General features: G+C 41.0%; 1 long non-coding RNA gene across 1 annotated transcript; it reads left to right on the top strand.

Moving 5' to 3' along the window:
- The first annotated feature begins 49,992 nt into the window (after positions 1-49,992).
- On the top strand, positions 49,993-143,419 carry LOC140908686 (uncharacterized). The gene is made up of 3 exons (XR_012157955.1): positions 49,993-50,053; positions 51,134-51,247; positions 143,339-143,419. It is a non-coding gene; the product is annotated as an uncharacterized lncRNA (long non-coding RNA).
- Positions 143,420-144,179: the final 760 nt, after the last annotated feature.

The following is a 144,179-nucleotide window of genomic DNA, read 5'->3' as shown; positions in this document are numbered from 1 at the left end:
GCTAAGGTAACCTCACTGGCACCTGACCGAAAATGACCAATGAGGGAACAAGATACTTTCAAATCTGGAGGGGGGGGGGAGGCTTTTGTCTGTCTGTCTGTGTGATACCTTTGCCGGGAACAGATCAAGGATGCAAGCCTTCCAACTCCTGTAAAGTTAGTAAGTAATCTAGCTAGAAAATGCGTTAGATTTTCTTTTCTTTTTTTTTTTTTGGCTTGTGAAATTCGCTGTGCTGGAGGGAATGTGTATTCCTGGTTTTGTGTCTTTTTGTAACTTAAGAGTTTGCCTAGAGGGATTCTCTGTGTTTTGAATCTGATTATCCTGTAAAGTATTTAACATCCTGATTTTACAGAGGTGATTCTTTTACGTTTTCTTTAAATAAATAAAATTATTCTTTTAAGAACCTGATTGATTTTTCATTGTTCTTAAGATGCAAGGGGTTGGGTCTGTGTTCACCTGTACAAATTGGTGAGGATTCTTATCAAGTCTTCCCCAGGAAAGGGGGTGTTGGGCTTGGGGGGATATTTTGGGGGAAGATGTCTCCAAGTGGGCTCTTTCCCTGCTCTTTGTTTAAATCACTTGGTGGTGGCAGCGTATCAGGTTTTTAACCTAAGCTGGTTCCCAAGGCAAGAGAGAAATCTGTGCCTTGGGGAAGTTTTTAACTTAAGTTGGTAAGAATAAGCTTAGGGGGTCTTTCATGCAGGTCCCCACATCTGTACCCTGGAGTTCAGAGTGGGGAAGGAAGCTTGATAACATCATATATATCTTACTCTTTGATATTAATTTATTATTATTTATTAATTCATTCATTCATAGACAGATAATAAAGGAAATTTATTCAACTGCACCATTCTTGTTAAAGGCTGTAAAGACTCAAAGTTTCCTCAGACTGTCTGAAGAAATGTTGCCAATAGACCTTGAGTTTTTAATCTCGCCCTCTGTCCTACCTTTTCTAAGCAGCCTTGATGCCTGAGCAATTCTTAAATAGTAATACCTCTTAACTTTGGGGGCTCCATTAATACAGCTGAATGTTAGCAAATAAAGCCAGTATAAGCTCACATATTAAATTAGAGTTTATTCCTTCCTGTGCACATTTGTTTAATGTCCAGCTTGCTTTGCTCCTTCTTATATGTTATTATGGTCAGGTAAGGAAGAATGACACTTCTGATGTCATCACTGGGAGCTCCTAAGTAATCAGCTTTTTAATCAGTCAAGTAAAATAAAGTATTTTATTGGAATTAGAAGAAGCACTGCATTGGCTGGATTATTTTCATTCAATCTTTTGGTGACTAGAGAAATCACTGGTGGGAAGCTATTGCTGGAGAAGAAGATGGAAAGAGAAAACAGCATATTGTAAAGCAAATGTTATTAATTACACATAGAGATGGGAATGTGCAGCTAAGAAAGGGAGCACAAAGAGAAAAAAATGACTATCATTATAAATGGATCTATTTTATCATGACTCAAAGAAGGAGAAAAGTTCTAGGAAGTAAATAGGCAGCTGTGAGGAGGCAGATGCTATCTCAGTATATTACTGCAGAACTTCCCAGAAGTTCCCTGGGATCCATGGACCATTTGCTGCTGGTGTGTACTGAGCTGGCTGGTCACAGAGTAATGGCTTCTTATCCTTAACTTCCAGCTAAATTTAATTAAAGGCAGGTAAAATATATTAAAAACTTCATAATATTTTCCATGTCAGAAATTGCAGTAATTGCCACACAAATATACATCATGAATTTAAGGGGGAGGCAGTCCAATCAACTGTGAAAACGAGAGGTAGTCCATACAAAAATGTCCATTAAAATGTGGATCACACTATGAAGAAGTTTGACAACCCCTGAATTTTAGTATCTACTATATCTATGCATATGGAATCTAATTATGCCTACCTGTCTAACTGCGTATAAGTTAATATAAGGATTTAAGATTAAATTTCCAAGCCTTAGCACACAGATCCAACCACAGTGAATCAGAACTGTTTGAAGATTTCAAAAATGGCTAACTAAAATTTTCACCTCATTCTTCAACGCAGTGTATTTGAACTATTGGCCTGTTTTCAAATGGATAATTTAAGTTTTAATTACTGCCAAATGCTTATCAAACAGTATTCTCTCTTTTTAGGTTTTGAGATTTTCCCTATCAAATTTTAAGTGAAAATAAAAGTAATGTAGAAAAGTGTTAACTGATCAGATATACAGTATTCACTTGTTCAGATGCTTAAAACTTTGTAAAGCAATTGCACATTTCTACTTCAATAATAAAATGAGCAGAGATGCAATGCAGTTTTTGACTTCATTCTAACATCCATACTAAATAAGACTTTTGGAAAAGAGAAAAAACCCTATACTTTTCAAATCTCTTTTCCCAATATTTATTTTTCTAAGTAGGAAATACTCTTCATAATATCTTATATTTGGCACTAATAAAAGTATTAATCAGAGTTACGGACATCAGAGATACAAACTGACCAGTCAACAAGACATCTCATTTGGAACTGGAAGTACACAATCAAGCAGCAGAGACAACAACAACAAAAACAAAACACAACCAACCAACCAACCAAATACAGTATAGTGTTGTGTTAAACATAAACTACTAAAAAATAAAGGGAAAGGAGCAGTTTTCTTCTGCATAGTAAAATTTCAAAGCTGTATTAAGTCAATGTTCAGTTGTAAACTTTTGAAAGAACAACCATAGCATTTTGTTCAGAGATACAGACATTTCAGAGTTACAAACAACCTCCATTCCCGAGGGGTTCATAATTCTCAGGTTCTGCTGTAATCATGTAATGAGCACTGTGCCTTTATTCATGTGGCTCCTCATGCATGGTATTAGGTCCCTGGGCCCATATGCAAGACCCCTAGCCTGTTCACACTTCAGTCCCTCTTGAAGACCCACTTTTTCGGTGCTGTCTGAAATGAATCTAGTACACTTGTATTTTTTTTTTAAAATCCCTGTTTTTTGTCCTTTCCCTTAATCTCTGTCTCAATGTCTTTTAGAAGTGAGCTCCTCAGAACAGAAGCCATCCCCTGAATGTCTAGAATGTGCCTACCATGTCATGGGTTCTACCATAAATGACAAATAGTAATTTGAAAATTGGGTAATAGGTTCATTCTGAGGAATCCACAACTTCCTTTTTCCAGAGAAAACATTAGGGCCATGCCTACACTACAAAATTACATCAGTCTATTACATTGCTTGTGCATGTGCACTCTTTGGCTTCTTATGTTAGCTGTGTGAACCCTCACCAGGAGCGCTTGTATCTATGCAGACTGCAGTGAACCATGTGAATATTTCCCACTGTGCAAGTCACCACCATGCCATATAGGATCTTTTGGGAAGTTCTTGCAGTGTCTGATGGGGCAGAAACGAGTCACTCAGGGGTGACTGGGAGCATGCAGTCAGCTTCCCATAATTCAGTGTTCACATCATTTTACCTGCATCCCACAATTGTCATGACTTCAAAATCCCACAAGCCCTTGTATCACTCCTTGCTGTCTGCCATCTGTGATGGAAGCATGGAACCTGCACAGCTGTGCACTGCTGTCATGAGCATTGCAAGTGCAGGGTACATGATCCTGCAGTATTAGCTGAGCTGCAGGAGGAGCTGCAGGGAACATGACAATTCCTTGGAGGCTAGATTGTTGTAGGACATAGAAAGAAACAATTCAAAGTTCTTGGTGGTATTAAAGGAGCAGCTGAAGATGGTGGTGTGCTGGATCTGGGCCTGAGACATAAGCACTGACTGGTGGGATTGCATTGGCATGCAGGTTTGGGATGACAAGCAGTGGTTACAGAACTTTTGGATGTGTAAGGGCACATGTGTAAGGTCTGTGTGTTGAACTTGCACCAGCCCTCCACTGCAGGGACAACAAAATGAGAGCTGCACTTACCATTGAGAAGCAAGTGGCAACTACACTGGAAAATTGCAACAGCAGATTGCTACTGGTCAGTCTGTAATGATTTTGGAGTCAAGAAATCCACCACGGGGGTTTTGTCATTCAAGTGTGCAAGGCCTCTTGCCTCTTGCTATTTGGGATTGTGGCTCTGTTTGATGTACAGGACATAGTGGATGGTTTTATAGAAATGGGGTTCCTGAACTGTGGTGGGGCGTTAGACAGAACACCTATCCCTATTTTGGCACCAAACCACTTTTTAACAGAATATACCAACTGACAGGAATATATTTCTATGGTTATGCAAGTGCTGACAGATCACCAGGGATGCTTTACCAACATCAGTGTGGGCTGATCAAGGAAGGTGCATGATATGCACATCTTTAAGAACACACAACTTTTCAGAAAGCTGCAAAATAGTGACTTTCACAAAAATACCCCTTTAAATATGGAAATCCAACCCAACATTGGTGAAAAGTGCAATGGTCCAACAATGGTCCAGAGTGACCTAGACAAACTGAAGAGACTGGGCCAAAAGAAATCTGATGAGGTTCAACAAGGACATGTGCAGAGTCCTCCACTTAGGACGGAAGAATCTCATACACCGCTACAGGCTGGGGACTGACTGGCTAAGCAGCAGTTCTGCAGAAAAGGACCTGGGCATTACAGTGGATGAGAAGCTGGATATGTGCCCTTATTGCCAAGAAGGCTAACAGCATATTGGGCTGCATTAGTAGGAGCATTGCCAGCAGATAGAGGGAAGTGATTATTCCCCACTATTCGGCACTGGTGAGGTATTGTATCCAGTTCTGGGTCCCCCACTACAGAAAGGATGTGGACAAATTGTAGAGAGTCCAGTGGAGGGCAACAGAAATGATCAGGGGGCTGGGGCACATGACTTATGAGGAGAGGCTGAGAGAACTGGGCGTGTTTAGTCTGCAGAAGAGAAGAGTGATGGGGGATTCGATAGCAGCCTTCAACTACCTGAAGGAGGGTTCCAAAGAGGATGGAGCTTGGCTGTTCTCAGTGGTGGCAGATGACACAAGGAGCAATGGTCTCAAGTTGCAGTCGGGGAGATCTAGGTTGGATATTAGGAAACACTATTTCACTAGGAGGGTGGTGAAGCACTGGATTGGGTTACCTAGGGAGGTGGTGGAACCTCCATCCTTAGAGGTTTTAAAGGCCCAGCTTGACAAAGCCCTGGCGGGGATGATTTAGTTGGTGTTGGACCTGCTTTGAGCAGGGGGTTGGACTAGATGACCTTCTGAGTTCTCTTCCAACCCTAATTTTCTGAAATTCTATAATTCCATGAAAGACTGGAAAACAAACCTTGGTAGGTTAGATGTGAAATAGATATTTAGGAACAATGCTAGCCCCAGCTGCTCCAGCTCATGGGGGTGGGGATGGGAAGGGATTTAGCCAGACTGTCAGGGGATAGACAACTCTGTAATCCTGGCCACCATAGTGGGATTGTGTGCCACATCTCTCCCAGTCCCTGCAGTTTCTTTGCATCATTGATGGGGTTGGGCAGGATTGTCTGATAATCTCTGCAGCCTGATTTGCCATTTATAAATCCATGGAATGGAGACCCTGCATAGCACGTCCACCCTTCTATGAGTGTTTGGGGGTGGGAGTTAAAAGACTCTTCTTGGGCATTGAAGGCTCACTCAGTACACACATATTTGCCACCACCCTCTTCTGGCCCATGATCCCAGAATGAATTGACAAGACATTTCTAGGGACAGCCTTGTCCTAATGATTAGGCTTTGCCTTCATAGCAATCTGCTAGTGAAATTCATTAGCCTTCTCTTTTGGGGTGGTAGCTGAGAGAGCTGCTATATAGTCACTCTTTTGTTCTGTTGGTAAATCTTCACAGATCATATGATGCAGCAGAACCTGGCTGACATACTGTTGCCTCTGCATTCAACATCCTACAGTGCAGGAATGGTATTGGCATGAACATGAAACTTGCCATTCCTCCCTGATATAGAAAAGATTTTGCGGTGCTGTCCATACAGTAGCTTTGAAGCAGCATGTAAGCTGTCCCAGACCTCCAGTTTGGGGAAATTTATTTCTTCTTACATTTCAGTAGCAGAACAAAGTTTTGCACTTTTGAATCCCCCCACCCCATATAGATCAGCTTAAAAGATACACTTTTATTGTTTAAATCTTGTTTATTTACCCTCCATAAAATAATGTTTAGATTTTTTTTAATCCAGTTGAAGACCCATTTCTTCTTTATATATACAGCAGAAAATATTTTGAGGCATTCTGTAGCTATGAGATCAGCATACTTAGACTGTGGCTATAACTTCCAAAGCTAAATGTGAGTAGCTGAAACTAGAATCAGGCACCATTTGAAGTACACAATATGCATGTTTCCTAACTAAATTTATCCTTGAGACTAGTCTTGTGTTTTGTTTTGGGTATGCAACAAAGTTGAATGCTTGTATTTGCAGCCTTCAGATTCCACATTCCTTTTATTTTCTACAGCCTTAGTCTGTGGGCTTTTATCAACTGTACATTAGTGAAGGACAAAAAATTTATGACTCAAGTGCATCAGAACATTTGGTGAAGAGCCTCTTTATTTACTTTGACTCTATAACAGAAATAAATGCACTGAGTTGTTTTTAGATCTCAATTAACTGTAAGTAATCAAAAGGATACTAGAAATGTGCTAAAGTACTCTCAGGTGGCTTCAGCATGGAGGCCTCCCCTATCCACGAAGCCTAGCTCTCTTTAAACTAGCATACCTAAAAATTCATCATAACTGTCTGCACTGGGAGTTAAGTTGGCTTTATCATGTCACTCAGGTGTGTGGATTTTTCATTCCCTGAGCAGTATACAGTAGAACTTCAGAGTTATGAACACCAGAGTTCTGAACTGGCTGGTTAACCACACACCTCATCTGGAACCATAAGTATGCAATCAGGCAGCAGCAGAGACCAAAGAATAAAAATAAAAAATAAATCAAATATAGTACAATGCTGTGTTAAATGTAAACTACTAAAAAAATAAAGGGAAAAGCTTAAAAAAAAGATCTGACAGGGTCAGGAAACTATTCTGTACATGTTTCATTTAAATTAAGATGGTTAAAAGCAACATGTTTCTTCTTCATAGTAAAGTTTCAAAGTTGTATTGAGTCAATGTTCAGTTGTGAACTTTTGAAAGAACGACCGTCATGTTTTGTTCAGAGTTACAAACATTTCAGAGCGTGATGAACAACCGCCGTTTCTGAGGTGTTCTTAACTCTGAGTTCTACTGTAGCTGGATTGACTCAACTTTAGGAACCTGGCCTTCCACCAACAGACGTCGGTCCAATAAAAAATAAACACCTCACCCACTTTCTCTCTTCTCATATCCTGGGACCAACATGGCTACAACAACTCTGCAAATTAAAGTTTGATTATTTCATCCATACTACAAAAAAGATAATGAAAGGACTTCTGTGAGTTAAAGTATTCTGGCCTGTTGTGATGGAATGACTATTGTTAATTAACCGAACAGATGTGAACAGCCTAATGACAGCTATGTTTTATACATAATGGTAAATTGTTATAATTCTCAGTTTTTTTAGTTACTTGGGCAGCTAGCAACCGATTTGCATTAATTTAGTTTTCCTTCCTTTTTTCTATTGCCTTATTAAACTTTCTACTAATTATAATTTAATATTCCAAACTTGAGGATTTTATGCATTTGCTGCAAAGAGCTGCAAACATATGCTAGATTTACTCAATACATTTGCATTGCTTATATCACTTTTGACAAAATTTGAGCCTTCTCCTGGGAATACAAAAGCTACAGCGTATGTGTGGCAATTCACATCTGAGAGTGTGATAATAAGAAAAAGTCAATAACAAAAAGCTGAATTAAGAAAGCAGTCTGCCTGGTGTAAAAATGTATTAATATAACATCTGTAAAATAAGTCCAAATGATGACAGGTGGCATGGTCACTTGGTTTTGAAATGTGTATAAGGTTAATTTAAACTCACTGGCTTGAGTATTGAATCCTTTGAAATGCAACATACCATCTAACTTCACCATGAGTTCAAAAGCTTTGTTTGTAGAGAAGGAGTATTATGTATTCACAGTGCCTTACCTATACAAGTCCATATGCCACACTTGGGAATTAAATTAGTACTTACAGCAAAAAAATGGTGGATTGCTCATATGTTCTATGCAGAACTCCTACCAAATTATCCACTTTGATGTTTACAAAGATATGTTAGCCTATCTTGTTATGTGTAGACTGTAGTAGGCATTTGAAGACCTGCATTTCAGAAAAAAACATAACCAGTGTTTGATCAGTAGTTTGCAACATATCTGGACTATTTTAAAACATTTTTCTTTATATTAAAGGTTACTGATTTGGGGTTCAAAAGAAATAGCAGAATCACCATTACTATTCTTAGCTGAAAGATCTGTGGCTGCCTTCTAAAAGGGGAATAGCATTATCTGGAAAATATTTGTCTCTAAATAGCAGGATTGTAGCTTACAAGCTAAATTGTGGCTTTATTACAAGCCCTAAGCAAGGGACAGAGCATAGTTGCCTTGCATCAGGAGAAGACCAGGAATCAAACTGTGACTTCAAGCTTCCCCTTGGTCTGATGGAAGTAGGAAGCTAGCCCTATACCTCACACGGATTACTTCCTGCTCAGCCTCAGCAAAACTGTGCTGGTTGTAGTGTGGAGGGAGTGGGCTGAGCCAAGGCTGTGGTGACTTCCTGCTCTTTCCTGCCCACTTCTTACCTATCTGTATGAAAAATAGAGTAGCAGGTTTGTGGATGATGCTTTCCTCTGTGTAGTGTACAGGAATCAGGAAGTATCCCATTAAATAATTTGTGAGCCTTCTAGTGGTGTTCACTGTGCTCTGTTTTAGAAGCTGTCCGTCAGAGCATCAATATGCATGTAGCTAGGTCTTGGATGTTTGTGACTGAACATGGTTATTTGGAACCCAGCTGTGCCCTGTGGTTTCCTTCTGTTTTTGTTGTATAAAGAGCCAAAGACACAACACCCTCCTATGCTGCTACCTGTGATATGAGTAGTGAGTGCAGGGTACAGATGTGCTCCCTTCCCCTCATTCCCAAAATTGGATGTGCAGCAAAGGTCATAGTTTGATTATTCTGGACAATATCAGACATATCATATGATACATATATGGATCAAAGATTTGTAGCAGGAGTCTGCCTATGGCAGCCTAATATGAAGAAAGAAAACAATATGAACTTACAGTTGTAAGACGCTTGTGCAAATTTTATCCATATGAGCCAAACGGAATTTCTTTCAGGAGCAAGCAAGTCACTCACATAAATAGTCCCATTTAAGTTAATTGCTCCTGTCAGATGTGTCTGATATTATGGTGACAGATATAACTGTTTGAAAGGGGAAGAAGGAGTGTCTTGCGGTACAGGCCTGGAATTGGAGCTAGGAGACCTGGGTTCTGTTCCCAGCTCTGCTAGTATTTTCCATATCACCTTGAGAACATCATTTTAATTCTATATGCCTCTATTTTCTAATCTATAAAATGAGGTTAATATTTCAGAATGACGTTGAGAAGTTTCATTCATTAATACAGTGAATGCTATTAAAAAGTCGATCAGGTCCAACATTTTCCATCAAAACTATTTTCAGCAGAATACAAGATTTTCAAATAAATGTTCACCCCACAATCTACAGTGTGGCTGTGATGGGAGCGGGATCAGTGGAGATACGTTTTGGAACATAGGGGTGGAGATTTCAACAGGAATCAGATGAGATGGTGTTCCACATACCCTGTCTCCTTTCTTTTCTCTGTTCCCTTTGCTTTCAGCATGCGGGTGCTGCTTATTCTCTCCTTCCCCTTCCCCTTCATTCCCTGTGATCCAGGGCCAGCCTCGAGGGCCATTCCCACCACAATTGAGCAGTTGAGCAGTTGAGCAATTGAGCAGTTGAAGTGGTGTTTGGGCCGGATATTTGGCTCCTCTTTGGTGGAGGGCAAAGGGGATTGATATGATTTTCTGTCTAGATAGGAGATAGCAATTTTGGGCTCTGTGTTTCACTCTTACCACCCTTGATCTAGTCCCTGGGTCTCTAATGATGCCGGCAGCTGAGCTGATCTCCAGTTTGGGGAATTGGAAGGGATTTTTCTCATGTAGCAAAATTGGCAAACTGTTGTGTGGGATTTTTTCATCTTCCCTCTGACACCAAGGAGGTTTGGTTTGGGGGTTTAGGTTTCATTGTCACAACATCGTCAGGTACCAGTATGGTAGGAGTGGGATAGAAAGTTTTCCACTGATGTCCCTTTAACACAGCAGGCTGCCTAGATATTGAGCAGAACATTGCATGCACCCAGCTTGTGACTTCCCTCATCTTAGTTTTGCTATCTCCAGCAAGGAAAGGAGAACACTGGGACTCTGTCTTTCAGTTAGGATGCCTTGGGTGGCCTGTGGGTGTAGAGTTGGCTTGGCCTTCACAGTTGTTCTAAGGTTTATAGTATACCAGAGCCATTAGTGCCAGTTGAGATCCACACTGGAACAATCTTGGGGGTAGTTTAGAGTAATTGTTTTAAATAATGTTACAGCTTCTACATGTAACCACACTATGGTGTCTGTGTCTCATTGTTTTTATGTCTACATCAGTGAACATTTCCATGGAAGTTATCTGCTTCCTGGGGAACGTATATTCCCCAAGAAAGCAGATAATTTCCATATATATATATAGTGGTTTACTAATGGAAAACAAAAAATCTGAACATCTTTTGGGTTTTGGCAGTTTTGTTTTCAGATGGAAATTATCTAGTTTTCAGAATATTGGCCCAATAATTTGGAGATTCAACATCTGCACTAGCTTAGTTTTCGATAGGTAAAATAGGAAATAACTATGAAATCGTAGCAGTCAGTTCATTAATTATGACTTTATAATGGTAACTGTTGTCTTTGAAAGGACTTTAATATATTTAAATGGAAAGTACTATATGAGTGCTGTCATAAATATAAAGGGAAGGGTAAACCCCTTTGAAATCCCTCCTGGCCAGAGGAAAGCTCCTCTCACCTGTAAAGGGTTAAGAAGCTAAAGGTAACCTCGCTGGCACCTGACCAAAATGACCAATGAGGAGACAAGATACTTTCAAAAGCTGGGAGGAGGGAGAGAAACAAAGGGTCTGTGTGTCTGTCTATATGCTGGTTTCTGCAGGGGATAGACCAGGAATGGAGTCTTAGAACTTTTAGTAAGTAATCTAGCTAGGTATGTGTTAGATTATGATTTCTTTAAATGGCTGAGAAAAGAATTGTGCTGAATAGAATAACTATTTCTGTCTGTGTATCTTTTTTGTAACTTAAGGTTTTGCCTAGAGGGGTTCTCTATGTTTTTGAATCTAATTACCCTGTAAGATATATACCATCCTGATTTTACAGGGGAGATTTCTTTATTTCTATTTACTTCTATTTTTATTAAAAGTCTTCTTGTAAGAAACTGAATACTTTTTCATTGTTCTCAGATCCAAGGGTTTGGGTCTGTGGTCACCTATGCAAATTGGTGAGGCTTTTTATCCAACATTTCCCAGGAAAGGGGGGGTGCAAGTGTTGGGAGGATTGTTCATTGTTCTTAAGATCCAAGGGTCTGGGTCTGTAGTCACCTAGGCAAATTGGTGAGGCTTTTTACCAAACCTTGTCCAGGAAATGGGGTGCAAGGTTTTGGGAAGTATTTTGGGGGGAAAGACGCGTCCAAACAGCTCTTCCCCAGTAACCAGTATTAGTTTGGTGGTGGTAGCGGCCAATCCAAGGACGACGGGTGGAATATTTTGTACCTTGGGGAAGTTTTGACTTAAGCTGGTAAAGATAAGCTTAGGAGGTTTTTCATGCAGGTCCCCACATCTGTACCCTAGAGTTCAGAGTGGTGGAGGAACCTTGACAAGTGCAAACCAGTATTTGTGGGAGGGAGGGGGCATGGTGGGATGGATGGATGCATGGATGGATGGATGGATGGATAGATAAGACAAGCTTAGAAAAAATGGTTTAGTAGTTTATAAAATTATAAACCTTTAGGGCCAGATTGTCAAAAACAGTCCTTTGTTTTTGTGTCCTAATTTTTGGGGGCACAACTGATCCCACAGTTACTTCTAGATGCGTTTAATATTTCTATTTGTCCAGTTATTTACACTGTGGCATTTGAACACATATTATTTGGAAGTCAAAGTACCTGTTTTACAGGTACAATCGTATCTTTAGATATCTAAGTGTCTCTTCACAACATGGCTAAAACAGGCCCTAGGAATCCCCCCCCCCCCCGGAAGGCCCAACTCAAGGAGAATGTGATTAAAGACAAAAATACCCCAACCAATCCCTTCCTTTGTCACAGAACTAAGCAAGAGCAAGGCATGACTTCAAGCTGTATGAAATTGTGTCCATCCCCCATTCTGTTATTCAGTGCATTCAGTGGCCTTCTCACTCACAGCCCTGCACTTGAGTTTAGGATAAACTGTGATCTTACTATGCTTCATTACCTTAGGTGACTCTGCCAACCTGCAACAAATACCTGAGCAGTACCTAAAAACTTTGAACAATTCACTACCAGAAGAACCCCCCCACTGTGCTCCCTTTGAGATATCTGTTGGCCCTCTTTGCCCTATGGATGCTTTGGGGAAGGTGAACAAAGCTCTCCAGTTTATGAGCTTGAATATTTCACACTGTAAAATATCGTGGCATTTGTCAAATGTAGGTAATTTTTCTATTTGCTTCTTGTCACTTGGATATTTATTTGCCTTATGTCTTTGTTTCAAAGTAGGGATTGCTTCCAGTAGAGAAGGACTTCTGACTAAACTAGAGATTTGGTATATTTTGTCAATGCAATGTAGAATAAACCTTGACAAATGGAAAGCAGGAAAACGTGAAATATTTCTATACTTAAACATGAATAGAACAAGAAACCAAAGGAATCTGTGTCTAAATGATATGCCTGTTAGAAGGAACAAAGCTGAAAAGCAGGATCTTTGAGAATAAAATGTGTGATAAAATTCACTAGCAATTCTGCTTCCTTGTGAATTCAGCTTCCCTCACATTAACTGTAAAGACATATATATTATGATGAAACATATGTGATAGCTTCTTAAACCAATGTATTGGGGAGACAGGCAAAATAGCTCATAGCTTGATTCTTTTTTAAAGAAAGACTGCCTAAGTAACATTTAAATATAATTAGATCACTACAGAATAGTGAGCTACAGTATACTGTACACTGTCATATACTGTTACGTGCTTATCAAAGCAAGTTGTGATCAAAACAAAATGTTATGATTTGAATGTCAGTTTTAAGACTCATATACGAGAAATTTAAAGTGAATAATCTGTTGCTTATTTTAGAGGATATTGTCAGGTAAAGGGTATGAATTATAGCAGGTCAGGAATTTTTCCATGAAAGTTTTGTTTTGTTTTGTGGAAAAATACTGATTTGCAGAAACTAAAACTTTTCAGAGAATTTGATTAAACTTTCATTCAGAGGGTTTCCTAAGTGTCAGATGAGCTTTCTGCTTGGTGAGTGAGTGAGTCCATCCCACCCTTGATTCGCCAGTAGCCCAATGGTTAGGGTGCTCACTGGGATGTGGGTTCAAGTCACTGCTCTGAGTCAAGCAGAGCAAGGACTTGAATGTGGGTCTCCTACATCCCAAAGGTGAGTGTCCTAACTATGGGGAAATTAGCTTCTCTCAGTTTTTGGTCATGAAAAAAATGAAAAAGGCTATTTCTTTTTGTTCCTATGCAGAAGGAAATCAAATGTCAAAATCTTGATTTTTTTTTCATAAAACGAAAAGCTTGTTTTGCTTCCAGCCCTAGTGTTAATATATTTTAAAATAATTAAACAATATATTGATACTAACCCCTAATATTAAACTCACTAAACACTATACTCTAATAGAGCCAATAGTTTTTTGTTGACAACATGCAGGTGAATGAAAGACATAGGGATGGATTAGGGATGGTTTGTTAAGCCACAATTTGTTAATTTAACCAGGGGGAGAAGCTCTATGTACGTATCTGCTCTCACATATCAGCCATTTAATTGGGGCTAGTGTGGGGTTACTAGTCATGCATCATATAACCAATAAATTAGAGTATACCTCCTTCAGCCTAACCCCTAGGGCTCAGCTCACTTCTGAATCATCTAAGACTGCATACCACGTATAAGCGTGAAAGGGGGTGTAGTTTTATAAATTTGCTGAGGTACCCATGAGGTTTTTAAAGCTGAAATCTAATAACTTATCCCTGCCCCCCCCCCATTATCCCTGTCCATCCCCTCATCCCCCAGACCCAGGGCTGTAGTGGGGCTGCAGCTCCAGGGGACATACACAGACAGTGGTAAGGGGGCTGACGTTGAGGGCAGGTTTCGGGCTAGGACTGAGGCCAGAGCCAGGAACAGAGCCATGCCCAGAGGCTGAGGATGGGGGTGGAGCCAGGCATGGGACCAGAAGCTGGGGCTGGGGCCAGAGAAGAGCTTGGAGTGGAGTGGGGCTGGGTGGCACTCCCTCCCTGCTCCTCATGGGAAATGGCCCGGGCCCCGCCGCATCCTCCCAAATGTTCCTTCGTGTCCCTCCTATGGGGGTGTGCCCCACAGTTTGGGGACCTCTGCTCTAGGGACCTTACTCAAAGGCTTCCAAAGCCCTCTGACACTATTTCCCCCATGCTTGGAATCAGGGGTGAGGTCCAGAAACCTTTGCTGAGGCCAACAGGGAGACTTCTGCATGAGGTGATCTAGACAAGAAGTTTCCTGGGTCAATGATGAGCCAGGGAAGCTCAGCCACCCCTCAGTGGGAGAGGATAGCCTGACTCAGAGACAAAAAGACTAGTTTTAGTTCAGCGTGGAGCTTTGAGCTTGGGACCTGCAAGAGAGAGAAACTGAGCAGCTCATGGAGTCTCTCATTAATGTTTCCTCCCCACAAAAGGAGTCTTTGAACTTCTGAAGGAAAGTTGCAGGGATCAGGAAGTTCCAGCCCTGTGGAGACCAGCATCTAGGGTGGCAGAGATACAACCCAGCACTGCCTCTCCAGAACCAGCTGACACTTCCACAGGACTTCAGGGCAAGTAGTCAGTGAGACTGATAGGATCCAAGAGAAGATCCTGCCCCACTCAGGGGCAAAGCCACAGTAAAGGGGCTCCTTTGGTTTAAGCTGGCTCACCAAAGGCTCTTAAGCAAAATAAGCAGTCATGGGATAAGAGGGAAGGTTCTCTCATGGATTGGTAACTGGTTAAAAGATAGGAAACAAAGGGTAGGAATAAATGGTCAGTTTTCAGAATGGAGAGAGGTAAATAGTGGTGTCCCCAGGGATCTGTACTGGCCCAGTCCCATTTAACATATTCATAAACAATCTGGAAAAAGGGGTAAACAGTGAGATGGCAAAATTTGCAGATGATACAAAACTACTCAAGATAGTTAAGTCCCAGGCAGACTGTGAAGAGCTATAAAAGGATCTCACAAAACTGGATGACTGAGCAACAAAATGGCAGATGAAATTTAACGTTGATAAATGCAAAGTAATGCACATTGGAAAACATAATCCTAACTATACATATACAATGATGGGGTCTAAATTAGCTGTTACCACTCAAGAAAGAGATCTTGGAGACATTGTGGGTAGTTCTCTGAAATCATCCACCCAATGTGCAACAGCAGTCAAAAAAGTGAACAGAATGTTGGGAATCATCAAGAAAGGGATAGATAATAAGACAGAAAATATCATATTGCCTCTATATAAATCCATGGTCACCCACACCTTGAATATTGCATGCAGATGTGATCACCCCATCTCAAAAAAGATATATTGGAATTGGAAAAGGTTCAGAAAAGAGCAACAAACCTGTTTAGGGGTAAAGAACAGGTTCTGTATGAGGAGAGATTAATAAGACTGGGACTTTTCAGCTTGGAAAAGAAGCAATTAAGGGGAGATCTGATAGAGGTCTATAAAATCATGAGTGGTATAGAAAAAGTAAATAAGGAAGTGTTATTTACTCCTTCTCATAATACAAGAACAAGAGGCCACCAAATGAAATTAATAGGTAGCAGGTTTAAAACAAACACAAGAAAGTATTTTTTCACGCAACGCACTGTCAACCTCTGAACTCCTTGCCAGAGGGTGTTGTAAAGGCCAATACTATAATAGGGTTCAAAAGGGAGATAGATAGATTCATAAAGGATAGGTCCATCCATGGCTATTAGCCAGGATGGGCAGGAATGGTGCCTATCCTCTGTTTGCTGGAAGCTGGGATTCAGTGACAGGGCCTGGATCACTTTATGGTAACCTGTCTGTTCATTGCCTTTGGGGCACCTGCCATTCGCCACTGTGAGAGGACAGGATACTGGTCTTGATGGACCTTTGAACTGACCCAGTATGGCTGTTCTTATATTCTTCACAGCACTGCAACACTCATCTCAGCACTCAATCTCTCCATACAAATTGTCTGGGGACTATCAGGATTGGGATACTAAATTCCTTCTAAGATGCACAACCTGTTAAGCGCTATGGAGTCCCTTAGGCTGTGGCGAGGAGAGATGCCTCTCCCCACTGACCCCAGCCCTGCCCTGGCCCTGCCGTGGCTGGGGTACAGATGCCCCACCCACCTGGCCCCAACCCAGCACCACCCCAGTCCTGCCATGGCCGGGGAGAGGCACCTAACCCATGGCCCCAGTCCCAGGGGAGATCCCAGGTGCTGCTGTGGGAGACAAAGCTGGGGGGGGTCCTCTCTCCCTGCCGTAGCCCCAGGGCAGCCTGCACCCCAAACTGCTCATCCCTGGCCCCACCTCAGAGCCCACACCCCCAGCCAGAGCCCTCACCTCCCTGCACTCCAACCCTCTGTCCCAGCCCTGAGCCCCCTCCCAGACTCTGAACCCCTCGGTACCCCCATGCACATGAATTTTGTGCATGCGTGGGAAAAAATTAGAGGGAACACTGTTGGGAAGTGGTTGATAATGTTTAGTACTTATTAGTTCCCACAGCCCCCATTGATCTGGAATGGTGAACCGCGGCCAGTGGGAACTGCGATCGGCCGAACCTGTGGACGCTGCAGGTAAACAAACTGTCCTGGGCCATCAGCAGATTTCCCCGCGTGCCAAAGGTTGCCAATCCCTGCCTTACAACATCAGTCACGAATTCTTTAGTACCTAACACAATTACCACCTTTTCTTATTTCTCCAGTGAGTGAGAATGCGCTTGGCATTAAGCAGGCCTTCATTAACCAATGTGCGCTTAATGAATTTGCATAGACCCCCATGCCCAAGGAGCCCCTGATCACTGAATTTACAACAGGCCAAACTGGTAATGTTGCAATGGGTCAAACCTGAGTAGTGCTGCAACCCTGCGTGCCAAGTTGTAATGTCTCTCATTCAGATTTGGCCTGGTTGGCCCGACATGATTACAGGGGGTTGACAGGCCAAATTTGAGTGATTGGCATTGCAACCAGATACACAGGGTTGCAATGCCACACAGGTTTGGCAAGCAACACATGAGTGTGTGGCAGGTGATGTGAGCGAGTGGAATTACTGGGCTGCAGTATTGAGAGGATCTGCCTTTGCCTAGGACATGAGCAGAGCACTGAGCTGCGGTGTGTGTGTGTGTGTACACGTGTGTGTGTGTGTGTGTGTGTGTGCGCGCATGCAGTGAGTGGCCTGGAAGGTCCTGTGTGGATGAGGGACTGGGGCAAATTGTTAGTGGGCTATGGGGTGAATACGACATATTGGGAGGTTGTGGGGGATAGCTGGGGGCTGGGATATTGGGAGTGAGCAGAGGGGAGGTATGCTGGGAACTATGACCGGGGGGCTGATATGTTGGGGACTGCAGTGAGTGGTATGTGTATCAGGGCTGCTGGGATGTGTGGACGGGGGGGCTGCCAGAATAAGTGAGGGTTAGTGGGGTATATGTGGCAAGGATGGGGTCTGTGGATAGTGTATGAATAGGGCAATGGTGCTTTACTGAATGGCTTCGCTTCATGCCACACAGAGTTGGCAGATGCTGGAGCAAAGCTACAATGGTCTTGCAGCACTGCTCAGGTTATCCCAGTCACACCTCCTTCATGGTGTGTGTGTGGGGGGGTGGGGTGTCAAATCTTAGTGAAGGTGGGAGACCCTTAATCTCCATAGTGCAAATGCCCTGAAATTATTTAATGCAGAACTGTCTTTAAGGCCCCTTTAAGAGTGTGGCCCCTGCTATTTGAATGGTTGAATCCAAAAGCGTCATGTTGAGAATATTAAACACAATTTTTAAAGTTATTATTTTAAGTTTGTCAATAAACCCAAGCTCCTTCAACATTTCCTCCATGTGAGCTTTGAGGCAGAAGGAGTGGTTCAGTTGTAGCATGTCTAGGAATGAGCTCTCAGAGGACTTAGCCATCACCCCAGCTGGTCCAACTAAACCTCCCCTTATTGAGACAGAGAGGTATGGTAGCATGCTAATTTGGAAAGATACAAAGATAGAACTGAAGGCCCAATCCTGTCTACAATGGGACTAATCACCTAAGTAAAATTATACACATGCAACATGATCAGGACCTAAATCTGTAAAACTACATAATAAGTCTCCAGTCCTGAAACTGGTTTCAGAATGGTAGCTGTGTTAGTCTGTATCCGTAAAAACAACGAGGAGTCCTTGTGGCACCTTAGCTGGTCAGTAGACAAAAAATTATGCATGCAGAGCAGAGAAAATCCCATCCAAAATGAAAGTTCTCCTAATGTCCAAAGTCTGCTTTCATTGCTTCTGACCACTCCTGCTGGGAACTCTGGCTGGCTCCTCTTTGTAGTTCTCTCCCAGGGTCACATAGTGGGAGGAAGGGAGGAAGCACCTGTGTCCTGATGCCCCCGAAGTGTGTGTGTGGATCTCTATTGTATCCCTGGGATGTGGAAGAGGGAGGGGTAGCCATAGCTGGGCCCATTTCACTCCCTCTCCCACTGCAGCAATTCCTGATTTTGCTGCTGCTCCTACCAGCTGGAGTCTGTTCTTTTTTTTTCCAGCAGAACTAAAAAAAAAATTACAAAAAAATTCTGAAAACTGAAAAATCAAATATTTTAATGAACATTTTTCATTTTTTGGTTTCTCCCCCGCCCCCATGTATATAAAAATGAAATGTTTTCAAAATCTCAAGAAAATCCTTTTTTGACCAATCCTACAGATAAACCACAGAATGTCTTGGTTTATTAATCACAGTCTTACCAAAATTATGTCTTGGAGTACCTTGATTTATCTCTTCCATGAGTCAGTTCATCTCCACGCAATTCATAAGCCAGTGGATATTTATTTGCTGATCATAATTACTATATATTTCAAGTCATGCAATGAGACTTGACGAGAGTGGACACTATGGGACAGGATTAGGTAGTCCCCATCATCTTTTCTGGATGGCTATCTGGATAGCTTCAATGTGAATTTGAAAGAATTTCAATTATTGTGCTTTTCTTTTGTGCTTAAAGGATTATAATCATTCTTCAGTTGAAATGCAATATGATCGGGGGAAAGGAATTAGGAGGATTACTGGTAGGATTGGATTTACTTTATGAGGGCATATATCAGGCCATAGTTTCAGCTTTAATTCTGAAACTTCTTGGTTTTGTGAGTTTATAGTCAGACCTTTAACATGTTTTAAATGTATCCTTTTGTGATGATACAATATATCCACAGAACAAAGTCAGAAAGATGCACGCATAAGGCAAAGCCTACAAAGGGATAGGGAGAGTGCAACAACTAATATATCTCTGAGAAACCACATTCACAAAGGCTATTCAAAGCTTTATATGGGGAGGGAGGAGGAGAAAAATAAAGAAAGGAAATTAAAAGAGGCTTTCAAGAGCTGTGTGATGAGAATACAAAAGCCAGCTTTTTAGAAGCAAAATGTGCCAAATGGAAAATTACCTATTAATAGAAGAGGGTGAGGGGAAAGCAAGGACTTTGCTAGAATACATTTCTAAAGAATTTTAGGAGAAACCATCGTACCTATCTGACACTGGTGGTAGTGTTTTAGGTAACATGGTTCACTTGTGACAGTCAGTCACAGGGGAACAATGGATGACAACATTTGGCCTGGGAATCCATGCAACAAAGACTTGCAGAAAATACAGACGCACGAAAGAAGGAAAGGAAATAGCAATTCATAATAGAGTATAATAAAGAGAAAAATAACTAGAATGCAAAGGCTGTAGAACGCAGACCTACAATGAAGCAAATGTGATTCTTACATCAATATATGCTGTGAAATATTTATGGCAAAATCAATACACCATCAATAGTTGGTTCCTGTGCTACATTAAAGGTGGGCTTTACTCAGCTTGGCGAAACTTAAAATAATACACAATGTACACTTAAGAGGCAAGTGTAAAATAAAACCAATATGAATTCCAATCAATTACTGTTCATGGACTGAAGCCCTTTAGTGCAGTTACTATTATATTAAAGTATTTCTGATTACCAATATAACATGACATTTTTGGATTATAGGCATAAAGCAAATCTAAGCAATTATTAGACTTACAATGGAGAAGAAAGAAATGTCATAAGAAAAATGAGTATTCTTTAAACTAAGGTTCCATATAAACATAGTGTGAACAGTTAATGATTATTATAAATGTTCATAATGGTTAACTAATTTAATAGACTCTAGCAGATTGCTTATAATCATCTGTATCACTTCCTATTGATGTGCATCTATAACACCTAATACTAACGTCTGTACTGTTATAACATCTCTTTAGCATTTATAAACCATTTATAAAGAGGAAATAGATAGGTTCTTGGTAGTTCCTTTGACAGACCTGAATTTACCATACAGCCTTCTACAACAGCCCGTTCTGGAAAGTCAGTTGGGACAGATATTCTGCTGGCATAATTTGTGTTATCTCCATTGAAACAAATGGAACTTCACAGTTTTAAGATCTACCTCCATGTCTCTGGATTCCTCAGATACTTTAAAAGTAAGCAGCCACTGGTGCTGTGAGTCTTCAGAATGTGGTTATGTTGCCTGTTTTTAGTATTCAGAGTAACAGCTGTGTTAGTCTGTATTCGCAAAAAGAAAAGGAGGACTTGTGGCACCTTAGAGACTAACCAATTTATTAGAGCATAAGCTTTCGTGAGCTACAGCTCACTTCTTCAGATGCATCTGAAGAAGTGAGCTGTAGCTCACGAAAGCTTATGCTCTAATAAATTGGTTAGTCTCTAAGGTGCCACAAGTCCTCCTTTTCTTTTTGTTTTTAGTATGGCGGCAGCAACAGGACTGAGAAGATAAATCTGAGTATTCAAACTACTTTTGGAGCTTGAAAGACTCCCGTTAATTTCAGTGGGCTTTGGATCACAGTTACTTCCTCCTGAAAGTGGTCAGCTTCCACAGATCGACTTGATCACTCAGATTGTTTCCAGGAGCAATTTTGCTTACCTCCTTAACCTGATTTCAAATAGACTCTGCAGTAAGGGAAGCAGATGGACTCAGGCCATTGGGCCACCCTGTGTGAACTACAGAAGGGTTTAGAACGTGGACTTGGGTGTAGAGAGGCTGTGCTACCTCCCGCCCCCCGATCTAAGGGCCTGATAGACGGACCCACACTTACAGGATGGAGACGGAGAAGCTCCTGAAATGGCTACTGGGAAACCAGCAGCAACAAGCTGGACAACGACAGCAACAGCAGGCGCAGTTGCTACAGCAGCTGGCTACCCAGCAGCAACTGCAGGAAGTGCAGCAACAAGCTGACTTGGGAATTGGCTGCCCAGCAGCGAATAAATCAGGACCAACTCTCCCAACAGTTGGCACCAAGTCCTTCTCACACCCCAGCCGGAGGGGGGCCTGGGGATAGCCTTGGGGGACTACCGGTGCATGTTACAAAGATGGAGCCTGGGGATGACCCCGAGGCCTTCTTGGTGACTTTTGAGCTGGTAGCTACTGCCACTCAGTGTCCCCCCAAACTCTGGGCCAAGATTCTAGCCCCATACTTAACAGGGCCAGCTCAGACCGCTTATCGCAAGCTTGACCCACAGGAGGCACTGCACTACGAGAAGGTTAAGTCCGCTATCCGAGGCCAGACTGGCATCAACCTGGAGACGTACCGGCAGCGACTTGCCGAGAGAAATATCCACCAGGGGCCAGACCACGAGCAGTGTGGAGCGGGTCTGTAACCTCTGTAGGAAGTGGCTAGAGCCAGAATGCCAGCCCAGCTGCCAAGTGGCCAAAGCTGTGGCCCTGGAGCAGTTCCTTTGGATCCTGCCCACCGGGGGGAAGGAGTGGGTGCAGCGGCACCACCCGAAGACTGTTGCGGAGGCCACGGCCCTTGCCAAAGACAACCAAGCAGGAGGAGCGAGTGGGTCCCAAAACAAGGAGCTCAGAAAGGGGGACCCAGCCCACAGATGGAGGGTTGCATAAGACAGGAGGGGGAAGCCCCTGATCATATGCCGGAAAGATGGGGTCCCCAACAATCCTCAGGACATGAGGCCCCTCAGGGGCGCGCCTGCCCCAGACCCAGGAGGAATCGCTGGAAGGACCGGGCCTACTATAAACCATCCCACCCATGAAGGGGAGCTGGGACCAGTGCTACCAGTGCAGACAAATGGGATACTTCAGGAGAGAATGCCCCTACATGGACTGCAATTACGGGCAGATCCTGGTGGTGGACCGACGAACCAAGAGGGACGGGCCTGCAGAGATCGTGATCCCAGTGAGAGTGGAGGGAACTCCAACTGTGGCATTGGTGGATTTAGGGTGTAGCCAGATTGTCATCAGCGCTGGACTGGTAGAGCACTCCTGCCCATCCAGGGCACCGATACAGCTGCAACGTATACATGGGGATGTGAAATCTTACCTCACCGTCTGGGTGTGACTGGAGGCGGCCCAACAGGAAGGGCGGTGCCTAGTTGGGGTGGCCCCTAGGCTAGCCTACCCCGTGGTTCTGGGGTGTAACTGGCTGGGTTTCGTCAACCTTATACAGGAGTGGAGTGGACAGTACGGGAAGAAGGGGAGAGTTCACCCCTAGAAACATGGATTGTTAGGCCAAATAGGGCCACAGGACCCCTTGGAGGAGACATCAGGAGACTCCAAAGTAGCTGAGGAAAGACAAGCGCCATCCAACAGTCTGACAGGAGAAGAGCCAGGAGCGCTGGATATTGATGGAGATTTCCAGGACGAACAGAGAGGGGACCCCAGACTTAGCCGAGCCTGGGAGCAGATGACAAGCTGTGTTGGAGAGGTCCATCCTCTGCAACACCAGCCACAAGGCCCTCATTTTGAGATCCATAAGGACTTGCTTTATCGGTCCAGGAGCCGGAGACGAGTTGTGCCAATTGTTGGTCCCGCGGAGGTTCCAAAGAGGATTACTCCATCTGTCCCATGCAGTCCCCTGGGCGGGACATTTGGGGAGATAAAAGACCCTACTAAGGATGGCCCAACGATTCTTCTGGCCAGGCACACATCAAGAGGTCCGGGATTACTGTGTCTCTTGTCCCGAGTGCCAAAAGTCCAGTCCGAAGGGGATACCAAGCTCCCCCACCCCCACCCCGCAGGTGCCTTTACCAGGGATTGGCGGATTGGCCTCAACCTGGTGGGACCCCTAGAAAAAATCAGCTTGGGACATAGATACACCCTGGTCGTGGTCGACTATGCGACACAGTACCATGAAGCAGTGCCATTACAGACAGCCATGGCCCCAGTCATTGCCAACAAGCTCTTGCAGATATTTTCCCACATGGGGTTACCATTGGGCTGCACTGCCCTAAGGGCACATTGTATGGACTCCAGCCACTAGGCTGCCTTACCCTACTAGGGGAGGGGAATTAGGTGGACTCTGGCCATTGGGCTGCACTGGCCTAGGGGCACAGTGTATGGACCCTGGCCGCTAGGCCGTGCTACCCCAATCGGCAAGGGGAAGCAGATGGACTCAGGCCATTGGGCCACCCTGTGCGAACTACAGAAGGGTTTAGAACATGGACTTGGGTGTAGAGAGGCTGTGCTACCTCCCGCCCCCCGACCTAAGGGGCCAATGAGGTACTAGCACCACTACAAACAGGGCTACTTCAGGTAGCCTGGTAAGGTTGTGGCCATGGATGTGGAACCACATACCTATTGGGTAGACATGTTCACCCCATTCAATGAATCTAATATTGTTAAAGCTACTGGTGGGATGGGTGGCAGGGAATAGCATGGGACTGATGATTCATTATAGCTGGAAGAATAATTAGACTAAATGTTCAAAGTGATCCTCATCTTACATGATGGAAAATAAGGTAAAATGGCCACGGGCTCCCACATCTGTCTCAAACTCTCTACCCACAAATGTTGTGTGAAGCTTAATATGCTCAGAATCCCAGCAAGTCTGGAGTGAAGAACCTGTTTGCTATCAATGTACCAGTGTATTTAGCAGTGCACCTTACAGATTATCCCTACTTGTTTTTTGACATATGACCTATATCAACCCCTCGTGACTCAAAACATCAGTTTCATTTAACTATTAATGATTGATGAGCCCCTTCTGAAGGCTAGTACTGAAACAGTCACACATTTCTGATTTCTTGAGCTATTGGTCAGGATTAGAAGGGTTTTTTTTTTCCAGTCTGCCCTGAATTCTGTAAGGTGTTGAGGACAAAATGTCCCAGGAAATGTTAGGTTGCTTTTCTACCTGTTTGTATTTTTCTTTTTAGCCCAACTAAAAACATTTTTGTGCTTTAGAAAAGTTAGGCTATTCTAGCACTAAAGCATACTATTTTATTAACTTTTTTATGTATTAATGGTATTGTCATAACACCTATGAGCCCTACTCAATGACCAGGATTCTATTGTGCTAGGTGCTGAACAAAAACAACTAAACAATGGTGCCTGTCCCAAACTTCTAAAATGTCCTGAATGTTTCTTCTCTTCATCTCCACAGTGAACTCCGTTGAGAAGAAATGTAGAGCTTAGTTTCAGAGATTCAATGTGTATGTTACTTTTTAAAAAGGAGTTAATTAAATAGAATGGATCAATTTTAGCTAATTCATTAATCATATCCAACTTTTTCATTCAAGATCAGCACCTTTGAAATGATATACCAGTGTTCTTGCACTGTTAAAAGAAATCCAACAATTAATCTCACAGTTTGGACCATTTCAAGGGGTCAATATTAAATCTCAAACACCTTAATGTAGGCCATAATACTTTTTGCTGGCAAGAGGATTAAAGGAAATATATCTTTAACCTGACCACTTGGCAATTTTATCAAGAAACCTTGTTTCTATGCATAGGTTAGTATTCCTATGGTATTTGTCTGTGGTAGAATTTAATTCTTTATCGAGTTAGCCATGTTTTGTTACTGAACAAAAATGTTCCTTGGACTCTGTAAGACTATTGTTATACTTTTATGCTTGAAGATGTAGGTGCATGTGAACCATGCTGGGCACAGTTCAGCTTAAACATCTTCCTCTAATGTGTTAGATGCCCTCCTTGGAATTCTGCAAAGACAAGCCATTAAATCCTACATGTAGATACAGATTATTTTGAACATCTCATAATCTACATTGATTCATGTCAGATGGGCTACAAAAGAAAGGTTTGGTGAAAAGCAGTTATTAGCAGCAACCATCGTACAGATATTGGGATATGTTGGCCCCAGCAGTGTTTGTTTGACACATAATGCCTCCACACCATTCCAGTTCAGTGGAATCAGATCATGGTGTTCTCTTATTATAACACTACATCTCAGCATTTTTCACAACTAGATCTGTCAGGCACTGCCTCCAATTATTGGGGCTAGCGTTTGGAGTGTGGGTCACAGCTAGGTATAGAGTTGGGACTTGGTCCAGGGCAGTCCTGGAATTGAATTCCAGAGACAGATCAGGGTCAAAACCAAGATCAGAATCTGTAGACAAATCAGAATCATAGCCAGAGTCCAGGTGCAGGCCAGAGGTCAAAGCCAGGTGGTCAGAGTCCAAAGACAAGGCAAGCTGATACTAAAGCCACAGTCCAAATACACAACAAAGGTAGAAACTGGATAGTCAGAGTCCAAGTATTTGGGGGGTCAAGGGGAGAGGAATCAGGAGGCAGAAGCAAGGCTGGAGTGAGTCAGTAACAAGGCTTGAGTGAGGATAGTGCAGGGCAAGGACAGTACTGGGATAGGGCTCAGGCAAAGCTGGGGCGGGAGCAGGCTGGAAGTCTCTTGAGTTTGGTGCACTGCAGGGCAGCAGGAGGGTTCCTAGCTGGGTAGTACTGTTGCTTAGACTGATTTGCAGCTCTCCTTGGGCTGTGGATATACCTGAGCATGAGGGTCACCTGACCCAGGCTGTGCTAAGTGATAGGTTGCTGCTGCATGCCTGAGAGTTGAGTTACTGCAGGCTCTGTTGAGTGCTGACTGTCCGCAGGACTTATTGAGTTCCCGGGGTCGTTGGGCACAACGCTGCCCATATCTAAAGGCCCCTCCCCCCAGCCTAAGAGGAGGAGCTACTGCATCCAGGTCTTGAATAAATATGGGGGACAACTAATGATAAAACAGGGATGGGATTGAGGGTCACAGGGTTAAAAGCAGGGATCCAAAGGGGGACACTGAGCAGGGAGTCCCAGACAGTTCCCACTGCTCCTTGAAGGCATCTAGGGACTCACCGAACCAGCCCTGGTTTGAGCAGCCCTGGTTTCGCTGTGAGTTTGTCTCACACTCTCAGTGTTTCCCACATAAATTGGCAGTATAAAGACATTTTTTCTTAAAACAATACCTACATTTCTCCTATTTCGTTTGCAGTATCCAATCGTATGTCCATGCTTGGATGTGGGGACTGAAGTGGGCATTCATATTAGCACATTGTGCTTTCAGAAATCAACCTTCCCTATATATAGCCTTGATTCAAATGGATAGCATCAATGAGATCTGGTGTCATATCAATCAGCTAAGAAGCACAGCATTTCATCTCCTACTGCATCTATATCAGATAGTCCTACAAATGTAGGAAGGTGCAGTGTTGCACACATCTTTCGTGACAGCCATTAATTATGCAACAAATGAGGACATAATTCAGTATGGAAGTTTTTCAGGTTAAAACCTTCATCTTGCTATGCATCTAAAAACCTATCCAGCCTAATATATGTGATCTATCACACACATAGTGGTATTGCAAATTTAAAGATGGAAGACATGACAGCAATTGAACTAATAGAGGACCAGAGAATTACTATTTCTTTCACATAACAATTCTGTTTCTGGTGATGGTGAGGGATATTTTGGCCCCTCTCTCTCAAAAGGTGGATGAGGTTTTCTTCCGGCAACTCGCAGAAGCTACTAGATCGCATGCCCTGGTTCTCATGGGTGACTTTAATTTTCCTGATATCTGCTGGGAGAGCAATACAGCGGTGCATAGACAATCCAGGAATTTTTTGGAAAGCGTAGGGGACAATTTCCTGGTGAAAGTGCTAGAGGAGCCAACTAGGGGGGCAGCTTTTCTTGACCTGCTGCTCAAAAACCGGGAAGAATTAGTTGAGGAAGCAAAAGTGGATGGGAATCTGGGAGGCAGTGACCATGAGTTGGTTGAGTTCGGGATCCTGACACAGGGAAGAAAGGTAAGCAGCAGGATACGGACCCTGGACTTCAGGAAAGCAGACTTCGACTCCCTCAGGGAACAGATGGGTAGGATCCCCTGGGGGACTAACATGAAGGGGAAAGGAGTCCAGGAGAGCCGGCTGTATCTCAAGGAATCCCTGTTGAGGTTACAGGGACAAACCATCCCGATGAGTCAAAAGAATAGTAAATATGGCAGGCGACCACCTTGGCTTAACAGTGAAATCCTAGCGGATCTTAAACATAAAAAAGAAGCTTACAAGAAGTGGAAGGTTGGACAAATGACCAGGGAAGAGTATAAAAATATTGCTCGGGCATGTAGGAATGAAATCAGGAGGGCCAAATTGCACCTGGAGCTGCAGCTAGCAAGAGATGTCAAGAGTAACAAGAAGGGTTTCTTCAGGCATGTTGGCAACAAGAAGAAAGCCAAGGAATGTGTGGGCCCCTTAATGAATGAGGGAGGCAACCTAGTGACAGAGGATGTGGAAAAAGCTAATGTACTCAATGCTTTTTTTTGCCTCTGTCTTCACTAACAAGGTCAGCTCCCAGACTGCTGTGTTGGGCATCACAACATGGAGAGTAGATGGCCAGCCCTCTGTGGAGAAAGAGGTTAGGGACTCTTTAGAAAAGCTGGACATGCACAAGTCCATGGGGCCGGATGAGTTGCATCCAAGCATGCTAAAGGAATTGGCGGCTGTGATTGCAGAGCCACTGGCCATTATCTTTGAAAACTCGTGGCGAACCGGGGAAGTCCCAGATGACTGGAAAAAGGCTAATGTAGTGCCAATTTTTAAAAAAGGGAAGAAGGAGGATCCTGGGAACTACAGGCCAGTCAACCTCACCTCAGTCCCCGGAAAAATCATGGAGCAGGTCCTCAAAGAATCAATCCTGAAGCACTTACATGAGAGGAAAGTGATCAGGAACAGTCAGCATGGATTCACCAAGGGAAGGTCATGCCTGACTAATCTAATCACCTTCTATGATGAGATTACTGGTTCTGTGGATGAAGGGAAAGCAGTGGATATATTGTTTCTTGACTTTAGCAAAGCTTTTGACACAGTCTCCCACAGTATTCTTGTCAGTAAGTTAAAGAAGTATGGGCTGGATGAATGCACTATAAGGTGGGTAGAAAGTTGGCTAGATTGTTGGGCTCAACGGGTAGTGATCAATGGCTCCATGTCTAGTTGGCAGCCGGTGTCAAGTGGAGTGCCCCAGGGGTCGGTCCTGGGGCCAGTTTTGTTCAATATCTTCATAAATGATCTGGAGGATGGTGTGGATTGCACTCTCAGCAAATTTGCAGATGATACTAAACTGGGAGGAGTGGTAGATATGCTGGAGGGCAGGGATAGGATACAGAGGGACCTAGACAAATTGGAGGATTGGGTCAAAAGAAATCTGATGAGGTTCAATAAGGATAAGTGCAGATTCCTGCACTTAGGACGGAAGAACCCAATGCACAGCTACAGACTAGGGACCGAATGGCTAGGCAGCAGTTCTGCGGAAAAGGACCTAGGGGTGACAGTGGACGAGAAGCTGGATATGAGTCAGCAGTGTGCCCTCGTTGCCAAGAAGGCCAATGGCATTTTGGGATGTATAAGTAGGGGCATAGCGAGCAGATGAAGGGACGTGATTGTTCCCCTCTATTCGACATTGGTGAGGCCTCATCTGGAGTACTGTGTCCAGTTTTGGGCCCCACACTACAAGAAGGATGTGGATAAATTGGAGAGAGTCCAGCGAAGGGCAACAAAAATGATTAGGGGTCTGGAACACATGACTTACGAGGAGAGGCTGAGGAAACTGGGATTGTTTAGTCTGCAGAAGAGAAGAATGAGAGGGGATTTGATAGCTGCTTTCAACTACCTGAGAGGTGGTTCCAGAGAGGATGGTTCTAGACTATTCTCAGTGGTAGAAGAGGACAGGACAAGGAATAATGGTCTCAAGTTGCAGTGGGGGAGGTTTAGGTTGGATATTAGGAAAAACTTTTTCACTAAGAGGGTGGTGAAACACTGGAATGCGTTACCTAGGGAGGTGGTAGAATCTTCTTCCTTAGAAGTTTTTAAGATCAGGCTTGACAAAGCCTTGGCTGGGATGATTTAATTAGGGATTGGTTCTGCTTTGAGCAAGGGGTTGGACTAGATGACCTCCTGAGGTCCCTTCCAACCCTGATATTCTATGATTCTATGATTCTAAAACTTTTATATCATCAAAGGGTGCTATGGATGCGACAATTAAAGTTCATATTTTCCTTGCCTTCTTGTCCATTTTGTCAAGATCTTACTTAGCTAGACAGTTCAACGTTTAAAGGTCCCCAGGTTTCTATTTAGAGCAGATTAATGTAGTCATATCTGTTCATCTTTTCATAATGACAGGTTTCAGAGTAGTAGCAGTGTTAGTCTGTATGCACAAAAAGAAAAGGAGAACTTGTGGCATCTTAGAGACTAACAAATTTATTTGAGCATAAGCTTTCATGAGCTACAGCTCACTTCATCAGATGCATTCAGTGGAAAATATAGTGGGGATATTTTATAGACACAGAGAACATGAAACAAGGGGTGTTACCACATAGACTGTAACAAGAGTGACCAGGAAAGGTGAGCTATTACCAGCAGGAGAGCAGGGTGTGTGTGTGTGTGTGTGAAACCTTTTGTAGTGATAATCAAACTGGGCCATTTCCAGCAGTTGACAAGAACAGTAGGAGGGGAAATAATCAAGGAGAAATAGTTTTACTTTGTGTAATGACACATCCACTCCCAGTCTTTATTGAAACCTACGTTAATTGTAGCCAGTTTGCAAATTAATTCCAATTCAGCAGTCTCTCGTTGGAGTCTGTTTTTGAAGTTTTTTTATTGAAGAATTGCCACTTTTAGGTCTGTAATCGAGTGACCAAAGAGATTGAAGTGTTCTCTGACTGGTTTTTGAATGTTACAATTCTTGACGTCTGATTTGTATCCATTTATTCTTTTACGTAGAGACTGTCCAGTTTGACCAATGTACATGGCAGAGGGGCATTGCTGGCAGATGATGGCATATATCACATTGGTAGATGTGCAGGTGAACAAGCCTCTGATAGTGTGGCTGATGTGATTAGGCCCTATGATGGTGTCCCAGCCACTGGGAGCTGTGAGCAGCCGTACCTGCAGATGCTCAGGTAAACAAAGCATCTTGTGGCCTGCCAAAGGCTTACCCTGAACAAGCTGCAAACCAAGTTTTGGAACCCCTGGTCTAGATTATTTGTTTTATTTCTTTCTAATAATTACAGCTAGAGGATTATTAAAATAAAGTGAATTTAATATATATTATGAAATATCATTCTGATTCAAACACCAATGGAATTTGCTCTCATAAATGCATGGATGTGACTGCTCTACTATTATACATAAATTGCATTTCCAAATAGCAATAAGACACTCCAGACAATATATTCCAGGCAATTATTACATTTTCTGGGAGGTTAAAGTCATTGGGCCTTTGGTCTTATGCCTCAGCACTTCTGAAAATATAATAAAATTGCCCACAATGTGGGCCTGAAATGTCTTATAATTTATACTAAATACTATTACATTGTAATAGTTACCATGTGTCAAAGTTTGACTCAGACTCACAATTTATCAGACCACTCTGTTTTATTAGCAAAGCTGCTCTGCTAATACATTTAGAAGTGAGCCCCCCGAGTGGGGCTTGTGTCTCTTAATTTATACAGTTTTTGGAGAACAAGTTACAGAGAAGTTACAGACAAAAGAAGAAAAAAGATTTTGGTCACCACCCTTCGAGATCCCTGAGACCAGTCACGTATCTTCAATTAACTGCCACCCTTAACAATATCCTTTAACAGCTTCCAGTTAACTTAACTAATTGCCCTTCACACCTTCCATTCTGATGCCTGCTTCTTAGACCTGCTGGCTCTATCTTAATTGCTTCTCCATTCAAAAGCTAACTGTACCTACATGTGCTCCCTCAGATACTTTGTAACATGTTTTGGCATGCCCTCTCATATACAATGTATCCAGCATGTCTCCTTATACAACGCTATTCTTATACAATGTTATACTTCCACAATCCCCCCTTTTGGTCAAGGCTACGCCCATGACCAATGACTTACTGGATTCCATACATCAATCGTTCTTTTTCATTACTTTCACTGGTGACATTTAACAACATTAGATTAGCACTCTGGATTCCCCAGACCCTCAGGACACAGTAGCTGAGGATTAAGCTTCTCAAAGGACACATGTTGGAAGCAGGACCCTTTCTGGTTCCGACAACCCCTTTTGAGGGAACTGCTGTCACGGTTTTACATCCACCAGGCAGCAGGTGCTAGGCTCACTACTGCTTCTTGTTTGTTGGGTCCTGCTGTCTGCTTACCCTCTGCTTCTGGCAACCCTTACGAGAGTGCAGATTGTAAGGTATTGCAGGCTGTTCCTCTTTGTCTTCTGGGGTTGAAGCTGGTTCTGCGTGGTCTTGCAGAGGTGCTTGGTCCCCTTGAGGTGGCGCTGGCTTACACTGTGAGGCGTGGATCCATGCAGTGATGCCGGATAATTTCACTGCTGTCTGGGTGGTGAGCAGTACCTGGTATGGACCCTTCCACCGGGGTTCCAAGGCGTGCTTCCGAAGGTGGTGCCACAGGTAGACCCAGTCACCAGGCTCAAGAGTGTGACAGGCAGAAGAGATGGGTTCCATCGGCCAAGTTGCTCGCACCTGCGAATGGAAGGAGCTCACAGCTTGCATTAACCCTTTGCAGTACTGGAGGAGCGTGCTGTGAGTTAGGTTTAGGTCTGGGGCTGGGGTAATAGTAGCCATTGTTCACATAGGGCGTCCCATGATGATTTCAAGTGGACTCAATTTGTGTCTCTGGGATGGGGATGACCGAATTTCCATAAGGGCCAGTGGTAAAGCAGCTGGCCAGTTTAACCCTGTGGAACTACAGATTTTTGCCAGCTTATTTTTAAGCACATCATTTTGCCTTTCAACTACCCCTGCACTCTGTGGATGGTAAGGGCAGTGCAACAGGTGGGTGACATGTAATACCTGGTTTAGATGTTGAACAATTTTTCCAGTAAAATGTGTTCCCCGGTCACTAGACAAAGTGGCAGGAATTCCCTTGGTAGGGATAATGTGGTTTAACAGACATTTTGCAATGGACAATGAATCAGCTTTGCGACAGGGAAAGGCTTCAATCCAACCCAAAACCAGACATATTATAACTAAAACGAATTCATATTTCTGACACTTTGGCATTTGTACAAAATCAAGTTGCCAGTGTAGGAAAGATGCTTGAGGCAAACCCCAGAACCCTTGTGTTACTTTTACAGATTTGCCTACATTGTGGCTTTCACAAGTAACACAAGCAGCACAGTCGTGCGTTGCAAAGGAGCTGAAATGGGGAGCCCACCACCCTGCCTTACTCATAGCAGAGACCATCCCCTCCTTGTCGACATGCGAAACACCATGTAGCAGGGCGGCTAGAGACGGGTAGAGTGAGAGGGGGGGCTACAAAGGTACCGGTGGACGATCGCCAAAGGGAATCAGAATGCAAAGAGCAACCCAAAGCACTCCAGGAGTCTTTCTCTGTTTCTGGGGCAGAATCCTGGAGCTGAGCGAGATGAGACAGGGATGGTAGCATTACAGAGACAGAGAGGGGACCAAGAAACGCTTCTGGTGAAGGTTTTATAGTGGCTGCATGTTTTGCAGCAGCATCAGCAAGTGCATTCCCTTTTGCCACCTCGGTGTCTGCCGCTGAGTGGCCAGTACACTTAACAATTGCCAAGGCAGACGGTAGTAAAACTGCATGCAGGAGGGCGGCAATGTAGGGGCCATTCTTGTTAGGGGTACCAGTAGAGGTAAGAAAACCTCGAGCCTGCCAGAGGGTGCCAAAGTCATGCACAACCCCAAAGGCATACCGAGAATCAGTAAAAATAGTGGCAGAGAGCCCCTCGGCTAGAAAGCAGGCACGGGTTAGAGCAATCAGTTCAGCCACCTGGGCAGAGGTCACAGAGGGTAAGGGCGCAGCTTCTATGGTCTCAGAGAGAGAGACCACAGTGTACCCTGCAAGAAGGTGGTCTTGGTCATTTCTATAACAGGACCCATCAGTGAATAATACCAGGTCAGAGTTAGGGAGAGGTACATCTGAAAGGTCGGGGCGCGGGACAGTGATAGCGGAGACAGTTGCAAGGCAGTCATGGGGTTCACCATCACTAGGTAAAGGAAGGAGGGTAGCAGGGTTTAACCGGGAGCAGCGCTTAATAGTAATATGTGAGGCTGAAAGCAGCAAAAGTTCATACCTAGTGAGGCGAGCAGAGGAGAGGTGAGCAGTAAATAGAACAGCCAAGTTTGCATAGCAAGTCCCGTCCCAGAAGGTTTGCAGGGGTGGAATCAGAGAGGAGGAATGCATGCTCCTCAGAGAGGGGACCGACCTGAACAGACAAAGGTTTTGAGAGGGGAAAAGAGGTAGCGATCCCTGTAATGCCACCAGCAGACACAGATTCTCCAGATCGGGGAACCTCAGGCAAGTCAGTGGTGCGGATTGTAGAAAGAGAAGCTCCAGTATCAACAAGGAAAGGGAGAGAGATCATTTACAGTCAGGACACATTCTCCAGTAGGGGACAGGGGTAATAAGGGAGCTAAAACTTTGTGAGGTTCACCAGCATCCCATCATTGTTGGGGTGAAAAATAGGGTTGGGGATCAGCTGAAGGAACCAGCGGGGGGTTCACTTGATTTCCCATACAATTATTAGGTTGTCTTGGACACTCTTTTTTCCAGTGTCCAGGCTGTTTACAGTAGTTACAAACCCCAGTTAATCCAGCCCCCCGCCCCCTTCCGCAACCTGTCCCCGGTGTGGTCTGCTTAGTCCTGAATAATGCTGTATCTGCAGAGCCATTAACTTTTGGGAGGACTGTTCCTCCTTTCCTTTTAAAGTGCGGTGGCAATGCTCTGCTACTGCCAGCAATTTGTCCATGGTTTCAGTCTCCCATCCCACACTTATTCGTTTTAACATGCTGCCTGTGGCAGGGAGAAGACCATCAACAAATGCATGTGCTAAGGCCCCCTGCCCATTTACATTGGGCTCTTGTATTTCTGAATGTTGTAGGAAAATATCAGTTAGCCGGGACCTATAGTTGCCTGGGCTTTCTCCTTGCCCTTGCTTACAGCAACGTATTGCTGTCCAGTTTGTATTAGGAGACCACACTTTGGGAATGGCTTCATGCAGGCGCTTCCAAAGAACCATACACCGGTCTCTGTATGCCGAATCTGGGCCAGTACTTTTTATGGTTGAGTGGTGTGCCTCAGCTGGCCAGTCTGCGGCAGCCAACCATTTTTCATAATAACTAGCAGGAGCTAACAATTTACACAGTTGGAGGAGATCTGTCTCAGAGGGTTCATAGGTTTCACAGATTAACAGAAACTCCTCAGCAAATTTGACAGAGTTTTCCTGTGGTTTGGGAAAACTTTTAACTATAGATAAAAGTTCCATATGAGTCCAGGGCTTATAATCCCATATGGACTCACTTTCTCCCATCTTAAGGACTCATAAGGGTGCCACAACAGTTTGATCAGAGTCTCTCATTAACCTTCCATCAGGTTCTCTTTTCCAAGAAGAGATGTCAAGAGAATCTTTGCAGTCAGCTTTGGATTTCTTCTGCATAATATTTTGCAGAGCTGCGAGGCCAATGAGGGTATCTTCTTCACTTTCATTATCTGTAGTCACTGAAGATTTTTCCTTTTCTGATTTCTTATTTGCGCAGAAGTATGGTGGGGGTCGGGTTTGATCCGGATCATTGCACAGGACTGGGCAAAGGGGAGCGCTCAGACTAGTGGTGGGAGAGATTGCATCCAATTGAACTGTTAGTTTTTTGATAGAATTTTTAAGAGAGGTGAGTTTTGACTCAGTCCATCTACGATTTGCCTCTTCCCACCACTGCATGAAGCAGTCTACTTCTCCTCTCTCCAATTTGGTTTTTGGGAGGACGAGTTTGCTTTTTAAAGCGTCCACTCGATCCTTGTCCCAAGAACCTAACAGTGGCCACTGTAATTTGGGGTTCTCTAGAGCTAATTTGGACCATTTTTCAAGAAACCTACAAGAGTCCGGACCCCTCCTAAAATACATAAAATAAGCTGGAGTTCCCTTAGGGAACTGTTCTACCTTAGACTTCTGATTACCCCATCCAGGAGGACTTCACACAGCACTCACACAAGAAGGAAATTCAGGCTCAGCAGAGCGGTACCCGGTGCAACACACAGAAAGGAGCCCACAGGCTACTGCCTCAACTGCCTTTGCTTTCACACCAGGGGTTATACCCAAGGCATGGTGCGGCTGCTACTCTGAAACCTGTTAAATATAATGTCTAAGTTAATTCAAACAATAGATCACAAACTGGATGGTATTTTACCTCAGATTTAACAACTACAAATATTTGAGGAAGAAATTGAGAGGGATCATAGAGACCTCTTTAAAGGACAAGGTCAGATTAAAACTGACCTGAAAAATAGAGTCTCCAATACAGTAATCAAGAAGTATACATCAAAGGTTTGAGATAGCAATAAATGAAATACCAGGTCTCCAAATTCCAGCTATTAGTTTTAAAGGAGGGGCCTGAAAGACACAGTCTTTGGACACCGAATCAACAAGATGCTTAAACACATGCCTAAATTTAGCTATGTAAGTAATCTCTGATTTCAATCTAAAGGATTTCCATATGACTACTCACATGCTTTCATATAGCGACAGGGTAAATCAGGATCTTCCATCTCTTTTAGAGGAAAAAATAATTCAAAAGTGAAATTTGAAGCCTCTTTACCCAGAGAAAAAATGTTTTTCTCTTTCTAGCATCTGGAAATTATTGAGGCAAGAAGGCTCAGGAGAAAGAGTGGTTTGTCATATCATTTCTTTGTAAGAGATGGTCAGACTTTTCGAAACAGATTAAAATATTTTTTAGAGTTTATTAGTTTTAATAATTACTGAGATGTATGGGAAAATGCAGTTAATAGACAAAAATTTAAACTTCTAAAAATAGAAATTAAAACCATTGATCCTAGTACAACTGGTATTTTTCCCTGACAAATTGTAACTAACATTTAAAATACTATATACTTTTACCTTTAACAAAAAGGAGATAAAATATTTAATCAACAAAAAACAAAAAATGAGTTTTAGTGGTATCTTTGAAAGAAACTTTGTGGTATTAGGTGAGGAGTTGGGATTTATTACAAACTCTTACCTCTCTATTCATAAACAAATAGGTTTTTATCTGGAATTTTTATGCTATAACAACATATACAATTGAGAATTTGCTGCCAGCACTCAATAACTGACTGTCTCTGTAATACAGTGCCAAGAGCTATGCTACATTTCATCATTCTTTTCTTCAGGATTTATTTTTCTCTGTAATTCATTGAGGACCTGATTCAAAGCCCATTGAAGTCAATGAAAATATTCCCATAGACTCCAGTAGGCTTAGACTTTGAATGAATATCTGATTAGTTTTGTGGTAGGCTATTCTGGATCGTCCATTACTATGAACATTTATAATATAATTAACTTGTTAGAATTGCCATGATCAAAACTCATTTTTGATTATTCTAACTTCTATCAAAACATTTCTCCTGGCTACAAGAGAAATCTTTATATACTACTTGAAATCTGTACAGGTAAAAATACTACAGGACAGTCAGTAAGAAATAAGCAGGCATTAAATTATCTTCACACAGTTCTTATACATCACCAAAGGAAAAGAAAAGAGAGAATATTATTGCCCGGTGCCATTTTTAGCCTAAATTCAAATGTATAGGGTGAAATATAATCCGTATACCTTTGTAATGTAGGTGAGATGAGAGAAAAATACACATGCAAAATTATTTTCTTAGGAGTTTGAAAGGTACAGTGTCTTATTCACAAATCACAACTTATTTGCACGAAGTACAGCAAACTGTGTTTACAACACTTGGATGTTCAACATGACAGAAAAAGCAAAACAAGAAACAGAATGTAAATCTAAGGTGCATTGCCGAGAATTGTTTAATAATACAATGTGTTTCTGAATGGAATAATGAAATCAGTAACACAAGTAATAACCTTTGGACCACAGTGGAAATATATTATCATAGAAATGTCAGAAAAGTAATCTCCACTGAGCAAACTCAGCAGCAGACTCAGTGGTTGGCTATAAGAATAACATGTGGATGGTTTTGGGACCCACATATATATCCCAACATAGTGCGTGAAAAGTAATTAATGTAAAGCTTTCTTCTTCCTTAGTGTTCTCATTTATATTTAGACTCTTCTTGTAGTTTTTGAGCTGCCCATATTGTTTTTCATTGCATGGAAATCTTTTAAGGATGTTCAGCATTAGATATCGACTTTAAGAATTTTGTATTGGATGTATTGAAATAAGTAAATAATCTATTTTTGACTTTAAACATTGAAAGCAAAGTTAGTATGATGTGGTAAACAGAGCTCTGATCCCTGCCCAAGTTAAATATATTGTTGTCCCCCCACCTCACCTCCAACATCATTAATAAGGCAAACTGCTTAAAGAAATGTATCAGAAGCAACCACTCCATTAAAGCCTCAAAGAATAGCAGTGCCCTTTATCATCATCCATGTTCATCATCAAATTGTCTTGTGAATATGCTACAACCTCTACAAGAGCTTGGGACTGATTGTTCACTGCCTTGCACCTTGAATAGTTAGTTACACCTTGTGCAAAGTAAGCACAAATGGCTTGTAAAATACTAACAATTCAGAAAGGTAACTGTCATAAATATAAAGGGAAGGGTAAACCCCTTTGAAATTCCTCCTGGCCAGGGGAAAGCTCCTCTCACCTGTAAAGGGTTAAGAAGCTAAAGGTAACCTCGCTGGCACCTGACCAAAATGACCAATGAGGAGACAAGATACTTTCAAAAGCTGGGAGGAGGGAGAGAAACAAAGGGTCTGTGTCTGTCTGTATGCTGGTTTCTGCCAGGGATAGACCAGGAATGGAGCCTTAGAACTTTTAGTAAATAATCTAGCTAGGTATGTGTTAGATTATGATTTCTTTAAATGGCTGAGAAAAGAATTGTGCTGAATAGAATAACTATGTCTGTCTGTGTATCTTTTTTGTAACTTAAGGTTTTGCCTAGAGGGGTTCTCTATGTTTTTGAATCTAATTACCCTGTAAGATATCTACCATCCTGATTTTACAGGGGGGATTTCTTTATTTCTATTTACTTCTATTTTTTATTAAAAGTCTTCTTGTAAAACACTGAATGCTTTTTCATTGTTCTCAGATCCAAGGGTTTGGGTCTGTGGTCACCTATGCAAATTGGTGAGGCTTTTTATCCAACATTTCCCAGGAAAGGGGGGGTGCAAGTGTTGGGAGGATTGTTCATTGTTCTTAAGATCCAAGGGTCTGGGTCTGTAGTCCCCTAGGCAAATTGGTGAGGCTTTTTACCAAACCTTGTCCAGGAAGTGGGGTGCAAGGTTTTGGGAAGTATTTTGGGGGGAAGGACGTGTCCAAACAGCTCTTCCCCAGTAACCAGTATTAGTTTGGTGGTGGTAGCGGCCAGTCCAAGGACAATGGGGGGAATATTTTGTACCTTGGGGAAGTTTTGACCTAAGCTGGTAAAGATAAGCTTAGGAGGTTTTTTCATGCAGGTCCCCACATCTGTACCCTAGAGTTCAGAGTGGGGGAGGAACCTTGACAGTAACGTATTACATTTACTTTGCATGGTTGCAATGTTGCTGACTATCAGATCTTTTGAAGACTAAAAAATAATAAAAAGTGACACTTATGTTTGAGTTGCCTACCAATTGTCATTATAAATTATTCCTATAACACCTCCATAGTTTGAAGCAGGCCTTTGTAATTAGGGAGGAAGAAAAACTTGGAGCCAGATAAATGCATTTTCTTTGTCCTGTGAAATTCTGTTTAGATTTGGCTGAAAGATAAACTCTGAAAACTGCCATTTTTCTTCTGCAGCATGCCAGAATACCTGAACATGAACATTCTAATCCAGGTTTGGACCTGCACCGCCCCTGCTGCAGCAGCAGAGGCTGCACTGGGAACCCTGGGGGGAAAAAGCTTTTCTGAGAGCAGGGAAGAGATTGCTGGCTGGGCTTTCCCAGAAAACTTTCCTTGGTCCAGCATATGGACCCAGTAGCACATCTTCCCCTCTGGGGGCATCACTAATGAACTAGTTTATGCCCTTCCTGCTTATGTTTTCCTTGAACTTTACCTTCCTCTGTTTTCCCTGTTGCTTTTACAAATTAGCTCTTTCCCCATGTCAAGAGTTTAAATACTCCCACAGCAATTTTTCATTTAGGCATATGCATGAATATGATCACTGTACTGTGCAAAGGGAAATAAAGAAAGAAACATCTTTTGAAATGTTACTGATTACTTAATGGCTCAGCAGTTTTACAAATTGTAAATACCACTGCACAAACATGCTTTGTAAGTGGTAATGAAACCTCAGAATTATGCATATTGTAAAAGGGAATGTGACAGCATGTTACCTGTAGCACCCTGGTCACTGAGGTTCCTGAAGCGTTGGGAAGACTGCAGGATTCATTGAAATCAATTAACCAGTTTCTTGAGCGGATTACTGACACTTGGGTGGCAATTTGCTGGGTTGATGAGGAAATGGGACCAGTAACTAAGACAATATATATATTTTGGAGTAACAAATCAAGGGGGAGAGTGTTTGGAGAATGTGTTGGCGAGAGGCAAGAAAGTTGTGTGGAAATCTCTTTGTGCTGTTTATCTATGGTGTATTTTGTTATGCTTTGTAATGGAAGAATAGGTGCACAAGAGGTGAAAGAGAAATAGTGTGTGTTTGTGGTTAGGCAGTCATCGTCACAGGGTGACAGATGAGATTACATGAATAAAGGAAGTGATATGTATAAGGATAAGAACTGGCCCTTTAGTTAGGATGGGGAAACTTTGTTTTCCAAAAGTGGAACAATAAAGTTAGCCTTTATAAATTACTCTTTTGGTAGTACCTGACAGTTTAATTATAAAGAAAATCTGTAAAAATGGGTTGGTGAGTGTGGAATGTGTCAAAATACAGGAATGTTGGTCAAGGATTTTAATTCTCGTAATAGAGCTAATGAAAGTGAAATGGTCAGTGGTGGTAGTTTTGGGGATCCTGGATGGAAAGTCCTATCAGCTCCAAAAAGCAAAATTGCTATAATAATTTCTAATGATATTAGTGAATGCTCTGGCACAATTCTGAAAGAGAACCAAGCCCCTGATAGTATCTTGTGGTTCAAAAGGTTATGGAGTGATTTCAAAATGGAAAAAATCATGGGAATTTTGAAGCAGGTGACTGTAGTTTCTTGCAGATCTACGTGTGCCCCTTGCCAGTCTACAGGATTGAACAAAGTAGATTCGCACCTCTTTGTCCCCCAAGACACCAGCACAAGTACAAAGACTGGAAGTGAAAGAGAGATTGCCTGCCTTCCCTGTCCTTGAAAGGACACACACAGCCTAAAGGTATGTCTGCACTGCAATTAAAAACCCTGATGTTGGGCCATTCCAGCTGGCTCAGACTAAGGGCTGTTTAATTGCAGTGTAGACATGTTTGCCAGAGCCTGGCACAAAGGACCCTGTGAGCTGGGATGGTCCCAGAGCTCGGGCTGCAGCCTGAGCCCAAATGGCTACACTGAAGTTAAACAGCCCCTTAGCCTAAGCCCCATGAACCTGAGTCAGCGGGCACTGACCAGCCGTGGATTTTTAATTGTGGTGTAGACATACCCTAAGGGGACTGGAGTAGGAGCCTGATGAACAAGACAGGCAACCACATACAGGCTCCAGAGAGCCTGCACATGGCTGAAACCACCGCACATGTGAGCAAGCCTGGTTTCAGATAGCATTTGTTAGGAAAGAACTGGTTGCAGGTAGTTGGGTTACAACAGCCAGAGTAGTAGCAGCCCCAGAGTTGCTCCCTGTAGCCAAAGGGGAAGTGCCATTTTGTCTTTTCCTGACAGAATACTTGAGGCAGAACCCACTCTTCAAAGAAGAGCCTGAGCCACAATGCTCTGGTGTGCCTGTGAGGATTCACTGCCAGACAACGCCCCGCCCAGCCTTCCCCCCGCACCAGGAATCAGGGGACTGCCAGGGCTTGAGACTGCTAGGACCCAGAAAAGAGAGATTGGCTTCTTAGCAAAGGGCACTACACCTCTTCTTCAAGCTCTAAATCCACCAATTATTGAAGTCTGTGTGGAGCTTTGTTGCTGTTCTTTCTGTCACTACATTGTTGTGGGCTTCTGAGTACTCAAGTGGGAAAATTTAATTACCTCTGTGTGATTTGTGAGTCATTCATTTCTTTGTTTTCCCTGATTCCCCTGCCTTCTCTTTGTTCCTGGCTCTTGCCCTCCTTTATTTATCCTCCTCTTTTCCTGGGATAAATGTTTGATATCCTTAAAATCTCTTGGTCCATAGTTTATTGCAATGCCCTAGAGTTCATAGGAGTTATCTATAAATTTATTCACTTGGCCACTAAGTGCAGGAGACAAGTACGAAAAACTCAGGGGCCCCTTGGTCCTAAAATGGAACACTGAGGCCCTGGGGAGGGAGGATTATGGGACTTTACCATCTATGACTATCACAGTGCCCTCAAAATGGTCTACATACCACTACCAGAATACTAGACAAAATAAAGGAATGGGCCTAAGCAATAGACATTTTTTAATGGTAAAACAAGTATATTACTTAGCCTCCATTCTTGTAATACTTATAAATGATAGAACTGTTGAATGGCCTCCTGTCTCAAACTCTTGCTCTAGGTCAACTTCTGATGTTCTAGTTTAATTAAAGATATAACAATTATTTTTATCTTGTATCGATTAAAAGTCCACAAACTATAAATATAATTTTTAAGACTTTATTGTCTGTCATGCCATCACTTTGGATTTGCACAGTATCAGGAGTACTTTTAAATTCCTGTAGCATATTTCTTTTTCGCTTGCATGTGTTTCTGTGCCCAACCCACTAGACTGTGTGCTTCCTCAATTAGCGACAAAAGGTGAGAAGATACTGCAGAGTCATGAAATGATACCCAAGATAGGGAAGGCCATTGGCACACTCCTATGGAAGAATAATCTTTCCCACATCCGGGCACAATAGGATACTCAATGAAATTGAAAGGCAGAATATTTGTAATGGCTAGAAGGAAGTCCTTCCTACCAGTAATGTTTATATTAATACTTGCTGGGGTACAGTTATATGATCCAGGAAATACACTGTTCACCAACAGGAATTCCAGAAGGAATTTCTCCCCGTGGAATCTTATTGCACAATTAGGTTCAATAGGGTGCTTTTAAACTTTGCTTTCTGAGAAGCAGCCAATTTTGGCTGCTATCAGTTACAGGATGCTGGACTAAACAGGGCACTAATCTGTTCTCTTGTGGTAACTATGATTTTCTTTCATTACTTTTAGCTATTTGTTGTAAACACAATCATATTGCACATGTCAATGTAAAAGTTCTTATTAAACATACTTTATTCAGAATCCTTGGATCTTCGTTCTTCCTGTGTCACTGACACATGAGGCAGTCAAGTTTCTCCATTGATTATGATTGCTGATAATATCATCCTCACCCACTTGTGATAGGCAGTCTCCAATCTCTTTGTGCTGGAAGATGACAGTGTCTAAGTCTCTGCTATAAATAGTAGCATGCTCAATTCAATTACATGGTATAATGTAACCTGTAGTTTGGTGTGGAGACCTCTATTTGCTCAGATGTTGTTCATCCCTCCAAAAGGGGTGTGTGTATCAGAGTATCTTTTGTATGTGTAGCTGAGTATCTTTATTTCAGCCAACTTCAAATGACATCACTCTCTCTGAAAAGCAGGACTCCTCTACTGGTTTGATTTTTTTACCGTCCATGCAGACCTTTACATCTGTTGTCCAGTTTCCTACCTACATAACACTGGTTTTCTCTGCTTTAACTTTCAATCCAGTTTTTTGATGTTTCCTGTTCTCTCTTTTGGGTGATCATTCCATTTGATGCCATGTTTAGTAAAGCAATGTTGTTGGCAAAGTCAAGGTTGGGCAACTTGTCTTCACTAACCCCCTTTACATGCTCCACAGTGCCTTTTGTTGCATCACTTCATCACCCAGATATGGCAATGCACAGAGGAATGGTGAGCACACCCTTCTTCTCCAGTCACAATATCTAACTGCTCACCTAGTTCTGTCTCTGATCTTATTGGGCATCTACTTCCATCATATAAACTGCTCATGTTAATCAGCTTGTCTGCTATCCCACAGCTTCTAGCAATATTCCACAGTACTTGTCTGTGGACATTATCAAACACTTTAAAGTCAATAAAGTTAATTAAGATTGAGTTGTCCCAAGTAGTAGCTTTTTTTTGATGATCTGTTAAAGAGTGAGTATCTGTTCACAACATGAGCTATCTGTATGGAACCCAGCCTGTTCTTCTCACAGTTTCATCCACTGCCTCTTCATTCCATTCAACATAATAGAAACCAATCAGATCACCCTTTTTGTCAATGCCACTGTGATACCATCTTTCCAGTCTTGTGGCACCTCTTCTTTCACTCATGTTTTTAGTTTCATTAGTTGCTCAATGAGAATTTTGCTTCCCACCTTACTATCTCTGCTTGAGTTCTATGAAGCTCAGGAGCTTTCACCTGTGTAAAGCCTTTGATGGCTTCTTTAATTTCATAAGGTATTATTGGTCCCTCTACTACTTCTAATTTGTCATTGACATTTTTCTTGAATCTGTGCGTAATCATCAGCTTATGGCAGATTGATATGGAATGGCCATGTTCTTTCGATCATCTGGCTTGTTCCTCAAGAGTTTTCAACATCTGCACATTAGAGTCCCTGATGGGCATAATCTATGATGGTCTGTTTCTTGCTGAGAGGTCTTTCACTATTCTGTAGCATTTCCTGAAGTCCTCTGTGCTGCTGCTTTTGCAGCCTTCTCCACAACCCACACATTTCTCTTTACTACTTTATCCTTTTCTCTGTATCTTGCATCCATCTCTAAAATTTCTGCCGTTCTTGCACTGTTCCTTTTTTGCCTTCCGAGCTTTCTCCTCATCAGTCCCTGTCCATGTTCCAGATGTAATCTATGCATCTTCTGCCCTCTTTCATGGCCCACTGCCTCCTCTGCTATCTTCAGTACTGTCTTCTTCCCTTTCGACTCTCTGTTCTCCCAGACTTTCATCAGCTCCTGTAAAATATTGGAACAGTTGTGAAGTGCAGTCTAGAATCTGATCTGTTTCTGCGTCCTTGAACTTCTGTATTTCTATAACACTTTTTGTCCATCTTTTGAGTTTAAGTTGTGACATGGCCACTAAAAGATAATGATCTGAGCCAAGATCTGCTCCTCTGCTGACTCTGATGTCCTTCAAAGAGGATGTCCATCTTTTAGATATGCCAACATGATCTATCCGGTTGACAGTCACATTGTCTGGTGATCTCCATGTGACGTTGTGGGTCCTCTTATGCTGGAAGAGACTGTGTCCTATTTTTAGGGTGTTTGTGTCACAGAATCCAGAGCCATTCACCATTATCTGTTCAGATGCCTTCTGCTGCTGTGCCCATATCTCCTTTCCAGGCAGTACAGTGGTTTCCAATTTGTGCACTGAAACTGCCTATCATCAGCTTGATGTCAAAGTTAGGCAAGTCATCCAATACTTGCTGCACCTACTTGTAGAATATCCTTTATACTGTCACCTGCTCCATTTGTTGGTACATAAACTTGGATTCTTGTACACTTGACATATCTTGTTTGCAGCCTGGCTGTTGTTGTTCACTGGCCGCCAAGCCATCAAGGTCTTCACTGTGATGTTTTCCAGCATAATATGTATACTTTTTTTGTGTGTTCCTCTTTCTGAGAGGCACCACTTCCCAGTCCCTGCCCATCTTGTCTCACTGATGCCATGTATGTTTAAATGTGTGGTTGTTAGAGAGCTTATTCCTTCACTCTCCCACTTCCCTGGTCCTTCTCGCACGAACAGAGAGCAACAATACCCGAAGTCCGAAGGTGCAAACAATTCAATGTTTATTGGGGTGAACTTCCAGCAAGCTTAAATACAAGTTCCTTTTTTCCTTATTTTCGAATCCCAACTTACTTCCTGTTTGCCCCTAATTTATATAGTAATATTCTTAGCTATACCTTAACCAATCATTCTACTAAAATTTAACTAACCAATCCTAACATGGACTAGCTAACCAATTATATCCCACCACCTTAATTAGTTTACACCCAGCAAAATTAATTATACAGCAGACAGAAGCAATCACAGAACCAGACAGAGACCATGCCAATAAACAATAGCAAAGTGGGAACTATAATGACAAAACAATACAGAAGTGAGGATTTCACAACTACATCTGTAAAGACATAAGAGTTTCCCAGCTGTGTCTATTGATAAGTGAGTTCTTACCAGACAGAAAACTATCAACCTCAATTTCCTTTTACAGATTCTAGGCACTTCCCTTTCTCTGGAGGTGATAGGCACTATAAGGACAGGATTAAATTCCTAACAGCCCAATAGCACCTTATTTCAGTGTGACTAGTTTGGAATGTGAGGATGTGGCCATTCACTTGCCAGCTTATGGCTGCCTCTGTCGCTTAGCCAAAGGCCTTAGCCTAAGAACAGGGCCTCAGACTGTCACAGTAAGAGAAGGCCCTTACACTGGCAGACAGTGATTTTGATTCTTTCTTTTATACCTCTAACTAGCCAAGTGATAGGAATACACCTAAATTCTTAGAGTATAGGCCTTTATAGACAGGCCTGAATATCTATATCCTAACAGTGGTTTGAGGGTTTTTTTTTTTATTTCTCATGTAGTTTTCTGGTACTGTTCAAAGTCCATATATTCCACATGCCTACTCTTGTTACAGATTTGTTAAACATGATCTGATGTCTCACGTTCTCAGTTTCCCATTGACTTTCACTGAGATCTCATACTTTGGTGTTGAGCTCCATCTGTACCTCCTATCCTCCAAGTTTTGGATTATCTTAACCTTACAATAACAAACAGTTTTACTTAAGTGGGTCACAGACCCAGCAGCAGGAACCCTCATCTTTTATGTGGCCTTGAGAACGGCACTGTTGCAAATAGTGGCAGAGTTTTTTTTTTTCTTTCAGAAGAGAAAACTTAATAGATTGTAATTCCATTTTGATGTTTGAAATAAATTATTCTCAGAGAAATATTATAGATGTAGCTGGTAGCATCACCTGTAGTTAATGTTGCCTTGATAATTCCAATTATAAGGCCAAGTTTTTTTCAGTTTCTTATAACATTCCCAAACTTTAACTGTTCAAGCTCAACTTTTCTATGCTAGATGTATACCAGGGCTGAATTATTTATTTGAAAATTTCAGAAATAAAATTTCAGCCATTTCCAAGAAAGAGATGATGGGGAAATATCCTGCTTTTGCCACTCTGGGGGAGAAAAATCTTAAAACCATGTCACTGAGAAGCTCTAGTACCTTCATGTTTTGGAACAAGGGCTTCACATTTGGCAGGAGGCTCACCTGCCAAATGAGAAGTCCTTGTTCCAAAACATAATACCAGGGATGTACCTTTTGCCATTCTGTAGGGGAAAACACAAAATAATCTGGTCAAATCATAAACATTTGGAAAATCACAGTTCACACATGGTCAAGACAGCCTTGCTGTAGTTTGGCATTTATATTTTCTGAAGATTCTGTGTGTATTTAGCATGTTCCAACCTGAGGATGCAGGGACTAGACAGACTTTCCTTACCATTGCTGATTTGGCTGCTGCTGGACACTGTGGTGCTGGACACTAGAAATGAGAGAAAAACAAAAAATTCCTGTGATCCCACTGCTAGTTTCCAATTAGCGTGGAAGAGGCAGTTTGTCTTGAATGCAGAGGAGAAAAGAGCAAACGTGGAGGCAGGACTGTAGAGAGATCTGAGGCAGTAGATTGAGTCTCTGAGTTGGCAAGGGGGTGGGAGGTGAGACTGGGAGATAGATGTGGGGGGACTAAGATTGGATAAGCAAAGAGACTGAGTCTGGGAGCCAATGAGGGAAGTTGGGTTTGTGACCGAGATGCCAACATCAGATAGAAAAGGAGTACTTGTGGCACCTTAGAGACTAACCAATTTATTTGAGCATAAGCTTGAGCTGTAGCTCACGAAAGCTTATGCTCAAATAAATTGGTTAGTCTCTAAGGTGCCACAAGTACTCCTTTTCTTTTTGCAAATACAGACTAACACGGCGTTACTCTGAAACATCAGATAAAGAGCCTGGTGGCTGGGAGATATGGGACTAGATGGACAAGGAGTCTGAGAGACAGCCTGGGATAAAGAGCCTGAGGAGGAAGACTGGATATGCTGGAGACTAAGATTTGGACAAGGAATCCCAAAGATTAGGTGTATTCAACTATACACCTAGCTTTTGAGGAAAGAGTCCTACAGAGTACTTTCCTTCATTACACAACCCTGATTCATCCCCAGAGCAAGTCCATCTTGTGTATTGAAGCAAGAGTCCTGTGTGGGGGGAAAAAGTGATCATATAATTAAAGATTGTATCATGAAACAATGCATGAGGTGGTTAAATTATGATGGCACAGGAACCTTACTTCTGACATTTCCTGAATTTTGAGTGCTTGACTTTGCAACCTTAATATTCCTTTAACATGGTGTTTTAGATGGAATACTTTATACACTGAGAAATATTCTAACAGAAGTGTGAGAATCTGTTTGTCATTCTACATGCAGTAAAAATATAAAAAAGCAATGAACACAAATACCAACATGGAAATGTTATTGTTTCTTTTTATTAAATTACTTTTATTGTAAAACATGGCCTCTAGTTTATCATAAATTTCCACTGAACGGCAACTATTTCAAAGTCTAAAAGAAAATTACTAGGGATATAAAAGTATGATAGCACCAGAAGAAAAAAAATGTTTTACTTTTTAAAATGAAAATTAAACTGTTAACACATACTAAAAGCTGCTGGCAATTTTTAAAGGTGCTACACATAATTTTTCTGGGTTTCCACAGCTTTAAATAGAACTCCAACAAGAATAAACCCATAACTTTTTTTTCTTTGCTGTAACAACTCTCATTCTCTCAGGATGAAGTGGATCTGTTTGTGAAGGGCTGGAACAAGACCCACTGCATCATTTAAATCCTGCTTTGGGGCTATGTGGATCTAGTGGTTTAGGCCTCAGTTCAGCAAAACACTTAAGCCCATATTTAAGTTCCTTTTACTTCAATTAGACTTAAGTACTTGCTTAATGGCCGTGCTGAAAAGGGAGAGACATGCTAAGAGTGAAGTACCTCCTCATGTGCACTGATGAACTGAGGCCGTAATCCAGACCTACAAAACTTCGGAATATTAATCTTTGAAATCTAGGAAATTTATCCTAAATTTTTGTATTAATTATCAGAAAAGAACTGTTTTATGGTTAAAGTGCAGATTGGCCCTTGATCCCAGTTTTGCCACAGAATTTGTGCATTACCTTGGGCAAGTCGTTTAATCTCATTGTGCTCCGTTTCTCATGTTAAAGTGGAGATAACAAAGTTTTTCCCCACCTTATATATAAACAGGTCCCAGATCTTCAGCTGTAATAGAGAAAGGGACAGAGTCAGACTGTGATTGTGATAGTGTAATTCTGATTGCTTGAGGGGATTTATTCCAGCTTTATATGTCTGTAATTAAGATCAAACTCTGTCCCATTGTGGATATATTTATCACTAGTATTGAATGTATCAAATGCTTTCTGGCTACAGTGATATTTTACTGTACTTTCTCTGAAAACAGACATTATATTCTTTCTCTATTTTGTATTCCTAAAGGCAATTTTTACAACAAACAAGAAAATGCAGACAGATCCCAGTGAATAAGGGACACTTATTCTAAAATTGTCTTCAGTACCTATGCAATTGAGACAGAACTCAAATTCACTAGCCTAAACAATGACTATAAAATCAATCATTCTTGTAATGGTGTATCTTCAAACCTACACTGCAAATGGACAGATAATATGTGAGAGGCAAATGAGTGTGGAATGGCGCGCACAACCAAAGCAGCACATCATGAAATGGACTCTGATGAATAACATCTGCTCGAACTTCTACACAGATTGCTGGAATATAAATACCAATATTGAAAGGAACATCCTGGAACAGGAGACTTTGAATGTCCCTCAAATATGTCCTTTTCAGCTTCAGTTGGGGGATAGTCTGTTCATATCTTCAGAAGCATCTTTTCAGTCACATGGGATGAATTTGGGGAATGTTTCCATGGAAGAATTTATTAGGTGCCCCTCAGAAGGCTTTCTTCAAGATCAGTTGATTTTTGGTTGCAGGTTAAGAGGGATGCACCAAGTTGACCCTCGGTGGCTCGGAGTTGGAACTCATTATTTTGCAGAAGTTCAGACCAAAGGACCACCGTTATGCAACCTGGGCCTTCGGCTCAATGTAACAGTGAAGCAGCAATTTTGCCAACAGTCTTCAAATGAACCCTTTTGCTCCAGGCATGGCAGATGCTTAAGCCATGTATGGGATGAGGCATATAACTGCCACTGTTCTCAACAGTATTCTGGAAGATTCTGCGAGGAGTTTGATGCATGCTCCAGTAAACCCTGCCACAACAATGCCTCCTGTATTAACACAAGAGAAGGAACTATTGGGGATTCCTATGAATGTACCTGTCCCACACAATTTGCAGGTAATATCCTTTCCCCCGCCCCCGCAAATAGATAGATAATATTTGTAGAATAATATAATGTTATTTTGTAAACTTTAAACAAACTCTTGAAACGAATGTAAAAACATAAATGCAGTAAATAGATCTCTTTTGTGAGTGTGCTTCTGATGGCCTATTGACACAATTACAGTACACTTGGTTAATGCTTTCTTATGGTAAATTTGTGCAATAATTTAGGACCAGATTTTGCAGTACTTATTGTGCCTGTTTTTTTGTGGAAGGTGCTGATTTGAACTCTGCTGAAATGTAAGGCTGCCAATTGCTTAGTCCTAATGACTTCAGTGGGAATTCATTCAAGCATTATTTGAACAAACTGTTAAATATGCTTAACTGTTCTAGACTGTACTGGACAGGATTCAGCTATTGCCATCAATTTATATTGCCAGTATAGTTCTAATATTAAATAACCTGTATGGAAATGAGGAGTACAAAGATTAAAAATCAGATATTACAGGTGTGCTTACACAGGTGTAAGTGAAGGAAAATGTCTCCCATAATGCTAACAAAACAGAATATTTGCTCAAGTGTGAATAATATCATAGCAACAATTCAAATGGCAAGCATAATTATATGGTATTTAGACCCATATACTGTAAAGTACAAGGAATTTATGATTGGTGCTGTAATTTCCAGTGAGTTGCATGTTAAGCAAAATTCATGCAAAAACTGATTCCACATTTGAGCAGTTTCTAGGATTTGAAGTTTCTAGGAAGTAAATATAAGCTATGTTCAAATAACTAAGAAACAAATAATGTATACTACATTAAAGGTTCAACAATAGCTCTGAATCAGTCATATGTCTGTATCTTAATATTTTTGGGTCTGATAGAAATGCATATAATTAAAGTTGCTCAACACTTCCCATTAAAACTGTTTTCAGTTGCTTATAACTTTTTGTGAGACAAACTATTTGGGCTGAAATTTGCAAGCTTAATATTCTATTCACATAGGTGTATGTGTGTGTGTGTGTATGTTGAAATTTGAGTATATAATTGACTCGTCATAAAAAGCTAACTAACTATTGTACTATGATTTCACTAGGTAAAAACTGTTCAGAAATAATTGGACAGTGCCAGCCCCATACCTGTCTGAATGGTAACTGCAGCAATGTTACTCCAAATACTTTTCTTTGTGAATGTGACAAAGACTTTACAGGTAAGAAATTCATTTTATTTTCTATGCTATAACGATAATTGTAAAGCAGAAATTTACACGAAACAGACTGAGCTGTTGTTGTGCAGTTTCCTAGTTGAGATCTGTGAGGAAAAGTTAATTTTAATCATAACTGAAACCTGTATTTCTCGTGTGAACTCAGAAGGAGACTACTTACGGCAAAAGGTGAAAATAAACAAATGTAAGGGCAGTGGCTCTCAATCCTTTACATACTCGGATCCCCTTCCTATATATATATGGGTCTCCCCTTCCATTTTGGTAATATGCAAATGGCAGGGTGTTGCCAGCTACCTACCACCTGCTCATGGCCCCAATATTCAGAACCCCTAAGCACTGTTCCCCCTAAGCTGTGCGCGTGTGCGCACACACACATGGTGAAACAATGCACACACAAAAATTTGCACAAAAGCAGAAAAGTTTGCACAGAAGAAATTTTTTGCGTACACAGCCTGTCAAAAATTTGCACAGAAGAATTTTTTTGCACACACGGCCTGTCAAAAATTAGAGGGAACATTGCCCCTAGTTTAGACTGTCCATGACTTCTATTTTACCAGGTTCAGTGTATTTTAACTGCATGTGGGAGTGAAATAAGAAGAAAAATACTTCTAGAAATCAGCAGTCTGATGATCCGGTAGTGTTGAGCCTGAAGATAATAGACAATCACTCGCTCCCAATTGGTAGGGTCATGCTGGCTTTATAGCCTAGAATCTAGAACCTGAAATCAAGTAGTTATGATACTTCCATGAAAGAAGTACAAAGTGTACATCTAAAACCATGTCATTGTTATATTGACCAAAACAATGTCTACGGCCAACTTGACAGAGTGAGTATTTTATATTTTACAGAAGACACTGTACTTGTGCCAGAATAATAGCATCAGTAATAGTGAAAAGAGCAATCTTATCAGAATGACCCCATATATATAACCATAAACCAAAAATGAACTAGCTTCAAAGGATGGTATCACTTCCAAAAGTGTCACTATGCGTGGAGCATCAGCTTTTATAGGAAAAAAAAAAAACCCTGACATCCGCAAATGGCAAGAACAGGGCAATTAGTAATTTGATTGGGATATGCAAGTGAACAAGGTATTCAGGTGAGTAAAAGACAGATATGGAGATGAATTTAAGCAGCAAGCTGCAACTTTATTAACTTAACAAGGGGGGAGGGACACTATCTACTCACCCACACAAACACGGCAGATGTTTGCTTTGGTCCAGTGCAAGGTTCAAGGGTTCTTACCATATAATCAATAACTTGGAGTAGATTCTCTTCAATCTGACCCATAGGGCTCAGCTTATTTCTGAACCTTGTTGCCACAAGCAAGTGGGGTAGAGGATAACAAGGGGGACTTCAGTCTGCAAAGATGTCAGATCACCCCTTCTCTACAAGCCATATCATAGGTCTCATTTATGTGTGGGAGCTGTCTCTTTTAGCCTTTATCCTCACTGGCCACAACTTGCCATGAAAACTAAACATTCCTATATGTATCTCCTAATGCCGATTCTTACACCTTTTAAACTAAACTGTGCTTCCAGTTTAGGGTCATAGGATTCAGTGTTTGCAAGTATTTAGGCAATTACCCAGGCCAGATTATTCCTGAGAATGTTTGTGTGTATCAGAAGCTTCTTGAATTATATTGAATGTTGTTTTTTCAATCTGAAAACTCAAAACACAAATGGATTGTTTGTTGTTTATTCAACCATTCAATATTCTCCTAGTTACAAGATATTAGCTAGCCATTTAGGGTGCATTTATGATATGTGGCCATTAACAGACACCAAACAATTAATAGTAAGTAGAGTCAGTAATTCCCCCTCCAAAAAACTATTGGCTGAAATTTGTTCTCTAACTATTAATTGAATGTATATGAATTTCTAATACATTTGCAGGATTGGCTTACCTGTGGTTCACAAACAACAATTAAAATTAAAAAGATTACCTTTGATGGATAATTTGTTAACAATGAAAATATCACTCAGCTGTAACTGGGATCCTCAGTATTTGTAGCACAGAATACTTATGATAAAGAGAATCTGATATTGTGATAAGAAAATATAAAGGATTTAAGCTTGATTCACCCTCAGGTTGTAGGAAATATTTTGTATCTTCAATACCTGTAGAAAGGCAACGTCCATCTGGCTTACCAGGATGGATGTTTGGTGGGATTGTCAGAAGATAAACATCCATTTCAGGTCCTTCTCTGTTGGACTGAGCATTGATTTGGATGTCCTTGGGGCCTTTTTTCTCTAAGGAGGGCAGAATGATGTGGGAGAGAAGAGAAGAAGTAGCAGCTAAGGAGTTGAGTTCTATACCTTGAGCATTTGAGTCTCCTGGAGTCTCCACGTACTATTGAGAAGTGGGATGGATCTCTTCAGCCTCCCCTGATAGTCTGACTGGTCTATATAAAGGCCATAATGGGGCCATGACTGGAGCTGCCTGTCTCCTGTGGAGTGGGAGACCATGTTATCAAAAGGCTTTAGGCCATTTTTGCCAGGGCTTGCAGCATCCCAACTGCTTAGTTTATTGGGTGTCATTGGTTTGATGCATGACCTTCTGTCCTTTGTACTTTGAATTAGCTGATAACCAGTTTGGGATCAGGAAGGAATTTTCCCAAACTGTAGATTGGCCTAGTTAAGTGGTCTTGTAGGCTTTTTAGGAGGCTTTTTGTTTTGTTTTTCTTTTTTGGTTGTGTGCCTTACCAAAACCACTGTGACATATCATGTGGTGATGTTGTAGCTTGTTGGCAGTGATCGGTATAGTAGCTTAGTTGGCAGGGGCCAACACTGACGTTCAGAACTAGGGGACAAAGTTGGGCAATGTTAAGGTAGGATGGTACTTCAATTTTAAAGATGAAGAGAGGAGCTTCTGTGAGAGGTTCTCATTTCTTTGGACAAGGAGAAGGCATTGCCAAACATTTTTGGACATCTCTAGGGGCAGTGCTAAGGTGGCCATATTCACTTTAGTAATTGGTCCATAGGGAAGGTTGTATATTGCATGGGACTATAGATTTTTGTTAGTTTCAGGTGGTGTTTATATCAATGATGTGGCTGTTGGTTAACCATATTACTTTGTCTGTGTCTGTTTGCTGGTCATGCCTGTATCAAGCACTGTAAACTTTAAGTAGTGCAGGTTGTCACCAGCACTTTCAATATAAGAATTTGTACCTCTATCATGCCTTTTATTCAGCCCTACCCAACCTTGACACTGGGAGGAGGAGGAGATGATGATGATACTTTTATTCGGTTATCTCAAAGTATTTTATAAAATTGTTGAAAGAGAAGTTTGTAAATAATTTGCCTTTTAAAAGCAGGAAATTCACAGCTAAGTTTCCAACACCAACCTCCCCAGTATGACTTCTCACCCTCCTCCTCTAGATCAGCCCCCCACCCCTTACTCCATCTGGACCACAGGGAGCAACACACGCACACTGTGTTCCCAACTAAACAATTTATCTGCCCACCACATATGAACCAGATACTATATCCAGACTACCTAACTACTACAAGATTATAACATCATACCCTTCATGTGTGGTTCAGAGTCAGGAATAGATACTGGGAATCATGGATCCCTGTAATCTGCTCTAACTAATAGAAAATATTTCCCTATAGGTTTGCTCTTAACACAATTTTTCAATATATTTTATTACAACTTTGAGGGAGTTATCTGATGCCAACAATGATTATTTGTCATAAAAAATAGGAAACATTATGGGCCAAGTGTTCAGCTAACATAAATCAATGGAGTTACACCAAGTAACTCAAGCTGAGCGTCTGGTTCAATAGATTTTACTTTTCTTATATTTCTTATTTTGGCACAGCAATTTAACATCTGTGTTCAGTAACCTATCTTTTAAAAAGTACCTAAGAGTTGTAATGATCTTCCTGCATCATATAATTAATTCTGTCTTCATTAATAGAAAATTGGCATTGATTAATCTATTGCTTTCAGTAGTGATAAAGTGTATGTCTCTAGTACTTTATAACACATAATTACTACTGGAACAATATAAGAAAGATATGTTTCTTGTATTTTACAAAACAGTCATTACTGAATAAAATAGCTTTGGATTCAGGATCACTGAGCTACCCAGTGTGCTATATATCAGAGTTGGCTAACCTGAACTAATTTTCATCTTATTAAGTTATCATATCAGGACAAGTTCCAGTAACCTCGGCATAACCAAATTTAAATCAAGACCTTGGAGGAGTAAATTATATGTTGTGCTGACTCACAAATCCAATATGTCAACTAATAACCCTTTAACAAACTGAATTCTGCAAACTGTTAGAGAAGTTGGGGAAAGTTACCAAAAAAGAGAAGAATGAAATAATTAGCTCAAAATCCAAACATTGAAATTGTCCCATTATAAAAGGAGGATTAAGAATGACAGCTCTAAACTAAACTCTGAAATAGGTGGCTGTACAAAAACATTTATGGTTGCTGTGCAGATTGAGTGTATTGTTTATGATTCTGTTGGGATGTATACTTGAGGTGTGATACAGTGAACAGTTTAGTTGATGAAACTCCAGCCAGAGGAATGCCCAAAAGGGCTGAATTCAGCAGATGTTTTTTCCTGGTCTTCCCTGAAGTTCTGCAAAGCATGAATATTGCCGGTGCTGGCACTGCCCTAGCCAAATAAAGAGCCGGAAATAAAAGTTCATCATACCTTTCAATCTACATTGAATTCATTGCAGAAATATTTTTTTTCTAGCCCTTCAAACTTTTATTTTGATTTAAATAAACTAGAAAAATAATAAAGGCTGCTAGAAACATTGGGGCTGAAGTTGGGACCACTGTTCATTTTAAGTTATTTAAATAAAATAAAATGAACTAGTTTGCTAATAGCTTTTCAAATAGCAGAATGAACTAGGTTATTTTTATTATATTCTTTGCTATTCATTGATAAATCAGCAACATTCAGCCACCTGCATGGCACTTAGAATACAGAGTAATGTACACAGATCCTATCTTCATCCTAACAGTTTATTGCACATGGTTGGGCCTGTGTCACTCTCATCTACTCACCAGTAGCAACTGCTATATTTGAGGCATCAAAAACTTTTTTATAACTCAGATTTTTCAAGTTAAAATCTTTCTGGAATATTCCTGTACAGGGATGATTTTTCCGCCTGCTAGATTGTTATTGTAGTCAGCCTTCAGTTTGTCAATATAGAAAGAAAAAAACAACATTTTCTATTGGTTTCATTTCAAATTAGTGTTTTTAATAAGCTGATTTTCTAATGGGGGAAACAAAGCTAAATTCACCAAAAATTACATTATCAGTAATAAAATATTTTGTACTTAGACCAAATAGTGCTTTTATCAAAAAACTTCAAAGTGCTTTAAAAATTTTAATTAAGACTCATGATCCTTCTGTCAGGTAGATATTTCTATTTCTGTTTTACAAATGAGGCAAGTGAATGACAGAGTTCACCAGGCAAACCTGGGTGGACACAGGACACAACTTTAACTTAAGAAGTAGCGCTATACACCTCCTAACCTTACATACCAGACATTTTATTGAGTCCAGTGTAGGGTTACAGATGCTATCTTGTAACCAATAACACACAGTAGACCCTCTTCAGCCGACCCCCCCAGGGCTGGGCCCACTTCTGAATCCCCTCACCTTCCCCCACGGGAGGGAGGGTGGGGGTAGAGGGTACGAAGGGAGAACATCAGTCTGTGAAGACTTTAGGTCGCCTCTTGTCTTTACCGGCAGAATTTCTATTAGCCATATCCTGGATCTCACTTATTTATGGGAGCTGAACCGTTCACTCTTTAGCCACACTGAAAATCATCCACAACTTGTGACAAACATTCCTAGATTATCTCCTATCAGTAATGTTCTATTCTTACACTTTTTAACCTAAGCTGGCCTTCACAATGCTGCATAGAAGATGGAAAACTCTGTATCCATGCCAGTTTGGCTAAATGGAAGAAAATCTTTCCTGATCCTAAACCAGGCAATCAGTTAGACCCACAATATCCTGGAAACACAGTTCAGTATACCTCAACTAGATGGAGGGAATGCAGGGTAGCAAGATGGCTCCTGGACATCTGGGAAGGCTTAAAATTGGTAGCAGTGTTGAGAGCTAATTAGCTTCCCCTACTCCCACTCCCTGCCTGGCCAAGAGGAGGCAGAGTCCCTCCCCGGTACAATCTATTGTGATAACAGTACCTATAGTTTTACCATAAGGGTGAGCTCAACTGTGAAAAAGTTTATAAAATGTCACAATAACCTATAACAATAAATGGTGATGGGAAAAGATGCCCAAGGGAGACACACTGAATTATTCCAAACGAAAAGACCTACTGATATAATTCAAGGATTGTATTAAGATCATGTTTGATAAACAAGAGATATGTGGAACGGTAAATTAATAGGCCAAAATTGGTGTGCTGGAGATTAGGCCTAACTGGTGAACAAAACAGTGAGGGAACAGGCTATCACTCCCTTTTAGGGCCCTCAAAGAGATTTTTTGGGGAATAATGCTGACTTAACTTAAAGAGGGGGAAGGAGCAAGCTTTACATGATGGCTGAACCCCCACCATTGCCTGGGTCCCCGGTATCTAATGTGACAACACTGAGACTTTTGGGAGATGTCCTGCTCAGGCCAGAGAGAGTGACCCAGATGACAGTGCCAGTTCCAGCTAAATCTTGAACACCACCTGGGATGTGAAACTTTCTCATGCATGCGTGCGTGCACATGTGCACTCACCAGTGTGTCCTTTTCCTTTCCCATTTTATTTCCTCTTTCCTATCCTTTTCCTTTAGCCCTCTGTCTAGTAAAAGTCTGGCTCAGCCAGTCAAGACTGTATAATTTGCAACACTGTTGTGAGCCTGTTACCAGAAAGAGGAAGCTGAAAGAAGTGCTCTAAACAGCTCAGTGCTGGTACAAATTTGCAAGGTCTCAGGTGGCGTATAGGAGCTTGTGCTATGCCTTTGTTTTTCCAGAAGTGAAGTTGCAAGGGAGTCAACACCAGAGTCAGAAGGTGCCTTTTCTATCTTTGCTATTCTTTCCTCTCCCCATTTGTGTGTTTGTCTTGCTTTGTCTTCTAGGAAAAGGGATTAGACTTTAATAGCAGCAGTAACTGCTTCAGTCATTTTCAACTAATTTCATCTCTTTCCCTAAAAAGGACAGTGATCAGAATTTATAAGATGCATGGGGGGGGGGGGGAAAGGGAGTGGGGGAAGCTTCCTTCTAAAATCTCTCTCCAGCTAACAGGAAAGCAAAGACGGGATGTTAAAATGAAAGCCTTACTTAGTACTTTACATTTCAAATGCTTTAGTCTTCCCTCTTCTTTTCTGTATGTTTTAATAAAAGGTTTAAAAGTTTAATAAGGTGTTTACTCTGGTATCAAGCAGGCTGAGGTCTCTGTATATGAAACCATAAACCTTGTTTAACATTTTTTAATGTTGGATAGTGACAGGGTCATGTTAACACCTTTTGACACTTTTGGGCCCATTTATTCCATCTAAATTAATACAACTCCTATGTACACTTTGAACCACAAGGAGGGGCTCAGCTCTCAGTTAGCCATCACCTCCACGCAGCTCCCAGGAAGCGGTTGGCAGGACCCTGAGGCCCTTAGGCATAGGGGCAGCCCAGGGGGTGGGGTGTCTCTGCAAGCTGTAACCAGCACCAGCTCCATTGCAACCAATGGGAGCTGTAGGGTGGGGCCTGTCAGTGTGGGAAGTGCACAGAGGCCCCTGGCCACCCCTGACCCTAGGAGCCAGAGTGAACTACCAGCCGCTTCTCCACAGCCACCACAGGTAAGCGCTGCCAGGATCCCACCCCTACCCAAGGCAGGTCCCTCTGGCTCCTAGGCTCGGGGTGGCCAGGTGGCTCTGCCCATACCCGCCAGCCCTGCTCCCGCAGTTCCCATTGGCATGATGAGAGCTGTGGAGCTGGTGCTAGTGGCAGGTGCAGCATGTAGAAACACCTCCGGCCACCCCTGGCCTAGAACACAGAGGGACCTCATGGTCACTTCCCGGGAGCCACCTCAGGTAAGCACCGCTGGGATCCCACCCCCGCACTTCCTCCCTTTGCTCCAGCCATCAGGTCAGGAGGCGAGCGGTGGGCGGGGGTTCGGCCGGGGCAATGGGGCATGTATGGCATGGTCAGATGCACACTGGTACGCCTGGCCCTGTGCTGCCAGCATGCCCGTTCCTATTGGGCGCAGGCCCATGCTACACCACACAGCTCCCCGACCTGGTGCCCCCCTGACCTGCTATGCCCAGCGCCCCCCCCCCGACAACCCTTCCACCACAAATGCACAGTGCCCTGCACACCATCACCCTTGCTCAGTGCCCCCGCCTGCCCACAGCCCCACCACAACTGTCCAGCACCCCACACAGGACCCACCACTCCTTAGTTCCCCAACACACATAGATCTACCCATCCCCCACTACCTAGTGCCCTTCCCCACAGCCCCCCCACCACAACTACGTAGAGTCCCACATAGACCCCTAATGCCCAGTGCCCTGACACCCACAGATCTTCCCCACTGCCCAGCGCCCCCCAACAGGCCTCCCACTGCCTAGCATCCCAAAACACACAAACCTCTGCTACTGCCCAGCGCCCTCTACCCCCTCACAGCCCAGCACCCCACCACAGACTTCCCGGACACTCACTTCCCCATGCCCAGCCCCCTTCCCTGGTCGCACTAACTAGCTCTGCTGGGAGGTGAGGTGACTGTCAGCTGGGCTGAGCTAGCAATGTGGCTGGGGCTGGAACTGGGATCATGCACCCCAGCTTCTTCTGGGGCTTCTTCTGGGGGCTGGAGCTGAGCCCATGAACTCCTCGTAGGGGCTGCAGCAGGGGTCTTATACACGCCTCACAGCTTCCTAGGGTTGTGCGTCCCTCTCCCATGTCTCTGGTCGGGGCTGCGCACCTGTTGCTCCTTTCCCCCTACCCCCCATCCCCCTGTGTGTCCTGATATTTTACTCTTGCGATCTGGCTTCAGAGGGGTAGCCATGTTAGTCTGGATCTGTAAAAGCGGCAAAGAGTCCTGTGACACCTTATAGATTAACAGACATATTGGAGCATAAGCTTTCGTGGGTGAATACCCACTTTGTCGGATGCAGGTAGTGGAGATTTCCAGAGGCAGGTATAAATATGCAAGCAAGAATCAGGCTACGGATAATAAGGTTAGTTCAATCAGGGAGGATGAGGCCCTCTTCTAGCAGTTGAGGTGTGAACACCAAGGGAGGGGAAACTGCTTTTGTAGTTGGCTAGCCATTCACAGTCTTTGTTTAATCCTGAGCTGATGGTGTCAAATTTGCAAATGAACTGAAGCTCAGCAGCTAAAAAACTTCAGGACCAGACTTCAAAGAGAAACTACTTTTCCATTACTGTTCTTAAACTAAGGACAGTCCTGTATTTTGTTGAATTTTCCTTTATTTCCATCATTACAAGATTGGCTTATTCAAAATACTAACTTGAAATATACGAAAGGGAAATGATTGTCTTTGCATACTGAAGAACAAATAGTCAAAATGATCATCCCAGAGATAGAAACTTATCCACATACATTGTTCAATGAATACTTTGATAAAAAGGCTAAATATATCTGAAAACATTCACAATAAATAATTTTACCAGCCCAGATGTGGAACATTGCTTCATTTCTGGAATAGGACCACCAGCTGTTTTTACATAGCCTTCCAAAGAATAATCAAATGGTCATTATTTTTCAGTTGCTTGCCAACCTGGGCTATGTATGACGAGGAAATCTGAAGATAAAAGGCTCTGTGTTCTATTATTATCTCAAATATGTCTCCATTGGAAGGGCTGAATTTTAAGAAAATGAAAAAGAAATCCAAATGGCACGTGTAACAGAGAACATAAATGTGTTTTAAATAGTTGAACTCGGATCTGAAAATGTACTTTATACACTGTGTATAGATTTTGTAAACTGATATATTTTGAAATTAGTGAAACTGGAAATGAGTATATAACTCTACATTTATGCAGGTATGTCATAAATATAAAGGGAAGGGTAAACCCCTTTGAAATCCCTCCTGGCCAGGGGAAAGCTCCTCTCACCTGTAAAGGGTTAAGAAGCTAAAGGTAACCTCGCTGGCACCTGACCAAAATGACCAATGAGGAGACAAGATACTTTCAAAAGCTGGGAGGAGGGAGAGAAACAAAGGGTCTCTGTCTGTGTATATGCTTTTTCTGCCGGGGATAGACCAGGAATGGAGTCTTAGACTTTTAGTAAGTAGTCTAGCTAGGTATGTGTTAGATTATGATTTCTTTAAATGGCTGAGAAAAGAATTGTGCTGAATAGAATAACTATTTCTGTCTGTGTATCTTTTTTGTAACTTAAGGTTTTGCCCAGAGGGGTTCTCTATGTTTTGAATCTAATTGCCCTGTAAGGTATCTACCATCCTGATTTTACAGAGGTGATTTCTATTGACTTCTATTTCTATTAAAAGTCTTCTTGTAAGAAAACTGAATGCTTTTTCATTGTTCTCAGATCCAAGGGTTTGGGTCTGTGGTCACCTATGCAAATTGGTGAGGCTTTTTATCCAACATTTCCCAGGAAAGGGGGGTGCAAGTGTTGGGAGGATTGTTCATTGTTCTTAAGATCCAAGGGTCTGGGTCTGTAGTCACCTAGGCAAATTGATGAGGCTTTTTACCAAACCTTGTCCAGGAAGTGGGGTGCAAGGTTTTGGGAAGTATATTGGGGTGAAAGACGTTTTCAAACAGCTCTTCCCCAGTAACCAGTATTTGTTTGGTGGTGGTAGCAGCCAATCCAAGGACGACGGGTGGAATATTTTGTACCTTGGGGAAGTTTTGACCTAAGCTGGTAAAGATAAGCTTAGGAGGTTTTTCATGCAGGTCCCCACATCTGTACCCTAGATTTCAGAGTTGGGGAGGAACCTTGACAAGGTATTTTTAAGTTAGGCTAGCCTTTAGACTTTTCTGCACAGACGTTCTAAAATTCTTATATATGCAGCATTTTGGTTTCATGTGATTCTTAGATACATCATTTCCCTCCTGCAGGGGGTTGAAATAGATATCACTCAGTGGCAGATGTTTCACTGATTGCTGTAATGCTCTTTATAAATGCGACCATAATTTCTCCATTCTTTGTCACCCTTGGTGATTCTAAAATCATATGCTGACTGCCTAGGAATGACTAAACACTACTTAAAAATATAACTAATTTCTACTGAAAAGTCTTTACATTTTCCCCCCCAGTTTTCATATTAAAAAGTATAGGATGAATGAAATGGGCAGAACAAACTTCTGGAAGCAATGCTAACCCATAAACAGTATCCTTCAGATCATTCTTAGTGAAGTTAGCATATGCTTAACTTTAAGCCTGGGAATAATCCCATTAAAGTGAATGGGACTGCTCACAGACTTAAATTTAAGCATGAGTTTATATGCCTTGTTGGGTCAGGCCTTAGCATACAAGTGTACCCAACATTTTGCACATACATTGTTTTTCAAAATCTGACCCTAAATGTGTTTTATGCACATTTTAGTTTTTACTTTACTCTCAGGCAGGATCCTTCTAGTATTATCTCAGGCTTTATTTAGCAAAAAATATATCCACGCTTAAGCTACTGATTAAAGTGTGCAATATAGTAAGATATACTTGAATTGAAACTAGTGGTGGGTGAAATTCAAAAGGTCAAGTAGTAGTTCTTCATTCATAGAACATCAGGGTTGGAAGGGACCTCAGGAGACCATCTAGTCCAACCCCTGCTCAAAGCAGGACTAGTCCCCAATTTTTGCCCTAGATGCCTAAATGGCCCCCTCAAGGATTGAATTTGCAACACTGGGTTTAGCAGGCCAATGCTCAAACCACTGAGCTATCCCTTCCGAGCAGAGCAGAGCAGAGCTTGGATACCTCTCTCAATTCACAGAGTTTTGGAACCCATGTCTCTTGCCTAGCGAGTGCTCCTTAGTTGATGGCAAGTCCCTCCATCATAACAAAAGGCCAAGTGCAGTTCCACTATCCTTGACTCCCATAATCAGGGTAATAACAATTTATTCTTCCTGCCCCAATAACAGAGACACTGGGGATCCCACAGCAGCCAAAGTGACCATTTGGGCAGTTATGGCCTCATTCTAGGCAGGGTGGGTGTGCCTATGCAAATGAGATCAGCCCCTGAAGTTCTTTTCCATAACTTGCCACCCCTCACCACCAGATATCAGGGTGGAGCTCGTCCTGACTCTGCTTACATATATACATGCTGGAACAAGATTCACCTCTCCCTCCCAGTAATAATAATAATTAATAAAACCTCTGGTTTCCCCTGGTCAAACTTATTTTCATGCAATAGGATTGTTTAAATCTCTAATAACTCCATAGATGTTGAAAGGTGCAACCATCCAACTCCATCTTGTGGCAGAGCAGGTCTTTAAAACATCTTATTTCAGTTTAGAGTTGGTCTCTAACAGATACACAATAATATTTAATTGCTTGAAGTGTTCAATTAAGATTATAGATGGCTATATTTATTAGTTACGAAGTCAATAGATGTATATTACTGAAAGATTAATATTTTAAGTTAGGTATCTGATTTGGAAGGTTCTTTTGGTGAGCTTTGAGTGGGCTTAAAAAAAAAAAAAAGAAGTTGCCTTGAATTTTACAAGCACATTTCTAGAAAGTACACTGAGGGCTGTTTAAAACCAATAATTTTGGTTTTACTAAAAAAATATTCCTCTCTGGTTGAAAATGAATGATAACCTTCTACAACAGGACCTGCAGTTATGAAAATCTAATTTGTTATATTTATGTAACACATCCTCTCTAATGTGTATCACTTTCTGATATACAGTGCTGCATCTTAATCATTTATAAAGAACTTTCATATGTACTTCTAGCTCACCAACTGAATCAGTCCAAGGTAAGTTGTGTGACGGCAAGCCATTAACCTCTGACAGCTGCTATATGGTCTTAGTTAGTTCCCAGTGGAAAAACGTTCTCTGCTCCAAAGAATACTATTTCGGTTGTCATTAACTGTCATGCTTAGCAGAAAGGGTAAGTCTTAAATGGGCATGCTGAACAACCAGTAAACCCCAGACATGATCCTACATGTCAGAAGAGAGACACATTAGCAGAGTATTGTGCGAAAGCTTGTACTGGTGCGACCACAACTCCTGATAATGAAAGGACTTCAGTCTCTCCTGGTGTCAGACTGACACCTTTCATGATTGCTACATTAAAAAACCTAAGCCACTAATTGAAGAAAAGCTTTCGTTCAAACTGTGAGCAACATTAGTCACGAGAAACAGTCTTTATAACATCCACCTTGATGTCAAATGCCTTTTCCTGTCAGCATTCTAAATATAAGCATTCTGATACCATATCATTACTGCAACTGTGGGTGAAGTAATTATTTGAATTTTTTAATTATATAGAAACTATGCATATTTAATAGCTTTTTTTAGGACTGTCATCCTAGAAAAAGAAAACATAATCTTTAACCTGTTCTTATCTTCTACAAACTGTCATAGTGAGGAATTAGATTTTTTTTTAACTTAAAGTATTCTTATGCCATACACATGGTTGTACAAAATTATCCAAAGTTGAATCAAATACATTTTAACTGAAAGCAAGTTTAAGATTATTGATTTTAACATCTCATTTCAGACTTCCAAGTGGTAAATGACATCATATGAAAACAAAACAAAAACAAAACTATCCAGAATTAGGCAAGATAATTTTCACTACATTTCTATATATATAGTTTTCCCTTAAATACAGGTTGCTTATTTCCTCGGCTATTCTCCAGCTTAGAAATTAGATTCATCACTTGGCATGTATAGCATTGCAGTGACAGTTGAGGCTGCAAACTGCTGTGTTTTAGAAAAATATTTTCTTTTTGAACTATTAGCTAATGAAAATGTCAGATATTAGTATCAATGAAAAGTAATGTTATTAACTAGTCTGTGAAGTCATGTCATGACTCTCAGAAGATGCAGGCAATTTTAATAAATTTGAATATTGCTTATATATAACTATATTTAAATGAAATGTTGACCAAAAAAACCTGTAAAGAAACCTCTGATATAAAAGGTTGTCTTACCCCTATGGGCAACACATGAAGATATACATATATTACTTTGCTGTTTATGGTTCAGGAGCTGTTTCTTATAAGATGAAATAATTAAATCATCATTTTTCTTTCAATATGAACCAAAATATTTTAAAAAATTCTGTTCATGTCACTACCAGAGTGACATTTGGAAGCTTTACATAATATGAACAGGAATAGACCACCACCATGAATTTATGGTCTGTTGGAGGTTTGCCTAAGTGAAGACTGGAGGAATGGGGTCCATATGAACAAAGTAAATACTTTTAGGGTATGTCTTCACTGCAGAATTTATCCAGGTCTGGACACCCAAATATGGGAGCCCCTGTTTAGCCAAGCCTGGCTGTGAGCCTCTATACTACTAAGTTACACTCGGGTCATATTTGTGTCATTGCACTGCAGTGACCTGGATTAGGCAGTAAGATTTTGGGGGCATATCCAATGACTCCTTGTGCAGTGTTAAGCTGTGTCACGCTATGAATTGTTTTGCAGTGTATTGTGGGAGAACTTGTTTGTCCTTCCCAGACCCGTAACATTTCTTAGCCCACCATATCATAGCTTGTTGCTCCAAAACTGCAATCAAGACCCTGTTTCGTCACTTATCTTGAGTAGTTCCTTGGGATTACAGGATGTTGACGGAGAACACTGAATCAGGTAGTTTTCAAGTGTTTATTTACACTCTCCACATTTACATTTGGGGTTGTTCCCCAGCTTCCACTTGGCCATATTGTCACCTGTCTTTGCACCCCAGCTGTTGCTTGATTTAGAGTATATTTTTGTTTTTGTTTGAGGTCAATGACTGGAGGGAGTTCTGAAGGGACCAGGTTCCCAAAGATCAATGAGATTTTCTGCCATTTTGTTACTCTGTAGTCTTCTACAGTGATATTTTGGAATAAAGAATTTTCAGAGGCAAAGCTCCTGGACTTCCATCTCTTGAGTGGTGGAATGTGCTCATGCAGTGGATGTCTTGGATCATGCACCATTTTTTTCTTTATTTAAATGAAGGCATCCTGCTTCACTGATGGTGGTGCAACCAGCACGAAGCAATATATCAGCAATGTGGGAACTGGTTTCAAAGTCACTCTGGTGATCCTACAGGATTGATTATTAGTATCAATTTTGTGTGCATGGCTCAAGAATGACCATACCAGGGCACAGTACTCCACAGTTGAGTAACACAGGGTGAGATTGGTTGCTTGGCGTGTTTAGGGATCAGCTCCCCATTTTGTTGCCATTGTTGTTGTTGGCCAGTTTCTGGAGTACACAATTTCTGGCATTCAATTTCTTTTTCATTGTGTGCATGTACAAGTGCTCTTTCAATGTCAGCATTCGGTCTAATGTGAACTCAAAGTATACTGGGTGTTCATAGGGCTCAAGGATTGTACCATCCCTTGATATTTGGAATTTTCAATTTCAATGTTTCATGTGGAAGGCACACACTTGTGCATTCAGATTGGCATTTGGGAACCATGTGCAATAGTATTTTCCAAGTACAGCTGCGGAACCAGTTGGAATGCACTCAATGTCCTCAAGTCTTTTTGACTGGGTGGCAATGCAAGATTATCTGAATAAATGAATCTTTTCACATTGGGGAATTCCAACTGTCATACGATTATACGTGAAATAACAAGGTTGTTAGTACAGAACCTTTAGGCAATCCGTTCTGCTGAGTATGCTATCTACTTTTCTGACCATTCACCATAGCCAAAAAAGTCAATTGTTGAGCATGAAGAAAATGATCTGCACCATCTTACTATTTCTCAAAACTTTTGCTGTTTAGAGGTAAAGCCTTCCCAGTCAGCTTTTCTAAAGTTGAATATCCGAGAGTCCTTTCTTTTCCTGGGTTGAACTTCAGCATTTGTTGCTCTGGTCTATGCTGTGATCTTAAAATCACTTGCATGACCTCCCTTCTGAAGTTGCCTGGACTTTCAGAAGTGACAAAGGCCAAGTCACAATTGTACCCCTTATTCCGTCTTGCACTTTGTAAGGTACATTTGTTCTTGAAGTCATATAGCAAGGTCAAATTATTATTGTCATGTGCTTCTTCTGTATTGTTATAATTTTTGTGGTATCCCAAGGTGGTTTTAACCCACCAAAACAGTAAACTAAAGCAATTCTGGCTTTGCACACTCTTCACTTCTGTCCACAACCTCCATTCCAGCAAGTGCAGGACGACTAGCAGTGGCTCCAGATCTTCCTAAAGGAAGCACACCTTCATAGAGCTCTGTGAGGCACTTGCCAGGATACACAGATGAGGGAGGCTATGTCAGATCAGAAGCAGATTCCTGCTTTACAGATTCCTCTTTACAAATCAATGGCTAGCCACGTTAGTGTTAGCAAGTCAAGTGTTGATGCTGTGGAGATGGAGGCTTGTGAGGCAATTATTGCTGTGGTTTATATTGTTAATGTCCCAGAGATTATAGCTGGCATTCAGAATATAGCTTTTTTGAAATGTACTAGGGCTATCAATGGCCCTTTGTCTGTTTCCCACAAGGTGCACATGAACATGTCAGACAGAATGGGTGCTGCTCACTTGTTCTTCAAACCACAGAGAGAAGTTAATTAATATGAAAAGTGGAAGTACTAGTAGGGTGTATGGTGCTGGGTGTCTCAGGAGATGTGATGCTTATCTATTTGGACAGGAAAGTACTTTATTCCCTTCCAGTACTAGGGATATCACTAGGTTTTCTGTTCCCCCTTGTATTTTAGGGGGCTCATCCTACTCTTTACTGCCCTGACTCCTACCCTGTTGTAAGGGTACCTGGCAGAGGAAGGTCTAACTACATGTTGAGTAACTGCAGATGATAGTGTTTTAGAATATTATTTGGCTGACTGAAGGCAAGAATCTGCTCCCCACAAATTTTTTTGGATGACAGTTTGTGTTATTGGAGCAAGCTGTGCACTGCACAACATATGTAAGGATAATGGGGAGAGCTTTCACCAGGAGTGGGTTCAGGAGAGTGTTGGTTTACAGGCCCAGAGCACACAACCAGAAAGTGGACCTCTGATAATTGGGGCTGGGTCCAGGAGAGCAAGGGAATTATAGGTTGTCCTGTGTGCCCACCTACTTTATTTGAATGGGGAAATGTGATGTGCAGTAATGTTTGCCTCTATATACATATCACTTTATCTCTTGTTATTATGAGGCTTTATTAAAAGCTTTGATTTTAAACTTTCTGCCTCTTCTTTGTTTTCTAAACACTTACATGATGGCTTGTGCATACAAATAATTAATTACAAACAAACACAGGCAACCCAGCTGCCACTACACAGAGCAAGGGTGGGGAAACATTTTGGCTTGAGGGCCACATCTGGGTATGGAAATTGTATGGCGGGCCATGAATGCTCACGAAATTGGGGGCTGGGGTACGGGAGGGGGTAATGACTCCAGCTAGGGGTGTGGACTATGGTGTGGGGCCAAAAATGAGGAATTCAGGGTACGGGAGGGGGATCCGGGCTGGAACAGGGGATTTCTGTGTGGGGGGAGGACTCCAGATGGGGGTGCAGGTTCTGGCTTGAGGCTAGGGAGTTTAGGGTGCAGGAGAGTACTGCGGGATGGGACCAAGGGGTTTGGAGGGTGGGAGGGGGATCAGGGCTGGGGCAGGGGGTTGGGGCATGAGAGGAGGTCAGGGGTGCAGGCTTCAGATGGTGTTTACCTGTAGCAGCATGTCCCCCTTCCAGCTCCTACACAGAAGCATGGCCAGGCAGCTCTGCGTACTGCCCCTTCTGCAGGCGCCACCCCTGCAGCTCCCAGAAGCAGCAGCATGTCCTTCCTCCGGCTCCTATGCAGAGGCAGCTCTGTGTGCTGCCCTGTCTGCAGGTGCTGCCCTGCAACTCCCATTGGCTGCAGTTCCCAGGCAATGGGAACTGTGGGGACAGTACTTGGGGCAGCATACAGAGCCCCCTGGCTGCCCCTACATGTAGGAGCCAGAGGGGGGACATGCCACTGCTTCTGGGAATCATGCGGAGCCATGGTACGTGCAGAGCAGGGCAAGCCTCTGACCCCGCTCCCCAATGGGAGCTCAAGGGCCAGATTAAAAGATCTGATGAGCTGGACATATTTTGCCTATTCCAGACATAGAGGCTGTGAATGTTAAAAAGTGATAATTACAGTGTGCAAACAAAAGCAATAAGAACACCACTGAATGAAACATATCTAGATATTGTATGTTGCCACTGTATCTGTTCTCCTCCCCTGTTTCATGGAAATAGTGTGAATAGAATGCAACTATTCTAAGGATGCATAGATTCATTCCCCTTCCTGCCCAACCCAACAGAGTTCTCTGTAGCTGCATTGGCTGAAGGATGTGGAGATGTCTGTACCTGGGTTGCTGGCAGTTGGTGCTGCTACAAGTTCTGGTTGATGGTATGTTGCCTGAAAGCCATCAGACTAAGAAACTGCTCAAACAGTTCCCTCTGCTTCTGTCTCTGCTTCTGCTTCCACATCACTCTGTCATGCTCAAAGTATTCCAACACCAGTCTCATTCCCTCTCCCAGTCTCTTGCCTTCTTCTCTCTGCCCTGCTTCATCAGTAGTCTCTGCACTTCTAGGTACTGGTTAGAACTATGGCCAAAACCCTTCTGCATGTCCTGTAGCAGATTGATCCCGCTTCTTTTTCTTTTCCCTAGATGATTCAGGGTCCTCTTCCCACGGGGCATAAGTGGGTACCTCACTCTATCAGAGGTTGAAGGATCTGCAAATGTAAAGAGCTTTTTTATCCGGAGAAAGAAAGAAAAGTTTATCCCCTTTAATGTTATGTGACACAGCAAGGCCACAAGTTGCAACTTTTATCACCTTGGTATGCCTTGATCTGATCTCTTCACATTGGGCTGCTCAGGAGGAGATGCATTTTTGGTCTGGGGGAACTATATACCAGAGACCTTTTTACCTGTCATGGTCTCAACGTTATTTCAGGAAGTGGAGGCATTACAAGACGTTAATTTGGTGGAGATTCCAGATTGGAAGAAAGAACATTTCTTCCAGGCCACTAGTGGAAGAGAATCTATGGCTAGGAGATATTTTGTTACCTGCTGGCAGATCAGTAAATCAATTACTGGAGAGGGCTAGTAAGCTACAGGGTGATGGTGGTGGTGGTCGGGAAGAGGGTGGTATGGGGACTTCTGGAGGAAGATCCTTTTAAGATAAACAGAACAAACCTACAAGTTAAGTCTGATTCTGATCCTATTGACTTAAATGGGAACAGGAACAGACTCCAAGTATGACCTAACTCATTGTACCTTGGGCTATGATCCTATCGAATATCACAAGCTAGATAAGGATAGCGTAGGCCGGCACTTGGATGGGAAACTTGCAAAAATTGCTTATGAGTTGGATGAAGCTCTGCTGGTAATTGAACAGGTGGCACTCACTTAACACATGTTAATAAGTAATACTTAAATCTCTTATTTTTAAAAAAGTTGTGAAATTTCTAAATTTCAAAGTTGTATCAGTTTATTAGGTTTGAAACATACCTATTTTTCATTTTAACTACACTTATGGACATTTTTATTGAAATAATTATGAAAATGATTATTGAAATTGGTAGTTCTTCAAGTGCTTGCACATGTCCATTCCATTTGATGTGTTTGAGTGCCAGTGAACTGGAGCCAGATAACTTTTTCTATAGCAGTAAATATTGGGGTGGCTCATATGTGTTCTGCATACTCATGAAAGTATAAAGGGTTGGAGCTGCCCTGACCTCACCACCCAGACAAAACACCCAGTTCCTTCTGACCACTCAGCAGTTGCAGTGTGTGTGAGCATCTCACACTTCTCATATTTCCTTTTAGAAAACTTTTTCTGAATGTTTTTTGTAATAGTTAGAATACTTCTAGTGGTACTTTAGATTTTGGTTGGACATATTTTACGTTCATTTTTCTTTGAACTTTTGGCTTAGTACTGGGGCAAGCTGAAGTCCTAAGGCTTCAAGTGGTTCTGTTTGAAATAAATCAATGCCAGTCAGTAAACCATATTCCAGCTGCTTCAAGTGTCTGGGAGAGGAACACATCAGGCAAAAGTGACCCATTTGTACATTGTTTAAAACTTGAACTGAGAAACTAAGGGAAGTTCAGCTTCAACATATTCTGATATAGACACCTTTGTGCCCCTATTTGGTACCCAGCCATTCAGTGTGGGGGGGATTCAGATTTGAGTCTTTCCTGGAGCAAAGTGCCAGACCTAGTGGCTCCCCACATCAAAGGGAACCAGTGAAAATAGAGAGTTCTCCATCCCCAGTGTTGCTTGAGTACCAAAAGAAGTCCAGCACCTGACCTTCTTTTTTGAGTATTAGGGACTCTCACAAGAAGTTGAGTACTGAAGTTCAAGCAGTTTCAATGCGGTGCTCTCCAGTTCCACATTCTAGCAACATTGAGTCATCAACTACACAACTACAGTCGAGACTGACTCCATTGTCTGAACCTTCAGAAGTGTCAGCTTCTTCTCTGATACATACTGCTTTATTGGTATCAACATTGCCTGAGGTGTATGTGGCTGCCAGAGGCCTTCTGTGCTTATTGGTACTGGACTCACAGATGCAGAAGGAGATTGGTAGTGGCTTCTACCAATTCCAGTCATGGAAGTATTGGCTCCCACTCATAAGGTACTATTGGCAACTGACCTTGTTGGTACTGTCTGGTACTACTGATTCAGTTCACCAGACAAAACACACAGTGCCAATTCACTTCTGTTCCCCCTTCCTTGTCCCTTTTCAGGGACCACTCACACAAGACTGTACTGATTCAAGAAGTTCAGTCTCTATTGCAGCTGAGGGTTACAGAAGACGTGCCTATTCAGTGTGGGGGAAGGGATTCTATTCCCACTATTTTCTCATTCCAATGTCTAAAGGAGGACTCATACCTATTTTAGACCTGTGAAACCTCAATAAATACATAAAAATATAGGGTTTTTTGGTTCCATTCCCTATCTCACCATAACTGGCTTTTTAACCTTGACTTTCAGGATGCATGCTTCCATGTGGCTATGCACTAGAGTCACAAGAGTTTAAGGTTGATTATACATGTGTTCATTATTGGTTCATAGATCACCATTGTGATCATCTAGTCTGATTTCCTGTATAACACTAGCCATAGAACTTCCCCAAAATAATTCCCAGAACATATCTTTTAGAAGAACACCCAATCTTGATTTAAAAATTGTCTGTAATGCAGAATCCAAGACAAACCTACCTAGGTAAATTATTCCAGTGGATAATTACTCTCACTGTCAAAAATGTATGTCTTATTTCCAGTCTGAATTTGTCTAGCTTCACCTTCCAGGCATTGGATCACATTATACTTTTCTCTGCTAGATTGAAGAGCCCAATATTAAATATTTGTTCCTACTTAGAGTGTAATCAAATTACTTCTTAACCTTCTCCTTAACCTTCTCTTTGTTAAAATGAACAGATTGAAAGGCATCTGTTATATCTGACTCTGAAAAGGATTTTGGGGTCATGATGGATAATTAGCTGTACATGAGCTGTACATGAGCTCTTTGAGTCTATTACTATAAGATATGTTTTCCCACCCTTTAATCATTCTCATGACTCTTCTCTGAACCCTCTCCAGTTTATCAATATGCTTGAATTATTGACACTGGAACTGGGAACAGTATTCCAGCAGCAGTCACATCAGTGCCTGTCATAAGTATAAAGGAAAGGGTAAACATCTTTAAATCCCTCCTGACCAGAGGAAAAAACCCTTTCACCTGTAAAGGGTTAAGAAGCTAAAATAACCTCACTGGCACCTGACCAGAATGACCAATGAGGAGACAAGATAGTTTCAAAGCTGGAGGTGGGGGAGAAACAAAGGTCTTTTCTGTCTGTGTGATGCTTTTGCCGGGACCAGAGCAGGAATCCAGGTCAGAACTCCTGTAAAGAGTTAGTAAGCAATCTAGTTAGATATGCGTTAGATTCTGTTTTGTTTAAATGGCTGATAAAATAAGTTGTGCTGAATGGGATGTATATTCCTGTTTTTGTGTCTTTTTGTAACTTAAGGTTTTGCCTAGAGGGATTCTCTATGTTTTGAATCTGATTACCCTGTAAAGTATTTACCATCCTGATTTTTTACAGAGGTGATTCTTTTATTTTTTCTTTAATTAAAATTCTTCTTTTAAGAACTTGATTGCTTTTTTTTTTCATTGTTCCTAAGATCCAAGGGTTTGGGTCTGTGTTCATCTATGCAAATTGGTGAGGATTTTTATCAAGCCTTCCCCAGGAAAGGGGATATAGTGCTTGGGAGGGTATTTTGTGGGGGAGACGTTTCCAAGTGGGCACTTCCCCTTTTCTTTGTGTAACACTTTGGTGGTGGCAGCTTTTAACCTAAGCTGGTAAGAATAAGCTTAGGGGTCTTTCATGCAGGTCCCTACATCTGTACCCTAGAGTTCAGAGTGGGGAAGGAACCTTGACAGTGCCAAATACAGAGATAAAATGACTCCTACTTGAGATTCCCGTTTATTCCCAACAGTCCCAAGATTGCATTCGCTCTTTTGGTCACAATGTCTCTCTGGGAGCTCATGTACAGCTAATTATCCATCATGACCCCAAAATCCTTTTCAGAGTCAGATATAACAGATGCCTTTCTACCGTTGCTAAGAGTGATGGCCAAACTCAGGCAAGAATATGCTGTTCTAATTTTGATAGCACCAGCCTGATCTCGATAACACTGGTTCTCTGACCTGTTGAACTTCTCATTTCAAGAGACATGGGTTGCCAGTACCATGGCCAAACTATGCATCTGAACCCTATCAGCCTGCATCTAACTGCCTGGATGCTCAATTGTTAAATCATCATGAAGCGGCCTGTTCTGTTGAAGTTAAGAATGTTTTTTTTAAATAGTAGGAAGTCCTCTACCAAGTACTCTCTTCATGAAATGGAAGAGATTCTGTCTTTGGTCCCAGCAGAAAAATACCTCTCCTTCACAAGTTCCCATTCAGTTTTATTCTGAATTAGCTGCTTTATCTGAAAGAGAAAGTTCTTGCAGACAGTTTCCTGAGGGTTCATCTGGCTTCTACCTCTGCATTCCACTCTGTTATAGATTGGAGATCTATTTTCTCCAACCCTAAGACTATGAGATTCTTGAAAAATTTGGACAGACTTTTCCCACCTACTAAAGATCCAACTCCATCTTCAGATCTGAATTTGAGTCTCTCTGGACTGATGGGAACCCCTTTTAAGCCTATGTCTAAGTACTGATTTTCTCATCTCTTGATGAAAGTAGCATTTTTCATAGCTCTTAGTTTAGGTAGGAGAGTTGCAGAATGTCAGGCTTTGTTGGCTGATTCTCCTTTATATGGTCTTTTACAAGGACAAAGGTAGACTCATCCTCACTCCAAATTACTTACTAAAGTGATTTTGGATTTTCATAAGGATCAGACTATATACTACTTATGGTTTGTTTATTTGTTTTTTTCCCTGAAAACACACTATAACAAAGATAAAGGAAAAACTCCATACTTTGGACATTTGCACACTATTAGTGTTTTGTTTGGATAGGACTAAGCAGTTTAGAATGTCACCTCATTTATTCATGTCCTTTGCAGAAAGGATGAAAGGGAAGTCTATTAGAACTCAGAGGATGTCCTCCTGCATTTTTTGTGCTATGACTTTGTTAATGTTTCTTTACCTCAAAGAACATTAACACATTCTACAAGGGCTTAGGTGCCTTCAGCTGCTTTTCTAGGTCATGCTTATATCAGTGACTTTTTAGAGCTGCCACTTACTTGATCTTTTATTCACATGCTCATTACTTAGTATCTCTCAGGCTTCTAGAGATTATGGCAACTTTGGGAGAGTGATGCTACAGTCCTTTAGCTAATCTCTGATTCCCCATTCTCTTTCTGCAAGAGCTTATGAATCACGTAAAGTGCAATAGACCTGAAGACTCATGCACAGGTCACTTGCTGGTTTGAACTAGAGTAAATAGTGGATTTTTTGTAACTTGAAGACTTTAAATGAAGATCTGAAGACTTGATTAACTGAGCTAGAGGTTATAGGCCTATTATAGTCATGGATAAGTGAGCTTCTGTGGCCTGAAATGTGCAGGAGGTCAGACCAGATGATCATGATGGCCCCTTCTGGCCTTGAATTTTGAGACCTGTGCAAACAATCAAGGAGAAAAGCTAGCTATGTACCTGTTCATTAATTGTTCTTCTTTTTGAGGTGTGTTTATTGCACATATCCATTCCATGACCTACCCTCCTTACCTACCATATCAGAGTCTCAATGTGAACTGGCATCTGGGATGAAGGAACTGAGGACGGAGTCAGGGTGGTTCCTAAGTTCCCTGTAAGCTCCATGGCCACACAACAACCTATTTAGCGCTGTGCAGGCCTTCAGGAAACCCGCCCGGTTGGGACCTGCCGTGGCTTGGGGAGAGGCGCCTCAACCTAGCCCAGCCCCCAGTCTGCCGTAGCCTGGGGAGAGGGTTCCCTCCACCAGCCTGAACCCAACCTCAGCCCAGACCTGCTGCGGCTGGGGGAGAGGCAGCCCGAACCCAGCCCCGACCCGGACTTGCCAAGGCTGGGGGAGGGGCACCTATCCTGTGGCCCCAGCCCAGTGCTGCTGTGGTGGGGAGAGGTGCCTCCCCCCTCCACAGCCCAGGTGCTGCTGCGGGGATCGAGAACTGGGGGGAGTCCTCTCTCTTTGCCGTAGCCCCGGAACATCCTCCTGCACCCCAAGCCCCTCAGACCCGGCCCTACCACAGAGCCCGCACCCCAAGCTGGAGCCCTCACACCCTGCTCACCAACCCTCTGCCCCAACCCTGAGCCCCTCAACCCCAGCCCCACCCCAGAGCCTGCACCCTCAGCTGGAGCCCTCGCAGCCCTCCATTCCAACCCTCTGCCCCACCCTTGAGCCCCCTCCCACACTCCAAACACCTTGGACCCACCCCCACCACATGAATTTTGTTACGTGTGCCAATATGAAGGTAATGTGTCACACATCACCTCCATATTGGTGCACATAACAAAATTCAATCCGCATATGTGGGAAAAATTAGAGGGAACACTGGGTGGCTCCTCCACTTTAAACTGCTGGCTAGTAGCACAAGCGTGAGGAGTATCCATGCATCCCCTGACTGATGGTTACCACTCTGGGAAAAAAGTTTTCTGACTTCATTGCAATAGTGCACTAACACTCAAAGTGTTGCACATGTTCATTCCATATCTCGAAGAACAACAATTACTGGAAAATATGTGAATTTTGTCAAAATGCGGATTTTTTAAATTGAAAAATTACAAAAACAATTTTTATGTTTGATACAAAAAAGTTGTAGACATTTTTTAAAAAATGACATTTCTGCAAAACAATGTTTTTCATAAAAAGGCCAATTCCAGTTGAAAAAAGACCCCATTAAAAATAAAAAAAAAAATGTCAACCAACTCTAGTCCCAATGAAGTCACCAGGATTACAAACTTTAAAAAAAAAATAAATAAAAGTAAGATTGATGCCAAATACATGGTGGTGGAAAACACTTCTGTGTTGGAGGTTGAAGGTTTCAGATATTGCATTAGATTGAGTCTCTGGCCACTTTTGGTTATCCGGTGGACACCCTGGTATGTTGCCAAAATTCCAGTTTGTATTTCACCTCCATAGAGGATATGTAAATTCCACCAAACTTTCAGTTCTACAAATAAGGCCAGAATTTAGCAATCTGCAATGAGTGATTGGTCATTTTATATGGCTAATAAGAGTATTCAGAGTTATAATAGTTACTGTTAACAAGAGAGAGTATTGGAAGAAGACAAAACCTTAAGCTTTAGGCTTCAAACCAATATCTCACTGCTAGGGATTAGAATGAGGCTTTGATAAGAGACAGATGGCCCCACATCTGTCTACTGTGGGGTTTCTTGCACCTTCCTCTAAAGCATCTATCATTGGAGGCTGGAGACAGGAATACATGGACTACAGCTCTGTTTTAGTGTAGTCATTCCTATGTTCCACATTATTCTCAATATCCTGTCCTAAATTCTTGTTTAGTTATGATATGTGATGGTAGGCAGATGCTGTTGTCAACCCCAGAGTTGGCTTGATTTCAGGGGTTTATGCAATGATTTCTATATATCCATACCCCATACTGCCTTATCAAGGTACGGTGTGTGAGTGGGTAAGGCACTTAAATACAGTCCTGAAGGTTGTGGGTCTGAGTCTTGCTCAATCTCACATTGAAAGGCCACCTTTTATTCAACCAGATGCAATATGGGTACCTGATCCATCTGTTCGGGGCAGTCAAAGGCGGATGGATGTGATGATGCCCATATCATTACCTTGTGTACCACTGACTATGAAATTGATGTGCTTTAACCATGTCAGTCTGATGAGCCATTGGCTCAGGGGAACTTTGACTTTAATTTGACATATTACCTTACAAGAGTATTGCAATAATTAGTATTTCTAAAACAACTGGTGATCCTTGGATGAATCCTCAAATTCTACAATGGAAAGCAACCAGATAGCGTTGTGATGAGCACAGTATACATTCTTGCATACCTATGGAAATGCAAAGTAGTTATTACTTTACAATATCAAATAATTTACATCTGGGTCCATATGTTAATTTGGTTGAATTTCACTGCAATGCATTCAGTACAATTTATCATTATTTTCCAAAATAAGAGTAATTTGATTTAGGATGGAGGATAGAAAACATCATTTTTATTTAAAAATAAATAAAATTATAAAGTCATAAATATCAGAAATCAGTTTTCTTACACAGAAGGTATACCAAATCCCAATATTTCTTTAAATGTTTGAAAGGTGAGATATATCACTTTATGGTACCTGACAGCCATGTCTATATAAATTGACCTTCAATAAGGTGTTACAAAACTCCTCAATCCTGACTCCCTGACTGATGAAAGAACAACTGATAGGCCTATTTTTCTGTTCTTTAATCTGAAGACAAATATTCCCCCTAGTAAAAGTATAGAAGTTTTATTAAATAAGTCAGTTTTTAAATCCACTGAATTTCAACAGTGCTGTTTTCAGTAGTCCCAGTGCTGTTCTCAGTAGTCCTACTGACATAAAAATAAAGTGTCTATTCTTTCTCTTTTATTTGTATAAATATTTATCTAAACTTCCTAATACATACATACATTTTACTATATAATATGAAATGAAATTGGTTAATGGTGTTTGGAAAATACATTAAATAAATGTAGTTTTGAATTCCTGACTAACCAGGAATTAGTGGGCAATAGATAATAACTGACATGTCAAGAACAAATTATGCCAAATCAACTTCATTTTCTTCTTAGACAAGTTTACTGGCCCAGTAAACTGGAAACATGATAACCTTGATATTAGTGAGGCTTTTGACAGACACACGTAAGTGTCATAAACAAATTAGGGATATGTGGTCTACATGAAAATACTCCTAAACTGGGTGATTGAAAGACTATACTCAAAGAGTTCACTGTCAAACTGGAGGACATATCTACTCTGGTCCTGAAGGAAATAGAATCATAGAATATCAGGGTTGGAAGGGACCTTAGGAGGTCATCTAGTCCAACCTCCTGCTCAAAACAGGACCAATCCCCAACTAAATCATCCCAGCCAGGGCTTTGTCAAGCCTGACCTTAAAAACTTCTAAGGAAGGCGATTCCACCACCTCCCTAGATAACGCATTCCAGTGTTTCATCACCCTCCTAGTGACAAAGTTTTTCCTAATATCCAATCTAAACCTCTCCCACTGCAACTTGAAACCATTACTCCTCGTTCTGTCATCTGCTACCACTGAGAACAGTCTAGATCCATCCTCTTTGGAACCCCCTTTCAGGTAGTTGAAAGCAGGTATCCAATCCCCCCTCATTCTTCTCTTCCTCAGACTAAACAATCCCAGTTCCCTCAGCCTCCCCTCATAAGTCATGTGTTCCAGTCCCTAATCATTTTTGTTGCCCTCCACTGCACTCCTTCCAATTTTTCCACATCCTTCTTGTAGTGTGGGGCCCAAAACTGGACACAGTACTCAAGATGAGGCCTCACCAATGTTGAATAGAGGGGAATGATCACATCTCTCAATCTGCTGGCAATGCCCCTATTTATACATCCCAAAATGCCACTGACCTTCTTGGCAACAACGGCACACTGTTGACTCATATCCAGCTTCTCATCCACTGTAACCCCTAGGTCCATTTCTGCAGAACTGCTGCCTAGCCATTTGGTCCCTAGTCTGTAGTGGTGCATGGGATTCTTCCATCCTAAGTGCAGGACTCTGCACTTGTCCCTGTTGAACCTCATCAGATTTCTTTTGGCCTGTCAAGGTTCCTCCCCCACTCTGAACTCTAGGGTACAGATGTGGGGACCTGCATGAAAAACCTCCTAAGCTTATCTTTACCAGCTTAGGTCAAAACTTCCCCAAGGTACAAAATATTACCCCCGTTATCCTTGGACTGGCCGCTACCACCACCAAACTAATACTGGTTACTGGGGAAGAGCTGTTTGGACGCGTCCTTCCCCCCAAAATACTTCCCAAAACCTTGCACCCCACTTCCTGGACAAGGTTTGGTAAAAAGCCTCACCAATTTGCCTAGGTGACTACAGACCCAGACCCTTGGATCTTAAGAGCAATGAACAATCCTCCCAACACTTGCACTCCCCCTTTCCTGGGAAATGTTGGATAAAAAGCCTCACCAATTTGCATAGGTGACCACAGACCCAAACCCTTGGATCTGAGAACAATGAAAAAGCATTCAGTGTTTTACAAGAAGACTTTTAATAAAAAATAGAAGTAAATAGAAATAAAGAAATCCCCCCTGTAAAATCAGGATGGTAGATATCTTACAGGGTAATTAGATTCAAAAACATAGAGAACCCCTCTAGGTAAAACCTTAAGTTACAAAAAAGATACACAGACAGAAATAGTTATTCTATTCAGCACAATTCTTTTCTCAGCCATTTAAAGAAATCATAATCTAACACCTACCTAGCTAGATTACTTACTAAAAGTTCTAAGACTCCATTCCTGTTCTGTCCCTGGCAAGCGCAGCATACAGACAGACACAGACCCTTTGTTTCTCTCCCTCCTCCCAGCTTTTGAAAGTATCTTGTCTCCTCATTGGTCATTTTGGTCAGGTGCCAGCGAGGTTACCTTTAGCTTCTTAACCCTTTACAGGTGAGAGGAGCTTTCCCCTGGCCAGGAGGGATTTCAAAGGGGTTTACCCTTCCCTTTATATTTATGACATGGCCCAATCCTCTAATTTGTCTACGTCCCTCTGTATCCTATCCCTACCCTCCAGCATATCTACCACTCCTCCCAGTTTAGTGTCATCTTCAAACTTGCTGAGGGTGCAATCCACACCATCCTCCAGATCATTAATGAAGATATTGAACAAAACCCGCCCAAGGACTGACCCTTGGAGCATTCCACTTGATACCGGCTGCCTACTAGACATAGAGCCATTGATCACTACCTGTTGAGCCCGACAACCTAGCCAGCTTTTTATCCACCTTACAGTCCATTCATCCAGCCCATACTTCTTTAACTTGCTGGCAAGAATACTGTGGGAGACTGTGTCAAAAGTTTTGCTAAAGTCAAGGAACAACACGTCCACTGCTTTCCCCTCATCTACAGAGCCAGTTATCTCATCACAGAAGGCAATTAGATTAGTCAGGCATGACTTGCCCTTGGTGAACCCATGCTGACTGTTCCTGATCACTTTCCTCTCCTCTAAGTGCTTCAGAATTGATTCCTTGAGGACCTGTTCCATGATTTTTCCAGGGACTGAGGTGAGGATGACTGACCTGTAGTTCTCAGGATCCTCCTTCTTTCCTTTCTTAAAGATGGGCACTACATTAGCCTTTTTCCAGTTGTCCGGGACCTCGCCTGATCACCATGAGTTTTCAAAGATAATGGCCAATGGCTCTGCAATCACATCTGCCAACTCCTTTAGCACTCTTGGATGCAACGCATCCGGCCCTATGGACTTGTGATCATCCAGCTTTTCTAAATAGTCCCGAACCACTTTTTTCTCCACAGAGGGCTGGTCACCTCCTCCCCATGCTGTGCTGCCCAGTGCAGTAGTCTGGGAGCTGACCTTGTTCGTGAAGACAGAGGCAAAAAAAGCATTCAGTATATTAGCTTTTTCCACATCCTCTCTCACTAGGTTGCCTCCCTCATTCAGTAAGGGGCCCACACATTCCTTGACTTTCTTCTTGTTGCTAACATACCTGAAAAAACTCTTCTTGTTACTCTTAACATCTCTTGCTAGATGCAACTCCAGGTGTGATTTGGCCTTCCTGATTTCACTCCTGCATGCCCAAGCAATATTTTTATACTCTTCCCTGGTCATTTGTCCAATCTTCCACTTCTTGTAAGCTTCTTTTTTGTGTTTAAGATCAGCAATGATTTCATTGTTAAGCCAAGCTGGTCGCCTGCCATATTTACTATTCTTTCTACACATCGGGATGGTTTGTCCCTGTAACCTCAATAAGGATTCTTTAAAATACAGCCAGCTCTCCTGGACTCCTTTTCCCCTCATGTTATTCTCCCAGGGGATCCTGCCCATCAGTTCCCTGACATTGTCAAAATCTGCTTTTCTGAAGTTCAGGGTCTGTATTCTGCTGCTCTCCTTTCTTCCCTGTGTCAGGATCCTGAACTCGACCATCTCATGGTCACTGCCTCCCAGGTTCCCATCCACTTTTGCTTCCCCTACTAATTCTTCCCAGTTTGTGAGCAGCAGGTCAAGAAGAGCTCTGTCCCTATACTTTCCAAAAACTTGGACCAGGAAATTGTCCCCTATACTTTCCAAAAACTTCCTGGATTGTCTGTGCACCGCTGTGTTGCTCTCCCAGCAGATATCAGGGTGATTGAAGTCTCCCATGAGAACCAGGGCCTGTGATCTAGTAACTTCCGTTAGTTGCTGGAAGAAAGCCTCGTCCACCTCATCCCCCAGGTCCGGTGGTCTATAGCAGACTCCCACCACAACATCACCCTTGTTGCTCACGCTTCTAAACTTAATCCAGAGACTCTCAGGTTTTTCTGCAGTTTCATTCTGGAGCTCTGAGCAGTCATACTGCTCTCTTACATACAATGCAACTCCTCCAGCTTTTCTGCCATGCCTGTCCTTCCTGAACAGTTTATATCCATCCATGACAGTACTCCAGTCATGAGAGTGTCCCACCAAGTCTCTATTATTCCAATCACATCAAAATTCCTTGACTGTGCCAGGACTTCCAGTTCTCCCTGCTTGTTTCCCAGGCTTCTTGCATTTGTGTATAGGCACTTAAGATAACTCGCTGATCGTCCCGCTTTCTCAGTATGAGGCAGGAGCCCTCCCCTCTTGTGCTCTCCTGCTCGTGCTTCCTCCCTGTATCCCATTTCCCCACTTACCTCACACAAATCAATGACAAAACCTTATTGATTTCAATGGAGTCAGAATTTCACCCTGTGGCCTTAGCAACTGTCCTGTGGATTCTCTTCTGCTTTTCCCTTTTATAAAATAATGAAGATGTTCTTCTTCACTGAAGGTTGTATAATGGAACTGGTTAAAAAATGAAAGCACATTCTGTGAACATTTCAAAGTTTGTTCCCTGTTTTTTAAATTAATCTATTTTTATTTTACACATTTTTCCCATGCAAATATTTATCAAAATTGTTATCATTTTGAAAAATCCCACTAGTTGACTAAGTGAACCAATCAAGCTGTCAGAAGAAAAAACAAAATAACAACAAAACAAAACAAAACAAAAAAACAAAATAACAAATGAAACCCAAAATACAAAATTCCAAACAAACAAAAAAAACAAACAAACCTTGTTTGGGGGGGAAATAGACAAATCTTGTCAAGCATTTTTTCTAATGAAAGATTTTGCCCATCTCCTGCATAAAAATGTAACCTTTAAAATGTGAAAATTGTTCCCTCTATTTCTGCAAAATTATCACATTTTCTTTAACCAATGCCAAAAGAGGTTTCCTGTTCCTTGATATCAAAATTTTAATTCATTATTTTAATATGACAATAATGTAGTTTGGGCTGTGAGTCTCAGAATCCATTGATTACTGGCTGAAGGTTACAGATACTTTTGAAAAAGACTGGAGCTGTATGTCATGATCTGGTGAATAATGGATATGCATAACTTTAAGCACAGGCAAATCCCAGTTACACCTGCTTAAGTGCTTTGCTGGATCAGGGCCATAGGCTGTTTCTTTGATGCCTCCTTTTACATGCAAGTGTTAATATTTTATGCCTTATGATATGGTTGAGAGAGTCTCTGTTAAAGCTTCTTCTTCAGCTGGATCATCAATAGCTTTTTGAGATTGTTTTTAAGCTATTGCATGCACTTACTATAAGCCTGTAATTATTTTTGCCATTCGTTTCAGTCAATAGATCATATTACTAACTTCTATAAGATTGGTTTGAATGAAAGCTTAAAACTCAGTTTTCTTGGCATATCATGCTTATTAACTACAAAACAAAACTACATTTTATAGTAATGGTCTAATATGCTACCATTGACAAGTATATTGCTATAGTGATTCGGGTCTTTGCTGCACAATAGCAAAGTACACTTGTAAGAAGTGTATTGGGGGCAGTTTGAAGCTCTTCTAAATATTCATATCTTTCAAGTAGTCCAAATGAACTCTCTAGAAACAGGCAGCTCCTCACTGGGATCCAAACATAAATTTAAAAGTTCTTGCAAAGCTGGATGACTGAAGAATGCCATATTGACACTTCTGTTTATGTTTTGGTGATACAAGGGAAAGGATGTATGGAAAAAGTAAATTACAGTCTGATGTGATTCTGGTAAATACATCAAACTGTATTTCACATCAAACTAATTGTACCAGAATCCCATCAAACTGTAATTTACTTTTTCTGTACTTCTGTACTTTCATTCCCTTAGATATCTGTGTATAAATAGAAGTGTAACCCACCTAGTAGGTGTTGTCTATAGCAAAAAGGGCTAGGTTCAGTTTTCTAGGAGTTTCTGTAAAGACTTCACTAACGCCAGCTCAAGCCCATACCCAGAAATCTCGTAAGCTATATACATCACACTGGGTGCCTTTGATGGACAATGAATCCCCTCTTGTTTGCACTGACTCCAGGGGTTACAACAAAGGGAACTTTATTGCGGGTATAAAGGAGGTGAACAACAGAATGAATTTGGGAAAACCAGCAATTATCAAATTCTGTGAGATAAGACTCCAACACCCTCTTCCCCTACGTGCCTTAACATTAGTCCCCACCTTAGTCCTCCTTTGGCTGTTATGAGTGGCTGATATATTCTGTCTGCTTCCCTCCTTCCCACTCACAGCTACCCTAGGAGAAGTGCAAGGATTCTAGCGCTGCCTGGGCTGCTCTAAGGTCTACTACATAATCCAGCTGGAGTGGTTTCAGCTTTGATTGATGTGTAGGGAGGTCCATACTAGAGTCCCCTAGATAGGCTGCTTCTCCCTCTCTGGTTTCAGCCTAAGCTGCCTCACTCTGCACTGGCCTCATCTCAAAAAGGATATACTGGCATTAGAAAAGGTTCAGAGAAGGGCAACTAAAATGATTAGTGGTTTGGAACGGGTCCCATACGGGGAGAAATTAAAGAGGCTAGGACTTTTCAGCTTGGAAAAGAGGAGACTAAGGGGGATATGATAGAGGCATATAAAATCATGAGTGGTGTGGAAAAAGTGAATAAGGAAAAGTTATGTACTTGTTCCCATAATATAAGAACTAGGGGCCACCAAATGAAATTAATGGGCAGAAGTTTAAAACAAAGAAAAGGAAGTTCTTCTTCACGCAGCGCAGTCAACCTGTGGAACTCCTTGCCTGCAGAGGTTGTGAAGGCTAGGACTATAACAGGGTTTAAAAGAGAACTGGATAAATTCATGGAGCTTAAGTCCATGAATGGCTCTTAGCCAGGATGGGTAAGGAATGGTGTCCCCAGCCTCTGTTTGTCAGAGGGTGGAGATGGATGGCTGGAGAGAGATTACTAGATCATTACCTGTTAGGTTCACTCCCTCTGGGGCACCTGGCATTGGCCACAGTCGGTACACAGGATACTGGGCTGGATGGACCTTTGGTCTGACCCAGTACGGCCATTCTTATGTTCATTCCCTTAAAAGAACTACTCTTTTGCTACTCTTTGCCGTCCATCACCTCAGGAAAGCTGCTGCTGCTCCTGGCACTTGGCACTGATGAAGGCTTTGGTGCTGCCACCACTGCTGTTCTGCACCAGCCATTGCCAAGCTGCCACACTGCCTTGAAGATGCTACCACTCTGTCCTGTCCACTGCTCAGCAGTCTCAGCTCTTAGGGAGGGATCAGAGGCCTCTAGGACCCTGATAGAGACTGTACTGCCACAGATGCACTCCCTGCAATAGACAGGAGCTTTTCTCTCCTCACTTTCTTGGTCCTTTCCCTCTGTCCAGACTCCCTTACCCAACGGTGTCTAACAGCAGTCTCAGTAAGTGTGACCTGAGGCATGTTTGATGTCAATGTCTTGTCCTTGTATTTCCCAATAAGGTCAATTGCAGTTGATTGCCTCCAAAGACAATACTTACCTGAATTTTAAACAGAATGTCCCAAACCATCACATAAAACAAATACAAATGAGGGTTAGCCCATTCAGTCAACTTTCCTTACTCTCCAAAAGATGCCTGCAGAGACTTTCCATGCCAGTGGGAGCCCTGTCCAGCTGCAGTTCTTAAGCAGCTCTGAGGTTATTTTTCATCCATTTCACCAAGAGAGGCTAGCACAGAACTCCCTTCTCTCAGCTTCAGGCCACATGGCAAACAGAAGCCTTCTCCTTCCTCTGCTTTTGGTTGAAACAAACAAGCAGAAACCCTCTCCCCCCCACACACACATTAATTCCTATGTAGTCTGCTTAGTAAGCATTTGATTGAAGACCTAATCCAAAGCCCATTGTAGTCAAAGGGAGTATTTCCACTGCCTACAAAGTGCTTTATGACAGGCCTGGGATTTCTGGGTCATGTCAATAGGAAATAAGCCTCTGGAAATATAAGCTTCCAGTGCCGTACTGAAGAGTTTTAGAAGATAGAGGAGTGGGAGGAAATAGGAGAGGAATGACCTTGTGATAAAGAACCAGGAGCAGGGTTTCTCATTAGGATCAGACAACAAGGAGGAAATGGGTATCTTTTTGCTGTATGTATGAGTAACCCACTAAACTTTGATTACACAAGTACCCACTCTAATTCAGTTTTACAGCAGGAATAGTGAGTGGGTTCAGTCTGTTTTGACACTGGAATTCTCACCTGTAGATAATAACACATGGGTTAAATATGCAGATTTGGACAGTTGTGGATGCCTATACCCAGAGTTGCTCCAGTCTGGAATAAAGACACCACAATGTAGTAAAGACACTCAGACTAAAAACACTTTGTTTATAAGAGGACAATTTGAGGGCTAAATAGGATGCCCTATAAATCTAAACACAATCTTATCATAACATCAACACAGCAAATATTATGCAAACAACAAAAAAATAGGTTTCAGAGTAGCAGCCATGTTAGTCTGTATCCGTAACATTTTTGAATGTTATAATTCTTGATGTCTGATTTGTGTCCATTTATTCTTTTATGTAGAGACTGTCTCCACTGTGTCCACATATCTATTCAGGGGACACCATCATAGGGCCTAATCACATCAGCCACACTATCAGAGGCTTGTTCACCTGAGCATCTACCAATGTGATATATGCCATCATGTGCCAGCAATGCCCCTCTGCCATGTACATTGGACAAACTGGACAGTCTCTACATAAAAGAATAAATGGACACAAATCAGACATCAAGAATTATAACATTCAAAAACCAGTCGGAGAACACTTCAGTCTCTTTGGTCACTTGATTACAGACCTAAAAGTGGCAATTCTTCAACCAAAAAACTTCAAAAACAGACTCCAAGGAGAGACTGCTGAATTGGAATTAGTTTGCAAACTGGCTACAATTAACTTAGGCTTGAATAAAGACTGGGAGTGGCTGTGTCATTACATGAAGTAAAACTATTTCCCCTTGTTTGTTTCCCCTCCTACTGTTCTTGTCAACTGCTGGAAATGGCCCACCTTGATTATCACTACAAAAGCACCCCCCCACCCCCGCTGGTAATAGCTCACCTTTCCTGATCACTCTTGTTACAATCTGTATGGTAATACCCATTGTTTCATGTTCTCTGTGTATATAAAATCTCCCCACTATATTTTCCACTGTATGCATCCGATGAACTGAGCTGTAGCTCACAAAAGCTTATGCTCTAATAAATTTGTTAGTCTCTAAGGTGCCACAATTACTTCTTTTCTTTTAACAAAAAAACAGTATAAGACATACAGATTTCATCAGGACCTCAAGGTACACAGGCCACATATCCTATGCATGTAAAATATGCACCACTTATTTGGCATTATTATCACACACTGTCCTGAGCTAAACAAGCAGCAAGCACCCAGTTCTTTGAATAGGCTGGTATCATTCTCCTTGTGGTTATTTTCTTGTTGCAGCTAGTAAAAGCAGGTCTCTGAGTTGCAGGCTACAGGGCAGAGATCTTCACCTCCCCTCTGGTATAGCTGTCTCCCTCTGGGTCTAGCTGAATTATCTGGAGAGTTTTGAGCAGGAACTTCCCCCCCACTCCATACACATACTCCCACATTAAATATATATCACAAACACACATAATATTCTCAAACATCTTACAAAACACAATTCCTAACAGAGAATCCCTAACTAAGTATGGCACCAACATGTAACTGCAGTTAGTAAAAGCAGGGTTGTGAGCATCAGCCCTCAGAACAGAGACCTTCACCTCCCCTCTGGTATGACTCTCTCCCTCTGGGTCTGACTGAACTAACTGAAGAGTTTGGCACCTTTTTTCTCTTTATACTTGGGAGTGGCCTTGGCCTCTGCCTTTGGAGATGCCCTACTGAGCATGCTCCAAGGGTTCGTGTACTTTTTTTCTTCAATTACCTGCGAGTCCCAGACTAGCTGGAGTCAGTGGACAACTGTTTCACTCTTCTAACAAAAACAAAGTAAAACTGACTATTACTGCTTAAAAAGAACAGTGACAGAAGCATGGGTTATGTATGGAGGAGAGAAAATTAATTTTGGTCCATGAAGCCAAACTTCATCCCTGCTCCTGGCTTCTATGCCGCTACCCAAAGCTCTGCTTTTAAAACATGTTGAAATTAGTCTCATCTCACTAATGTCAGAATTCAGATCATTTATGCCTTAAGTCTTGTATAAAATCAACCATTTAGGATCTGCTCTAATGTCCACTGAAGTCAATGGGTGTGTTTTCACTGATTTCCAAGTGATGTGGATACAGCAGCAAAATAAGGAAAGACATGTGCACGGAATTAAGCAGAGGCTGAAACTTTTATTGAACTTTAACACAGAGAAGGGGCACTACTCACTCATGCTCTCGTATACCAGACATCTAATTGGTTCCAGTGCAGGGGTTACAGGGCTCCTTACCATATAGTCCATGACATGGGGTAGGCTTTCCTCAGTCTAACCGCATGGACTCAACTCTCTGAGTCCTAGCACCCTCCCAAGATAGCAGGGTGGGGACCTCAGCCTGTGAGGGTCACAAGGTCTGAGCTTGGCCTGCAAAGACTACAGGGTCTCACCCTATCACATGAGCCCAAGGTCCAACACCAAAATCCAAGGTCTGATACCTCTGGGAACTGTTTATTTTATTTTCTTAACCACACTGGAAACCAGCCTCATGGGGCCACAGTGACTAGGTCACTCAACCATGCCACCTGATATCACAACACCTGTACGAATCATTCCTGCACATTCTGCAGCCATATGTCAGCACCTTCATCTGACAGATGTACACCATCATCCCTGAAAACTGGCTGAGTGTAATGGATGTCCCTATTCTGTGTCACTGAACCCGCTTTCTCCAGAAATATCTTGGTGACCCTCTTATTTACTTACTTTCTAGCCTTGTCTCCATGGGCTGTGTCTGCTCCAAGCCCTTGTCTTTCAGTGAGTTCGGAAGTGGCATGAGCTGCTTCTATTGCATGCCTCTTTTGGATGCAAACAGCTGCAGTCCTGAAGCCCAACTCAGATCTGGCTACCATTCTGGCTGCCCACCACTGGGACTGTCCCCCTTTTACCGCTAGCCCCATCAAGTTCCCCCACCCATTGATGGTGGTGGGTGGCATTTGATGTGGTACTGGGCTCTCAAAGAACAAACCTCTTCCTAATATATCTGTTTCCATAAATCATATCACTTTATGTGGTTTCTCTGTTATTTTTTTAGCTTGGTGTTTGACTTGTGAATTGTTCTGGATCAGATGCAGTCAGCTGTACAATTTGTTTTCTTTTACAAAAGGGATTAAAAGGATTTAATACACTTAATAAGGTCAGACACATTCATCATTTTGTGCTTTGAATAATCAAAAAGCCTTTGTTCTTGTCTCTTCTTTTTCATCTCATTATTATCAATATTTTTTTTCCTTTTCTTTTCTCTCATGAAAACATATCCAGGATGCTGAAAGGGCTGTTTTGTTTGAAACTGATGATGTGTTTAAATTGAGCTGCATAATTGTATGTGTTTTTTCCCCCATTAGTCAACTGCAACTAGTTCTGTTCAGTTAAATTACAAGGAACACAGGCTGATGAAGTGTACACTATCTCGGACATTCCTAAGGGTGTTTAGAACTAGCAGTAAAGATATACTTTTGATAACTAAATATTTCTTATGACTGAACATTTTTATCCAAAGTTCATTGTAGTCAGTGCGGCTCTTAACTGGCGTCAGTGGGCTTTGGATCAGGACCTATAATAGCAAATAGTCACTCCATGCTAGTAGTACACAGAACATATTTACTGGACTTTTGAACATGAAGGGCCAGATCCTCAGCTTCGGAAGTTTGAAATGGTGTTTAATATTGGTTTTTAACAAATCTTGGAACACTAGGGAAGTTCTAGAGACTGCAAAAAAAAACAAAAACAAAAAAACGAATGTTCTGCCATTGTTTAAAAAGTATAAATGGGATGACCCAGGTTACTATAGGCTCATTAGCCTGACATCAATCCCAGGCAAAAATATGGAAATGCTGATATGGGACACAGTCAGTAAAAAATTAAAGGCTGTTAGCATAGTTAAATGCAATCAACATGACTTTGTTGAAATTTGGCTTGTTGAGCAAACTTGATATTATTTTGGATGTGATTTCAAGTTTGGATGACAAAGGTAAATTTGTTGACATAATAGACTTAGCCTTCTGTGAGATTAAAAAACAGAACTATACAAAATTGATGTAAACCATACTAATAGATTAAAAACTGGTTAATTGATCTCAAAACATAATTGAAAATGGGAAATTGTCATCCTATTGAATTGTTTCTGCGGGTGTCCCACCAGGAGGTTTTTGTCCTAGTAATATTTAGTATTTTATCAATGATGGAAGAAAATATAAAATCATTGTTGTTAAAATTTTTAGATGACACAATAAAAGGTGGCATGGCAAATAATGATTTATACAGACTGATATAGATCACTTGCTAAGGTGGGCTCATTTGAGCAACATGTGTTTTAATACAGTCAAATGCAAGGTCAGACATCTGTGAAAAAGAATGTAGGTCACACTTTCAAGCTGGAGGACTATTTCCTGTAATGTAGCATCTCTCCTGCAAAGGAGTTGGTGTCATGAGTTGCCACTGCGATGTTCTAGCTAGGAGACTAAATACGATCCTTCAATGCATACACAGGGCAATATCAAGGAGGAGTGGGGAGGTGCTATTACCTGAGCGCACTTCATTAGTGAGAGCATTACTGGAATATTGTATCCAATTCTAGTGTTCAAACTTCAAAGAAGATGTTCAAAAATTAGAAAGGATTGGAAAGAAGAGAGTTACAAGAACAATTTGAAGTCTGGAAAAGTGTTCCATAAGAGGTCAGACTAGTTTATCATAATGGCCCTTTCTGGCCTTAAAATTTATAAATCTATGAAGTCAATATTGCTGTGCCTATTTACATAAGGTTAGGACGTGTCCCAAAGCACTTACATTACTTGCTGAACCATATATTAGTCCCAGTTTAATAGACAGTATATTTATTTCAAGTTTTAAAAAATACAACTACAGGTGCTAATTTAGAGCTCTGGGTACCTATCTCAGAAATTAAGAATCATCACATAAACAGGAATGACTCTAAATATATCTTTCAGGCTACACCCTCCTCATCAATCTTATCAAAGATGGAAAATAGATATACTTTTTATCATATCCAGGGTTAACAAATCTGAGCTCCTGTGGCCCAACGAGGGCAAGTCCAAGAATAGACCATGCCCTGTCAGTAGATGCCTCTCATTTACATTATGACAGGTTTCAGAGTAACAGCCGTGTTAGTCTGTATTTGCAAAAAGAAAAGGAGGACTTGTGGCACCTTAGAGACTAACCATTTTATTTGAGCATGAGCTTTCGTGAGCTACAGCTCACTTCATCGGATGCATACTGTGGAAAGTATAGAAGATCTTTTTTTACACACAAAGCATGAAAAAATGGGTGTTTACCACTACAAAAGGTTTTCTCTCCCCCCACCCCACTCTCCTGCTGGTAATAGCTTATCTAAAGTGATCACTCTCCTTACAATGTGTATGATAATCAAGTTGGGCCATTTCCAGCACAAATCCAGGGTTTAACAAGAACGTCTGGGGGGGGGGTGTGCAAAAAACAAAGGGAAATAGGTTACCTTGCATAATGACTTAGCCACTCCCAGTCTCTGTTCAAGCCTAAGTTAATTGTATCCACTTTGCAAATGAATTCCAATTCAGCAGTCTCTCGCTGGAGTTTGGATTTGAAGTTTTTCTGTTGTAATATCGCAACTTTCATGTCTGTAATCGCGTGACCAGAGAGATTGAAGTGTTCTCCGACTGGTTTATGAATGTTATAATTCTTGACATCTGATTTGTGTCCATTTATTCTTTTACGTAGAGACTGTCCAGTTTGACCAATGTACATGGCAGAGGGACATTGCTGGCACAAGATGGCATATATCACATTGGTAGATGTGCAGGTGAACGAGCCTCTGATAGTGTGGCTGATGTTATTAGGCCCTGTGATGGTGTTCCCTGAATAGATATGTGGGCACAGTTGGCAACGGGATTTGTTGCAAGGATAGGTTCCTGGGTTAGTGGTTCTGTTGTGTGGTATGTGGTTGCTGGTGAGTATTTGCTTCAGGTTGGGGGGCTGTCTGTAGGCAAGGACTGGTCTGTCTCCCAAGATTTGTGAGAGTGTTGGGTCGTCCTTCAGGATAGGTTGTAGATCCTTGATAATGTGTTGGAGAGGTTTTAGTTGGGGGCTGAAGGTGACGGCTAGTGGCGTTCTGTTATTTTCTCTGTTAGGCCTGTCCTGTAGTAGGTGACTTCTGGGAACTCTTCTGGCTCTATCAGTCTGTTTCTTCACTTCTGCAGGTGGGTATTGCAGTTGTAAGAATGCTTGATAGAGATCTTGTAGGTGTTTGTCTCTGTCTGAGGGGTTGGAGCAAATGCGGATGTATCTCAGAGCTTGGCTGTAGACAATGGATCATGTGGTGTGGTCAGGGTGAAAGCTGGAGGCATGTAGGTAGGAATAGTGGTCAGTAGGTTTCCGGTATAGGGTGGTGTTTATGTGACCATCGTTTATTAGCACTGTAGTGTCCAGGAAGTGGATCTCTTGTGTGGACTGGACCAGGCTGATGTTGATGGTGGGATGGAAATTGTTGAAATCATGGTGGAATTCCTCAAGGGCTTCTTTTCCATGGGTCCAGATGACGAAGATGTCATCAATATAGCGCAAGTAGAGTAGGGGCATTAGGGGACGAGAGCTGAGGAAACATTGTTCTAAGTCATCCATAAAAATGTTGGCATACTGTGAGGCCATGCGGGTACCCATAGCAGTGCCGCTGATTTGAAGGTATACATGGTCCCCAAATGTAAAATAGTTATGGGTAAGGACAAAGTCACAAAGTTCAGCCACCAGGTTAGCCGTGACATTATCGGGGATAGTGTTCTTGACGGCTTGTAGTCCATATTTGTGTGGAATGTTGGTGTAGAGGGCTTCTACATCCATAGTGGCCAGGATGGTGTTATCAGGAAGATCACCAATGGGTTGTAGTTTCCTCAGGAAGTCAGTGGTGTCTCAAAGGTAGCTGGGAGTGCTGGTAGCGTAGGGTCTCAGGATGAAGTCTACATAGCCAGACAATCCTGCTGTCAGGGTGCCAATGCCTGAGATCATAATCAAAAAGGCTGACAAAGGAGGTGCTGTTGTCATCATGAATAGGTCGGAATATGAACAAGAGGCTGCTTGGCAGCTCTCCAACACCACTTTTTACAAGCCATTACCGTCTGATCCCACTGAGAGTTACCAAAAGAAACTACAGCATTTGCTCAAGAAACTCCCTGAAAAAGCACAAGATCAAATCTGCACAGACACACCCCTGGAACCCCGACCTGGGATATTCTATCTAATACCAAGATCCATAAACCTGGAAATCCTGGGTGCCCCATCATCTCAGGCATTGGCACCCTGACAGCAGGATTGTCTGGCTATGTAGACTCCCTCCTCAGGCCCTACGCTACCAGCAGTCCCAGCTACCTTCGAGACATCACTGACTTCCTGAGGAAACTACAATCCATCGGTGATCTTCCTGATAACACCATCCAGAGGGGAGAGAAAACCTTTTGTGGTGATAAACACCCATTTTTTTCATGGTTTGTGTGTATAAAAACATCTTCTGTATTTTCCACAGTATGCATCCGATGAAGTGAGCTGTAGCTCACAAAAGCTTATGCTCAGATAAATTGGCTAGTCTCTAAGGTGCCACAAGTACTCCTTTTCTTTTTGTCTCATTTACATTGTGAGGGGAACTCCAGACTGAGCACCACTGCTGATCTCAGCCGTGGTTATTTATCAAAGGGGGGAGGACAGTCCCTCAGGTAACCAGATCCTAAACCATTAAGATCTTTATAGATTAAACTGAGTACCTTGAATTCCATTGTGGAGCTTACTGAAAGCTAATTCTGATCTCAGAGCATTGGTCTCATGTGCTCCTAATGTGCAAGTCCACTTACTAAGTGGACTGCAGCATTCTTCTCTGCCTTCAGTTTCAAACAGTCCCAAGGCATAGTCTCACATAGAGAACATTACAGCAATGTACCTTAAAGTGACAAATAATAGATAATTGTGACAAGGACTGCATTGGATAGAAATGATTAAGCACTTGATTTATCTAAAAACTCAGGGCTTCCTTTTCAGGTACAAAATCAGTACATTCTATATTGGATTTTGAAGGTACTTGCCTAGTGTCCATTTTTAGCTCTATATAAGTTTACACAACTAACAGCAAGATATGACATGTCAACACAATGACACATATATTCTTCGCAATTCAAATAATCACTTTTTTAACTGTTAAAACTAGTTGTATTTAAACTCCAGACAGTATACTTAACCCTGTGATAAACTTCCAAATATTTGAGTACTCCTACTAGGTACTGTTGACCAAAATGTTAACTGATTGATTGACTACACTTGTGATTCAATATTAAAAATGTTCAAGAGACCAAACAATGATGCTTAGCTAATTTATTGCCAAAAAACAAAACAGTACAATACAAACAGGAAACATACATAACACCTCCTTTCAGGCAGCAAATTTTATCTTGAAGAATGTTCACGCACATAGCAGGGGTGCTTCCAAAATATGCCCCCCCCCAAATCACTTGTATTTACAAGACAGTTGTTTACAAGTTAGAAAGCACTTTATACATTACCCAACACAAAAATTCACCAATCAGCCTTTTATCTTGCTTTTCTGGTATGGTGGTGTATCCTCCTTATCTTTTGTTTCAGACACAACATTCCAAATCCGTTGGATCATCAGGTCACTCCCTATCTTACCAGAACATACAATTGGTGTATCTTATCTTTGATAGGTTTTGTATTTGCTAGCTTTGCAAAGGATATATATTGACATAGGTGAACAGAAATCAACAGGATTGTGGATACAATTTAGTTAACATGACTATCTAACATCCATATTTAATATAATATAAGCCATATTAATACCGTGTACATAATACCAATTAATGTTGTATGCTTTGCCCAACATCTATCTGTCTGTCTGTCTAATCAGCTAACAGTACAGTAGAAAGTGTTTGTACTTGCTCACAAATACCCAAAGTTCCCTCTGCTGTGGTCTGCCTCCTGAAATCACATTTTTCCTTGCTGTAGTGTGGAAGTAGATTTACACTCAGATAAATGGTACTGTTTAATTATTACACATTTTATTTAACTATTAAATAGAATAATTCCTCCTTTATCAGACATGGATTGGAAACAGAGCTGTAACTATTGATATTTGGCAAGGCTTACAGAAATGTCATTTTTATGTAAAAACTTCATGTCAGTTCTAGTTCCTAGTGAGAAGCTGATCTCCCTGAGTATAAACTAGTGGAACCTTTCAGAATCTTCTTGCTGCAATGAGAAAAAATATTTTACTTTTCATTTAAATTATGATTGAAAGATGGCCTTGTGCTACTGGGCTGGGGCTATAGGGCTTAATTCTCAGCTCTGCCCAAGGAGCCCTCTGTGACCTTAGGCAAGTTCATTTAATCTCTCTGGAACCAATTTGTTGTTGCTCTGCAGCTTGTGTAGTCATTTACAAACCAGATGTAAAATTCTGCCATATCAGACTGGTATGGGGCCTTGGTGTTCAAGTTCTCTGTCTGTACATTGGAGATAATGGAAGTGTACGGAGGATAGTCAATAATGTTTGTGAAACACTCAAATACTACAATAATAGTAGACATATAAGTACCCAGATAGATTACATTTAATTTGAAATGACTGGAATTTTACCTACAATATTTTATTTGTAGATTTTTGACATAAAAGCAACGGATGTACTGACATGTAGACAAGCAATCAGTGGGAAGTGAGAGATGGTTGGGACTTGCAGTCATTAGAATCTTCCAGCTTTGTTCTCCGTTTTCTTATATATGTATTGTTACAAAGAATGCCAGATATTAATTTGAATTAGTAAACTGCACAATTCTAAAAGGTATATGTAAACAATTTTTCTATACTAAAATTATAGCTAACCTAGAGAACCAAGAAGGACACCACTTGAATAATGTTTTCAAGAAACATACATGTCTGAGTAAGACTATGTGAAATGTGACAAGGGTAACTATTCCTCACTCAACAGCATGGCAATCACAGAGGCACATAAAGTCCCCTTTGTTAATAACAGTACATGCAGCTAAAGAGGTTTATAATATTCCACCTACAATGACAGTCTATGCTTTTTAAAAGAAATGCTATAGAAGAAGAAATGTCAGGATTTGGTAAAGAGGGGAAGTTGACACTATCAAAGATAACACAGAAAAAATACTGGAGTTTTCCATTCTGATGGAAAATACAGGTGGGCAGAAAAAGATGAGAAATTCTCTTTTTACCATGATCTGTTTGTTGGGAGGGGGACATTCAGGAAGGCATGAATGGGAGATGGAGGCAGATGAGATACTGATACTGAACTGAAGGGGGTGGGTCAGAGGAAGGAGAGGTCCGATGAAGTGAGCTCTAGCTCACGAAAGCTTATGCTCAAATAAATTTGTTAGTCTCTATGGTGCCACAAGTACTCCTTTTCTTTTTGGGAATTAATTGAGAGATGGTAGCTGACGACATGAGAAAATATCAAATCGCTGAGAGATAAATTGTATGGAGGTGAGTGAGCAAACAGGCATGAGAAACCAAGGACATACTCCGGAAGGATACACTAAATAATCCATCCATGTAGTATGAAGAGTACCAGTTGAGCATGGAGTAAAGGGAGCACAGGGAGGCAGAGAGATGAAACCCCCTGGCATCCCCATCTGCCTGTAAACACCAAACAACAACAAAAACTTACTCTAAACAGACATTTGACTCTGAAAAAGAAGACATGCCAGAGACTCCATTAAGTCCTCTATGGACTTCACTATTGCTACTGATGTTATATGGAAGGTGCTCATACACCAGCATGATGGGCATCAGTATAAAAGATAGAGATGAAAGAACTGCAAAATACAGCTCACTAGTGGTAGACTACTATTATTACTACTTAGCTGTAGCTGTGGACTTGTGTAGGAAAAGTCTACATTGCAGCTGTTTATTGGTTGAATATGAATGAAAACACACATTTATTAAAATATACAGTTATAATGCTGCTTTCTAGTTCTTCCTATGCTGCTAGATCAACGGCAGATTGATTATAAGTTACAATTATTGAGTCACAGAGAAGACAGATACTCTCTGTAATAAAAAAAAAAAAGTAAACACATGGGAATAAAAAATGCATGTAAAGAAGACATACTGAAATCCAACAAATTCTGAGAAAATAAATGCTAAGAATAATACACATTCTAGAAAGAGGACAAATATTGTGAGTAAGGTATACTAAAACTGACAATAAAGGCACTCTCATGCTGAACAAAAGACAACATTAAATTAGAGACATAAAAGCAGAAACAAGTTATTAGAAAGAGCACTCATGTGAAATCAAATACATGTTTTCAGAGCAAGAGTACAACAGCAGTATATTTAGATTAACTGCCTGAGGCTAGTGTGACAATAATGACTTAAGCAAGCAGCATAAAGGTGTGTGAGAGAGAATAATTGTCATTAAGCAAAGAAAATAACATATCAATGATTATTTATTGTATTTATTTACTTGTAATCCCACTGCACCTAGAGGCTCTAGTTGAGGAAGGCCTTATTGTACTAACCATTGTGAAAACGTATAATGAGAGACAATCCCTGCCCCAAACAGCTTACAATTTAAACAGACAAGGCAGAGAAAAGATGGGAGAGGAAACAGAGGCACCTGTGTTAAGTGACTTTCCCAATGTCACACAGCAAGTCAGATATAGAGTTCATGTCTTCTGAATCCCACTCTATTGTCTTGCCCCTAGACCACACTGTTTATCTACAGTGCGATTATATCTATATAATTGACTTTGATATTATAATATGCAAGTCATAGAAACAGAAAGTGAATGAGTGCAATCCCAGTAAAAGATGTAAAACAAATAGTTGGCTGAAGGCCTATGCTGCAGTAAACAAATATTATGTAGAGCCTCACAATTCATAAAAATGAGCATGTCACATTGAGACAAACTGTTCATATACTTTAAAAATAATTTTGCTGCAGCTTCTCAGACAAAGGAAATGTCTAATCCCCATTTTTGTTAATATTGCAAACAGATGAGAAATAACCATTGCAACCAAGGAACACACTCAGGTATAGTTATTAAAAAGTACTGCTGTTTGAAAGGCTATATCAAATATACATGTAGTTCAGTGGTTACACTTTGAAATATCTGTGCCACAAAAGTAGTATCAGTTACATTCTGTAACTAATAATGCACTCCTGTTAATATATCGCTGAATATGACCCACAGTCCTAATTTGAAGAGCTTAGAATAGATCCTATTTTTTAAAGGGAAATGTGGAGGTTGAATCCGTAATGATTGAGAGAGAGAGATATTGAAGGCAGAAAACAACAAACATTTTCCATAACTGCAGTAAAGAAAACTAAGAATGAGCAAAGTGCTAGGTAAACTTTCAATAAAGAAGTACAAAATAATTGAAAATACTCAAAAAAAGAGAGAAAAGTAGTAACAATGGAGAGTCACCTGCAAATATAGTTATTGACATTTACTCATAAGCAATGCTTAATTTGTAAAGAAAGAGGTACCAGGGCTCAAGTAGAGTGCACTACACAGAGGACGCCATTTTGCAGAGCTATGTGCTTCACCCCCATCAACATCATCTTGCACACACTGCACACAGAGGATGCCATAACAGCAGAGGTGCTAGGGCTGAGCCCCAGAAAACCTTTGCCTGAATTAAGCTCTTCTGACAAGGAAGAATCTATGTTGTATCCATGTGCTGTGATGAGTTTAGGTATCTTTCCCAAAGGCCTTGTCCTGAAACCATCTACTATCTGCAATATTGTTGGGCAAAGAGCAAAGAAATAGTGCAAATAGTAATGAAGTGGATGTTTCCTTAACATCCTGAGTATGTGATATATTTTTTTTGTTTCATCCCCACAAAAAGTCTGCCCTGGGTTATCTTGACACAGTATGCTAGGCTTAAAGAACTGATCTGGAACAGGGTAAGTAACTGTCAGCCAGTCTCATATTATAAATAAATATAAATTATGTTCACTTGATTTCGGCATATAAAGAAATATATACAAAGAATGTATACAAGTGTATACAAAGAAAATCCTTCTGATGCTCTAGACACCTTTAATAGCTAATTAACAATATGATCATTTAAAACAAAAACAGCAGTACCAACACCTTTATCCACAGACAAAAAGCTAGTTCACACAACCAAAATTCCTGCCCCCAGCAACTTCTGTAACACTCTAATGCTCCAGAAAAAGTCCATGTTCCCAACTAAATACGCTAAACCTCAAACAACTCCAAATGTCTGATCAAGTAGATGGGCAGTGAGACTTAAAGCTCAACAAAATTGATCTATTTTGGACTAGTTGAGTGTGTCTGCTGATCTGAACTGTGGCAGTCCCATATAGGAAGAGAGGCAGGTTCCAAGTCTTTTAGATCAACATCAGTGCCTTAAATTCTAACTAGAAACAAAAAGGTGGTCAATGCATGTTCCAGAGCAATGGTGTCATGTTATAGGAAGATACATCATCAACAAGCTGGCTGCCATTTTCTTCACCAATCACTTTCTGAGCTGACTTAAGGTGTAGAATCATGTACAGTGCACTGCAAAAGCCTAACTGTTAAGTGACGACATTATGAGAGATCGTATCTAAGAAAGAAAGGGGTCACAACTTCATTGTCATGCAGATAGACAATAGAATCCTGGTCACTTCAGCTATATGATCGTTAAACTGCAGCTAGGAGTCAAGCAAGATGCCCAAATTACAAACTCAACTGACAAATGAGAGGCACTTAACTTCAGTCAGAGGGGCCAATGTAATCTTTGCCATTAACATTCACCAGCATGATCAACATAACAGTAGGTCCACAGGAGAAAACTGCCACAAGGCATTCAGCCAGTTCTTCACTGCCCTTTAATTATTTTTCAAACACTGTAATCCCACCCAACTAAAACTGCCCGTCCAAATTTAAAATTGCCACCTAATACAATATTCAGAAATATATGAAACTTCAAAATAACAAAATGCTAAGAGATTATAAAATTCCATTTCTTATTCAAAAGATCCAATTCCAATAATCTAGTAATTTTCAAAGGAGAAGATGAATAGTAGCTCATTCTGTTAGTAATCTCATTGAAATCAGTAGGAGAAAGGATGACAGAAATGCACTTTTTGTTAATAGACACAAACCATAGGAAGAAGATCTAAAAAAATTGGATACATCTGCCATTAGTGTTCAAGAGCCATGTATAGTTCTTTTTAACAATATTTTTAATTTTGTAATTCTCATGTGTCAAATTCACTCTCTCATTGGGGATAATAGGTAATTTTGTTCATTCGTATTTTAATGATCATGTACAAAAGATGTATGCCCCAATAATTAATTTCAAGTCACAAAGAGTTTCCACAGGTACATCTACATTTACAGTCAAAATAATTGTGTTTTAAAAAGGCCATATCAGAGCCACAGGACATTATGGCTCTGGTACGAGAAACCACTAAGACATGTGTTTAACTTTGAGCACCAGAGTACTCTGAACATGGGTTTACATGCGTTAATGCATCACCTGTTATGTCACGTAGCTTGAATGGACTATTGGATGGTATCAGTATAATGATGCGTTTGTACTATCAAACAATGTTTACAGGAAAGTAAAGAGATTCCTGCCTACTTCTATTGGAATATAAATATATGTATGCCAACCTGCTAACTTTTATCTACTAATAATCTTAAGAAAACCTTGTGAATATAGATTTGTGTAGAGTTATATTAATAATAATTACCTAATGATATTTTGAGAAAAGAAGACTGGAGCGGGGGACCTGATAACAGTCTTCAAATACATTAAGGGCTGTTTTAAAGAGCGCTGTGATCCATTATTCTCCATTTAGATTAGATACTAGGGAAAACTTTCTAACTAGAAGTTAGACTAGTTAAACTCTGGAATAGGCTTCCAAGAGAGGTTCTAGAAACCCCATCACTGGAAGTTTTTAAAAACAGAGTGGATAAACACCTGTTATGGATTGTCTAGGTTTACTTGGTCCTGTCATAGCTCAGGGGGCTGGACTTGATGACCTCCCAATTTCCCTTCCAAGCTGATTCTATGTTGTTGTTGTTGTGGTTTTTGTTTGTTTGTTTGTTTTTGTTTTTTGTTTTGCTTCACGAACATAGTACAAGATTTAGACTTTAGGCTCAGCTTGTGTAGGGGGTTCCCCAGACCACGAGGAGTCTCATGGAGGCCCAGAAAGGACTTGTGCCTTCTTGAGGCAATGTTTTTCATGCTTCCTTTTTGCTCTTGGGAGTAAATTATTTGTTTACTTCCCTTTTCCAGGCACCCCATACTCTTCCTTATGTCCAGTTGGTTCTGCTGACCAGCATTTAGAGGGAAGTGGAGCCTCATGGCTCTACCCACTCCCCAGTCCTCCTTGCCCAGCCACTCACTTGCTCCTGATGGAAAGACTGAGCACATCAGGCTAAATTTACAAAGGGACTTAGGCTCTGGGACATTGAATATTGCAACACTTAACTTATAGGTTCATAGAAAATCACAGAACACCAATTTATCCACACAGCCTGATTTAGGCACCAAGGCTCCCTATACAATTAATTGTCAGACATAGGTACCTTAGACTGAGATCCACAAAATCCAGTAGTGGGGAACCACCTAAACTAGCCAATGGGCGATCCAGATGAGATGGGTGTGTCCTAAACCCAACCTATGTCACCAAGATGGATGTCCAAATGCAGACTGAAGGGAGGCACCTATCTTTGATTTCAATTTTCAGCTGTGAGCCCCTTTCTTGAAATTAGGCACCTGGTGCATTTCTTAGAAGAATCCTGGGCCTGTGAGGGAAGGACATCCATAATATTTTTAGCCCAGTGGTGAGGGTACTCACCTCGGGAGTGGGAGATCCCCAGTTCAACTCCCTACTCCAACTGATGAGACAAAGAGATTTGAAGAGGCATCCTCCACCTCTCAAGTGAGTGTACCTGGGCTATATGTCTGATGTTGGTGTTCCTCAGTCTCTCCTGTTGAAGCTGTTCCACTGTGGATAGATATACAAATAGTCATTGAAGCAGGAGAACCAGATTCTGGGTCTCCCACTCTCCAGGTGAATTCCCTACTCACCAGGCTACAGAGTCATTCTCACTTTCTCTTTGGTCCAATTAATATTTGTTTATTTATCCAGAGTGCAAAAGAGGACATTAAGGGAGGCCACATCAGGATGTCCCTTAGCCCAGTGATTAGGGCACTCTCCTGAGAGGTGGCAGATCCTTGTTAAAATTCCTTCTCATCAGTTGGAATGGGGATTTGAATGGGGAGCTTACCACATCCTAGGCCTTATCCACTGGGCTAATAGCTTTGAGGAAAGTACCTCCCTCCATTTTGTGTGGAGTTAGGTAGCCTCTGTGCACACCTACTGCACACCTACTGGATCATATCCCACAAACAAATTAGGCAGAGGAACCTGCCTATCTTTTCTTGGTACATGAATCGCTCTGGAATGTAGGTGGGAAATAGGTTTCTGGGTGCCTACAGTGAGGCAGCAGTGTACATGTCCAGAGGCAGAAAGTTGGGCATCTAGGAACCCTTTTACTGCAAAACCTTAGGCACCAAGTCAGTTTAAGCACCAGGGTTAGGCCACAGACAGACAGGAGTTTTGTGAATCTTAGTGGAATCTAAAAATAGGATTAGATGCCAAAGTATGTTTGTGAATCCCACCCATAGTCTTTGCTTCCCCTGTGCCCTGTATGCCCAGAGCCACACCATAGGTCAGACTAATATGCCCCTAAAGAACTGAAGGGCTGTTTACTGCTCTGAGAGACCACATAAGATCTCGCCACAATGTAGCCCATAGCAAATAGAGAACATCTGCATAATGTTCTGTAATTTTGCTGTAGGTAGAAACAGAATGTAAAGACACAGCTCAACTTGCAAGCATCTGCACAAAAGGAATCTAGTTACTACAGGTGTGAAGAACTCATTAAGTATACTAATTTGCAATACTTTACCACTACCATTGGTTTTTAAAACCAGTGGTGTACACTGTGCTCAATTAATTTTAGCAAAGATTGCCTAGCAGGTACCATTTGATCAACACTTAACAACCAATAAGTTATTCACTTACATATTCTCTTTCATATTTTCTAAGAATTAAGCAAATATCAGAATAGTTCTGAAAGTATCTTTATTCAAAAAATGAAAAAGTCTTCATACATTCTTTTAAGATGCTGCACAAAGACAGAAGTTTGTGTGCTCATATATTCCATTGAAACTTTTGAAATTCTCAGAAACATCCTTATGGTACAATAATGTTAATACTGGATGGAATTCTCCTATATAGAGGACCCACAAAGGCCTATGAGCCATTTAACTCCCACATAAGCCCTCAAAATTACATGAAATTTAAGCAGGGCATAGGTCTTGTGCAAGACTTATTCACAGGGATGAATTTCACTCATATTGAAGAAGCAGGGATCAGATTCTCAATGGTAGTACACTTCACCGATAACCAGAATTCTATCCATAATGCTAGAAGAGCTGAATGTCTTCTTCTGAAATGAATTTGTGAATCAGGGAGCCAACACTGTGTAATTTCACATTAAGAAGCTAAACTTTACAGCTAGAAGACAACCCTAATGTGCCTTCCACAAACCCACAAATATAAAAAAGGGAGGTGAAGTTTTGTTCCCTCTCCTCAGAGTTTGTAGACTCTTAAAATTAGAATGATAGAATTATAATGATATGGCCAGCTATAGAGTATAGAATCTACATTAGATTTTAGATATAATTTAAAAAATGTGCCAGACTGTTCATTAAATTAAATTAAAATCTTTATGATTAAAAATAGAAAGAATGTGCCATTTTTTATAAAAAATAAAGAAGGTCTATCAAAGGAATTTCTCAATGTCATTTACAACCTCAACCCTTTCGCTATGTTTTTTGTTCTTCCAGGTTAAGTCTTAAGATAAATACTTTCTCCTTAACTGTCCAAACACAGCATTGGTACCTCAGAGGCTTCTGAACAATGAGTGAATTGACATACTAGCATCCTTTAAAATGTCAGCATTTGCCTAAATTCACTGCAATGGTAGGTCAGAATACCACAATTTCTCCCTAAATTTGTATTAGTGTGGTAGCTAGAGCTGGATGAATAATCTGCAGTGAGTAAGTTATTCAATTAATTTCACATCTTTCTCTGTTCACAAATTGTCCACCAAAATTGAATTTTTTCTCCTATGTATGTTATTTTATGTTAAATTCAGTAATTCTTGATCATTTATTTACAAGGAGTTGAAGTGATCAGTATTCAGAATTCAGGTTTGGGGGTTTTTTTTGTTTTGTTTTGTTTTGTTTTTAACTTGGTAAGGAAATACCTATTTAGGTTTTCCTAGGAACGAAGTAGAGTGAAAAGATGTCTGAATATTTAGAAATTTACATTTTGATTAGTTAGGCTACCTAAATAAATGACAGTGAAGGAGTAATATGCATTTGCTCAGAGAGATGTGTATAAGATGCAGAAAAAAGCAACAAATGTACAGATGGGATAAAGCCCTAGTAACTTATGTGCTATCAAATTTATCCTGCAAAAGAAAATGGACAGTTACAGTAAACATACATAAACTCTTAAGAGAGTTTCCTTACACATTATAATGTGAAAAAGTTTGCAAATTTTCACACTTGGTCATTTTTTAATATTCACTCTAACATTTAGCAATGCCCACAGAAACTTTTGTAAAAAATGCCTTTTTACAATAGGAATCAAAAACATGCAGAAAATGGCCATAGTGCTAAACTTGTTAATGTTCAATTAACAGGTATTATGATCATGAACATCTAGGAGAAGGTAGAAAAAACAGGAAAGAGAAGAGAGGGGGAGAAAGCGAGTAAAGATGGGGTGAGTGGAACAAGGAAAAGAATTAAAGGAGAGAATGAGCAAAAATGAGGAAGATAGAAGGAGTTGCATTTTATATATTTTGAAGTTACAGATTCCTATTCCAAAGAAGTTCCAAAAGATGGGCACTCTGGGCTTGATTTTTTTCTATAACTGATGGCTTTGAATGTAAGTAGTGTTAACCTCCCACCATAGTGGCTGTTGCCATTTTCATTTTTAATTAAATGCCTTAATTAGGAGATTTCATAACATAGGTCACTTTACGCTTTTTCAGTAAGAAACTGAGTTGAAATTGTCACTGTGGCTAAAATCCTTGGCCCTATACAGCCTATATGTGTGTGTAATATACTGAAATTACTTTTCAGACTGAACATGATGATAATCAGGGCACACTAGAAGTTGTGTTTTCCTGGGCTTTTCCTAAGTAACAGGAAGTGATGAAGACAATTGATAACTGGGAGCATCTTTAGCTGATATTATGTCAAATAGTTACAGATTTCAGAGTAACAGCCGTGTTAGTCTGTATTCGCAAAAAGAAAAGGCATTCTTGTGGCACCTTAGAGACTAACCAATTTATCTGAGCATAAGCTTTCGTGAGCTACAGCTCACTTCATCGGAACCGTAGCTCACGAAAGCTTATGCTCAAATAAATTGGTTAGTCTCTAAGGTGCCACAAGTACTCCTTTTCTTTTTATGTCAAATAGTGAAGTTTGGCTTTATTTTTTTGTACACACATTTTACCTGTATAAATCAATTCAGTTATATGATTTCCACTGAACTTTACCCTTGGCCATTCTAGTTATTCTACCTCCCCAGTCAGCAATGCTCACATTTAGATCTGTGCTGACCATCTCTAGGCTTACTCAGAGGAGGGAGCACTGTCCCTTGCATCACTTCAATCCACCAAATGTTGTATCAAAGCAGTTCCCCTAACCCATATTAATTTTCAAACAGAGATCCTGTTACTGGAGTTGTGACAGATTTACACTGATATAAAGGAGATCAGAATCTGAATCCTGAATTTGTATAATTGTGTCTGTGAGGAAACTCTCAAAGGAAGCAGAATGAAGCCAAAATTGCAGTTACGTTTGCAATGCAGCAAAGTGTGTGCTCATCATAGTAAAATGCATAGTGTGATTTTTAGATGAGGATAATTTAGATGTTCTGTTAAATGGTCTGTACATTGCTGTCACGTAACTAAACCAGATAGTCTCCAGGATGTAAATCAGATGAGTTGGAAACACAAACAGAAAAAATTGTGTGTTTATTATAGATTATTATGTTTTCTTACTACATAGATGGTAATTGTGTTCTTTAATGTGAAACAGGTTCCTACTTTCTCTTCCTCTGTGGGTAGGAAAATCTCTACATAATACCAGAAAATAGATTTTAACATTCTGTACTGGCAATGCACTGAGGGGACTGAACTGAGAGGGATTATTTCATGGAAGGTGTACGGCCTCTGTTATAAAGGATGTCAAACTAGATGATTACAATGGTCCGTGGCTTTATAATCTATGAAAAACATTTTAGATTTTTATAAAAGTAAACACAGTGTATTCTGGACACTCAACATACTGACTTATTTTTATGGTATACTCTGAAATATGTAATTTTGTTAGCCTGGATAACTTTTTAAAGGTTTTTTTTTTGTTTGTTTGTTTATTTGTTTGTTTTGTTAAACAGAGAAGAAATGGTGCCTTTATTTTTTATATCTGAAGGCAATCATTTAATGTGAGTTTGATACAGGCATCTTTTATTTTTTCGTATTTAAGTTGTAATTGCTTACTGGTCAGCTTGTAGTAGTTTGTTAGAATGTAAAGCCATAGAGTACATGAGCTGTAATTTGAAATTCCTTTTGACAGCTAAGCATAGCTACAGGAGCATATCAAACTACAATCAAGAGAAATGCATTGCTTCTCCATCTCCTTTTGTTAGTGTGACTTATTCTTTCCCTCTGGCTTTTTCAGCTTTCTCCTAAGTTAATGGGTTCTCAACTCTCAGATACCTGATATCTTGTCTTGCCATTAATCACTCTGAAGTTAACAGCTAGTACACCTTTCAGCACTATCTTGACTTTAACTCTGTCTTCACAGTAATGAATCAAAGTCATGAAAATATAGGATAGTGCCATTTGAAAGCAAAATTTTTTTTTCCTTTTTCATAACAGTCAAGCTTTCACTTTTATAAATGGTTTTAGTTTACAATCAGCTATTTCAAAATTATGTCAATCTGATTGGAGGTAATGTGTTAATAAAAGCTAATTGAAAATATTGTAATTTCCTATTCGTCAAAATTTGAATGAAACTAATTCAGTTTATTATTTCTGGAAATGTTATGTGTTGATGACTGTTGCAATGCTTCATTTAAAAATGTAGCTGATTCAGGCTTTGGTGAATATAGTCAAATGTTACTGAAAGTATTGTGAAACACTGTACTGTCTCAGTTTTGCATTTTCATGTTGCTGAGGGAAGTTGACAAATTATTGGTTCTTATATTCATAATCTTATGCTTCAGAGATTGAGATTTTGGTATATTTGTAACTTGGCACACAGCTGCCTGTTTCTGGGGTCAGAGTAACAGCTGTGTTAGTCTGTATTTCCAAAAAGAAAAGGAGAACTTGTGGCACCTTAGAGACTAACCAATTTATTTGAGCATAAGCTTTCGTGAGCTACAGCTCACTTCATCAGATGCATACTGTGGAAAATACAGAAGATGTTTTTATACACAAAAACCATGAGAAAATGGGTGTTTATCACTACAAAAGATTTTCTCTCCCCCCACCTCACTCTCCTGCTGGTAATAGCTTATCTAAAGTGAACACTTTCCTTACAATGTGTATGATAATCAAGGTGGGCCATTTCCAGCACAAATCCAGGGTTTAACAAGAACGTCTGAGGAACGGGGGGGGGGGGGAGGGGCTGTGATGGTGTTCCCTGAATAGATATGTGGGCACAGTTGGCAACGGGATTTGTTGCAAGGATAGGTTTCTGGGTTAGTGGTTCTGTTGTGTGGTATGTGGTTGCTGGTGAGTATTTGCTTCAGGTTGGGGGGCTGTCTGTAGGCAAGGACTGGTCTGTCTCCCAAGATTTGTGAGAGTGTTGGGTCATCCTTCAGGATAGGTTGTAGATCCTTGATAATGCGTTGGAGGGGTTTTAGTTGGGGGCTGAAGGTGACGGCTAGTGGCGTTCTGTTATTTTCTCTGTTAGGCCTGTCCTGTAGTAGGTGACTTCTGGGAACTCTTCTGGCTCTGTCAATCTATTTCTTCACTTCTGCAGGTGGGTATTGTAGTTGTAAGAATGCTTGATAGAGATCTTGTAGGTGTTTGTCTCTGTCTGAGGGGTTGAAGCAAATGCGGTTGTATCACAGAGCTTGGCTGTAGACAATGGATCGTGTGGTGTGAACAGGGTGAAAGCTGGAGGCATGTAGGTAGGAATGGCGGTCAGCAGGTTTCCGGTATAGGGTGGTGTTTATGTGACCATCGTTTATTAGCACTGTAGTGTCCAGGAAGTGGATCTCTTGTGTGGACTGGACCAGGCTGAGGTTGATGGTGGGATGGAAATTGTTGAAATCATGGTGGAATTCCTCAAGGGCTTCTTTTCCATGGGTCCAGATGATGAAGATGTCATCAATATAGTGCAAGTAGAGTAGGGGCGTTAGGGGACGAGAGCTGAGGAAGCGTTGTTCTAAGTCAGCCATAAAAACGTTGGCATACTGCGGGGCCATGCGGGTACCCATAGCAGTGCCGCTGATTTGAAGGTATACATGGTCCCCAAATGTAAAATAGTTATGGGTAAGGACAAAGTCACAAAGTTCAGCCACCGAACCTGGGTGACCTTACAGTGTGAGATGCTCGGGTCTGAGAATGATTAGAGAGAATAATTCTAGTAGTCTTTGCAAACTCTTTGTAGGAGAATCCTTTGATTTTCCTCATTGCTAGAGAATTTGATTCCAGGAGTTTCACTTGCCATATCCTCTCAGGTTCAGCTCTTGTTTTATCTTTGATTACTTTTGTATGTGATGGGAGTAGAGGGAGATTGAGCTAGGCCATCAGTAATCATGGATATGTGGCTGTAGTACATCACAGATCCATTGGCATGTTGACCATGATCACTCAGCTGATCAGCATTTGCCATCAGCCTTTTCCTCAAACTGGCTTGATCCATGAGTTTGGGGGGTCCAGCTGACAAGTTGATGAAATTTAGACTATTGATTGTGGTTACACTTATTATAAGTTGGGCAATACACCAAAGTAAAATCCATGCTCTTGTGAAAAGTGCCAGTGAAATCTATGCTGAACACAGGTGGCTGGTACTATATTTTATACAAAAGCAGCAGGTCAGATTCACTACTGATTTCAACCATGATCTGCTTGGGCTTCTGGTTTCTTTACATGTTTTACTTCAGGTTGTTGTTTTGAACTTTCAAAACTCTAAATGGTTTAGCTCTTCTGGATACCTTAGAGGCAACCTCTTATTTTGAATGCTACTGTGACCTTGGAGATCAGCTGAGATACTTGAGTTAAAAGTTGTTTCCGTTTAAGAGAGAGATGGCAGGGTGATTGAACAGGAGAATGAAACACAGGCACAAGGATGGATTTTTAAGTGGAAGTGAACCACATTATCAACTTTAATAAGAAGGTCTAACCCCTTTGCCTCCCCAAACAGGTATCAGGCATTTACTTGGATCCAATGGCTTCCTGTTAAATAACCAAGATTCAAGGTTGGCCTCCTTCTGGCAAACCCCTAGAATTTAGATTATCTTTGAATCTGTTTGAAATCCCTCCATCAGAGGCAATAAGGGTGTGATGATTTGAGGTGTCCCCTTCTTCCAGGCTAATAAGATTCACCAGGTGAGAGACTCAAAGGAGCTAGCTCCCAGATCTCAAGTTTTTCTCTGGGAGCCTGTGCCTTTGAGCGTCTTTCCTACACTGGACAATGGTTGCTAACCTACCAGACACATTGTCAGCCTTGCCCAGAGGAAAACAATATTTAATGATCCCTAAAACTGGCAATTACTCATCTTGGAATTGCAGTTCAAACTATACCTGCATTATAGAGGTGGGATGGTGGAGCAGCAACTACTGTAGAATGGCTGCTGTGTGCCAGGGGGCTTCACATCTAGGAAGACAATCAGTTTTCCCTTCCCACTCCCACAGCCTAGATAAAGGGCAGCATGGAGAGTTCTCTGCACCAGATACAATCTCCAAGTGCATTCTCGACTTTGTAGTAGCTGATTTTCAGACACTGATTACTGAGCCATTTATCCTATTTATCCCATGTTTCCTATACCTAAGTTACAAGTTTACATTACAAGAGAATTCAACATGAGGTCTTCAATACACAGGGAAAAGATCAAAGTAAATATGTATCTTGCATTTAACGTTTTGTATAGCTTATGGATACTTTACCTTTTAATATCAGAAGGAATGTGAAGTTTAAAAAGCCTTCCAATGTGTTAAATTTGGATTTGGGGGGCCACTCCTCAAGCTTAGAAGCATATGAGATTTTTGGGTTTTGTAAAACTTGCTTTAGCTCTGAGAACCAGTGGACTAAGTTTAGTTGAAATGAAAATTTTAGTGCAGAATTACAAAGCTCCTGAGATACTTAATAGTAACTCTAGTATATAAAAACAACAAGGAGTCCGGTGGCACCTTAAAGACTAACAGATTTATTCGGGCATAAGCTTTCGTCAGCTAGTACCCACTTCATCTGCATGGAGTGAAAATTAGAGATGAAGGTATAAATATGCGATGTGACAGCTTTTGGACACTGTCTCATTGACATACTTGTGGCATTCCCTCTGGAAGGTGTTACAAGTGAAGATGGCATTACAAAGAGAAAAGAAAAAGAAGTTGACATATCTCCATTATACTTGAGTTTTCCCATCCAATTTCCAACACCACCTGAAGACAGTGATTGGGATGAAAAGAAGAAAGCTCAAATAAGAGCAACTGTCGCCCACTGCACATTGAACCTAGTTCTTGACAGTGTATTCTTAAACTAACAGTATATTTCAGTCATTATGTTTACATTGTCAGAAGACAGTGACTTCTGCCTTCATTTTCTTTTCTATCGGTGATGGTTCAGAGCAGTAAGTTCTACGACCTGCTGGAGAATTTCATTTTAATAGAGAGTGATGCTGACAAAATTCTGTCTGGCATTTGCATTATTTGAAAAGATATAAATGGAATTACCTTAAATTAAATTAAATACTGAGGGTGAAATTCTGGCCCTATTTAAATCAATTACTTTTTCATCAACAAGATACCAGTGCACACTTAACTGCATTGTTCATGTCTAGTATATATTATACTATATTATACCTAGGCACAAGAATCATTGCTAAATGTTCAGACTAATAAGTCTCGAAGGAAGAGGAAACATAAATACTTTGTCATATTCCACGTCTTGGTTATTTCAAGAAACACTACATTAATAATAAGGGAAGCCGAATATGAATTTTCCTAATAGGCTATTCTGACACCTCAAATTGTTTCCACATTTTTTTAAAAATACTACTTATTTTAGGAAAATAAAAAAAAAAAAGTAAACATCCTTTTTGTATCTATAAGCAGAATGCGCAGAGATCGGAACATAATAAGAGTATATAAGGTTAATTGATTCAACATCAAAAGCATCAACATTTATATAGAAATATTCATACAAGGTATATCTCAGTACTATGCAATATGGAAGTAAATTAAGAGAAGCAGGAGGCTGAACAAACACTAAGGCAAAAGCCAGGCTGAATAGAAAGGGTTTCAATCTAAAATTAAACCCCTTTGGTGACTCAGTATTACTGGGGAAAAAAAAGGCAATGAATTGCACAAGAATGATGCACAGCAAGGAGCAAAATGTATTTAGCCTAAAAGACTTTAAAGAAAAGCAACGGAGGTTTTTTTTCATGCACATGAAAATCATTTCACATTTCATTTTGATTTTTAAATCTCATAAGTCACAGATTCCCGGCATCAATAGAGTCATTCACTATAAAAATATAAATATTTCATGAGAGTAGTATTCAAAAAGAACCTGATTCACCAAAGTACTTAAGCATGTGCTTATGTCTCGTTGAGATCAATGGGATTTAAGTATGAAAAATGTTGTGTTCAAGTGCTTTGCTGAATCAGGGCAACCAAAACAAACAAAAAAAATCTCAGAAGAAAATTCCCACCCCATAAATGAAGTGCTCTCCTTCAGCTCATCTCAAACCCTAGTCTATCAAAGTGCCTTTCCATTCCCTTTCGTGGAAAGCAAGATGAGCCTTGTAGTGTGGCCAATAGAGTCAGAAAACCTAGGCTTTGATGGAACAGAGTGGGGGCCAGAGCATTCCACAATCAAGGGCTATTCTTAAAAACACTATCATCCTATACCATTATACCTATACCATTAAAACCAAAACCAAGGACACAGGATTCAGCAAAGTTTTAGGATAAAAATAAGCATTTCAGTGTCTTAAGAAAGTAATTTAAAATATTTTTAAATCTGTATGCATTGATTTCTGAAACAACCATGCTTTCTGTTGCTGAAGAAAAATTACCTAGGGAAACACAACAGATGCATATTCTATAATGGTTCAAAAGCAAAGGAATACATTAATATTAAATAGCATTAGACTGAGGATAAAAACTGAGGAATATCCCAGTAAAAGTGACTCGCCTTTATTGGAAATAATGTTCTTGTGAGTGGAAAAAATAATAGATTAATAGCTGAAGTAAGCTTTAAGCCTCATAAGAGCAGAGCCACGTTCTCTAATGATCTAACAGGCTACCGTGATCAATAGCATTGAAAGATCTCATAATAGTTAAGGGTCTGAAGCCTGACTGAAAATAGCCAAAGACAGCAGTATTTTTAGGACCCTGATTCTGCCATTCTTACTCAGGCATAAGAATCCCTCACCCTAAACACATGCCACAAAAGCCAGTGCTTTTCATAAAAGGGTGAGATCTGCTAGTGCTGTACAACCCAAATAGGACTCCGCCAGATAGGCTGGAGATGCGCCAATGGTGCCTATCCACTCCATACACTTGATGTCGTCTGCAGGTTGGAAGTAAGGGGAGCACAAACTGGACCTTTTTAAAAGGCATAGTACATACTGATTCTGAGGGCCACTTGAGGCATTTTGCCTGTTCATGTCTGGTTCACTTCATCCTAACTTTGCTGAAATACAGGCCAAAGCTTAATTGTGTTTTCAGGATTTAGCAGAATACATTACACAGAATCAAACTCGGGGTAATATATTTAAATCTTAACTTTATATTAATATCTCCCGATCACTTTACAAGTGAGTATCCTATGCAATTGCTTAACATATTAATGTGTATATTAATCCATATAAACAATGGTTAAACTACTTTTAAATTAAATAAATTTTAAACTGAAGGTATATTAGTAATTCTGTCTTATATCCCTTCTTTACAGACTTTTATTACTGACTATACCTACAATACACAATCAAAGAACAAAGCCTAATGAAAAAGTGCACTATAACATAGGGTCCTCATCAAGACATTCAGCTTCCTTTTTGTTAGTTTACACAGTTCATAATTTTCCGCCTCTGATCTCTTATCTTCCTCTGCTCTTCTTCAAAGACAATTTCTAATTTATACTATGGCCCAAAAATGTACTGTCACCTGACTTCTTCAATGGTTTAAGCAGAACTGCACTGAAAATTGCAGAGTTGCTCAGTTCATATCCAAAGACTTCTACCTTGTCAGCAAAAAAACAAAACAAAAACAAAAACCCCTGCCATTTAAGTTGTGTTTCGGGGCTTTTTTCCTGGCTAGCAGTTCTCTTAGTCAATGATTGATTTGCTTTTCTCCAGAAATCTTGCCTTTAGTCAAGCTGACACAGCTACAGTTACACCAGTGTGTAAAATAATCAGTCCCCTGGATTTTCAGAGGGTTCCCAGTGAGGAAGGGCAAAAATCCCTTACTATCTGAATCAGGTCACGTGTCTCACTGAATTCTGCATTTATTCTTTTTTTTCCTCATAAAACTGGGAAAATAGTTTAATTAAATCAGTGAGTTAATATCAAAGTTTAATATTCATAGGCTCTGTAGGATTGCAAAAGTTTTCCCTCCTCTAAATCCAGAAAATACACCCATGGTGGACTACAGTTTATTTACACAAGCTCTTTTTAAGGAGGTAAAGGCTGGTACAACACTAACATGTAGCTAAAAGGCTGCAGATGTCACACCCATCCATAATCACATTTATGCACTCCTGGCTTCCGTCGTCTGCCTGAATCGGATGGGATTACCCGCCATCTCCTACACGTAAACCTTCCTCTCCTGTGTTGTGATTTGATTAGCTTCTTTTCCATGGGTGTCTGAGACTCTCATAATTCCCTACTCTTAATGATAACTTCAAGCAATTAGGATAGTGATCTAGGTCCAAAACGGGAGTTTTGTCATTGACTTCAATAGGAGCAGAAATAACTCCTCCTGAGCCTGTTCTAAAATATTCTTCCTATTGGGTTCTTCTGGGCACTTGTATAGGAGCTATGCATCCTTCGCCACTTTCAGCACATGCATAAAATTGGAAGTGATCAACAACAGACCCATTCCTGCTCCCCAGTGTAATTTATTCCTTTAATTGTACTTCAAGAAAGAAAATAAATTGCTGTAGTCTAAAAGGAAATGGATTATAGACAATTCATAAATTCACATCTCTGATCAAAATGTACTGATTATGTATTTCTGATCTTACAAGAAAATTAATAGCAAAACCCCATTTCTACCCTCCTCTGTGCAAAACACCCTATCCTACATTCATGTAATATAGAGGTTTAAATATCATTACAACACACCAAACCTTCCAACACTTATGCTTCAATAACTACACTCAAGTGATCAGTTCTATTTGACATCATAAGGCTTAAACCACAAAACTGGAATTCAGATTTTCTTATTGTCACAACAACTATCATTCTGATCCATTATGAATATGTAGTATTTTGACTGAATTCGCAACATATAATGTTATTTTTATGCCTTAAGATAATATATGCAAAATAACCTAGTTATAATTTGTGAAAACAAGATAAAATTATTATATGACTGCTTTTATTTTAATTCAGCCTTGGAAACTGCCATAAAATTTGTTAGACAAACATAAAAGCTACTTGCCCAGTTTTTACCATGAGGAGGAGGATGCTAATAAAAAAAATAATATTCTACTTACCCATCCAAAGAAATGTATTCACCCTAAACAACAGAATGTAGATATTTAAACAAATGTATTGTTATATGTTGTGACAAGGTGTAGAAACCCTTCATCAGCCTGGAAAGAATTAAGGGGTTGCTCTGCGTGGAAGTAGCCACATGCTGCATCTTCCTGTTATGCCAGAAGTGGACGAGGCATCTGGAAGGAGAAATTCAGCTCAGGAAGTGGCAAGATGGTATACAGAGTCTTAATCAGTTGAGTTATCAACTCTGGCTGTCAAACTTTTGTGTCAGCATCAAAATCAGAACTTATTAGATTTAATATAAGCACTGCACAATGAATTGCTCATGGTGCTATCATTACAATACCCATATGCATGCTACTGATAGCTGCTCATGAAATGCCAATTACACTATGATTGAAATTAGTGGTCCTAACATTCTGGACCAGAGTTAATGGGAATTGCAATGATGGCCATACCAAACATATATAGGTGAATGGTTCGGAGTTCAATAGGTGAATCATAACACACAGTGCTAGAACTCCATATGTTGTCTGAGTTAAAATATCAAGAGTTGAAAGACAAGGAAAATCTAAACAAGAAAGAAAGAAAGGAAGAAAGGAAGGAAGGAAGTTAGTTCCGAGGTGAGGGGTTGGGGAGCAGATTGCTGAGTTTTCCAGCTCCCAGGAAGAAGCCTGGTAGCAAGCAAAGCCCACATCCTTTCCTAAAAGGAAGGCAGGTCCCCATTAATGAAAGGTGGGAGACTGTATCCTATATTTTTTTTTGCTGGAGAATCTATGGACTTTGAGATGTTGAACTGTGGCCCAACCAGGACCTCTCAGAAGGAGGAGAAGCCAATGGCCTGGCTGGGGCTACCTGTATGTTTCTTTCTCCTTTGTTCAGCAGTTCCTTGCTGCTACTGAGTTGTTTGCTTGTTCCCCAAAACTGTGAAAGGGGAAGAAGTATCCAGAAGGGCAATCCCATCACTGCCAGAGTGCTATGAAGCGCTTCTGTTGTAGGGATTGGATCTGAGTGAGTGCACATCCCCTGCAAGACCCTTAAGGGGCACTGTGTTTTGATCAGATGCTTGACACATGCTTCATAAAAGATGTGGAAAGCTGTTCACTTATTCTTGCTTTTCCTAATTCTTGCATGGTTTATTAAAGTATGAGACTGGGAATCAGAAAATTATTTCTGGTTTTGTCTTTAACTTCCTGTGACACCTTTGAAAAGGCTTTTGAAGTGATTTTGTCTCGACAAATTTGAACCAAAATTTGTTTTGTAAAACTAAATCAAACTTTTACAAAATTTCAGATACAATAGAAGAGTTTTAATTAGTGTTAACTAATTTGTATTTAATGAAAACTCTTTCATTAACGCAAAATAAATGTGTTTTTCTCTGCGGCAACAGCAACCTGAACATTGTAACATTGTGCTAGTGCATAGGAATCCAAATGTAAGGTTGCTCTGAAATGTAAAACAAAAAAACAATGAAACAGCTTGTTCTGTTTTCAATGTTAAAGCTGACAGATATATAAAAATGAAACAGTTTAAACAGTGAATTCATCAATTCCCACTGAAGTGTATGAAAGCGGCAATGTTCAGCACTTTGCTGGAGGCATTCAGCACATACAGGATTGGAAAATTAGACTATTATTATTAGTTATTAATCAGTGTGTTTTATTACTAAATAATTAAAGGGTTTTATTGTTGGTTTTTGTTGTTGTTGTTTTTTTTTTTTAAACCAAGCTGCATTTATAGCCTTCAAATATGTTTACAAATCAAAGCTAAGTTTAAACCTAATATAGTGTCAGGCTTCCCTTACCATATAGGCCCTACGAACTACAGATTCCTGAATCACCTTTAGGAAGCACAACCTTTCTACCAAGGAAAATTATAGTGGGGCTAGAGATTAGGGATACAAAACGATGTTAAGGAACCGCATGGAATAAAACTGTGTTGGATTATGTCCCTGTCTGTCCCAGTTGTTGGAGGTTAGTGCTCTAGCATGGCATTGCTAGTTTTTTTAACTGACAAACAAACATGAAGAAAAAAAGAAGGTAAAATCAAGAGCAAGAGGGAAGTAGGTTAAACATCCTACTGGAGGCTGGAGGAAGGTTTTGGTGAAAATTATATAGTTTGTTTTGGCTAAATGTGATTTGAGAACATATCCAATATATCATGGACATTTTCAGGATTACCTTTTATTCTGTAAACAAGTCTTCTGGATGAGGTAATGTCCATAAGAACCAGTGTCCATGCCAGAATGGCTAAAAAATTATCATTTGGAGTTTAATAAAGAGGTAATTAGGTGTCCTTAGCCTCTGTTTGCCAGAACATGGGAATGGGTGACAGGGGATGGATCACTTGATGATTACCTGTTCTGTTCATTCCCTCTGATGCACCTGGCATTGGCCACTGGTGGAAGACATGATACTGGGCTAGTTGGACCTTTGCTCTTACCCAGTATAGCCATTCTTGTGTTCTTATGTATCCCACTCCGCTTTCCCAGCACATCATCACCCTGGTCATCCTTGATATCAGCAGTTGGGTAAAACTTCTAACTTACTACTAAATGTGACAGGATTGCTAGATGGCAGCACTTCCACAGTGATACCTAGTCATTTGGATACCACAAACCTATACCCTCAGGAATCTTGCCTTTTGGGAGTTAAAAGCCTACATTTAACTACACTCATCCAACCATAAAAAAATCACAGCACTTCTCTGTGGTGCCTGACTTCCTCAATCAGTTGTTTATCTACTGTTCTACATTTGAAGTGTAACTTCCAAAAATCAATGACTTAAAAAAGACAAAAATGTAAAGCTCGAGTGGAATGGTCTTTGACTAATGGCATTGTGTATTCAATAGACCAGAAGAGCTTTTTCCCTTCAATTAATTAAAATTGCATTTTGTTTTGGTTTATGAAACTCAGGCAGTTGTTTTATCAAATAGGCAACTATAATTACAAAGTATTTGTGAACTGTTATCAATTTTATATTGTCATCAGCATTTTACTCTGTATCACATCCTTGTAGATTTTTCATTTTTATTATGTTTAAAATGTTCTTTTTTAACTCCAAGAGTAAAGTAGAGAGATTGGTTACTGATTTTTCATAAGTAGGTAACTTGAATATCCATATTTGGTAGCTAGTATCTAGGAGGGAGGGTGTCTCTAGCAATTTATTTTTTTGTAAATTGAAGGTGAGATTTTCACATAATTACATGAATCTAGAAGCTGGGGCTTTGAGAAAGAACACCAAATATTGTGAGATTCATGATAAAATCATTGGCAACATTTTGTTATTCATTGGACCGGTCTGTCTGAGGGAAACATAAGGTATTAGTTGCTGGGGGAGGCAGAATACTAGAACTGATGCACAAATAGTTTTTTACTTATTCTTCAGTATAAGTATATAAGGAATGGCACATATGATATCTACAGGGTAACATGTAACAATGGGTATTTCTAGGTACCACATAATTAGAGATGTGCAAAATTTAGCAGTTTTGCACAGTGGCATGTAACTCTTTGCTTTAGTTTATATCTTTATTAGTTTATCCCCAACAATCACAGAAATATACACACCTACTATTGGTTCCACTTTGGCTTAAGATTTTAAAAACTAAAGATTAAAGATTAAAAAAAACTAAAGCATAATTCACTCAAAACCATGGAAACCCCTAGTCTGAGTTCCAAATTTGAATGTTTTATATGGTTGGGGAGCTACTGTGACTATCTCCTCCAGATGTAATTATGATGGGCTGGATTACCTCCTCCCACAGTAAATCCCATTTTAGAGATTTTGTCCATGTGAAGATTTCTCATAGAAATTTTCCCCATTCAACTTGCTGATGGAGTGAATGGAGCAAGACTGGTTAGGGTACTAGCCCGGGATTCAGGAAATCTGGATTTAATTCCCAGATCCACTACAGAAGTGAGTTTCTTTGCCTCAGTTTCCCATCCTCTCCTACCTCATAGGGGTGTTGTGAGGGTAAAATCCTCAAAGATTGTATGTCACTCTGATATAGTAATGGTGGCTATGTAAGTATTTAACATTGATAGGTATAGAATTCATTTTCAGACCTCAAAACTGACTTAATACAGTGTGTCTTGAAAACTACTTAAAAAGAAAAGGAGTACTTGTGGCACCTTAGCGACTAACCAATTTATTTGAGCATGAGCTTTCGTGAGCTACAGCTCACTTCATCGGATGCATGCTCAAATAAATTGGTTAGTCTCTAAGGTGCCACAAGTCCTCCTTTTCTTTTTGCGAACACAGACTAACACAGCTGTTACTCTGAAAACTACTTAGTTATTATTGGCATTGTATTAAGTGTTAGCACAGCAGTACACAATACTATGCCATTAGTATATGCTTAATTAATCACAGAAATATAAACACTGAAAATCATTCTAAAAAATCCTGTGGATTTACATATTAATTGTGACTGGTTGATGGTTAGACTTTTTTTTCAAATTCAGTAATAAATGCTGAGTGATTTTAGTGAATTAAACTATTAAGCAAAATATCGCTACTGATGTCACCAGCTCCAAGTTTGATGCAAAATAAAGTATCTAGAACTTGCTATTGTTAAAAACAACAGTTTTTAACCTTGGAAATAAAACCAACAAACTGAAAAAGGTTATTTTTTTATCAATTAGCGTTCCAAGCTAGATGTAAAGTGAAGTCTTGGAAGATAAATCTTTGCTAAGAATATATTCTCTGATTAACCTGCATCCATTCTTGTGGCAAACCTTCAAGTATTCAGTAAATATCCAGGGGCATATTGTCATAAGAAGCTCATCCACAAACCAACCAAATAAAGTGAAGGAAAACACAGCCTTCTCTCTCAGGGATGCTCTGTCACTGAGATTTAAAATTTATCTATGGGGTTGCCTTGTTGACCCACACAAGTGCCTTCAAAATGAAGGGTTTGGGCTTTTTCCTGAATCACCTTGACCTCTTATCATATTTGTTGCTCTTCTCTCTGATTTGTCAGCATCTTTTCAGGCTTCCACATTTGGTCATAAAGAGAAGTAGAGAGGGGGACTATTACCACCTCACCCTTCTGTGGTGTGATATGTAATTACACTGCTATCATAAACATGCATCTGTACTTTGTAAACACACTGCTTACCACTCATGGTTCTATTATTCTCTAAAGTCCCAGTCCTGCATTCTTCATGCACTCAAAAATCCCATTCCTGTGTGGAAGGGGAATGCAGGATTGGACCCTAGATGTTTTTTCATTGAAAAATTGGTATTACTAATTTGATTATCTGCAATTATTACCTGGATAATTTCCTACCTTGGAAATCATCATAATTACCATGGACCATGATCAACCCCTTCTATGGAGAAAAACAGCAGGGGGTAATCTAAACCCCTTCCATCTGGTGAAGGAAATCTTCACTATGATCTCCTGAAGAATTCCTCCCTGTTGCCCCATTTAGGCCATTTAGGAGCGAAAAATCTCCATTCCGCTGACCACATCATGTTCCAGAGAGCCAGTGGCATCTGCTTGGGTTCACTGCTAGCCCTTGGTGCAAGCTCACTAAATCTGTCAAACCTGAAATGAGACAAAGCATCTGCTATGCCATTATCCATGCCCAGCACGTGCTTGGAAGATAAACAGATGTTGAAGATTAAGCATTGTAGAACAAACGCCCTTACCAACTTCATAACCTTGTGCAATCTGGAAGTTTGGCAATTGATAATCTGTGTAATACCATCAGTGCCCCCACAGAAAGTACCACCCCTAGGTGGGTCTGCCCAGGCTTCTGGACCTCCCAGTCCTGGGCCTGGAGTATTTACTACCCCAGTAGGCTCACTCCTGTCCCCCTCAGGTGTCCCCCCCCCCCCCCGAACCTCGCTGTGGCCCCTGCAACTGTCACCCCTTGCCAGGCTGGAAGGCCGGATACCACCTCTGCCACCCATTCCCCAAACCTCTCTGTGGTTTAGATTACATTCACACCTTTAGGATCAGCATTACTGCCACCCCTTGTGTTAGGTGGAAGGAAACATCTTGATTCTAGGTGACCTTGTACCCTCTGAAGCACTGTAACACTGTGGAGCAAACCTCAGAAACAACGTCACTGACCATTTGCTGTACAGCTTTGCTGACTACCCCATTAATCCACATAGCTTGCCCACTTGAATGCGTGGACGCTTTTCTTTGGTCATTTGCCTCCCTTAGTCCATGAGGCTGCCCTGGGTTATGCCTTGGGTTATTAAACACACCACCTTGGGCATTAGCAGCCCCCATACTTGTGAGTACCCCCTACTCCTGCTGCAATACTGTCTCCCTTGGGTCCCCTTCCAGCCCTTGGGCTCCATTGGGACTGTCCTGTGCTGCAGTGACTGCCTCTGCTTGTCCCCTTTCCAGCAAAGGTACAGACACCTGAGCAGCAACCTACTCACAGCCAGAAAGAATGTCAGCCTGGTAACCCATATATCCACCTGCAGCACAGCTGGTACATGAAACAGTTAAATTCCCTTGTCTCCCCACTCCAATGCACTTTGATTGTTTCAGAAGCTGAGGAGCTTCCCTTGCCAATTCACCCTTCCCCACTGCAGCTACCAGCCTGCGTATGGGTGGGAGTACCTGGGGCCAGGGGATGCTAATTCCCCTTCTTTCCACTCTCCCCTTCCTGAGTAAGCCTGAACCCCGCTGTCCCATGACTGCCATAGATGCTGAGCAGCAGCTGGACTTGCTCAATCACACCCCTTGTGTCCTACTTGTAATTTGCCTCTGCCTGCCCTTTCCTGCCTCTGGGTCTGGGTCTGCAGGGTAACAGCCCTCCTTTTTCTCCAGCTCACCCTTCTCCCTGCCCCTGGAGCCATGCTGCTTCAGGATCCTGTTTGCTGGCTTCCTGGCTGTGTGGAACAAAGAGACTTGCCCCACCCAGATTTTGTACCTTTTTGCCCTTCGGATCTCACATTCCTGGGGTGGGGGAGGGTGTTAAGTCATTGCTGCAAAGCTGACCACAGAGCACCTTTTTTACAGCAGTTTCTGACCTCCTTCCCCACCCCTACAAAGCAGAGCTGTCCCTCCTGGGTGACCCCGGACAAACTCTCCCCCACCTTAGTTGTGGTGCAGTCATTCTCAGCTCCTAGGTGTTAATCCTTTGTGTTGCCATAAACAGTAAACTGCCCTCTATTTTTGCATTTCTAATTAAGATATCTCATTGACAGAGATATCTTAATTAACACAATTTAATTTTGATTTAGATATTTTAACACTTGTTTTTACACTAAATCATCTTTGAAAAGATGAATGTTGTCCACTAACTTTAATTCCCAAGCCAGAAGACCAGGAATAAATTTAGGTTACTGGATGTAATGATTCTATTAGTCTTGTGCTACTCACTGTTTCCCACATCACAAACTATTACACAATATGGCATGATTAGCAATCTTTGTTCTAGAACATTCTCACAATTAGGATGGCTGGGGCTGCTGAATGGTAGGATTAAGGTGAACTGGCAAATCTGTGTGGGGAAAGATTCATGGTGATAGCCAGCACTCTCCAGAATTGTCTGCTGCTCGTTTTCTGGGGCATAAAAATTCAGTAAATTATCAAACAGAAAAGCTAAAGCTTGTCTTGTAGAAATTACATTGCATAGATAATTGCAGTCTTTTCCTCATCTAAAATTGAGTCAAACAAAGGGGATGGGAAAGTTATCCATTTCCGGCTCATTGGCTTTTAGTTATCCACTCCTTTGACTTGTTTCCTCCCCCCTTGAATTTATGCTATTTTAATATTAGAAAACTGTGGTACATGTGCATGCTTTAACATAGAATGTACATTTTTCTTGTGATTCAAGTCTTTCTCTTGACCCTGGATCTGTTGGATGAATTTCAAATGGATGTCTCTTAGGGATCTATTTTGCAGGAAAGATCTACAGTACTCTCTCAAAGCAGCAGTCAGGGCACATGACTAAATAATTTAATAGACGTTCGTATCGCTGTAAAATCCTTTGTTTCACTCTAGTATAAGGACTTTGCCATTTAGGTTGGGGATTTCTGCCATGAAAAAATAAAATAATCTTTCTTTCTTCTAACACTGAAAAAAAGAACTTTATTTTAATTCTTTATTCCTTATTTTAATCGGAATAAATAATGTTTATTATTTATTTAACCCCCTCCTGCTACCATTTTAAAGAAACTATACACACATTCTAAAATCTCCTTCCTTTTCCATATAAAAAGTCTTTAACAAGAATTAATATTCTCAACAAATTAAGGAGTCAGATGAGTCACTGTCTTCACTCTTCCGGATCTGGTTATATTCTGGCCTTAAAAAGAGTTTTGTTCTGTTGATTCACTTGAATTATCAAATCCCACATGTGAAGACTACTGTTCACTGGTTTTGGGACTCTTCTGAACAGCCTTATCTCCCTTCACTAAGGCTGTGGTGTAAGTAGCATTTCTACTAGGGTCACATGGCAATTCTTCTGAGTCTGGAGCCTGACTAAGATGCTGTATGTTTCATCAGTGCTTGTCAGAGTACAATAATAGTACATTAGAACTAAAAGGGCTAATCAGGCAATTAAATGAGAGTGCTGCATAGTGCTTCCTTTAGGGTTACATATTAAATCCACTCAAAAATTGAAGCTGATGAAGAATGTAGCAACCTGCTTGTCAAGTGTGTACATTAGTGTGTGTACACTAATACACTAGTACATTATACTAGAAGGTCCATGATCTATATTTGGTTGCAGGTGCAGTTTATTATATTAGTTTTGACTTAAATTGGTAAATGGTTTGGAACCTCCCTAACTGAGAGGCAGTCTCTCTTCTCACACAATACTGTTGCAATTGCAGATAGAAGAGAAGCTCAAGCTGAGCTCTCTTGGTTTAATTTAACAGAGAGAGAGCTACCAGCAAAGCATGCTCCTGAAGCCCCTTTGACCTTTGAATTCACTCCCACCTTTGCTCCGATATAGTCTCAATTTGATGTTCTCCATGGCAGGTTGCAAGGTTAATCATTTGTCTTGAGCTTATACAAAGGCAGGTGTGACTAGAGGATTGTATTTCTCAGAAAGCAAGTAATATTTGCCAACTCTCCTGATTTTTATCATGACTCTTGTGTTGTTTTATTTAAAGCCTAAACTCATGGAGTCGTGTGGTTTCCTGGAGAATCTCAGCTGTCATGATAAAAATAATAAATGTCTAGCCCTCCTGGTTGCAGAAAGAGCTTGAGAATGCAACTCCTAAAAAGCTGACCAAAAAAAAAAAGTAAAATAAAAAGAACCCTCAAATCCCTCCAAAAAATCTTATGATTTTTAAGCCAATCTCTTCATTTTGGGGGCCTGGCTCATGATTTTTGAACACTTGAGGTCTATATTACTGGAACGGGGTACATTTCAGTTAGGGCCATATTTTTAGAGTTATTTAGGTACCTAATGATGCTAATAGGCACTTTATGGGATTTTCAGTATCTGGACCTTAAGTCTTTGCTTGGTTCCTTTCAGGGGAAGATAGCTGCTGAATTTCTTGGACCTGATTTTCCTCTCACTTTCACCAGTGTAATTCCATTGGCTTTTAGGGAGCCACTTATGATTTATACTAGTGTGAGTGGACTTTTGCAGTGTGTTACATTAACAAAACAAAATATACCTATCGTGAGGAGAAGATGGAATGTGCATGTGTGTATAAACAAACAAACTAAATTGGAATAATTTAAATATGAGAAATTCCTTTCTCGCCTTTCCATTTTCATTTCGTTCCTCCTCCTCTCTCTCTCTCTCTCATCATCCTGTTCCTCTGTCCATTTTCAATATTTCCCTACCCTCTTCACCATTTTTTTCCTTCTCCTTTTCATCTTCCCACTCTCCCTCTTCTCATTGTCCTTTCTCTCCCCGTGTCCTTTCCATGGTTGCACTTTTCTACCCTAAATTTCTACCATTTAATATTTTTAAGATATATCTGCCACTAATTTCTCTCTCACCAACAGAAGATGGTCCAATAAAAGATATTAACTCACTCAACTTGTCTTACTAATACAGTAACTACTCTTGGACCTCCAAGTCTTAATCAGGTTTTCATTGTTATTACTTCCATTTCTAATACGTACTTTTCTGGTAAATGGGGAGTTTAATTTAATGTGAGGCTTTATAGCCCATAAATCTTGAGCTAGTGGGAAAAACTAAGGATAGCAAATTTATTGATTATATTTGTAATGACTTTCTATTAGCTAATATTTGGTGGCTTCTTCATCTGGGAGAAGGGGGAATTTCTTTTGTCTTGTGCCTATTCTTTCTTGCTCTCTATGTGTGTGTCTGTGTTTAATAATTGTCTGACTTTGGCACACCCAGGATGAATAGAGTAGATATGGGAGTTATTCTTCATTATTAACTCTGAATATGTTTCAGAGTTGATCTGTTTTGGAGAGAGATATTGTAATGTGTTCATGCATACTGAATTGTATCCTACATGGGACCAGAGAGCAGACTAAATTAAACTTAGATCTGAAATCACTTGATTAAGACCTGGTCTAAACTAGAAAATTAAGTCAGTTTAACTACGTCGCTCAGGGGTATGAAAAGTCCACATTCCTGAGAGGTGTAGTTAAATAGACCTAAATTAGAGGGATACAGTGCTAGGTCAATGGAAGAATTCTTCCATCGACCTACCTACCACCTCTTGAGGACAAGGATTACTTAGGCCGATGAGAGAACACCTCCCATTGGCATAGGTAGTGTCTTCATTGAAGTGCTATAGCAGCACAGCTGCACTGCTGTAGTATTTCAAATGTAGACAAGCCCTAAAACACTTGAGATATAGAGAATATTTTAGGGGAGAGAACACGCTCAGAATGAATTATTGTCTAATAGATTGTAAGCCCTTTGGCACAAAGGCCTTGGGTAAAATTTTCAAAAGCACATAAGTGACTTGGTCTAAGTCCCATTTTCAAAAATAATTTGGCACATAGGAGTTTGAGTGTCATTGGAAGGGAATTGAACTTAAGCTCTTAAAGAGCCTAAGTCACTTTCAAAAATGAAATGTAGGCTCCTAAGTCACTCAGGTGCTGGAAATTTTACCCAGTATAATCTGCATCCTGTTAAAATGGCACTCTATCCCTTTCTTTTGTACAAATGTAAAACATTGCTGCTAAATTTGTTTGTTAGAGATGTCAAAGATTTTACAAAGTTTATCTGGGCTGATAATAGACTGCAAATTACATTGGAAAGGTTAACATCTCCTATGAAATTTGGAGAGGTCTGTTTCCATGTTTATAATCCAGCAGGGCATTTTAGGTGTGGAACTAACTGGCTGTTTGATCTGAGTAGGTAGTTGTATTTATTTGGAGCAAGGTTTCATTTACACTTTTTACTCTGTTCTTAGCAGACATCCCCATCATTATTGTAAATCCCACCTTTTTTTGTCTGCCCCATTGTTATGGACTTAGAATGGAACACATGGTTTGCCCCCTTTGTTTCTAAAGACATATCGCCCCCCCCCTTAAATATACTCCTGAGTTTCTCACAGGTCTTTTTAGTGTAGATTTTCCATTTTTATAGAAGTGTAGTACTGGAAGGGACCTCAATAGGTCATCTAGTCTAGTCCCCTGCACTCAAGGCAGGACTATATAATAACTAGACCATTCCTGACAGGTGTTTGTCTAACCTGTTCATTAAATAAAATGTCCAATAATGGAGATTCCACAACCTTCCTAGGTAATTTGTTCCAGTGCTTAACCACTCTGACAGTTAGGAAGTGTTTCCTAATGTCTAATCTAAACCTCCCTTGCTGCAATTTAAGTTCATTGCTTCTTGTCCTATCCTCAGAGGCTAAGGAAAGCAATTTTCCACTTTCCTCCTTGTAATAACCTATTATGTACTTGAAAACTGTTATCGTGTCCCCCTTCAGTCTTCTCTTCTCCAGGCTAAACAAACCCAATTTTTTCTATCTTCCTTCATAGGTCTTGTTTTCTAGACCTTTAATCATTTTTGTTGCTCTCCTCCAGACTTTCTCCAGTTTGTCCACATCTTTCCTGAAATACGGTGCACAGAACTGGACACAATACTCCAGCTGAGGCATTATCAGCACACAGCGGAATGGAAGAATTACTTATCATATCTTGATTACATCATTCTTGCTAATATATCCCAGAATGATATTCACTTTTTTTGCAGTAGTGTTACAAAGTTGACTCATATTTAGCCTCTGACCACTATGTCCCCCAGATCCCTTTCTGCAGTACTCTTTCCTACGCAGTCATTTCCCATTTTGTATGTGTGCAACTGATTGTTCCTTCTTAAGCAGAGTACTTTGCATTTATCTTTATTGAATCTCATCCTTTTTACTTCAGATCATTTCTCCAGTATGTCCAGATCATTTTGAATTTGAATCATATCCTCCACAGCACTTGTAATCCCTCCCAGTTTGTTATCATCCACAAACTTTATCAGTGTACTCTCTATGCCATTATCTAAATTATCATTGATGAGGGTATTGAACAGAACCTGACCCAGAAGGAATCCCTGTGGGACCCCACTCGATATACCCTTCCAGCTTGACTGTGAACCACTGATAACTACTCTCTGGGAATGGTTTTCCAACCAATTATGAATCCACTTTATAGTAGCACCATCTAGGCCAGTGGTGGGCAAACCGCAGCCCATCAGGGTAATCTGCTGGCAGGCCGCCAGACAGTTTGTTTACATTTTCACGGCTGCCTGCAGCTCCCAGTGGCTTCAGTTCGCCGTTCTCAGACAATGGGAGCTGCGGAAAGCAGAGTGGATGTGCTGGCTGCCACTTCCCGCAACTCCCATTGGCCGGGAACGGCAATCCATGGCCACTGAGAGCTGCAGGCGGCCGTGAAAATGTAAACAAACTGTCTGGCGGCCCACCAATGGATTATCGCTGCAGTATTGGGAACTATTATTTAAACTGGTACCTAAAATGCTTATGAAATGTTTCTCAAAAGGAAGCTTTGAATAGAAATGAAACTCTGAACTTACGTTGTCATTACATTAGTATCACATTTTGTACAAATGTAATGGGTTTTTGAAAGTTTATTGTGTTCAGTTATATTCTATTCCATATATCTTATTCCACCTTCATCACTGTAATGTCTCAGCACCTTCTAGTAATGCATCAAGTGACGTTGTGAAGCAAAAACACTCAACTACAATGAGTCACCCTTCCAGTAGAGCCTGCAGTGATCCATCTCCCATGGATGCTGCAGCAGCCTATCACTGTGCAGGGCCCAGGTCACATGATCCCAAGGCACACGTATTTCTCCCTCACCACGAGAGCTGTAAGTTAGTCTATGAAAGAGCACCACTTGACTAGGAATTCACCTGCTACCTCACGGTGTTGCAGACCCCCTAGACAGATCCTGTCCTGTTCCTGCCGAGACTTGCCCAAGCCTTGTTCCAGCCTACCTCAGCTTTGTCCATGCTCTATTCTGACCCTGCTCCAGCCCTGTTCCTGGCCCTGTTCCTGACCTGTTCCAGCCTCCTGACACCCAAACCTTTGGACTGACTCCAACCCATCTTCAACCTTCGGCCTGCTTCCTGACTATGATCCCAATTTGGCTTGTCTATGGATTCTGACTCCAGATCTAACCCACAGCCTATCCCCAAACCCCAGTTTCAGTGCTGCCCTCGATCTGCCCCGACCCTACATCTGCCTTCAACTATTGCTCCAAATACCAGGCCCGACAACCTAGAACCCAGAGCCTGATAGATTTACTTTTTGACCCTCATGTAGTTGGCATATGTGGTGAATAATGAAACTGAGTGTTATACCATTGACCTGTCTGACAAAATATAAATCTGTGTGTATATAATCTACACATACAGAGAGAGGTAATTAAATAGTTAATTTTTAACTATTTGATTTAACAGAAATACAAATTTTTGACCTTATGTTCTATTAATAAACTAATTTTACCCTGTAACTTTTTATCACTGTGTTTTAGATTCTCAGCTCTAGAATCAACACCAAATTTGATAACTATGTCAGTTACAGCTTTTAAGTAATTTAAAAACAAGTTTAAAAACAATTCCCCACTGTCCATTTGGCTGTTTCAGTAATATTATTTAAATATGTAGGATTTTCTTCAGACCATGCAGCTGCCTACTATGCTCCCCCTGGGAGATCAATGAAGGGTATTGGTGCCCTAGGAAAGAAAATCCAGTCTACCTTTTATGTGTCAGTCTAAATGAATAATTACAAGGATCATATTGCAAGGTTTAACTTCTCATTACAGGAAAAGGTTAAAAAGTATTTGATCCGTGCTCTACATAAGGTTCAAAAAGAAAAGGAGTACTTGTGGCACCTTAGAGACTAACTAAATTGGTTAGTCTCTAAGGTGCCACAAGTACTCCTTTTCTTTTTGCAAATACAGACTAACACGGCTGCTACTCTGAAACCTGTCATAAGATTCAAAGTATCCCTATTTCTTAGAGAATAAATGCTGCCTCAGTTTCTACTAAAAATGGTTGTTAAAAAACAAGAGTAGGGATGGTTTATTCCCAGACATACCTACTGGCAATTAACCTACCCTTGTTTTCAATTTTTCCTTTCATATGGAAGAAATTTCTAAACCTTTCCTGTTCTTTAGTAAAAAGGCAGCAGATCAAGAAACCACATGAATAAGTGAGGCCATAAAAAGAAGTAGAAGCCACAGAAAAGTCCCCACCCAAAAAAAGAGCTACTGCAACCTAAACAAGGAGGTGATCTTAGCTACTAAGCTCCAGCGGCATCTCCACCTCATTCTTCTGGGGAATTGTGCTTGCCTAGCTCACAAAGAAATAGCAGGAGGGTTCAGCACGTTAAGTGAGCAGATTACCCTGAGATTTTTGTGGATTTTTGAGTATCCACAGAGGTCTTATGTACATTCTTGCCTGTTAGAATCCTAGACATTATGGGCCTTGCTCTGTCCTCATGCACATTCTAGTCTTTGGGTATACTGAGAAAAGCAGGATGAAATTATTCAAGTGACTACTTGAAAACTTCAGTTTCCAGTGACCCAAAACTATTTGTGAATTTGTGTCAGATTTACTGAATTGTTTCAGGTCATTACTAATGTTGTTATTATTATTTGATTTATTGAGATTTAGATGTCATTCTCAAAAGAGGAGAAGGGTGACATGGTGGTGCTCTCTGGATGATTTTTATCCTATTGATTCAGATACTCCCCAGGGATGAGGGAGACCCAGCTTCAATTTCCCCCTTTGCCTGATAATAAGGGATTTGAATTTGGGTCTTCCACAGTTCAGGAGCGTGGTTCTGCTACCTTCTCTTTCTCCTTCTAATCCTCTGGCTCTTTTATAAATCTAGCCCTTAAAAATCCATTTTGGGTGGAATGAAATGTGTTTTTTTTTCTTTAATCCAAACCATTTTTTTAATTTAATTAATTTTTTTGGAACTCCCAGTGAACCAAAATCTCAGTCATTCACTCAGTTCTAATATTGAGTTTCCCTGGGTGTTAACTGGGCAGAATCTGACCCTATGTCTAGTTATTTTTCCCCTTCTAGCTGGCCCTAACCCTTTGAACAATAGGGCAGAAAAGATTGAGTCTAAACCCAACTCTTTTTCTTCCTTTATTTCTACTCTCCTTAAGTGATTCTGAAGATGTTATTTATTAACAAATTAATTATACTGTTAATTCCCATGATGCCTCAGTATCTCTGTGTCAGCAATCATAAAAATGAGAGTGGAAAAGATCTATTAGGTCATCTTGTCTGTCTCTCTGCCAGTGCAAATTGCCCCCCCTCCTGACCCCCATGGTTTATTCTTGAATGCTTTGTTCAAGAGAGTTTTGAATAAATCAAAAGAAAGTTTCTATCGCTTCTCCCAGGAAACTTTTTTTCTTGAATGACTATAATAGCCCTTGTTTTTAGTGCCCCCCCGAATATTCATGTCCCAGTTTCCCCTTTTGCACTGGATGAACACCTCCTTCCTATGCACTGAGAAGCTCGGGGAAGCATTGTGGTTCCTTGAGGCTCAGTCCCTCCCCATCCTCATCCTGGGATGGGATGGCTCTGCACAGAGAAGTGCTATCATATTCTGGTACTTCACTTTCTTTAATCTTCCCTAATATTCAGTAAGAGGTGCCAGTAATTGTGTGAAGAATTTGTGCTGTGATCTCAGAAGTGCTGCATAGAGATGCATGGTCAGATTTAGGAGCAGGGAAGCCAGGAGCTAGGCTTGGGCTGCTGTTTTTGTTGTTAGTGACAAAAGGGAAAATAGAATGAGGTTAATACATTTCAGTTATTCTTGACATTAAAAAGTTTCTATAAGCTTAGAGGAAATGATTTTTTTTTTCATTTGCTTATATATGGCATTAATAAATTCAGTTTTACAGATTCAAGCATGCAAATTTATCATCATATATGACAGGGATAATTCCTGCATGCAAATCATGCATCAAAGTCATGAAATGGGCTACAAATGCAATAAAAATAAGGTATTCCAAAATTCAACAAATGTGATGGGGTTGCCGAAGATTCTCTTCAAGGGGGCACCGTTTGGTCTAGGACTGGTCCTAAAGAGATGGACTGTCTTCTCTCTGATTCAAGCTCATGATGTTTGGGAATGTATGAAAAACTGTCTATCTTGCTGCTTCTGATTCCTAGGTGTTTTGAGAATTTCTTTTTTGTCGTTGTTTGTTGGTTGGTTTTGTTTTTTAATTCAGCTTTTCAAGTATCTCCCATCTATTGAATACATGGATTTGATTATTTTCCCCAGACATAATTCAATAACTTGCATTTTTTCCACTAAGAATCTCATTTTGATGTTTCTCGATCATCTTTCCAACCTGTCTTGGTTTCAATGAGCTTTGTCCATACTAGTGTTTGCAATTCCTTCCAATTTAATATGATGTAAGAATTTAATATGAGGTTTACTATTCCAGCTATATCATTGTAAAGACAGTAAATGAAGCAGGCACATTGCTAACCCTTGAACTCCAGAGATATATCCATCCAAAAGTGGTGAGATGTATCCTTCAGAAGACTAGCAAGAATTATATTTGGACCATTTGACATACACATATTATTTGAGGAGAGGGAAGCTGATGACATTTGATAAATAGTTGTAAGCAATACTAGTACCATCTAGAGAAGTTGTTCCTTTAGAAGAAAGGAATAGCGGTACAAAAGACATCTTGATTGAAAAGTCAACAAGGTTAATTACAGTCTGTTGTAACAAAATTCCCAATTGACTCGATGTCTAGAAGTGGAATTATATAATTTCAGTGTAGTATTAATTGTGGATGTTGCTCGTAATATTCCATATTAATAAGTAAAAATTAGTAGATTCTGTGCTGTGCCTCCTGAGGGATGAAGTCCATTTCTAAATGGTCCAGCCCAGGAAGAAGAGAGACAAAGGTTGCTTTAAAGCCACATTTTGCCTGAACTCGTGGCTAGAACAGCCCCAATATGTTACAGCTACTCCTGGGGCAGCTCCATCTTATGCCAGTATCCCTATAGGCAGTTCCGCAGTCCACAGTAATTGCTGGATATAGCATTATGGCCATGCTCTCTCCTGCCACCAGACCCACCATCCACATACCTCTCTGCAGAGGGCAGTGGGAAGAGTTAGCACTGGGTAGCTTTTACCAGCCTGGCACTGCTCCTGCACCAACTAAATGCTAGCCTGGGTTTTTGAAATCCTTACTGTGCACAAAGGCTCTCATAGTGACATGCTGGGGCAAAGGCAGGGTCAGCATCTGATCCACTCTATTTACTTTGGTTATTCTAGTCTTTATGAGGCAGGCAAACTTTTTGGCCTGAGGGCCACATCGGGTTTCCAAAATTGTATGGAGGGCCAGTTAGGGGAGGCTGTGTCTCCCCAAACAGCCAGGTGTGGCCCGGCCCCCATCTCCTAGCCGACCCCCCGGCTTCTCACCCCCTGACGGATCCCCCGGGACTCCTGCCCCATCCAACCCCCCCATCCCCTGATGGCCCCCCTGGACTCCTACCACATCTACCACCCCCTGCTCCCTGTCCCCTGACCGCCCCTGAAACCCCTGCCCCTGACTGCCCCCTGCTGCCCCATCCAACCCCAACTCTCCCTCCTGACTGCCCCCCCATCCGGGGACCCCTGCACTATCCAACCCCCCTGTTCCCTGCCCTCTGACCGCCCCGACCCCTATCACACCCCCTCCCCCTGACCATCACCCCCAACCCCCCTGCCCTCTATCCAACTCCCCCTCTGCCCCCTTACCATGCTACCTGGAGCACCAGTGTCTGGCGGTGCTACAACCGTGCCGGCCAGACCGGAGCTCTGCAACAGTGCTGCCCGGCCGCCCAGAGGATTGCGCCGGTGGCGCGGCATGCTGAGGCTGCGGGAGAGGGGGCACAGCGGGGGAAGTGCTGGGGATGAGCCTCCCAGGCCAGGAGCTCAGGGGTCGGGTAGAAGGGTCCCACGGGCCATAGTTTGCCCACCTCCTGATTAGAATAATACAAAAAAGTTTTCTAGTATTCTCAAGTCTTTCCAGTATAACTATACTTTTATCAAGAGGCTTCCTTTTGATTAATAGGTAACTTTTTCTTCATTCATTTGGTTCTGGAGATTTTAGGTTCAAGTCTGCTGATTGGAGCTTTGTATAAATCATACCGAGCTCTGGCACTGCCTGTTTAGTCTAATACTGCAAAACATTGTAATCTTTTGTGTCATAGTCTAGATTTGAATTCCCTCTCTTTTAAGGCTCAGACTCACATCATCATAGAGAGATTTCATTTTGATTCAAACTTTGTAGAAATACCAAATCAGAAAAAAGTGATACTTCACAGTCTCCGAGTAGAACATTTTAAAGTTGTTAATAATGTATTCATATTCCCCCAAGGTCAGGCTTTTAGTGAAACAGTGGGAGGATTTTTATGTTTCAATATCTAAATAGAGAAATAGGAGCTGGTTATGATTAATGTAATTTCATGAGAGTATTGGTTTTTAGTAAATGAAAAATCCAAATAAAAATTTCAATAAAAATATTAATAATGATATGGAAATTTTCATAAAATATTAACAATTTTGACTGCTGACAATTTTTCAGTCTTTTTTTAAAATGCCAAAAAATTTATCCATCTCTAAATTGCATTTGATAATACAAATGGTACTTTCTTCAAATGTGTGTAGCACAAAATCATGACTGCAAAGATTTTTCCATGCATTCAATGTTATATTAAGTGTTATATTTCCATAGGACCAAATTTTATCCATTGATAACTACACTGGAATTATGCCAGTCTGACTGATTTTCAGTCTTTATATATGGAGCTCATATATGGTTTTGATCATCCAATAACCATTTATGTTCAAAAATGGATTCAGACAACAGTGGATTTGTGATGGTTTTTGTTTATTTTTTGGAGAAGCTAGAACATAGCTTAACTCATTTAATTCAGAAACAAATATTTATCCTGGGTAATTAGGAGAGCATCAAATTAAACTCATGAAAACAAAAACAGATAGGAGTGAACTGGATTAGGCTATCAGCACTGAATTGTTAATTGAGCTATGCAATTAGGGATTAGTTTAATTACAAAAATATTTTCACTTAATTAACTGAAACTTGATCTTTCTCAGAGTAAAGAAACCACATTTTGGAATTAGTTTTAAAACAGCTATGAATGTAAAATTATTAGATGAACTGCTGAAAATTAGTGATGACGTGATATATGTTTTTGTAGTTTGAGAGACTAGTGAAACTGAAATTATGAAAGTATTAAAAGTATCTGAACAGTTAATTCACATACTGTCCTTCATTTCCAGACTTCATCCTGTTTACTGCCTATTGTATATTTTTGGTCCTTGAGCACAGCTCCTAGCTACCAGTTATTTCATTTAAATTAAAAGCAAGCTCTTCCTTGGTAGTGCCTTTGGGACGCTCATGCTGCAATACATTTGCTTCTTTCTTAAAAAAAAATATAGATTAAGTAAATTCATATGAGATGTAACATATGCAGTTTCCTAAAGTACATTATTTTATCCATAAATGCTTCAGAAATCTTAACATTTTATTTGAGGATAGACAAAATAAATGGACTGAAATCACATTAAAGCATAGAAGGTTAGAGTGAGCTTTCACTCTTCTTTTTTTTTTTTTTTGAGGAATATGCATCTCAATTGGAGAGGAGAATTGGTTGTATAAATAGAATCCCTGCTGTGATTTCTATTAAAAATAAAAATGGTTTTGTTTTGTTTAGTAACTGTATTCATATAGGACACTATATGGTGTGATCGTAACCTACTGTGTGCTGCCCAATGTGCTTCTGGATGTATCAGGTATGTCCACTGACAGTGGAATATCATTAGAGTTTGGTAGTAAAACTGATGGAGATTAGCAGGGAGTCAGTTAAACACAAACAATTGTGTTCATTTTTATTTTTTCCTCCCCAAACATGTATACAACCAGAAGATGCTGGGAAATAAGTTTCAGTTACTCAAAGTAATGTTTGTGAAGTTTCTCTTTGCTCTGCAGGAAGATCTTTTTTTTCCCCCACTGATGTTTTCTTTTTAAGACACTGTGATTTTAGTTGATTGAAATAATTTAAACAAGATTTAACTGAACCCAGCCATTGGTATTCTCTATAATTACTTTTATTATCCTCTCTAGACACTAAAGTCACTTAGTTGTTAAGTATTCTGTGTACACATTAGAGTTTATTAACTCAAATCATCTACCAGTGGACTATGGTTTTTGTTGTTACATTGGCTGTCCAAAGAATTTTTGAAAGACCGATCATTGCTTTGGGTGGCTAATTACACAACATCTAACACTAAAGAAACTTCATTACAATCATCAATGCCTCCCTTTAATAGAAATGTGGGGCCCGTCTTGAGAAGCCCAGACCACCTACCAGGGGTGAAAGTAAGTCAAGTGACTTACTGGTACTCTGGGGCCAGCTCTGGCCCCCGGAAAGGGCGGGGCCTAGGGCAGAAGGGGTGGGGTTGAGGGGGTCAGAGCCAGCCACAGCCCACCCTGTAAGGTAAGTGCCCCCCCACGGGGTAGCAGCAGTAGCCCAGGACTCCAGGGACTATTTAAAGGGCGCGGGGCTCCCCTCTTCTACCGCCATGGCCCTTTAAATAGCCGCCAGAGCCCTGGGGAAGCGGCGGGGCTCCAGCGGCTATTTAAAGGACAAGGGCGGCAGAGGCAGCTGGAGCCCCGGCCCTTTAAATAGCCCCTGGAGCTCCCGCTAACCCAGGGCTCCGGGGGCTATTTAAAGGGCCCGCGGCTCCCCTGCTTCTACCGCTCCAGTCCTTTAAATAGCCGCCGGAGCCCTGGGTTAGCGGGAGCTCCAGGGGCTCTTTAAAGGGCCCGGCTGGTAGAAGCAGGGGAGCCCCAGGCCCTTTAAATAGCTGCCGGAGCCCTGCAGCCGCTACCCCAGGACTCCAGCAGCTTTACTGCTGGGATCCCCAGGCCCTTTAAATTGCCCCCTGGGGAAGCCGGGCTGCCTCAGTACGGTGCACCAGCTCTTGCTGGTATGCTGTACCAGGGCGTACCGTCTTACTTTCACCTCTGCCACCTACACTTTCTGTTGAATTCACTGGGAGTAGCTTGTGCTCAGCACCTTTGAGGTTTGGGCATTTAACATTCCATTAATATCTATGCATAGAAAAAGATCATGAAGCAAATCTATCCAGCTATTGGTACCTAGCTATTGCCCTTTCTATTTAAGCCTTGGATTGTCTGAGTTTTTAAAAATATTTTCCTGCTGTACTTGCAGGTTGTATCAATGTTTCATTTCACAGTAAAATTACATGTTGCATAAGAAAATTCTCCTCCCTTCAGTTCATCTTTCTTGGATTGAGTTTATGCTTATTTATTCTTCAACATTTCCCCCCTTTCAACAGTTGAATAGCATCCACATTTTCTGTTCTCTTTACCAGTGCCATGCACAATAGTTCAGTTTGCATCTGGGAAGGTGTCCAGAAGGTTTTGATGGTGAATGTCAAAGGTTCATACTTATGAGTGAGGTTCAGGAGGATGTCCTTCCTCCCCCAGGTCTCTTATTTTTTACTAATGTGTAAATTGGTGCAACCTGGTATATTGTAATGACCCCAAAATGTTGCTAATAATTCTCTGTTGATGAATATTTGTGAAGATGATTATCTTTAGAACACCTATATTGTGCACATCCTGTAGAAGGATATGGTACATGCTATATGTCAAAATAGATCCATATAGTCTAAGGTCACAGGGGATGATTGGATCATCTACAATGACCTCTTGGACCAGGGACCGGCAACCTTTGGCACGCGGCCCATCAGGAAAATCCGCTGGCAGGCCAGGACAATTTGTTTACCTGCAGCATCCACAGGTTCAACCAATCGCAGCTTCCACTGGCTGTCGGAAGCAGTCCCTCAGTCCGCGCCAATTCCCGCAGCCTGCATGGGCCTGGAATGGCGAACCGCAGCCAGTGGGAGCTGCTATCAGCCGAACCTGCAGATGCTGCAGGTAAACAAACTGTCCCAGCATGCCAGCAGATTTCCCTGATGGGCTGCGTGCCAAAGGTTGCCGATCTCTATCTTAGACCATTACATTTCACCCAACCACCCCGTACTGAACCCAATAATTTGTGTTTGACTAAAGCATGTCTTCCAGAAAGGCATCTAGACTTGATCTGAAGTCCCCAAAAGATGGATAATCCCCACTTCCCTTGGTAGTTTGTTCCAGTGATTAATCACCTTCACTGTTACATATTTTGTTCATTATTTCCAATTTGAATTAGAGTTTGGCTTCAGCTTTCAGTCTCTGGATTTTGTTATGCTTTTCTCCACTAGATTTAGTACCTGTTAATTTAGTACCTGCTAGTCACCTCTCAATCTTCTTTAGAAAACATATGGCTCAGAGTTCAAGTTCTGGAAGTGATAGAATAAAGGACTCAAGGCATTGTCTCCAACGTCTCACCAAAATTCCCTTTATTGATCTGATTTTTCAAACTTTCCATCATATATGAGTGTTCAGGTGAAAAAGCACCAGTCCTGCTTTTTTCACAGAAGATGTTGAATACAGGAAATTGTAACATAGCAGAATACTGAACCAAGTGACAAGTTAAATCATTAAATGACTGATGTGCTGCAGTACTGAGTTATTCCTGTAATGTTCTGGTACTTGTCCCCAACTCTTATTTGACTCAACAAGCAGAATGGATAGAGCTATGATGGTGTGAAAGTATGCCTCACCTCACAGCCTGTGGGTGCAGCTGCTGTCTCAGTTTCCTCACTTAAGATGGTCTCCCTTGAGCCGGTTAGATGACTGACCCTCTGACCAAATAAAAAACACTTTCCTTTCCAGGGTAACGAAAAAGAAGACACCATTCTTTGCCTCCTCTTCCCAGGTAAGTATTGTATGTGTGGTCTTCTCCGCTTGCCACAAAGGAGTGAAGAGGGACTCTTCCAGTCCTTTGACATTCCCAGGCCACATCTTCCTTCCTTATTCATCCCCCCTGGTAGCAGGAATTTCCACGCCACCACTGGTGATGCGCTAGGGGTGTCTGTATTCTTCTACCAGCCCTGGGACCCTAAAACTTGAAGCACCAGTTTACCGGAAACTGCCCTATGCTACTTCTCCCTGGGGAACTTCCTATATTTACCTGTCTCTTCCTAGACCTTCTTCTTGGTCCTTTCCCAGGAATCTGCAGCTCAGCCACTTCTCTGGATCCTTTTCAACAGGGCACCACCTTACACAGACCTTTGTCAGAAGAGAGTCTCCCCAATAAGCAACTTCTCTCCCCCAGTGCCTCCTTAATCTGGAGAACAGTATCTGTCTTCCACATACTACATACCCTTTCTCAGCAGGTTTTTCTCTCAGCCTACAGTCCTTGTGTGATCTGGGATGAAACCAGTTACAGTTGAGAGCTAGAACCTCAACCCTTCTTACAGGTCCAGCTCACACTGTGACAAAAAATTGGTTGACAAGAAAAAAAAAATATTGACCAAACAATCTTCCCCTCTCTAGAGGAATACAGGCCCAAATGCTCAAAGGTATTTGGGCTCTTAACAATCACTGATATCAATGGAAGTTACAAGCCTAAATACATTTGAGGAGATTGGCCATAGTATCTGTTAAGGGGATGCAATGACCAAGGGGAGAATTTTCTTGGGACAGTGGCTGAGTAGGGTCGGCATATAAAAACATGCACTGGCCCACACGCAGCCCCTGAGAGAGGGAGCATGGTTTGGGACAGGAGTGGGAGCAGCTCAAGAGTTCAGTTATTCTGGGTAGTGGAGCTCTACTCTTTGGGTTCCCTTTGGGAGGAATGATTGAAGACATGGTAGTGCTGTGCTGTCTACTTCAGTTATGGCATGTATGTTGATCAAAAGCACCTGCTGTCAGCTCTGTCTAAAGCTGAAGGGAAATTCATTATGATAAGCATTGAGATGTAGCCTCTATCTGTTTCCAAAAGTAAGTCATCTTTGAGTGCTTCTAGGGTACAGTATAATAAAGTATAACATGCTCAGTTACTATGGTGATGAGGAATAGAACATTTTCAGCCAGGGTTTCACTGGGCATTCTCTTATGCTAGAGGGAAAAAATAGTATTTCCTAAAGCAAATGGCCCAATGTTTTCACCTTACTGAAACAAATAGTTCCAGTGAAGCCAAAGAGCGTAGGTGAGAGTTTAGCCCTATATCTGCAACCTCCATTTTACTGCAAAATATTTGTTCTGGCAGCTGTTTTCTATGTAATATAAATCAAGTGGGATCATAGAATCATAGAATATCAGGGTTGGAAGGGACCTCAGAAGGTCATCTAGTCCAACCCCCTGCTCGAAGCAGGACCAATTTCCAGTTAAATCATCCCAGCCAGGGCTTTGTCAAGCCTGACCTTAAAAACCTCTAAGGAAGGAGATTCCACCACCTCCCTAGGTAACGCATTCCAGTGTTTCACCACCCTCTTAGTGAAAAAGTTTTTCCTAATATCCAATCTAAACCTCCCCCACTGCAACTTGAGACCATTACTCCTCGTTCTGTCATCTGCTACCATTGAGAACAGTCTAGAGCCATCCTCTTTGGAACCCCCTTTCAGGTAGTTGGAAGCAGCTATCAAATCCCCCCTCATTCTACTCTTCTGCAGGCTAAACAATCCCAGCTCCCTCAGCCTCTCCTCATAAGTCATGTGTTCCAGACCCCTAATCATTTTTGTTGCCCTTCGCTGGACTCTCTCCAATTTATCCACATCCTTCTTGTAGTGTGGGGCCCAAAACTGGACACAGTACTCCAGATGAGGCCTCACCAATGTCGAATAGAGGGGAACGATCACGTCCCTCGATCTGCTCGCTATACCCCTACTTATACATCCCAAAATGCCATTGGCCTTCTTGGCAACAAGGGCACACTGCTGACTCATATCCAGCTTCTCGTCCACTGTCACCCCTAGGTCCTTTTCCGCAGAACTGCTGCCTAGCCATTCGGTCCCTAGTCTGTAGCTGTGCATTGGGTTCTTCCGTCCTAAGTGCAGGACCCTAAACTTATCCTTATTGAACCTCATCAGATTTCTTTTGGCCCAATCCTCCAATTTGTCTAGGTCCTTCTGTATCCTATCCCTACCCTCCAGCATATCTACCACTCCTCCCAGTTTAGTATCATCCGCAAATTTGCTGAGAGTGCAATCCACACCATCCTCCAGATCATTTATGAAGATATTGAACAAAACTGGCCCCAGGACCGACCCTTGGGGCACTCCACTTGATACCGGCTGCCAACTAGACATGGAGCCATTGATCACTACCCGTTGAGCCCGACAATCTAGCCAACTTTCTACCCACCTTATAGTGCATTCATCCAGCCCATACTTCCTTAACTTGCTGACAAGAATACTGTGGGAGACCGTGTCAAAAGCTTTGCTAAAGTCAAGAAACAATACATCCACTGCTTTCCCTTCATCCACAGAACCAGTAATCTCATCATAGAAGGTGATTAGATTAGTCAGGCATGACCTTCCCTTGGTGAATCCATGCTGGCTGTTCCTGATCACTTTCCTCTCATGCAAGTGCTTCAGGATTGATTCTTTGAGGACCTGCTCCATGATTTTTCCAGGGACTGAGGTGAGGCTGACTGGCCTGTAGTTCCCAGGATCCTCCTTCTTCCCTTTTTTAAAGATTGGCACTACATTAGCCTTTTTCCAGTCATCCGAGACTTCCCCCGTTCGCCACGAGTTTTCAAAGATAATGGCCAATGGCTCTGCAATCACAGCCGCCAATTCCTTCAGCACTCTCGGATGCAACTCGTCCGGCCCCATGGACTTGTGCACGTCCAGCTTTTCTAAATAGTCCCTAACCACCTCTATCTCCACAGAGGGCTGGCCATCTCTTCCCCATTTTGTGATGCCCAGCGCAGCAGTCTGGGAGCTGACCTTGTTAGTGAAGACAGAGGCAAAAAAAGCATTGAGTACATTAGCTTTTTCCACATCCTCTGTCACTAGGTTGCCTCCCTCATTCAGTAAGGGGCCCACACTTCCCTTGGCTTTCTTCTTGTTGCCAACATACCTGAAGAAACCCTTCTTGTTACTCTTAACATCTCTGGCTAGCTGGAGCTCCAGGTGCGATTTGGCCCTCCTGATATCATTCCTACATGCCCGAGCAATATTTTTATACTCTTCCCTGGTCATATGTCCAACCTTCCACTTCTTGTAAGCTTCTTTTTTATGTTTAAGATCCGCTAGGATTTCACCATTAAGCCAAGCTGGTCGCCTGCCATATTTACTATTCTTTCGACTCATTGGGATATTAGGTTGCTCCTTGTAGGTTTCGTTGCATCACATACACACATTTGATGACTATTATGTGTATGTTAGTAAGTGTTTCAGTGAATGCTACAGACAGTGGGAGCACAAGATAACAAGCAGATGGTTGTGAATCACATGATGGGGGTTCATCATGGAACAGGTGAGGCCAATGAGGTCCATCAGCAATTTGTTCTTGGCCCTACACTATTTATCATTTTATCAGTGACCTGGAAGAAAACATAAAATCATCACTGATAAAGTTTGCAGATGACAGAAAAATCAGGGGAATGATAAATAATGAAGAGGTCAGGTCGCTGATTCAGAGCAATTTCGATCACTTGGTGGACTGGGCACAAACAGTAGGCGTACATCTAGGAACAAAAAAATGTAGGCCATACTTATGGGATGGGAGACTCTATCCTGGGAGGGAATGACTCTGTAGAAGATGTGGGAGTCATGGTGGAGAGTCAGCTGACCGGGAGCTCCCAGTGTGAAACTGTGTCCCAAAGAGCTAAGGCGATGAGAAATGCATAAACAGGGGACTCTCGAGTAAGGTTCAAGTGGTTATTTTAACATGTATTTGGCACTGGTATAACTACTTCTTGAATACTCTGTCCAGTTCCAGTGTCCATAATTCAAGAAGAATGTTGATAAATTGGAGTAGGTTAAGAGAACCACCATGAAGAATGATTACTTTTAGAATGCATGGCTCATAGTAATAGACTGAGGGAGCTCAATGTGTTTAATTTAACAAAGAAAAGGGCAAGGGTGACTTCATTACAATCTGTAAGTATCTACTTGGGGAACAAATACTTAATAAGGGGGTTTTAAATCTAGCAGAGAAAGATATAATACGATCCAGTAGCTGGGAGTTGAAGCTAGACAAATTCAGACTGGAAATAAGAAGTATATTTTGAACGGTGAGAGTAATTAAACATTGGAACAATTTATCCATCACTGACAATTGTTTTTTCCAAAAGATATGCTCTGATAATTATTTTTGGGAAGTTTTATGGCCTGTATTGCAGAGTAAGTCAGATTAGATTATTACAATGGTCCAAGGATCTGGCCTTGGAATCTTGGATGGGCAATGATCTCAGTACACCCACTGACTAACTTTTTTGTTTCATTTAGGTGCATTTTGTGAGGAGCCCCTTGAGCCTTGTACTTCTCAACCATGCCTGAATGGGGGGATATGCCAGAATAATGAGCATGAATATGTTTGTGAATGTCTGGCTGGATTTCTTGGCCATGACTGTGAAAAAGATGTCAATGAATGTTCTTCAAGGCCATGTCAGAATGGAGCTACATGCATTGATATGCCAAATGTAAGTCTAAATGTCATACAAATACACTAGTCCATAAAGTCAAAACATTTAAACTCTAATAATATGACTGTTTAAATACATTTTTCATACTGTATAAGAATAATTCATAAAATATTTTCTATGTATATGGTGCTTATAAAACAGAAACATTCCTAGTTAAAAAAGAACGCCATCACTTGTACTTTTCCTATGTTTCCTATCACTTGTTTAGAGTTTAGTTAAGGAATAAACAAAATAGTTTAATTTCATTTTAATCCCTGCAAAACAAAAAATGTCTATATAAAACATACTACATTTCATATTGTTTTCTTTGTGAGTGTGGTGTTGTTGATTTTTGGTTTTGTTTGTAATTCTTTTTTAAAAGCTGTCTTTCAAACTGTAGTATAAATTTAGGAAGAGCAGGAAAATATTTGATATAGGAGCATATCTTGATTGGCATTATCTCAAATCTCTATGTTCTTGTTCTCTCATTAGTGTACTCATGTGAAGATTAACAATAATTTAGGAGTCAAGATATGCAAAGAAAAGTGTTAGAGCTTGTTAATCATTGTAATTGTATATTGAATGTCTGTGGTACACACACACACACATATACATATGTAGCTGAATAAATATCTCATACCTATTTGTCTAAATATCCTGTACTT

The sequence above is a fragment of the Lepidochelys kempii genome, chromosome 3 (genome assembly GCF_965140265.1).
Source record: "Lepidochelys kempii isolate rLepKem1 chromosome 3, rLepKem1.hap2, whole genome shotgun sequence".
NCBI classification, from domain to species: Eukaryota; Metazoa; Chordata; order Testudines; family Cheloniidae; genus Lepidochelys; species Lepidochelys kempii.
Note: the sequence above shows the minus strand (reverse complement) of the source record. Positions and strands in the feature narration are given on the sequence as shown.